Here is a 111,852-nt window from a genome sequence, read left to right as displayed (position 1 = left end):
GTTTCGAAATTGGTTGACAGTCATTGTCGTTTAAATCAGTAAACCCGGTTTTACAATTGAGGGAAATGGAAATAGAAGATTAATTGCTGCAACTTGCAAGCCAATTTGCTACTTTTTTTACTCGCAGATGTACCTATCATAACTATATACCACTATGCCTTTGTACTAGTATAAGCCAATTTAAAGGAGACCATTGGAATTATCTGCCAGAAAATAGACTGTCATGTCAAGGCGACAAACTTCGCTAAAGCGTAATATATTTTCAATGTATAAATCCAACCAAATTGTATACTAATGCGATTAGCTTTTAAACGTATGCCATTATGGTTTATTTGTATGTACGTACGTGCAACCCTTTGCAAGCACCAATTACGCCAATGTTGCAATATTTTCCCGACAATTTTTTTTTTGATTCTGGACAATCATAAAGTATTTTACAATTAACACGAACACATACCTAAATATTATACACGTATTTATTAACTTTTACTGCCTACAATTGAAGTAACATAGCATTCAGTAAGACTCATTTAAGATAAAATACATATACATGCCTAGGCCATTCAATGCCATTTGGACGAATAAAGAAACATATATATATATATATATTTTTTTTTTTTGGTATGGTTAATCACTCCTACCAGTGAATATCCATTTCCTTTTTCTGCATATATTTTGATTCCTTCACTTCTAACATACCTACCTACAGACATGCATGTACCGTAGGTCATGAACTGGATATTTTTTTGTTGGGTACCTTGTTGGCAGAGATAAGGAAATCAATTCATATGTAAAGAAATGCACGGATGTGCAGCTTCAAAATCTTACTAATCCCTACCTACCCAATAAGTTAAATAGGCTGCTCTATGTACATAAACACATCAATAGTAAGTTAACTTAACCAAAACTTGCTATTAGACAGATAACAGAATTTATGTACGCAAAGCAGAATAGCATTTTATAATAAATTTATTATGCCGATAGGTGCCAACCTATATACGATTATGAATTTATAAAATAGTTATGTAAGCCAACCAAAATTCTAACTTAGACTTCACGAAAGTATATAAAAAAAAACAGATTGTATTGCCTTATGAGCTGGAAGCTTGCGAAGGTTAAAACACATAGACATACTTAATTATATTTCAGTTTTTTTATGATGAATTTTAAATAAATTTTTTAATTTAAAATGGGAATGCTGGCGTCGCCACTTATTTAGAAGGCACTTAGGTAAACCAGGTAAGGGGCCACCGGAATTTTAGGTGCGACGGTGGCCATGGTTTTTGAGGGTGGGATAATGCACTGGGCGTCGCAACACCACCCGCGGCGCCCCTATGTATATTCGGCCTTTTTGTTTTCCTTTTATTTGTATTTTTATTTTTCAGCGTTTTTTTTTTTATTTTGATTTTGAACTTGTGGTAACCGGTCATTTCCGGTTCGGTAAATATTTTTTTGTTGCGTTAGATATTTTTTTTTGAATTTAAATTTTTGAATGTTGTAACGGTCTGTCCGTGACATCCGGTTCGGCCGGATGTTGTTTTATTTTGTATTGATAAGCGTTTTGAGTCGGTCTCTGCGCTTCTGTCAGGTTTTTTTTTTTGATTTTGACAGTTGATTTTGAATAGGCATGATAGGAACTTTTTTCTGTTTATGGCGCAGGAACAGTAAGGTTGGCAAAGACCCGCCCCAGCCGACAATGACTAGCCACTGTGCACCAACACATCATGCCGACAGCCTTCCTTACTGCTTCCACGGTAAATGCGTTTCCATAACAGGCAAAAGGCGAACCTATACAGGGTGGGGCAAAGCGAATTCACCCAATTTATCATGCAGAAGAATGCAAAGTCAAAAAAAAAAAAAATCAGCATTGATTTCAATGAACTGACATATTTTTGTACCCATGATGAAATTAATATTTAGATGTTCTCATCCTGTTAACGTTTTCCATTATTCTGACAAGTTCGTCATGCATATTTTAGAGGGTTGTTTATCATACTATGATCGCAGTAGATTTACCATAACCTTAGAAATATAATAGCCGTGTTTTTTTACATGTAAATATATACATCTCCATTTGCGAGTACAAAAAAAATGTCTAAACAATTGTTTAATAATGTTTAGGAGACCCTATTAGTGGCTATTATTGTAGGCTCGCGCCAGTTGTAAATAACTCGCTACAAAACGGGTTGTACCGAATAGCGGATACGCACTTGTTGGTTATTGTGTATAACCTAGAGGTGGAAAACTATCGACGATAGTATCGATATATCAATAGTTTTTACCTATCGATGGTACTATCGATGTTTTCTGACTATCGATACTATCGTTTAAAGTATTGTAGTAAAGGAATTGTAAGTTTATATATAATATAAAAACGCATTGGTAACTCATGTTATGCTGGCATGTTGGTAGCACTTATTTTGACTTTCTCAAATGAGCAGACATTTTAGAAGCGATAAAAGTTTGTAAAACACGCGTATAAATTGGAACGAGTTTTGCATGGTTCACGATTATCTATATAAATCGTCAACTTTCGCACATTCTGAACAAAATGGATAGCTTGTCCCCCAAAAAGAATGTAAAGATGTCTACTATTTGGAATCATTTTTCCAAATCGAATAAAAATAAAGCCACAGCGATTTGTTCCTATTGCAAAAAGGAGTTCAAATCAAGCGGCAACACAAGCAATGTGTGGGATTATCTCCAGCGTTGTGCTTTGTACTCGGCCTCAAAAGAGAAACATGATGGCGGAAAATAAGCATCTGCCTCAAAAGCTGAACTGGTTTCGTTACCAAAAGTGTGCTAATACACGTCCAAAAACATTTAGTAAAAATCTAGAACAGCGGTCGACTGCTAATACGCGTCCGATACTATCGGGATGGGTATCAAACGACGCGTCTTGACAGCAAGATGTTAGCTCTGTGGAAGATATTTTTATAGTTGAATTTAACAGTTTTCATGTGGTTGTTGTACATAGAAGGAAAATAGGTGGGGAAAAAGGTTTTGCAGGTATTTAATTTAAATCCCAAAATGGTGTTGGACCGGCAAGTGTAATTTTTTATAAGCGCTGCCGAAGGCCGCCTATGCAGAATGATGTTCTGAGCAAAAATACTTTGGATTCCCCCGTTTCGGAGTGGTCCGGGGTCATTTTCCGGTTTTTCGTGAACATTTTGTGATAGACATAAAATTTTTTTTGTTTTCGGATTATTGATACTGAGGTATTTTGCTCAGATTCAATTTGATCTTTAATTTTTTTTATCCAATCAAGTGTAATTTTTTATATGCTCGGACAAAAACCGCTAGTGTTCCGGATCCCAAATGGTTATTTTTCGTTTTTGGATGATACTGCTTTCTCTGAAGTTTTCGTCGACTAGAACAGGTACCTTAAATTTCCCAAACTCCTCCAAAGTCTTTAAACACCTGTAATGACTTGAGTTTCATATTTAAAAGAATTAATATATACGCCATTTTTTTTTTTCAAGTTTTTTTTGCAACCCCCGATTTGATTGTCATCAATCTTTTTGATTATATAAAAACCTATTTTTACAGATAATTCACAACTTTGGAATTGTTTTGAAAATTAGAATTCTTGTTTTAGTCGACGATAACTACAAAAATAAGAGCATCAATTCCCAAATATCTTCACTTTTGTCTTTTTGTAGCACTGAGGTGTGCTCCCTAAGAGATTCTCTGCCGCTACGAAAATGTTTCGATATTATCGATAGTGCCCTACGATACTATCGGCGTACATCGATAGTCCGTACTATCGATAGTTTTCAACCTCTACATGCACCCTTTTCGGTCATAGAAGTGGAGAATAGTGTAGAGATAAAATGGAGACACATTTTAATTGCAACTGAGTATAATGCATACTGAAATTTAACGATACTAATTTTTTGCGCAACAATTTCTTGTGTGTAGATAAAGTTATACACTTAGCTGTCCATATAAAGTGCATATGTATGTATATACATTAGGGCGGGCCATTGTATGGGGAAAAATGAAAAAAAAACTTCAGGTGCACATCCAGTTTCTGAATCTATGGGTCATACTGAGTAATATTGTCCATGGACCATAAGTCTGAAATGAATTTCGAGCTTCCCTAATTTTGTTAGAAAATTTTATATCCCAATCCGAATCCCAATTTGACATTTATTTTCATGTATTTTATTTGTGAGAGCCGCGAAGAAAATTTTTTTTCCGGACAAATGGAATGAAAAAATATTTTTAAAAAATTCAGAAAATGTGTAAAATCTTAAATTTCACACATAAATTTTTTTTTTTTTTCAATTTAAGTTTTCCAGTATCTTAAACATAGTTAAGAATTTTAGAACTATTTGGGATCTATGAAAAACCATATTTAAGTGTTGATATTTTTGAAAAAAAAAAATAATAATAATAAATAAAAAGTATAATAGGGGTATTCTGTCTGTCTAGAACCCATAGAAAACGTAGAAAGTTTTACTGTCAAAAGTTTTCTACTTGCAACCATAAAACACATTTGTGAAAAATTTTCTGTTTTCTACAATTTTTATACTCAAACCCTTGCATATTTGAATAAAAAATTTATAAGTGTGTCAAAATGTTGAAGCTGAATATTTAGTAAAACAAGTAAAGGTGTCTAAGTTCGGATGTACCGAACATTATATACTCAGCGTGAGCTTCAATTGTACATTTCATTTCAGATAAATTACTTTTCCACAAAACACATGGCACCGCTCGTTTAAAAAATATGTCTCCCCATTTCCTCTTACAATAAAACTTATAAGTGAAATATTATTGATTCAAAACTATTTTTTGCTAAGTTATAGCTTATTATTCTAGTCTACGACTCTTTTAAACTTGTTTTATATCTAAGTTGCCGTGGTCTTTAACCGATCCCGTCCATTTTTACTAGAAATATTTTCTGCTATAAGGAAAATATGTGTACACAATTTCATTACGATATGTTAATTTTTCTTCGAGTTATGGCTACCGAAACATAGAAAATTGCTTAGTCATAAAAGGGACGGTGCCACGCCAATTTTTTTAAATTTGAAGTTTTTCCTATTTATTGTTATAAAACCACTTGAGAAATGAAATACCATTAGTATAAAGCTCATTTTGCAAAGATATAGCTTATTTTATTCGTCCACGACCCTTTTAAAAATCTTTTATATAAAAGAGGGCGTGGCGTGGTCCTTAACCGATTTCGTAAATTTTTCCTCAAAGCATTCCTTATAGTAAAAACCGCTCTGCCGAATTTTGTTACGATAGGTTTAACGATTTTTGATTTATGATTAATAATATTTGTAAATTTGATTTTATCACAATTGGGCGGTGCCACGCCCATTTAAAAAAAATTTCCAAATTTTTATCAAGTCTCAATATCAGCCCACGTGTCAAATTTCAACATTCTAGGTGTATTATTTACTAAATTATCAGGCTTTTTGTGTTTTCCAAAATTTTATATATATAAAAAGTGGGCGTGGTTATCATCCGATTTCGCTCATTTTCAATACCAATCTATTATGGGTCCAGATAAGCTGGTGCACCAAATTTGGTGAATATATCTCTATATTTACTCAAGTTATCGTGATAACGGACGGACGGACATGGCTCAATCAAATTTTTTTTCGATCCTGATGATTTTGATATATGGAAGTCTATATCTATCTCGATTCCTTTATACCTGTACAACCAAACGTTATCCAATCAAAGTTAAATTACTCTGTGTGCAAAGCACGCTGAGTATAAAAAAACCAATTTCTGTGCGCTGCAGTTTTGTAAACTTTTTGAATACATAAAATGTACAATTTTTATCTAACTTTTGTCGCTAAATGTAGGTTCAGATCGAAAGGAAATATTTGGTCTAGAAAAGGTGGAATATTTTCTACATTTACTACCCTTATAAGATAGAAAGGATTGCTCTTATAATAAATTAAATCATGAAACCCAATTTAGATATATGAAGAGAATAGAAAATTTGGGACATCCACTATATTTTCTTAAATTTAACTAACCAATAGTAAACAATGCAAAAATATTCGGTTATTATTATATTTGGCTGGGGTGAAACTATACCAAATTGCTCCACCCTAGTATGTCCTATGCTTCTTTAAACAATTGTGTTAATTTTTAAATTGTTTTAGTAACTACATATTTTATGCTTATTTACTTATCTAAATAAAGAAAACATCAAAAAAAAAAAAACAAGTAAGGAAGGCTAAGTTTGGGTGTAACCGAACATTACATACCTACTCAGCTGAGAGCTTTGGAGACAAAAATCATCATTTAGGAAAATGAACCTAGGGTAACCCTGGAATGTGTTTGTATGACATGGTATGAAATGGAAGGTATTAAAGAGTATTTTAAAAGGGAGTGGCCCTCAGTTGTATATGTGAAGGTGTTTTCGAGATATCGACCACTATCACTAATTTATTTATATATGTAATACCACGAACACTATTCCTGCCATGATTCCAAGGGCTTTTAATTTCGCCCTGCAGAACTTTTTCATTTTCTTCTACTTAATATGGTAGGTAGGTGTCACCCCCATTTTACAAAGTTTTTTCTAATGTTATATTTTCCGTCAAAAACCAATCTAATCACCATTTTTCATCCCTTTTTTTGTATTTGGTATAGAATTATGGCATTTTTATAATTTTTCGAAATTTTCGATATCGACAAAGTGGGCGTGGTCATAGTCGGATTTCGGCCATTTTTAATACCAAGATAAAGTAAGTTCAGATAAGTGCGTGAACTAGGTTTAGTAAAGATACATCCATTTTTGCTCAAGTTATCGTGTTAACGGCCGGGAGGGGAAGGACAGACGGTCGACTGTGTATAAAAACTGTGGCTTCAACCGTTATCGTCATAGAAGCTATGCTCTTACCAAATTTCACAAGGATTGGTACATTTTTGTTCGACTTATGGCATTAAAAGTATTGTAGACAAATTAAATGAAAAAGGGCGGAGCCACGCCCATTTTGAAATTTTCTTTTATTTTTTGTATTTTGTTGAACCATATCATAACTGGAGTTGAATGTTCACATAATTTATTTATATACTGTAAAGATATTAAATTTTTTGTTAATATCTGAATTTAAACATTTTTTCTTTCAAGTGGGTGTGTTCGTCATTCGATTTTGCTAATTTTTATTTATCACACATATAGTAATAGGAGTAACGTTCCTGCCAAATTTCATCATGATATCCTCAACGACTGCCAAATTACCGCTTGCAAAACTTTTAAATTACCTTCTTTTAAAAGTGGGCGGTGCCACGCCCTTTGTCCAAAATTTTACTAATTTTCTATTCTGCGTCATAAGGTCAACCCACCTACCAAGTTTCATCGCTTTATCCGTCTTTGGTAATGAATTATCGCACTTTTTCGGTTTTTCGGAATTTTCGATATCGAAAAAGTGGGCGTGGTTATAGTCCGATTTCGTTCATTTTAATTAGCGATCTGCGATGAGTACCCGGGAACTTACATACCAAATTTCATTAAGATACCTCAAAATTTACTCAAGTTATCGTGTTTAAGGACGGACGGACGTAGCTAAATGAATTTATTTTTTCGCCCAGATCATTTTGATATATAGAAGTCTATATCTATCTCGAATAGTTTATGCCGTTACAGGGTACCGTTATGCGAACAAAATTAATATACTCTGTGAGCTCTGCTCAGTTGAGTATAATAACGCGTCCAAACCCGCCTGCACATATTTAAAAATAAAAACAATATATTTTAAAAATAGAGCAGCTAATAAAAACGCAAAAAGAACGCAAACTCATGGAAAATCGATTCGTTTACGATGCTTCCATGGTTACGAGGCTTTTGGGTATTTAAATGAGTTGTCTCAATATCTAATTTTCAATTATAATTAATCACTTTGTGTATAAAAGAGAATGTTTCAATTTTACAGCTTAAACCATTAAAGTTAACTTAAAATTATTTGCAGAAAAATTTGTACATACATACATATGTATGTAATACAAATGAAAAAGGTATAAACGATAATTTGTTATTTTCTAAATAGAAATATTTAAAAAATATATAAACGAAGGAAAAGTTGTTTGTATGTATGTACAAATGTATATGTAGAAATGAAATTGCAATTATACATACTTCATTTTGCGCCACAGTTGCATATACTAAATTAGGTTTTGAGTAAATATAAATGTTAGGGTGGAGCTAAGAAAGTTTTAAGAAATCTTTTTAAAAACCTTCCGACAATAAGTGAAGAGACCTTAATCCAACAATATTTTATGTTTTGAAAATTCTTTTTCGAAACACAACTTCGTACTGGATACTGTAATGAGTTAAACACTTACTTATCCGAAATCAATCCCGACATACGCAATATATGTCAAACATGTAATATTTAACCACAAGACTGCGACCATATTTTCAACTAAAATGAGGAGCACACGGCTCTATAGAGCATATCGATGAAAATTTGTTTTCACTTTTTATTACGAGTTCACATGGTGCGATTTGGTTTGTTATTGTAATAAACGTATTGAAATTTTTCAATTACGTTTAATTCGTTTTATCAAAACTACTCGAGTGGTAATGGAAATATTGTATCGATTCACGAAATGTTTTTTTTTTTTAAATATACTAACAAAAAGTAAAAAATAACCACGCGCCATGTTAAATAATATTCAACCATTTATGTATGACCATAAAACCAAATATTCCACTCGAAAAATGTTCAATAAATTTTGGCATACATTTTTTATTATTTAGAAAAATTGCAGCCGAAAAAAAAAAATATCTTCGCTCCACCCACAATTTGTAAATGTATACTAGACTGGGTTGGCCCCCTAAAAAAAGTTGCTAATGTCCGCCCTAAATTTAAAGATTATGTTGAGAGGGTTTCGGAAAAATTTATTTATTTATTTTTTTTTGATCCTTCGAAATACAGCCGTTTTTTCGTTGTAACTTGGTTATTTAACGTCCGATTTTTAAAATTGATATGTCATTATTTTGGCCTTGAGAAGCTTCACATTTCCGTTTAATGTCCTTTTAAGCTATGAAGTCGTTTTCACATGATTAGGTCAGCTAACAAAGTTTTACCCCCACCTCTCTAAAGTATCCTTTTTTCCCTACCAAACGAAAGTAAAGGCGCGATAACCTCCGAAGAGATCTAAGGCCGAGCTTCTCTTCCAATTTGCGTCGTGCTCCTCTTGATTTTCCCTACAAATTGGCCGGACGGGACCTACATGTTTTATGCCGACTCCGAACGGCATCTGCAAGGCAGATGAGTTTTCACTGAGAGCTTTTCATGGCACAAATACACCCGGAGCGCTTGCCAAACACTGCCGAGGGGCAAGCCCGCTTAGAAAAATCTTCTTCTAATTGAAAAATCTTATTTCTAAAATTTTGATGTTGCTTTGCCCGGGGTGTGGACCCAGGGCATACGGAGTGGTAGGCGGAGCACGCTACCACGGTGGCCGCCGCACCGCTATAACTTCTTTGTTTATTATTTTAGTAATATGGATTAAAAGCAACATTTTCTTGAACTTTTAAGTACTTTCGATTGGTAAGGAAAAAAAGATACTTTAGGGGGGGGGGGCGGGGGGGGGGGGGGGGGGGGTACAACTTTGTTAGCTGACCTAATCATGTGAAAACGACTTCATAGCTTAAAAGGACATTAAACGGAAATGTGAAGCTTCTCAAGGCCAAAATATTGACATATCAATTTTAAAAATCGGACGTCAGATAACCAAGTTACAACGAAAAAACCTTTTCGACTGTATTTCGAAGGATCAAAAAAATAAAAAAAAAATTTCGAAACCCTCTCAACATAATCTTTAAATTTAGGGGCGGACATTAGCAAAATTTTTTTCGACCCAGTCTAATGTATACGTTCATACATTTTTTTTAAATACATATGTACATTATTAAAAATTGAAAAAAAAGTTAAGTGGATGTAAATATGTATTCTATAAAGGTGTAGTGTATATATATTTACTTGTATACTTAAAAAAAGAATTAAATTCTTTTGCATTTATTTTCAACTTCTACTTTAATTAATGCTACATTCTTGCTAGTTATTTTTTTGTTTTTTCAACTTTTTATACATTTCACATTACCCTTAAAAATAAATACATAAATAACATTAACGCCGAATAAAGATAATTTGCCACCCACTTGGCTTCTTAGATTACACTCCACACCCACAGCATGGTCTGTTTACTGTGAAAAAATTATACAGAAATGTTATTCTGTGTAAAGTTCCTTATTTCGGACTTATACTAGGTTTTGTTGACCGAATTTGCGATTCGGCTACTTTTAAAAACAGCCAATAACAGATGTCGAATATATCAGCATTTTACAAAGGAGCTTGAGCACTGGAAAGACTTACATATATGAATAACTGGCCAAGAATTGTCGCACAGATATACACATAAATGTGGATTTTGAAGCTATCGTATTATGAAGTACGATTAGTTTTACCTAAATTCTGCTATAGAGCGTTCTAACTTAAACCCTAAATATTGTTTACATAAGAAAATAGGCGCTTTTAAGCCGTTTGCTGAGACACTGTGATCAAACATGTAGCCGTTAATATCTTTGCTTCAACAACTTGCCTACAAGTAAAATAAAAGTTATATTTAGACTGCAGAATTGATAACGGTTTGACCAGCATTGTTATTAATCACACTGGCTGCAGCACCCGCTGTTGCACCACCAACACTGCCGCCACCCATATTACCAGCTGAAGGTGAAGCCGCCACCAAACTAGCGAAGGCACCACTCGCACTTGTAGCTGTTGCTGTAATCGAAACCGATGTGTCCAACATGCTCATGGCATTGCCCGCTGCAGCAGGCGAGAGTGACATTGATGAAGATGAAGGCGAAGAACAGGCGCTTTGAATGCTCATAGCAGGTGAACCAGTTGAAGATGATGTCGCCATATTCGGCGGTGTATGTGGTGAGAGCGGTGAATGAACCGATGATGATAATGTTATCAATTGTACAGAAGAGTTGGTAGTAGCAATAGCAGCAATATTGTTGTTACCTGCTGCATGAGTATTTGTAGATAAAACAGTGTTAGAAGGTGCTGCTGACAATGATGTTGTAGTACTGCCGCTGGCATTTGTGCTACCAACGCCACCGCTAAGGTTGCTGTTATTGTTATTATTATTTATGCCACTACCACCGCTGTTATTGTGATTGTGCGCAGGATTTGAAGAATGATGTACTGATTGTTGTTGTTGTTGCTGCTGCTGCTGCTGTGGTGACGAAGCAGCTGCTGCGGCAGCGGCTGCAGCGCGTTCTCGCTCGCGATCACGTTGCGGCCGGAATGCTTCACGTAATGCTTCAACACGATTCTCATTTGGGCCCCAACGTGCATGACCGGCGCTATTTTGCAGCCACACTACTTGTGTACCTTGCATACATTTCACATTGACATCAGCTCTGGGGGCAAAATGTTGATAAAAATTTGGAGTGTGAAAAAATTTGTTAAGGTTATTCTATTTAAAATTCTTTAATGTTTGGGTATAAGCTTATATTGGTTTGGTGCAAAATTTTCTTAAAAAAACACCTATGTACACAAAGATGCACATTTTAGTGATACTTTTGGTCCCGAAATTTCAAATACAGATAATAAAGCAGATTTTCGCCTTAAGTGCACTTACTTTGGTATGATGTGTTGATAGCCGTGACGATATTCATGTGCCATACCCAATACTACCATGGAACGACGTTTAAACATGCTTTCCTCCAATTTAGAAATACTTTTCCACTCAGGCAAAAATATGATGAAGCTAATAGAAAGATTTTTTCAATTTTTAGGTTTTCCAGTAAATTTAAATAGAATTTAAATTTTGAGTTAGGCTCTTTTGACCATTAATTGTGAAGTGCAAATAAAAGAATTTATTCCACTTTTCCAATCCAACGTTTCGCTAGACTTCCTAGCATCATCTAGCGAAACGTTGGGTTGGAAAAGTGGAATAAATTATTTTATTTGCACTTCACAATTAATGGTCAAAAGAGCCTAACTCAAAAATTTAAATTTTTTCAATTTAGTTTTCTATCGTATTTTCATAACTGCGGCTCATAATTGTCCTATATATATAATTACCTTAGTGGCTCCATTGAATCCGTAAGCAATTTATCAATATGCAGTAAAGCCTTATCCATTAATTCCTCACAATGTGGTGGATTCACTTGAAATGAACCAGAAACTGGTTTGAATTCAAGAAATGGTCTATTGAAGAATACAGAAAAAACGATAATTATAAGAAACCAAAAAAAAAACTTTTTATAAGAAATGCCAAAAGCTTTAGTGCAACTCAATTTAACTCACCCTCTAGAGCCGAAATATGCATCGGTGTCTGCAAATGCTGAACAATATTGCCGAAAATATGAATTGAAAGGTGATGCAAAACACTCAAAACTAACACCAAAATGACGATGTAAACATTCAAATACCGGCACCGGTAATGATGCCTGTGTCATTTCAGCTTCCTGCGATGAATTTAAAGCATTACCAAGGAAGGTCTGATAGCGTTTAAGCAGACACCAAACACGTCCAATGAATAAATCAAATTTCTTATCATCAAAACAATTATGTCGATACAATTGTTCTAACTTTTGTAAATGTGTTAGATTAACATATTGCGCATCGGGTTGGTTATGCGTACTTGGCGTATACTTGATTATCATATGATCACGATCCTGTACATACTCAATTGTTGGCATACGCGGCGATGGTACCGCAAATTGTATTGGATAACACCAAACTTTCTTTAAATGTGGTGGTGGCGGTGGCGGCGTCGGTTCTGGTATACCATGCTCCTTAAGCAATTGCATATGACGTTCACGTATTTTACGCGCATGCTCAGCACTCAAATGGTAGATTTTTATGCAAAGTGCTTCAACGGAACTTTTAACGGTTTCAACAAGATGTGGTTCACATTGACGCTTCAAATGTGCAAGCCGATCTTGAAAATCTTCATAACTAGCACCAACAGTGCGTCGCAACCATTGGAATGTATCCTCTACATTCCATTTGACTACTTTCTTACTTTCGGCTGGCGCAGAGCGTGATTCAATAATTTGTTTAGCGGCCTCAGCATAGCGTGATAATTGCTTGCGTGCGTCACCTGTGTAAAAGATTCAAGATTAAGTTGTGTTGCTGAAAAAAAACTGTTGCGAACCAGGGCAATCATTTAGCAATGCTTGGTTTTCATTAGGTCAAAATAACTGCCATAAAAAACTTCCCTTAAGTGACCTGCTGGTCATTGGTGTCAAATGTGTTTGCCTTATAACGCATAAGTGACTCGAAATCGATAAATATTTCCCGTTGTTTCACACGCTATGTGGTTGTTTCTTGATGGGACGCCAGTTGGCAAACGAAAATAAATTTCCAACATCTTAGCAAATGTAATTTTAAAGTCAAAACCGTTGGGCAGTAGCCGTTTTTACTTATTATTTATTTTAACTTTCATTTTGTAGTCAAAACGGACGGCAAACGCATTCGGCATTATATGACAAGCCATTTTCATTGATATGGCCAAGTCTGTGGTCAATTTGGCTTCCCTGCTAGACAGCGCTGTCGGAAATTCCAACACATTAACAGAATTTTCGACATCACTAACACACTCGCATAAATTTTTCTTTTATTCCTATGGAAAACCATGCAGGTATACAAACAGCCCAATTCTAAACCCAATAAACATTTTTGCCAATTCTCAGTTTGAGATACATTTGAGAATCAGTCCATTTCTGATATTTCAAACGTTAGTTTTCAAATGCATTTCTAATAACCGTTGATAGCATTCTCAAGCTAAAAGGCACATTTTTAATATGGAATTCTTCTTTATTTTCAAATTGAGAATTTCTGGATATTCAACTTTTTCTCAAACGAGAATAAAGCGGAACGAAATGGAATCCACTATTGTGCCACTTTCGGTAAGCAAGTTTATTATTTGCCTCACTTCACTTTTAACTCGTTTAGATTTATGCATAATGTAGTACAATATCACTTAATATTAATAAAATGTATAAATACTTCCTTATTTTTTCACTTTATGTCCAACTTCACTCAATAAAATCGCTTGTTTACATTTCCAGCTAAAGTATGCAAATTATAGATCGACGAAATATCAACGGCACTATCGCGACACTATCGATAGCATTGATGTAAAATAAGCATGTTGTACTATGTTTTATTTTATTTTTGGGTTTCAGAACACTTATTGTGTACTTTATAATTTATACACATTGGTGCAAAAAGTATTCACATTATTATTAACGAAAATATTCCATGATATCGATGGTTTTCAACCAGAATGGAACGAAATGCAAGTATATCTCAAACAATTCTCAAGTTGAAGAACAACGTTTGAGAAAAAGTTGAGAGAATATTTAGCTTCAAATGATTAATAATGCTGAATATCAAACTGAGAATTAAGGGTTATATTATATGTAGGGTTATATTATATTCAAATTTAAATGTACCTACTTTAAATAAACTGAATTTTTGTTCTTGTTAATTTTTTATATTTCAATTTTGAAATGATTGTTTCAAAAATTTTCATTCAGATATAAATTTTTAAAACGAATTGTTAGCATACATTTAGGAGTTAATATTAAAAAGATATTTTATATAAAAATAAATAGTGGTATATTTATTGCATACTACATTGGCGATCAGCCAGGCCTTTTTAAAAAACCTACAGCAAGAAGAAAAACGCTCATCGTTAATTAAAAACTAAGGATCACGCTGATTTGTTGGAAGTATTTTTAGAAGCTCTATTGGAATGATCAAAAATCGAAGCTAAAACAATGCTGTCTTATGTTGCGAATAGTGAAAGCGGAGAATCTGATATATCAATTTATTAAGTGATCGAGTCTATTGAACCAACTAATACAAGAGTTTATATGTAGCAGTTTATTTTCGTTCCAAGCATTTGGCAACGGCAAATGATTCATCTATACAACAAGCTAAAATGAATGCAGCCAAACAGGCATTAGAAAATTAGCGTGATTTATTCCCTCAATTGGATCATCAAAAATGTGTTATTGCAAAAAGTATTAAAAAGCAAAAATTAGATACAAATAATAAACAGTGCGATTTATTAATAACATCCTGTACATAATTAAAATAATTAAAAAATAAAATCTAAATTTAACTAAAAGATTAATTTAAAATAAAGAGCAGAAAATTTACAAATGCTCAGTGCAATTACTTGTTAATATTTTTGAGATACTGAACGCAGAATATATTAAAGCTAGAAAGCAACCAAGCAAACATTAAGCAATAACACCACAAAATCGTGTACAATACAATAGAAAGCACTACAATAGAAAGCAGGAACAAATGACAACAAATATAATAGGAACAACAGCTCACTTGCGAGTGCAGAGAACGTGTGGAGAAAGGAACTTAAGAACTTGTTATGAAATTTTGGATATTCTGGACAAACATATTATTTCGAAATAAGTAAAAAATATACAATTGCGACAGATATTTGGTGAGCTGTATCTAGCATTAATATTATTTATATGTATATATATGCATCAAAATAGATTAAACATTTTTGTTTTGTAAACGCTCCTTTCCGGACATTTTTATTTCTTCCTATAATATAATTTTTGTAATTATTTTCAACAATGTACAATGTTTCATTCACCACGAAATCAAGTAAACGATTCGCTTATTGATTTGGATAATGAAAATTATCAAAAAGATTTACCAAATCCATATGCGAAACAAAATAACGAAATTTTTGCTACATCGGTAAAACTTCCCCAATTTTGGACTAATTGCCCTGAAGCATGGTTCATCCATGCTGAAATGCAATTTAGTCGAAAGAACATTACTCAGGAAGGGGCAAAATATGAATATGTCATAACTGCACTTGCGCAGGATGTAATTATGACAATTCTTGATTTTATTCAAAATCCTCCTGAAGATGACAAATTTTCTGCATTAAAGAAAATTTCAATTGAACGGCACTCATTAAGTGAGAATGCCAAGTTAGATCGAGTGTTATCCGATTCAGAAATGGGAGATCGTAAACATTCTGAGTTTTATCGGTCTCTGGTGCTACTCTCTGGAAACAATTTTAGCAAAGAAATTCTTAAAAATCGTTGGATAAGGAAGTTGCCAAAAAATTTAAGTATTATTTTTGCTAGTTCGAGTTCGACTGAAATAAGTGAATTAGTGAAATTAGCCGATGGTATTTGGGAAGCTTATAATAAAAATGAAATAGCTTCAGTTATTAGTTTTCTAAATTCTAAAAGCGAAAATGCAATTATTTCAAATTTGGTTCAAACAACTAACATTTGCAAAAATTTTGAAAAATTATCATTAGAGATCAGCGAAATTAAAAATCAGATGAGTCAAAATTATTCAGGGTCCCGATCTTTTAGTAGGAATCATTTTAGAAGTCCCTCTAGATATCGATCAAAGTCTCGTGAAAACCCAAATTGGCTCTATAGGTATCATTATAAGTTTGGTAATCAGGCTTTGAAGTGCGAACAACCATGCGCTTTTAAAAATAACAATAGTTTGTCAAACTAAAGTCATCCGTTGTTGCGGCGACAAACAACGGAAATTTAGACACCTTTACACGTCGCTTATTTATGTTTGATAAAACAAACAAATTGAATTTTTTAATAGATAGTGGAGCAGAAATTTCAGTGCTTCTGGTTTCAAAATCTTCATGTTCGAAAAAGTGATTAGATATTTTTTTTTTTTAGTAATCGGGGATTGCCCATATTGCTTTTTTTTTTTTTTTTTTTAAATGTATGAAAACATTTATTTGAAGCAATTTTTTTAATTTTATAATTTATTTAATAATTTGGGAAAAATTTAAACAACGTGACATCAGGACGGACAAGGCGACAGCTGTTTCGATTATACCTTGTAAATCTCTTCAAAGCCTTTTCTCCCGGGAGTGGGAGTCGAACTCGCACCCCTACGATAGTTGAAATGGTTGCAAACGCTGAATTTTTCCCAAATTATTGATTAGATATTATTTTAACGGCAGCTAACGGTTCAACGATTTCGACATACGGTAAAAAACTTTTAAATATAAATTTAGGACTGCGTCGCGAATTTCCGTTCACGTTTTTAATAGCAGTTATAAATAAAATAAATATAAGGCGCGATAACCTCCGAAGAGATCTAAGGCCGAGCTTCTCTTCTCTTCCAATTTGCGTCGTGCTCCTCTTGATTTTCCCTACAAATTGGCCGGACGGGACCTACATGATTTTATGCCGACTCCGAACGGCATCTGCAAGGCAGATGAGTTTTCACTGAGAGCTTTTCATGGCAGAAATACACCCGGAGCGCTTGCCAAACACTGCCGAGGGGCGACCCCGCTTAGAAAAATTTTCTTCTAATTGAAAAACCTTATTTCTAAAATTTTTGATGTTGCTTTGCCCGGGGTTTCCCTCACTAGGGTAGGCACCTTGTCGTTGGTGTGAGGGCTTAGCCGAACTCCATAGCGCCCGACTATGAGGCGGAGCTGTTTAGGACTGACATCTACGCCGTTTCGCCTCATAGGAGGGCGGCGGGATGTCGGTGACCAAGAACTGCCAACCCCCTAATCCAGGGTGTTATGCGGACCGTGCCTATTGGACGATTTGCAGCCAGGGGATAAATTCGGCTGTATTCGAACGGAGCCTTCCCGATACCGGGCCATCTCGGGAAGTATTTATGGCCTTACCGCAGTAAGGGGCGCTGCTGTGGCGGACGGTTCTTTCCCCGTATATAATACTGGACCGCTGAGCCCGCCTTGTCGGGCAGGTGGTCGTACGACCAAGATGAACAACTCATTACCTGAATGTAATAAGGAGGATGTAAAGAGGAGGACTGAGTCGTAATCCAAGGACGACAAATACGAATTAAGCGATGCGTCGGACTCGGGGAGCGAGAGTAGTGCTGATTCAATGAACTCCGTGTTGGAGAAGCACACAAATGAAAACGGAGTAGAAGAGTGGAGAAGGGTACGGAGCAGAGGAAGTAAAAGAGCTCTCTCGCAGTACCGTGCAGCACTAAGAATTGTACAACGCTTGGGAGCAGTGGTCGACCCAACAGAAGTGGAGATCGAGCGCTTGGAATGGGCCCATGAAGCGGTAGAAGTAGGTCGAAGGCAGTTCAAAAGGTTTGCTGCGAGAAACCCTCGGTTCTGCAACCGGTACGAGGAGGAAGAAGCGTCGAATGGCAGAATGAAGAGGCAACGTTCGGCAGAAGGCGACAAGCCTGCTTTCAAGAGGCAGAAAGGACCCAGTCCTAGAGCCGCGAGGCAGGGCAGTCGCATAGACAAGACAAGTAGGCCCAAAGCTGTAAGACAGATGGGTTCCAATAGCGAGGTAGCAACTACCTCGAAAGCTGCCAGTCAGAGGGAAGTTCCAACTACGGAAGTAGGAGATAAGCCAAAGGGAGATAACGCTAAGACTCCGGCTTTCTCGGAGGCGCTAAAGGGAGTTAACGCGAAGACTCCGGTGTTCTCGGAGGTTCTAAAGGGACATAACACTAAGACTCCTGCTTTTCCCGAGAAGATGAGTGATGTCGCAAAGCAGTCACTGACTGTGGCGCTGGTTGATCGTAGCAGTCCGTTCGGACAAATGACTACTGAAAGGTGGAGATCTGTGGAAAGGGAGCTTATTAGCTTAATGCTTAAGATGATGCGGGAACAACCAAGTAAGCCCCTTCCAACCTTTGATTCGGGGGGATGGTATAATGGTGTGAAGATGATAGCGTGCGACAACATCGCGAGCTTGCGGTGGCTGGAGGAAGTCGTTCCAAACCTCTAAAGGCAAGGCACGAACGCGCGGTTTGAGGTGGTGGATAAAGCGCAAATCCCCACGGTACCAAAAGTTAAGGTATGGATACCATGCGTGATGAAGTCGGAGGATACACTGCGACTTCTGCAGAATCAGAATCCGAACATACCGACACAGGATTGGAAGGTACTTACTGTATCTCGGCATACCGAGGATGGTCAGTTCTACATCTTCCAAATAAACAAGCAGGCGGAGGATATTTTGTACACGCAGCTTGGCAAAATGTCCTTTGGCACTGGCAAAATTTACATGCGACTCAGGAAAAGAAGTCCCGAGGATAAAAATCCTAACACGCTGGAAGTGGGCGAAGTCGAAAAGGACCTCAGAAGCCTAAGGGAAAAAAGACAGGTGGAGGTCCCCGACGTCACCACGAACGTGCTAGAAGAGGACCAACCGCTAAATGGTGCTGTGACTCGCACAGAGGAACACACGGCACAACATTCACGAGGGGCTGAAGGGGGCCTCGAATACTCTAAACCAAAAGGGCAAGAGGAGGACGACGACGTCAAGACGAAGGTGCTGGAGGGTGACAAACAGCCCAATGGTGCTGCGAGTCCTACAGATAAACCTCCAACACAGTAAAGTGGCGTCGAGCGAACTCCTCCTAACCCTTGAGGAGGGTTCGTTTGACGTGGCGCTGATCCAGGAGCCGTGGCTCTCATCGGGAGGAAAGGTTTCTGGACTTAGCGCGCGCGGGTTTGGCGTTTACTACGCACAAACGGAAGGACGGGTGCGAGCTGTAGTAATGGTAAGGAAACAGCTGCATTCATATATGCTGCCTAATTACACCACCGAGGATCTCGTAGCGGTGGCCGTTGAGCAAAAGAATAAGCAGGCATTTATCCTGGCGTCCTGCTACATGGCCCATGCTGCGGAGGTTCCACCGATGGAGTGCAAAAGGCTAGTACAGGAGGAAGGGCGCAAAGGGCGGTTGGTCATAGGCGCAGATGCAAATGCGCACCACAATGCGTGGGGAGGAGCAGATACGAACGAGAGAGGCGAATCTCTATTTTGTTACATCCTGCAAACCAATTTGCAGATAGCCAACAGGGGAAATGTTCCTACATACATTGGTCCAACATCCAGCAATGTTCTGGATATTACATTGAGCTCCGAGCGTGATATATCAAGGTATGATTGGATGGTTCTCGATAGACCATCCTTCTCCGACCATGCGTATATAAGCTTCAGCATCCCACTAAAGAGGGTAGAGAAGGGAGGAACCTTTAGAAACCCTAGGGCAACGAATTGGACTAAATTCCAGAAACATGTAGAAACGAAACTGGGACAACCCAAAGAGGTTGCTAATGTAGAGGAACTGGAGGAGTCGAATGAATTCCTAACAAGGACGCTTATGACTGCGTATAACAAAGCTTGCCCTCTAAGAAGATTCAGAGGAAAAGCAAAGCCGCCATGGTGGAGCAATGAGCTGAGTCTTCTAAGAAGACAGGTAAAAGAAATGTTTAAACTCGCAAAGACCGCGGAAAGCGAAGCGTGTCGGGACGAGTACAAGGATCTACTGAGGATCTACAAGCGTGAAATTACCAGGGCGAAGAGAAACTCATGGAAAAGTTTCTGTACGGACATAGAGTGCTCCAGTGAAACAGCACGGTTGAAAAAAGTCCTAGCAAAGGGAAACATAGTCCAGGGACTAATAAAGAAAGAGAACGGGGAATGGTCACGTGATAGTGAGGAATCCCTTGAGGTGCTTCTCGATACACATTTCCCATCGGGAGACGGTTTAGAAGAACCAGCAGATATCACTCACACTTCGATCACGGAGCTAGTGGTGCCGGGCTTGGTGACCGATACCAAGATCGAGTGGGCAGTGAAGACGTTTTCTAAGTTTAAATCGCCGGGCCCAGATGGTATATTCCCGGCCATGCTACAATTCTCAAGCAGGGCGGTCGTGGAATGGCTTAAAATAATATTCGATGGGTGCATAAGACTGAATCATGTTCCGCACTCTTGGAGAACTGCTCGTGTAGCTTTTCTACCAAAGGCGGGGAAGATCGGTCACGTGTATCCCAAAGACTATAGACCCATTAGCTTAACATCATTTCTGCTCAAAACCTTTGAGAGGCTGATAGATGTGTACATAAAGTCCAACGTGGATGGAAAGCTGCTCTCCACAACACAGCATGCGTACACCAAAGGCAAGTCGTAGACACCGCATTGCATAGGGTGGTAATAAGCATAGAGAAATCCCTGGAATATAAGGAGTATGCTCTAGGAGTATTCTTGGACATTGCCGGGGCTTTCAATAATGTTGCAAAATGGGCGATTATGGATGGTCTTAATTACATTAAAGTACATCCTGCCTTAATCAGATGGATCGGCTGCATGTTAAATTGCAGAAAGATTACATCACAATGGGGATTGTACGAGGCCACGAAATCAGTGGACAGGGGCACGCCGCAGGGAGGGGTGCTATCACCTCTGCTGTGGACACTGGTCATCAACCAACTGCTCAGGCAATTCGATGAGGGACCCGTAAAACTTACGGCTTACGCAGATGACGTTGCAATTGTCATAAGTGGAAAATGCCTTCCAACGATTAGTTCTTTGATGGATCGGGCGCTTCGGGATATTCATACCTGGGCATCTAATGTCGGGCTGAAAGTCAATGCGGAGAAGACGGATATGGTCTTGTTTACACAGAGGTACAAGGTCCCAAATTGGACCAGGCCTAAGTTAGGAGCGGTGACCTTACAGGAGAAACCTTGCACAAAATATCTAGGAATCATCCTAGACAGTAAGCTGTCATGGAAGCTCAACGTGGAGGAGAGGGTCAAGAAGGCCTCAACGGCACTCTATGCATGTAAAAGAATGCTGGGGTGTACGTGGGGCCTATCGCCCTCTCTTTCTCATTGGGTTTTTACAGCGATTGTAAGCCCTATTCTATACTATGGAGTTCTTGTTTGGTGGAAAGCCACACAAAAAACAACATACCTCAAAAAATTAGAGGGGGTATGCAGACTATCGATGCTTTGCATTACGGGAGCCCTGAAAACAACCCCGACGGCTGCACTGTATGCCATTCTGCACATTCCACCTGTAGACCTGGTAGCAAAGAACAAAGCATTAATGACCGCAACCAGGCTCGGTGCTTCGGGGCAGCTTGAGCGCCGACCATATGGCCATAGTAGTATAGCGTCCTCAGTCACAAGACGAACAGACTACATGATTCCCTACCTGCACTTTGAGGGAGATCTTAAGGCCACAATAGAGGTGGACGGTTGGCGCAAGGGTGCGCAAATGGCGGACGAGGCGATACATGTGTACACCGATGGTTCCAAAATAGTGGAAGGAGTAGGGTCTGCGGTATACTGCGCTGATCCGGAATTAAGCAGATCCTACAGGCTGCCGGATTACTGTAGCGTTTTCCAAGCGGGAATATTAGCCGTAACCAAAGCAGTAGAAACCCTGGAAGAGAATAGCTTAAGCTGCAACCGTGTTAACTTTTATATTGACAGTCAAGCAGCAATTAAGGCAATAATCTCGCATAGCACAGCATCTAAATGCGTGTTAGAGTGTAAGCAGTCTCTGGAGAGAATCGGGACAGGGAGAAGCATACATCTATATTGGGTCCCAGGGCATATGGGAATAGATGGGAATGAAAAAGCGGACGAATTAGCTAAAAAGGGCGCATCCCTTGAAGCTTGCTCCGTAGACGTCCCAATTAGATTGGGCGAGATTAAGCGAAGGCGAGAGGTGCACATGATCGACCAAGCAGAAACGGCGTGGGTTCAAGCGCGGGGCTGTAAAGTGTCGAAGATTATGTGTAGGTCTTACAACCTTAGACTAACACAGTTGCTTCTATCATTAAAAAGAGAGGACTGTAGACTCATGACGGGTATTCTGACTGGACACTGCCTTCTGGCGTCACATGCCTTTAAATTAGGCTTGGTCGGTGATAGCAGGTGTAGGAAGTGCGGGTTGGAGGAGGAAACGATCGAGCACGTTCTGTGCTCGTGCCCTGCACTTGCCAGGCTAAGACTCCAGCTATTAGGAGTGATACAGCTGTCAGATCTAGAAGCAGCAAGTGGCTTAAGTCCTAGGAAGCTTCTAGTATTTGCCAAGAGGACGGAGTTATTTTATAACATAGGTCCTGGTTTTTGATAGGGTTTTTCAGTTTGGTCGTTAAAACAAACTTCTGGTAACACTACGGACTCAATCAGTCTATGTGAGGTCCTCATGGACCGGCCAGTTCAACCTACCTACCTACCTTGCCCGGGGTTTGAACCCAGGGCATCCGGTGTGGTAGGCGGAGCATGCTACCATCACACCACGGTGGCCGCCGTTATAGCCAAACTAATTATCGGTGCTGATTTTCTGTGTAAATATGGTCTATTAGTTGATGTTAAACGCAAATGCTTAGTAGATCCGGTAACAAGTCTTTCAGTTAACACAATTTCATGTGTTTGTAATGTTTCGCTACCAAAAGTTTTCGCTGTTGATAACAAATTTACAAAGTTATTAAAAGAATGTCCTTCTTTATTTTCTGAACCAGATTATTCACAACCAGTTAGACATACAACAGTTCATAGACTAGTCACTGAAGGAAATTTGCCATTTTCTAAACCAAGGCGTTTAGACCCTATTAAATTCAAGGTAGCTAAAACTGAATTCGATTTTTTAGTAAAGACAGGGATATGTAGGCCTTCTAATTAAGCGGTAGCATCTCATTTGCATCTTGTACCCAAGAAGGAGTTAAATGACTGTCGTCCTTATGGAGATTTTAGAAGATTAAACGTTGTAACAGTCCCTGGTCGTTATCCTTTGCCCCATGTTCATGACTTCAACATGAATCTCAGAAATAAGAAAGTATTTTCGAAGCTAGATTTGGTAAGAGCTTATCACCAAATTCCAATGGCAGAAGAGGATATCTATAAAACTGCAATCACTACGCCTTTTGGCATGTTTGAATTTGTACGAATGCCTTTCGAGCTTACAAACTCCGCGCAAACTTTTCAACGATTTATTAATGAAGTAGTTAATGATTTAGACTTTGTTTTTAAATATATTGATGATCTTTTAGTGGCAAGCGAAAATGAGGTACATTTCAAAGGTTGTCGAGTACTATTTCAGCGCCTCACGGAGTACGGTTTAAATATAAAACCAAGTAAATGTACTTTTGAAGTAACAAATGTTGACTTTTTAGGACATAATATTTCTGAAACGGAAATTAGGCCCTCGGAAGAAAAAGTTTTAGCCATTCGAAATTTTGATCGTCCAAAATCTATTAAGCAGGCACAAAAATTTATTAGTATGGTTAATTATTACCATCGATATATACCAAAATTATCAGAGTTTACGACAGTTATCTATGATTTAATTAATAGAACAAATAAGAAGCGAGACAAGATTTTAATTTGGGACGATACATCTAATAAAGCTTTCGAGTGCATTAAAGAAAAGTTTGCATCTGCGATATTGTTAAATCATTTTAACAAAGATGCAAAACTTTCTTTAAATGTAGATGCATCACATACGGCAATAGGTGGTGTCATACATCAAACGTTTAATAATAAATCAGAACCACTTGCATTCTTTTCAAAGAAATTGTCTCCATCCGAAATTAAATATAGTGCATTTGATAGGGAACTATTAGCTATTTATTTGAACATTAAACATTTTCGTTACCTTCTAGAAGGACGTCAATTTACAGTTTTCACAGATCACAAGCCTCTAGTATTTGCTTTAAATTCAAAAACAGAACGCAGTCCAAGACAAACTAGACATATGGAATTCATTGCACAATTTACAAATGCCATTAGGTATATTAAAGGACAGTAAAATGTTGTAGCTGATACATTATCTCGTGCGTTTGAAGTAGAAGCGATTAATAATTCGGACCTTAATTTAAAAATTTTACAAAGTGAACAACAACAAGACAGTGAATTAGGCAAACTTACCTCAAAGCAAACATTTTTAAATTTGAAACTAATAAAAATTCCTGTTCTTAACTTTAAAATATGGGGCGAAGTGTCAGGAGAAAATCCTAGACCATTCATTCCAAACAATTTAAGAAAAATAATATTTGATATGTTACATGGGATTTCACATCCTGGTAGTAGAGTTACACGTCGTTTGTAGTTAAGAAATATTTTTGGCCAAAAATGAATAAAGACATCAATACTTGGTCCAAAGAATGTATAAGTTGTCAAAAATCGAAAGTATATCGTCATATAAAATCTCCAGTTGTGAAAATTCCAATTCCAAAAACTAGATTTGAACACATTCACTTAGATATTGTCGGACCCTTGCCTGTTTCAAAGGGATATCGTTACATATTAACTATAATTGATAGATTTACACGTTGGCCAGAGGCATTCGCGCTAAGAGATATTTCTGCAGTTACGGTTGTGAATACATTTTTTAAGGAATATATTTAACGTTTTGTGGTTTAATTGGAAATAACAACGGATCAGGGATCTCAGTTTACTTCAAACTTGTTTTTAGAATTAACGAAACTTCTTGGAAGTCATCAAATAACGACTACTTCCTATCATCCCCAAGCTAATGGAATGATAAAATGTTTCCATAGACAGCTTAAATCTTCAATAATGGCTAGGAATGGGTCCAGGGATTGGTATGAAGAGTTACCAATGGTGCTTATGGGTTTGCGATCGATTTTTAAGGAAGATATTTCGGCAACACTAGCTGAAATGGTTTATGGCCAAAATTTAAGATTACCTAGTGAATTATTTGTTTCAACTACAGAGAATGTAACTTCAGCGGATGTTTTAAGTAGTTTGCGTGAACATTTTAAAAGTTTTAAATCAAATTTGGAACATCATCAAAATTCCAAAAAGTTTAAAAGATTGTCATTTTGTTTTTGTACGTGTAATAAATAAACATTCCTTGAAGCATCCGTACGAAGGTCCTTATAGAGTTATTGAAAAAGATATTAAAAACTTTAAAATTGAGATAAATAATCAAATTAAATCTATTCCTATTGATCGTTTAAAACCAGCAATGATTGATAAAATACAGATACCTAAAACAAAAACAAAAAAGAAAGTTACTTTTAATTTATTTAACGTTAAATCTCCGGAAGGGGGAGTATTGCAGGGTTATATTTATATTCAACTTTAAATGTACCTACTTTAAATAAATTGAATTTTTGTTCTTGTTAATTTTTTATATTTCAATTTTGAAAGAAATGATTGTTTCAAAAATGTTCATTCAGATATAAATTTTTAAAACGAATTGTTAGCATATATTTAGGCGTTAATATTAACAAGTAAGGAAGGCTTAGTTCGGGTGTAACAGAACATTACATTCTCAGCTGAGAGCTTTGGAGACAAAATAAGGGAAAATCACCATTTAGCAAAATGAACGTAGGGTAACCCTGGAATGTGTTTGTATGACATGGGTTTCAAATGGAAGGTATTAAAAAGTATTTTAAAAGGGAGTGGGCCATAGTTCTATAGGTGGACGCCATTTCAGGATATCGCCATAAAGGTGGACCAGGGGTGACTCTAGAATGTGTGTTGTACGATATGGGTATCAAAGGAAAGGTGTTAATGATTATTTAAAACGTAGTGGGCCTTAGTTCTATAGGTGGACGCCTTTTCGAGATATCGCAATAAGGGTGGACCAGGGGTGACTCTAGAATGTGTTTGTACGATATGGGTATCAAATTAACGGTATTAATGAGGGGTTTAAAAGGGAGTAGCCCTTAGTTGTATATGTGAAGGCGTTTTCGAGATATCGACCAAAATGTGGACCAGGGTGACCCAGAACATCTTCTTTCGGGTACCGTTAATTTATTTATATATGTCACACCACGAACAGTATTCCTGCCAAGATTCCAATGGCTTTTGATTTCGCCCTGCAGGTTGTCATACGCATTTCACAAAGTTTTTTCTAAAGTTATATTTTGCGTCAATAAACCAGTACAATTACCATGTTTAATCTCTTTTTTCATATTTGGTACAGAATTATGGCATTTTTTTAATTTTTCGTAATTTTTGATATCGCAAAAGTGGGCGTGGTCATAGTCGGATTTCGGCCATATTTTATACCAAGATAAAGTGAGTTCAAATAAGTACGTGAACTAAGGTTAGTTAAGATATATTGATTTTTGCTCAAGTTATCGTGTTAGCGGCCGAGCGGAAGGACAGACGGTCGACTGTGTATAAAAACTGGGCGCGGCTTCAACCGATTTCGCCCATTTTCCCAGAAAACAGTTATCGTCACGGAATCTATGCACCTACCAAATTTTACAAGGATTGGTAAATGTTTGTTCGACTCATGGCCTTAAAAGTATTCTAGACGTATTAAATGAAACAGGGCGGAGCCACGCCCATTTTGAAATTTTCTTTTATTTTTGTATTTTGTTGCACCATATCATTACTGGAGTTGAATGATGGCATAATTTACTTATATACTGTAAAGATTTAAAGTTTTTTGTTAAAATTTGACTTAAAAAAATAAAAATTTTAAGTGGGCGTGTTCGTCGTCCGATTTTGCTAATTTTTATTTAGCATACATATAGTAATAGGAATAACGTGCCTGCCAAATTTCATCATGATATCTTCAACGACTGCGAAATTACAGCTTGCAAAACTTTTAAATTACCTCCTTTTAAAAGGGGCGGTGCCACGCCCATTGTCCAAAAATTTACTAATTTTCTATTTTGCGTCATAAGGTCAACGCACCTACCAAGTTTCATCGCTTTATCCGTCTTTGGTAATGAATTATCGCGCTTTTTCGGATTTCGCTCATTTTAAATAGCGATCTGAGATGAGCTCCCAGGAACCTACATACCAAATTTCATCAAATAAAAAAAAAAAAAAATTCATCAAGATACCTCAAAATTTACTCAAGTTATCGTGTTTACGGACGGACATGGCTAAATGAATTTCTTTTTTCACCCAGATCATTTTGATATATAGAAGTCTATATCTATCTCGATTAGTTTGTGCCGTTACGGATTACCGTTATGCGAACAAAGTTAATATACTCTGTGAGCTCTGCTCAGCTGAGTATAAAAAGATATTTTATATAAAAATAAATAGTGATATATTTATTGCATACTACAATGTTTTCTCAAACATTTGAGAGAAAAATATTTTCAAGTATGTCTCTAATTATTCTCAAGTTGAAGATCGACGTTTGAGAAATTATTTTGTTTCAAATGATAAATAATGTTGAATATCAAACTGAGAATCAATGTTTTTCTCAAACGTTTGAGATTTTTGTTTTCAGTGTTTGTTGGGAATATTCCCTCAGAATTTGTTCTCGATTTTTTTTTTATTCCCGCGGTAAAATTCCTCCAATTCTTTTCTCCTACGGAGAACAATAATTGGGGAATAGGAATTTGGAATTTTCGAAGTCAGCTGTTTTGTCACTTGAAATTGCGTTGCTCATTTCTTATTTTGTTTAAAAAATAGAAAAATTTAATTATTGTTGCGAATTTGTTTGAAATTAAGAAATAAAATATAAACAATGCACAGTATTGCATTTCATGTGGTATTCACTGAAATGAGTAATGAATTGGTGCCATAGCAACATCAACAGAGGAGCATAAGAAGGAGAATACGGCGGGATAACACAAATCCGCCGGAGTTGCCTGATTCCATTCAGCAAAGAAATTTTCTGGCGGCCAAGTCGAGTTGAATTCGCCTTTCGTCATATTCCAAAATCTATTTAAGCCTTCTTAAAAAATCCTTGCGTAATTTCTGGATAGCTGCATCTAATATACCAAGAGCTCTTATGATATACTTTTCGACTTAAAATAAAGAATATTGTGGTAGAATGTACACATTTCTTTTTTAAAAGAACCAATTTCCTTTAACTATTTGGATGCATTCCCTTTAATTTAACAGGTGAAAAAACTCTTATGAAATGGCAGAGAAATCTCCCTCTCACTCACATTTATAATACCTACTTTTCTCCCATAACCAGTTTCCGCTTTTTCGAACATTGTTCAGAATAGGAGGAAAGGGAGAAGTAAAAAACTCACAAGGAATTTTTATTTAGAATACGAGGAATGGGAGAAGGGAAAAAACTCGCACGGAATTTTTGTTTAGAATTGGGCTGAAAATGTTTAATCAGGTTTGGTATGTCGCTGCTAACACCCTGATAGAAACTTTGCTTTACGCTATGATGTAAATTTCCATCAGTCATATCTGTCAATTGATACCTCAAATGGCTGATAGCTGTCTAGCAGGGCTTGCATAAGACATTTCGAGCTTTGGTGAAATTTGTGTGCTAATCATTTTTTTGGTAGCATAGATAGTGTGGCAGCATTATGAATACTTTTATAACAATAAACGATTGGCATCCATAGTATTACACATTTCAAGGTATTGTGGCAACACTAGGTGAAGCCATTTTAAATATAAGGCAGTTGGTGAATAAACGTGAGAGAGTAAAAATCATAATATCGTGTTTTATTGGTTCGTCGCTTTAAAGCTGGAGACATTGGTGCTTTATCGGTAACCGTATCGGTAACCTTATAACAGCTGATTCGACCAATCTTATGAGAATCAATGCAATCGATTATTGGTGCCGCTAAAGTCGTAACCGTATCGTAGCCAACCAATTGGGTTTTGGTTTATCGTCGTAACGATAAACAGCTGATTACGTTAGGGATACGGATACAGCGATACGACATACGGCACCAATGACTCCAGCTTAAGTATCAGAAGTGCTTTTCTTACCCAAAATGCCTAGTGAAAATCTAAATGCGTATACTGTTGAGCAACTCAAATCATGGTTGCGTGCACTCGGAATAAAGACATCAGGCAATAAAACAGAATTAATTATCCGTTTGCAAAACGTTCCTGACGAAATTCATGAAAATTTCGAAGATTTTGCAGTCGACGCTACGCGAGACAACAGCGGAGACAGCAGCAACAACGCACAAGCCAACGAAATCAACGAAGAAACGAGCTGTGTGGAAATCGTTAACGAAACAAGCAAAAAAAACTCAAAGTAACGAAGAAGCAATTGAACAAACGAGTGTTGCAGCTGAAGAGAAAAAGAGTGATAAAAAGGAATGTGATTCAAATGAATGGCTTCTATTAAAATATGAGTTGGAGTTACAAAAACGCGAGTGTGAAATACAAAAGAGAGAAAACGAAATACAAAAGAAAGAAAAAGAACTGTTGAACAATGGTTGTGAACGAAAGAGTATTTCCAACAAGCAAAAATTATCTGACGTTAAAGAACTTATTTCCGAATTTTCTGGTAACGGAGATTGCTTTAAAATGTGGCAAACTCAATTGCAAAATATTCAGAGTGTTTATAATTTGGATGACAACAACATGAGAGCACTAATTGCAAATCGACTAAAAGGTAACGCGTTGAAGTGGTTACACTCTCGTGCTGATTTAACCACAATGCCTTTCGATAAATTCTTATTGGAAATGAGCTCTTTATTCGAAGAGAAAACTTGAAGCCAGACGGTGGTTGATTTCTGAATCGTTCGAAGAATATTTTCATGCGAAATTGATTTTAGCAAACAGAATTATAATTGAAGAAGATGAGTTGGTTGAGTATTTAGTAGAAGGAATACCAAATGAAGCATTGCGTTCATAAGCCAAAATGCAAATGTTTCGCAACAAATATGAATTGTTAGACGCATTTAGAACAATTCAATTACCAAAGTTCCCATTAAGAAAAATTACACCAAATATCCAACATGAGCAACCAAATGGCGAGCAACAAGTAGTCACAGCTAAAAGGTGCTACAACTGCAACTCAGTTGGACATTTAGCAAATGAATGTCGCAAATCCAAACGTGAGTGGGGTGCTTGCCATGTATGTGGAGTATTTGGCCATTATGCATCAAATTGTCAACAGAGAAAGATCGCACCAGTTCACTATGTCACTAATTCGATGGAAGATGATGATTTTGTAAGATCTATTCATTATAAATTTGTAAATTCTAAACTTTATTATAAAACTTCTTTAGACTCACTAATCGATACAGGAAGCCCAATTAGCATTATTCGCCAGAAGTTCGTACCAGATGTATTATTAAATAAAAATAATAACGTGTTTTTGAAATACAGTGGCATAAATAAGAGCCCTTTATCTATTATTGTAAATGTAAACAGTTTTGTGTTTTTTGAAAATGAAAAAATTGAATTAAATTTTTTTGTTGTAACAAATGAAACAATGAGTTATCCTATAATTTTAGGTAGGGACTTTTTAGCTGAATCTAATTTAAAATTAGAATGTAAAAATAAAATTCCAAAATGCGAAATTGAAAGTGATACATACGATAAAGAGTGTCATAGGTTAATGAAAATTGAATCCGATACTACACAGGTTTTTAGAGAGTGTAATGCGGTAATGGAAATTGAAGCTAAGAAGTTTGATTTCTGTTTAAAAAATGTTGATATAAATATTTGCGCAAAAGAAAGATTTAATAAGATATTTCAAGATTGTTATGTAAACTGTAAATGCCCCGATACGCCAAAGATTAGATGTGAGATGAAATTATTACTGAGTGGTGAAAGACCTTTCCATTGTCCACCAAGAAGATTATCTTATAGCGAAAAAGAGCAGGTTAGAGTTATTTTAGATGACTTATTACAGAACCAAATAATTCGACCCAGTAATTCAGAGTATTATTCTCCCATTGTGTTGGTAAGAAAGAAGACGGGTGATATCAGATTATGTGTTGATTTCCGTAATTTAAATAAGGTTACTTTAAAAGATAACTTTCCATTGCCTTTAATTGATGATTTGCTTGATCGGCTATCAAATAAGAGTATATTTTCGTTACTAGATTTAAAGCGTGCATTTTATCACGTACACATGGCAGAAGAATCGGTCAAGTAAAAATGCCTTTTGGCCTGAAAAATGCGCCTTCAACATTCCGACGTTTTGTCAACCATGTTTTCGATGATCTTATTCGAGCAGAGAAAATTTCAATTTATTTAGATATCATGATAGCCACAAGTACCGTTGATGAACATCTAGACATTTTGCATGAAGTGTTTGATAGATTAGTGCAAAATAAATTGGAATTGAGATTGGACAAATGCCATTTCATGGATTCAGATATACGTTATTTAGGGTATAATATATCGAGTAAGGGTATACGACCAGATGAAAAGAATATAGAAGCTATAGTTAATTTTCCAATCCCTAACAATGCAAAGGCTGTGCACAGTTTTTTGGGTTTGTGTTCTTATTTTAGAAGATTCATTAAAGATTTTTCACGGGAAGCTCAGCCCTTGTACAAACTCATTAAAAAAAATGTTAAATTTACATTTGGTAGAGAAGAATTAGATTGTTTTGAAAGTCTGAAAAACAAATTAATTAAGGCACCCATCTTAGCAATCTACGACACAAGAGATGAAAAGAAACGTGACGGAAAATTTCATCCAGTTTTTTTTTTTCCAAAGGTACGAGTGAATCTGAATCCAAGTATAACATCTTTGAGTTGGAAGCTTTAGCTATTATTTATGCTCTTCGGAGATTTCGTGAATATTTACAAGGATTAAAATTTAAAATAGTCACTGACTGTAGTTATCTTATGCTAACCTTGAATAAGAAAGAAGTTAATCCTAGAATAGCTAGATGGGCACTTGAATTACAAAATTTTGAATACACACTTGAACATCGTAATGGAAGTAAAATGTTGCATGTAGATGCCCTGAGCCGCATTTCAAATATCTTAGTACTTGAAGAAAACACATTTGAACAAAATCTGTCAATTTGCCAAAATAGAGACAAGCGAATTACTTAAATTCGCGGGGAGTTAGAAAATTAGGAGAGCAATGTTTTTGAAATACGCAGTGGCTTAATATACAGGAAATGCGCACAAAAGATATTATTTTATGTGCCATTGGAAATGGAAGGAAATTTAATGTAAATGTATCATGATGAAATGGGTCATATGGGGTGTGATAAAGTTTTCAATTCCATAATAAAAGCATATTGGTTTCCTAACTTGAAGGAAAAAATTAAACAATATATTTCAAACTGTTTGAAGTGTATTGCCATTATCACCAAAAAGCGGGAAACATGAGGGGATCTTACATATTATACCAAAGGCAAACGTACCATTCGAAACTTTGCATATAGACCACTTTGGTCCAGTGTCACTTAAACACTCAAAAAAGAAGTATGTATTTTTGGTTATAGATGGGTTTAGTAAATTTGTTAAATTATATGCGGTGTGTTCAGCAGGCGCGAGGGAGGTCCTCAGCTGTTTAAAATCTTATTTTGGTAGCTATAGCCGCCCGAAAGTATTGATATCTGATAGAGGCAGTGTATTTACATCTAAAGATTTTGAAAGTTTTTGGAAAATAACAACATAAAACACATTAAAATTGCAACGGGCTCACTACAAGTCAATGGCCAAGTAGAGCGCGTAAACCGTAGTCTTGCACCAATGATAGCAAAGTTAACTAGTGGTGGTTCTAATTTTAGTTTAGATAGGGTCTTGCCGGAAATAGAGTTGGCATTAAATAATACGATGCATCGTAGTACAGGTATAACTCCAAGTGAAATACTTTTCGGAGTTCCACAAAGAGGTCATGTAATAGATTTCCTAAAAGAAAAATTGGAAGAAAACATGTTGCACGAAAATGATCGCAATGTGACAGAAATAACAGAAAAAGCAGTAGCAAATATATTAAAGTCTCAAAATTATAATAAATTATTAAAAGATAAAAATCGAATTCAAAGAACGTATAAAGAAGGCGATTACGTTATGGTTAAAAATTATATAAGTACTCCAGGTGTGTGTGAAAAGATTGCACCTAAGTTCAAAGGTCCTTACAGAGCTTACAAAGTCCTCCCAAATTATAGGTATTTAATTAAAGAGGTCGAGGGTTTTCAACTTAGTCAAATCCCTTATGAAGGAATATGGGAAGTAGCGAACATGAAGCCTTGGTTGAACCATAATCTCTCTAATGAAGGCGTAATCGGGACGATTACAGGTCAGGATGGTTGAACTGTGGCAGCATTATGAATACTTTTATAATAATAAACGATTGGCATCCATAGTATTACACATTTCAAGGCATTGTGGCAACACTAGGTGAAGCCATTTTAAATATAAGGCAGTTGGTGAATAAACGTGAGAGAGTAAAGATCATAATATCGTGTTTTATTGGTTCGTCGCTTAAAATAGTTATGAAAAGATTGCCCTGAAACCTTAAATTCTGTTTGCTCTTAATATCATTCAACTCCTTAAGAAATATTTACGACACTACAAAAACAATTCCTCAATTATTTCTCGAATTGACTTTATATGATAAATGCCAGGGTTGTTAAAAAAGTTGCATTAGTACAATGCGCAAATTACCTGTAAATTTCGGTTTAACAATCTTGATTGGTATATCGGCCATAATTTCTCTGTACATTGATGTCGATATTTCGGGTTTACAATGGCTTGGCAGCAATGGATCGCAACCATTGTCAATTACTTTACGCTCCATTAACCAACGATTGAAGGAGTCCTTTGGTGCTTTAATATTTTCACGTCGCACACAAAGATCTTCGTACGTTTTTACCAATTTCATTGTGTAGGCGGCACGCAAAGCCTCTATTTCCGGATGCGGTTGTGGCAATAATGTTGGCGGCCTCTCTACAATTACCGCATTGGTGCATATTTCGAGGTCCCATGGGCCAGCTAAAACAAATTTTTTCATTGGCGGATGCTGTTGTTGTGGATGAAGATGCATATCATCTGAGGGACGACGCTTTAAATGTGGATGTTGCATATGATGCGGCATACCAACGGGATTCATGGGTGGCTGACCCGGGCCACCGTGACAAATGCCTTAAAGTGTTAAAGTAGAAGCAATATATTTAACTTATAAACATATACGAATTCTTCAATATAGTTTTTATACATACCCAAAGGATCTGTTAAAGGGTCAAATGGCCGCACACCTGGCATCTCCCACAATGATTCACCCGTAATTTTATTCCAATAATATGGACGATTTTCACGTTTCGACCAAAATTTACGCCATCCCTGATTTACAAGTTCTGCTGTCAATTCTTCACCATAACCGCCACTATGCATTGCAGGTGGGCCTTGTGTTGGTGTATGTGCCATCATACCATCTAAGGGTGGCGCACCAGATTTTGTTGGTGTTGATGGTGATGCACAAGTAGCCGCTGGTGAATTGCCACCTGAGAGATTAACACCCATTGAGACCATACCAAGACCATTTGGATCACCCATTCCTATGCCAGGAACTCCACCAGTACTAGCACCAGCACCAACAACACTTGCTGCACCCATACTATGATTGGGTGGGGTCGATAATGTTTGTAACGTACTGGTTGTTGTATTACCCATTACAATATTTCCAGCACCTCCACCACCACCATTACTACTACCAACACCAACGCCACCTATTGTGATGTTTGTGGTTGTTGGTGTGCTACTTAAAACATTAGTATTTGAGGAATTAGATGAAGAAGCAGTTAGTTGATCCCAAGCGCTTTGTGCGCTACTGGAAGGTTGAGGCATTGCTGACATTCCAATCATTGGGTTAACACTGCCCGTTGATGCTATGACCGATTGCGGCATAATGGCTGTTGATAGCGTGGCCATATGCTGTGCAGGCATGCTGTGATGCATATTCATATTGTTATTAGCTGCCATCTTGAATTTGTATCAACAGCTAACGATTCTCAAAATCGATTAGCTGTAGTCGAAGTCAGCGAATTGAAATTAATCTGCAATATGAAAAACAAAGGATTCTATTATATACATGAATTAGAAGACCCTGCCCTAAATTTGGCCAATCTGCATACATTTTAATAAGCTTTTCCGTCTGACTCTGCCCTACCCCCTCTTCACTTTTTCCTAATCCTTTTATTCACTCCTCCCTCCGTCTTTTTCGCTTCATATATCTCCATCTTCGTCTCATTCTATCTCTTTCTCAATCTCCTTCTCCTTCTCTCTTTTCTCTTCTCTCAATTTCTTCTCATTCTTCTGCATCCCTTATTGCCTGTCCCAGAAGGTGGTATGTATTTTATTCCAGTCCCAGTCCCAGTCTCAGTCCCAGTCCTAGTCCTAATCCCAGTCCCAGTCCGTCTCTGGATAATATATTACTCTGTACTAAAGCACTCATTTTATTTATTTATTTAAAATACACATATAAGACATAGTCTTTTACAGTGCCATATTTGTTATTATTCTTATTACTAATACAAAGTAAGTTTAAAAGCTAGAAACAAAAATAGAAGTAACATTCAAACCATACAGCATATGTTCCATGGAGGTAAGTAAAAAAGAAAAAGAAAAGGTAAAACACATAAGAATGTTCAAGAACAAAGGGTGCGATGTACAGCTAATTTGAAGCGCTTAGGATTTGATTCTAACTTTACTTTATTAGGCAAAGCATTCCACAACTGCACAGCCCTAACGAAAAACATTCTCGATGTTACTGAATACTTAAAATGCGGTACAATTAGATTGCAAGTACGGGATGATTGTGCGAAAGTAAGTTTTACAAAAAGGCATTCCGGCGTACGAGAAAAGATAATCTTATGTATAAATATTAGTAAACGACGGTCAAAGAATGCTGATAAACTGCATTCAAGAATAGTTTTTGAGAAGTTCGAAATATGATCATATTTCCGTTTAAGATAGATATATCTGGCACAATTATTAATCAGTAGTTGATATTTGTTCATGGAAGCTTTATCCAGGCAACCATATATCAATTCATGGTAGGATATTATTGGTATTAATAGACTTTTGACAAGTTTAAGTTTTATATCTTCTCGAATAAAATAAGCCGTTTTCCATAAATGCCTTAACATATAATATAACCTACTAATTGAGGAATTCACATGATCAACACAAGTAAGATGCTTATTTAAGATAAATCCAAGAGTTTTGACATTCTTCTCATATTTCACAACACTTCCATTTTTAACTATCGGAGAAATGCAATTCAGATTGTAGGAATAATGTGAAATAGCGATCGCCTGTGTTTTGGATGCATTAGGGTGTAGCTTGTTCTTTTTAGACCATTGAAATATAGCTTCTAAATCTTCATCTAATCGGCAAACTAAATCCTCCATTAAGCCAAGAGGGGCAGAAAGCTATATCTGAGCATCATCCGCGTAGAGATGAATGGATACTTTACGACAGCATTTTTCCATGTCATTAATGTACAAACTAAATAAAATTGGACCAAGAATAGAACCCTGTGGTACCCCAGATTTTACTGGTAATAACCTGAATCCACTATCCCCACATATTATCCGTTGGTACCTGTTTGTAAAATAGCTCTCAAGTAGCTTCACAGCATCGCTACTGAATCCAAAATATTTTTTTAGCTTATGCAGGAGAATTCTGTGGCAGATCGTGTCGAATGCCTTAGAGAAGTCCAACAACGTAAGAATTGTGAGTTCGCCATTGTCAAAGTTTGGTCGTATGTCTTCTAAAAACTTTAGCATAGTGGTTGAGCAACTATGTCCAATGCGATAACCTGATTGATTTTCCGAAAGTAGATTTTCTTCAGACAGATATTTCCTAATCTGGTTCGATAAGAGCTTTTCCAAAACTTTTGATAAACAGGGAAGAATACTTATTGGCCGAAAACCACATGGTTGGGAAGCATTACTCTTTTTTGGAATAGGTATAATATTAGCCCCCTTCCAAGCATCAGGAAAACTTAGAGATGTTAAAGCAAAATTTAAAATATGCGTCAATGGCGCAATCACATATGATAATATAAGTTTAATAAATCTTAGACTTATTTTATCTTCCCCTGTTGCATTTGATTTTATTGAAAATATGGATTGTGTTATTTCAGATTCAGTAATATTAGAAAAGTTAAATTTACTGCACCAATCAAACAAAGAATCGTCGCTGGAAATATTTGACTCACTCTCATTCGGTAACTTGGTAGCAAAGAAATCATTCATTACATCAGCCTCAATCGAGCATTCCGAATTTAAATCATTCTTAATACCAAGTTGTTTTAGATTATTCCAGAGAATCTTTGGTGGTAGGCATACATCAAGTTTGCTTTGGAAATAACCCCTTTTGGCATCCCTAGTAATTTTCGTAGCTCTGTTTCGCAATATCTTATAAGCCTGCCAGTTTTCTTCACAAGGAGATTTCCTCCAAAGTGAATAGCTTTTATTTCTTGCTTTTATTGCCTGAAGTACATCTCGACTGAACCATGGTTGCTTATTTTTGTTCACTCTAATTTTCTTAAGTGGGACATATTTATCAAATAGGTAGTTAACCAAATTGGAAAAATTTTCAACTTTTTTATTTATGTCTGCTTCAAACCAACTGTCATTCCAAGTGAAGATGCTTCAGCAGCTAAAGCTCTGACATTGATTCTATTGAAATCACGAACGTACAGGTTGCCAATGGAGATAGTATTCGTCAGGCATGCTTAACGAACGAAACGATATCATTTCGTTAACGTTAATTTGACGATCTTAACGTTAATAAACGAAACGAAGTGACTTCGTTTCGTTTATTAGCGTTGATTATCGTAACGAAATGATATCGTTTCGTTCGTTAAGCATGCCTGGTATTCGTAGATTGCAAAACTACATTATAACTCAAAAAAATTAAGTCATGGTCGCTAATACCTCCCAGAGAAAGCTGATCAAAATGTAAGACATTGCCCATGTCAGCCACACAAAATACATCTAGTAAACTAGGTTTGCAATGGGGTCCGAAACGAGTAGCAAGTTTATTTACAACTTCCAATCCTACGCCTGATATGCTATCAACAAAATGTTAGTAGTTACCCAAATCATATGACTTTTTCGGATTATATACACATACAACAAGGCAACGCTCAGAATTATTGAAGAACTCAAACATCAAAAACTCCACAGGATCAAGTTGATCTGACCTGTCAATTACTCTTCCCTGCAATGCCTTTTTATAATAGATCGCGATACCACCACCGCGCTTGTCTTGCTGTCTGTCATTCCTTACAATACAGTAATCAAGAAATTGGTAATTATAATCAGCCATATCATTCTGAAACCAAGTTTCAGTAATACAAAAGACATCAATACACGCAGAGCTAAAACGTGATTTAAGTAATCAAGTTTTGTTTGATTCAAACTTCTCGAGTTAAAATGACAAACCTGAAATCCAGGATGACAATCACTCAAAATCTTCAGTACTATCTTATTGTTACATTCATTAGAGCCAACAGCTGAGCTATTTACCTTCATAAATAAATTCACAAGTGTGCGTTTCAAATTGCCAACATACTAGAGTGCATAACAGAGAAGGGTCAACAGCTTTCATTTGATATCCATATTGTATAAACACTGTCTAGCCATTCACTGGCCCACGGTTTGGCCTATATCTCGAGACCCTAGTCACCCAGGGGTATGAAAATTACCCTCTACTAAAACACTCATCAACAGCTTTCATCTGATATCAGTATTCTATAAACACATTCTAGGGGTTCCCGGGTCCATTTTTTGGCCTATAGCTCGAGACCCGAGTCACCCAGGGGTATGAAAATTACCCTATACTAAAGCACTCATCAACAGCTTTCATTTGATATCCATATTCTATAAACACATTCTAAGGGTACCCAGGTCCACGTTTTGGCCTATATCTCGAGACCCGAGTCACCCAGGGGTATGAAAATTACCCTCTACTAAAACACTCATCAACAGCTTTCATCTGACATCAGTATTCTATAAACACATTCTAGGGGTACCCGGGTCCATTTTTTGGCCTATAGCTCGAGACCCGAGTCACCCAGGGGTATGAAAATTACCCTATACTAAAGCACTCATCAACAGCTTTCATTTGATATCCATATTCTATACACACATTCTAGGGGTACCCAGGTCCACGTTTTGGCCTATATCTCGAGACCCGAGTCACCCAAGGGTATGAAAATTACCCTCTACTAAAGCACTCATCAACAGCTTTCATTTGATATCCATATTCTATAAACACACTCTAGGGGTATCCGGGTCCACGTTTTGGCCCATATCTCGAGACCCTAGTCACCCAGGGGTATGAAAATTACCCTCTACTAAAGCACTCATCAACAGCTCTCATTTGATATCCATATTCTATAAACACACTCTAGGGGTACCGGGTCCACGTTTTGGCCTATATCTCGAAGTGACTAATCCTATATTTCAAGTTAGATCAAACTACACACGGGGTGCAAAACAAATTCAAAATCGGTTCAGTAGTTTAGGAGTCCATTGGCCTCAATTGTGTGACACGTGCTTTTTATATATTAAGATTAACACTTAAAAGTAAAATTCAAGCCGAAAATTGGTTCTAATCTGGTATTTAGTTAGCCCGCAAATGAGCCTCAACTATTTTTTGGTCTATAGCAAGACGAATTCAGTACCAGGTGTTGTTATCCCAACAGCTGATTGCTTCTTCTTGATTATTTTCCATACAACGCCGTGTACTACAAAATGTCAGTTAATCGGAATCAATGAAAATTTTCCTTTTGACTTGACATTCTTCTGCACGGCGAATTGGTTGAATTCGCTTTGCCACCACCTGGTATGGATTCGCCTTGGTCTATATACAAAAAAGACACAAAAAATCCATCATTATCCTGAATGAGGTAAATATTCAAACCGTTATTTTTTCTCCTAAAATTGTAAGAAAAAACACGTAAGGAAGGCTAAGTTCGGGTGTAACCGAACATTACATACTCAGCTGAGAGCTTTGGAGACAAAATAAGGGAAAATCACCATGTAGGAAAATGAACATAGGGTAACCCTGGAATGTGTTTGTATGACATGTGTATCAAATGGAAGGTATTAAAGAGTATTTTAAGAGGGAGTAGGCCATAGTTCTATGGGTGGACGCCATTTAGGGATACCGCCATAAAGGTGGACCAGAGGTGACTGTAGAATGCGTTTGTACAATATGGGTATTAAACGAAAGGTGTCAATGAGTATTTTAAAAGGACGTAGGCCTTAGTTCTATAGGTGGACGCCTATTTGAGATATCGCCATAAAGGTGGACCAGCGTGACTCTAGAATTTGTTTGTACGATATGGGTATCAAATGAAAGGTGTCAATGAGTATTTTAAAAGGGCGTGTGCCTTAGTTCTATAGGTGGACGCCTTTTCGAGATATCGCCATAACGGTGGGCCAGGGGCGACTCTAGAATTTGTTTGTAAGATATGGGTATCAAATGAAAGGTGTTAATGAGTATTTCAAAAGGGCGTGGGCTATCAAATGAAAGGTGCTTATGAGTATTTTAAAAGGCAGTGGTGGTAGTTGTATATGTGAAGGCGTTTTCGACCCAGAACATCATCTGTCGGGTACCGCTAATTTATTTATATATGTAATACCACGAACAGTATTCCTGCCAAGATTCCAAGGGCTTTTGATTTTGCCCTGCAGAACTTTTTCATTTTCTTCTACTTAATATGGTAGGTGTCACACCCATTTTGCAAAGTTTTTTCTAAAGTTATATTTTGCGTCATAAACTAATCCAATTACCATGTTTCATCCCTTTTTTCCTTATTTGGTATAGAATTATGGCATTTTTTCATTTTTCGTAAATTTCGATATCGAAAAAGTGGGCGTGGTCATAGTCGGATTTCGGCCATTATTTACACCAATACAAAGTGAGTTCAGATAAATACGTGAACTGAGTTTAGTAAAGATATATCGATTTTTGCGCAAGTTATCGTGTTAACGGTCGGCTGTGTATAAAAACTGGGCGTGGCTTCAACCGATTTCGCCCTTTTTCTCAGAAAACAGTTATCGTCCTAGAATCTAAGCCCCTACCAAATTTCACAAAGATTGGTAAATTTTTGTTCGACTTATGGCATTAAAAGTATCCTAGACAAATGAAATGTAAAAGGGCGGAGCCACGCCCATTTTGAATTTTTCTTTTATTTTAGTATTTTATTGTACTATATCATTACTGGAGTCGAATTTTGACATAATTTACTTATATACTGTAGAGATATTAAATTTTTTGTTAAGATTTGACTTAAAAAAAAATTTTTTTAAGTGGGCGTGGTCGTTCTCCGGTTTTGCTAATTATTAAGCATACATATAGTAATAGGAGTACCGTTCCTTCCAAATTTCATCATGATATCTTCAACGACTGCCAAATTACAGCTTGCAAAACTTTTAAATTACCTTCTTTTAAAAGTGGGCGGTGCCACTCACCTACCAAGTTTCATCGCTTTATCCGTCTTTGGTAATGCATTATCGCACTTTTTCGGTTTTTTGACATTTTCGATATCGAAAAAGTGAGCGTGGTTATAGTCCGATATCGTTCATTTTAAATAGCGATCTGAGATGAGTGCCCAGGAACCTACATACCAAATTTCATCAAGATACCTCAAAATTTACTCAAGTTATCGTGTTAACAGACAGAGGGACGGATATGGCTCAATCAAAATTTTTTTCGATACTGATGATTTTGATATATGGAAGTCTATACCTATCTCGATTCCTTTATACCTGTACAATCAACCGTTATCCAATCAAAGTTAATATACTCTGTGAGCTCTGCTCAACTGAGTATAACAAGGCAATACCACAAGATATGTAGCTGAATATAGACTTTAAAAAATAATATATGCTAGCAGATTGTGGTATTTTAACATGGTCGCAGCCCTGCCTATACATAACTTCGAGCTGAAGATTTCTCAAGCACTTGTCGTTGTGGAGCTGTGTTTAAATAAAATAAAAAAAAAAAAACTTTTTTAAAAATAAGCTTTTATTATTGGTTAATAAAATTAACTAAAAAGTAAAAAATAAATTGACTGTAAAGAAATATAACACTTTATAAGTTCATTGTAACCTTTAACAATAATTAGGCTTCTTCTGCTGCGACAAAAAAATTCCATATTGTACATAATTGTATATTTTTTACATTAAAACTTTACACCTAAATTATTAAATCTTACAGTTTATATCACAGTCCAAATTGTTCTAATAAAAAACGTGTTAAATTTTGATGATATAATTAAGAAGATTTAGGACCTCCTTTTCTTGCTATCACAAGCCTAATTGCTAGCCTAATTATCGTTAAAGGTTACAATGAACTTATAAAGTGTTATATTTCTTTACAGTCAATTTTTTTTTTACTTTTTAGTTAATTTTATTAACCAATAATAAAAGCTTATTTTTAAAAGTTTTTTTTTCTTTAATTTAATTTTTTACTTTTTAGTTCGTTTTAATTTTAAGTAGGGTAAAATATTGTTTAAATTAGTCATGTAATCTTTACTAAGTTATTTGTAACGTTTCTAATCCTATCCATTTCTTTTAATGAATTACCAATACAAGGTTTCTTCGAAGTCAACTTTGAACAGTCAAGTTCTTCTATTCGAGTGTTAACTAACTTAAAATCATATTTTATTGTGACTTTGCCTATGTCGCGTTCAGTTTACAACTGCTCATTGCAGATCTCTGCTCTGTGGGTTGAATCTGTTTTAAAATAAAATTCCAACTTTCGCTTAGCCAAAGATTTTAAAAATTATAAGATGGTACATTGTAGACTTGTAAAACTTTGTGGAATTTGTAGGACGGCTGCGCCAGGAATTCACCATACTTTTTGCTATGCTGTCCGCCTGAACATAGCTGATTTTTTAAGGCTGTTTAACTCTGTAATCTTTGCTGTAATTTATTTTGTTTTTGGAAAAATTACCTATTTGAAATAAGCTGGCTGAAAAATATTGGCATAACAGCTTAAGTTAAATCAACAATGGAAAATATTGGAAAATTTGAGCAGATGTGGCAATTTCGCGCGTTCGTTGAACGAAATATTGACAATCTATTGATCACCGCTAGGAAATTAGCGACATTCCATCAACTAAGCAGCACTTTAGCAATACTACTGTTATTATTTGGCTGCTCAAACACACCCATATTAATTGTGCATTAAATCTAAAATATAAAACTCAAAAATGACTCTGATGATGTTATGTCCGCAGCATTTATTTGGTTCAAATACACAACCAATAATAGCCAAAGCCGTAATAATTTACACGGGTCATCAATTCTTTCTCTGATTCAAAAGCTGAACTACCAGCGCTACCGTCATCAGCTCAGTGTTATCATTGCCAGTAGCGACAATAGCACCAAACTCGTGCCTGACATACAAAAGACGTTTCAGTCAATAGCGCAAGTGAAATGTACTACGCACTCACTACTAAGTAGCGTCAAAAATTCGCTTGGAGTCATTGCGTCAATGAGCTACCATTGAGCTGGCACCGCATTGGCGCTGGCGCCATGCAATTTACATCAATAAAATTGCGCGAATGCCCAGGCACATGACTTGCTACTTGACAATGCTACTTCTTATTAACAAAGATTATCGAAAATAAAGATTTTGCAGGGACGAAAAATCGTGTGAAGCAAGCTTCACAAAATTCTAGTAGGCAAAGAGAGTAGATTAATAAGAGGGAGCATTGTAGAGTCGTTCATTCTCCACAAAGTTTTGCTTTTGCCAAAGAGCGTAGATTAATAAGAGGGAGCATTGTAGAGTCGTTCATTCTCCACAGAGTGGGACGGCTGCGCCAGGAATACACCATACGTTTTGTCCCTGCTTCGTTTTCACCATATGGATTCAAAAAGTCATGAGCCTGGGCATTCGCGCAATTTTAGTGATGTAAATTGCATGGCGCCAGCGCCAATGTGGTGCCAGTTCAATGGTAGCTCATTGACGCAATGACTCCAAGCGAATTTTTGACGCTACTTAGTAGTGAGTGCGTAGTACATTTCACTTGCGCTACTGAGTGAAACGATTTTTGTGTCAGGCACGAGTTTGGTGTTATTGGCGCTACTGGCAATGATGACAATGAGCTGATGACGGTAGCGCTGGTAAATTACAGCAAAGATTACAGAGTTAAACAGCCTTAAAAAATCAGCTAAGTTGAGGCGGACAGCATAGCAAAAAGTATGGTGAATTCCTCGCGCAGCCATTCTACAAATTCCACAAAGTTTTACAAGTCTACAATGTACCATCTTATAATTTTTAAAATCTTTGTAGTAGGTCACATTCACCACTTACCACAGCAGAATTTGTTAAAATACCACTGTCTGTATTTATTATTTAACAATTATTTGTACACTTTTTATTCAGCTAATGTGTTCAGAATTCACATTTTTACTCTCTAAAACTCCAATCAGTGTATTTCTGTGCTTAAATTATATTAAAAATTGTGTTAAAGTTTTTGCTGTGGTGAAAGTGACCTACTAGAATTTTGTTACGCTCCGCTGCTTTCCACCGAAGTTTGCGCCTGCAACATCTTTATTTTCGATAATATTTGTTATCAATCTACGCTCTTTGGTTGAGGTTCCTTTTGTGTATCATGATTTGAATAGTAAATTTACAATTTTGACAAATTTGTTGAAAACTGAAATAAAAAAAATATTTTTGCGCGTCAGCTTTTAAATATGTTTCATTGCATTTTATATTTCATTTTCGCCGCTAATTACATTTTTAAATGCAAGGGAAAGTGTAAATGGTGTGTTCTCTGTGTGGGTTAAGTTTAGCCTAGAAAACGTGCAAAATATTCTACACTTTCTACGGATACTAGACTGAGAGAATTTCCCTAATTGAATCGTTTATTTTGAAAGTGGTTTAAGGCCATTTTTTCTTATATTGTGATATTTAAGGGTTTGTGTTTGTTTCAAAAGTATTGTTAAGTGGTGTAAATATTTTTTTATGGCTTTGTGACCTTAAACATGTTAGAATATGTATATAACATAATACGTTTTGTAAACTTTACTAGAAAAGTAAGCTGTGGTTTCAGAACCTACAATGGACTTAAGCCACTTTCAAAATTAATAAAATTACTTTTTTGTTTGTGAAAATTAACATAATAAATTAATAATAGAAATTGTAAATATTTTATGTTTGATGTAGATGAATGTAATAGCTTTAAAATACATAGGGAAGCTTTCAATTTAGATACAGATTTTTATTTATGTAGTTAATTAAAAAAATGTTTTTAAAAATTATATATATTATTTCTAATTGCTGTTTTTATGTACGGGTCCCTTTCTCGCTCTTATTTGGAATCCAAATCTATAAATAAATTTTTGATTGTAAAGATGGAGATTCGGGCTATTAGCGAGCTTTGGGCAATTTTGGTCGTAGTGCTTTTGTTTAGCTATATTTTATTAAAATAATTTGTTAAAAATAAACGATTGTGAGCAAACAAAGAAATCTGTTTGTACTATGGCACTATTGTGAATATTTGCACTGAATTACGGCAGTTGCTCCCATACGCCAGATGGCAGCGCAAGCTGTAAGTTTTAATTGATTGATGGAACAGCTGATTTCTGTTGATATTTGATAAGAGACTTTTAGATTGGTTGAGCAAGATGCGCACGTGTTCGGCTCGTAAATATTAATTCATTTATTCAGCTCTATTCTGCATTTCGACTTGCATTGGAATTTTTTCGATTTGGCAATTTTGGTATTCTGTGTTCCAATCTCTTTAGATCCAACTTCGAATCGTTAGATTTTTTGTATTCTGCATTTCGATCGTAGTTCCGTTTTTCAAAGTTGCAAATTAGTTGGCGGAAAAATATTTTTTTATTTTTTTATTAATTTATAACGGCCACTGTGGTGTGATGGTAGCGTGCTCCGCCTACCACACCGTATGCCCTGGGTTCACGCCCCGGGAAAAGCAACATCAAAATTTTAGAAATAAGGTTTTTCAATTAGAAGAACATTTTTCTAAGCGGGGTCGCCCCTCGGCAGTGTTTGGCAAGCGCTCCGGGTGTATTTCTGCCATGAAAAACTCTCAGTGAAAACTCATCTGCCTTGCAGATGCCGTTCGGAGTCGGCATAAAACATGTAGGTCCCGTCCGGCCAATTTGGAGGGAAAATCAAGAGGAGCACGACGCAAATTGGAAGAGAAGCTCGGCCTTAGATCTCTTCGGAGGTTATCGCACCTTACATTTATTTTATGTATTTAACAAAAATGTAAGTAAAACTTGTTAAGAAACGTAGAAGGCTTGATGATGATTGTTTTTTATATGTTTCCAGGTCAAAAACAACATGTCGATGTCGAAGTCCTTGGACGTATTTGCCCCGCAAAAGTATCTAACACATACTTGAAAGCATTCTTGTTAAGTCATTAAACTTTACCACTTTTAAGTTCAATTTCTTACTATTCGTCACTCATCTCAAATGGATTACACAAATCTCGCAATATTTGCCTTTCCATTCTCGCCTGGCAATTTTCGTATGCGTTGCTTTCCAACTCCATAAATAATGCCACGGCTATTGATTCCATTATAATAGACAGCTATAATTTGTGTCTGTTCGTTGGGTCCAGTTATATGCCAAAGCAAGCTACCGGCGTAGAGGAAGGTGAAGCGAAAACGGAAAAAATCCTTGCGGAAAGAATAAATAAACCTTTACAAAGTACTTTAGGCCAGTGCAATGAAATTAGCATCCTTAAAATTCAGAAAATGTCAACTATATTCGTGCAGGAATCCGTTTTAACAAAACTCGGTGGCCACGGCAGAGAATTGGCCAAAAAAACGACAAAAACACACAATTATGAAAGCACTTCACTCAAAAAAATATAACACTGCGGCAATATATTCTATTGCTTTTTTTGTACCAAATGGCGTGGATAATAAAATATAAACGTTTTTCAGTGTTTTTAACAAATTTTCTTTAATTTATTTTGTTCCAATGTTCACACATTCCGGACCAACATTCATTTGCTCTTCCTCTTCTCTTTACGATTCCATCGTAATGCTTTCCACTAAGCCACTTTCAAAGTAAACGACTCAATTAAGACAAAAATATTTTTATGTTTTTTGATAAAAATAACGTTATTATCAAAGTGTACTGTATAAAATGTCATTGAATTTGACAGTTCTCTCATAAAAAATTGGACTATAATATCAAAAAGAAAAAATTCTGAAAAGTGATAACATGTTACATGGGCTACATTGGCTTAATTCAATTCTTTACCATTGTTTATTCAACTGTCATATTGAAAAGAAAACACTATACATAAGTCAATCGAAAGTTTTGAACGTATCGAAATCGGAAGCGAAGCTCTGCTACATTCCTAGAACTAAGCACAACTAGGTATAAGAGCTCAATATGGTAACAGGGATTCACATTCCCATAACCATTTCTTTCCTGCATTGTGCCAAACGCAGACAGAAAAGAATACAAGACCCAAACGCTCAATAAAAAATAAATTTTAAACATTATCATCATCTAAAACAAGGCAAATAAGTGAGCAAGCACTATGATTAAAACTGAGCGTATTTTACCCACATTGTGCGAGTAATTTTTTTTTGGCATATACAGTGGTGGCGAATGAAATAGGAACAAAGTGCATACCGTTGACACCATGGTAAAAACTGCTAACTGCACTTTTCATTCGAAGCGAAATTTGATACTGATGGAATAGGATTGGTTGTAAAAGAAAAATGTGTGTACAATGTCCAGAATCGCTTAAAATTACTAAAAAATAAAGACTGCTAAATATATCGCTCATTTACTTCAATAGTGTCATAACTCAAAAAACACAATTTTCCAGGAGAGCCATTCAAAGATTTTAACTGCCATATGTTGCGCATATAAAGGCACGTTTTCATTTTTATAGCACGTAAATTTTTAACTGATCACAAAGATTTTTTTATACAATATAATCATGATATTTGGTACGTTTATATGTTATTAACTCAAAAGTCGTGTTTTTTGAGTTATGACACTATTGAAGTAAATGAGCGATATATAGACTTACGTTAAAAAAAACCGACGAAAATTGTTTCCCTTTTACCGTATTTTTCCGGTCACTACAGCTACGCAAGAAACGTTTTTAGTTCTTGTGGTCAATATTGATAATACCTTAGCTCAAGTGGTGATATGTTAAGACAAAAAAGTTAGTAAGTCCCTAGCAATTTTCGTAAAAGCAATGATATTTAATAAAAGTAATAGTCCTATCCATAAGAACGAAATGCACATAAATGTCTACAAACAGCAAATAACCCGAAATATGAATAGCGGTGACGATGTACATTACAATGAATCATCCTTTAGGAGATTGTGGATGAAATATAGAATCGGAGACTTTATCCGTTCATTTTGAAAGCGGATGACCACGAAAGGCTACTGAACGCGATGATAGGGATGTCATCAAGATAGCTCTTCTGAACACATTTAAAACTACTGCCATTGAGTTTAAGGATAGTATAAACATGAAAATTAGAACCGCAACGGTGCAGCGTCTCCTGAGGAAAAATAATTTGATGGGACTTCGCTAAAAAAAAAACCGCTTTCCACCACAAATGCAAGAAGCTGGTTTTATTCTAGCCAGGGACCATCTAATTATTTTACCGCAAGTGACGGCTGACCAACAATATTATAGTTTCATGTTTATACTATCCTTCTATTCCGTGGAAGTTTTTAGAACAGTTTTAAATGTATTCAGAGGAGCTATCGTGACGATATTCCTATTAACGTTCAGTGGCTTTTGATGGTCGTCCACTTCGATAACGAGTGGATAAAGTCATCTATTCAATATCGTTCGTCCAGAATCTCCTAAGGAATAGTTAATTGTAATGTTCCCGCCGACGACGAACTTTCTAACTTTCTCGCCTTAAGATACCACATAATTAGTTAAGGAATTATCGATGATAACCACAATAACTAAGAAGTTTCGTTACGCAGCTGCAGTGACTGTAGAAACGCCGTAAACAATTTTCCTCGGCTTTTTTTCGACCGTAAGTGTTAAAAAAAAAATATGCTAATACTATGTTCAAACAGAAAAATAAATTGAGGCAATTTCGATTTAAATTGAGTGGTGTTCATACAACTCAAATTAGCTTACACAATAGTAATGTGATAGCTGATTGGCCCATCTCTACAGCAACAACATACCTTTGTTCAGACTGTCAAAATGTGCGTGTTGGTATTAGGCGAATGGAATGGAATGAAAACATAAAACTTTAAAATTTTTGTGTGTAGTAAGAAAATGTATTCAATGTTTTGGTTTTCATTTTGAGTTTGCCATCTTCTTTTGACAATCCCTACTCCAGTGAAATGAAAAAATAAAATCAGCTGATGAGATGAGCCAACCATATAGTTGAGCCATGCGTAACTGACATTTAAATCTACTCAATAAACACACTTTACAAGGTTGCATTTGCAGTTTGACACAATTTATTACGCAATTTTTTTAATAATAAATTGCCCAAATGGTATAAATTGCCAATTCGGGGTGTGTTTGTACATAGTATAACTCCATATATGAATTTTCAATACATTTTGAATTGTCAAAGTTTTCACTTAATTGAGTATTTTCGCTCTACTGTTAAATTTTGTTGAGTGGAGTTAGCAGCTTTTAACGGCGCATCGACGTTAGACTCTTTTCTTCTTGCAAAAATATTTCGGCATACTCAAACAAATTTTGAATATTCTAAATCAAGGCGAATTCACTACCAAGTGTTGTGATTGATTTTTTTGATTATTTTCCATACAACGCCTTGTACATTGTGAATTTATACACTTGTACATTGTGAATTTATACACGTGGCGAATGTTTGAATAAAACGTTCACAATAGTAAATAGCTTGGATCACCTGTTAATTCGCTGTTCAATGACTTAAATCATTTGCTCAATAGTGTTTTCCAAACATTTTTGTAGGGGACCGCTATATTACATATTTGACATAATTTTTCAGGACAAACTTTGTCCGGATCGTGATAGGAATCTTGATATTACACGTACAGATGCATCAAATCGAATACTAGCCAAGCAAGAGTATGATACCAAACGACAGTCCCAGAATAAGACTACAACCAAGACGTACGACGTAGGAAACTATGTTGTTATAAGAAACATTGATACTACTTGCGGAAGTAATAAAAAATTTATTCCCGTATACAAAGGTCCATATGTAATACACAAGGTGGTCGGTCATCATAGGTATATTGTACGGGATATTGATAACTGCCAGCTCACACAGTTGCCATATGATGGTGTAGTTGAATCCTACAGAATTAAAAGCTGGCCTCAATCACCCGATAGATATGTAGAGGAACCAGAATAATATTTCTTAGAAATCAAGTTATAAGTATCGAGGTCGATTACAGCGTCAGATTGGCCGAGCTGTAACTCTGAACACAAATAGCGAATTGTATCAGATTAAGAAATGTACGACAGTGAAAATAGAAATTAAGTTATAATGTATCGAGGTCGATACAGTTTCAGGTTGGCCGAGTTGTAAGATCATAAATGCAACCATGTCAACTATTGTAATAGAATAAGCAAAAATACATCACTGTAAAGGAAATAAATGAAAGAAAAAGAAGATGGTGAACTTCCGGCTCATCATTAAGATTGTGCACTGAAAAATAAATTAGTGAAGTAATTAACCCGAACATTTCTCGTGTTTTAATAACCATCCAAGATAGAATTTACAACACACACATTTAAAACAAAAGTTGGTTTCAAACTCAAATGGGTAACTCATTGCACTTATTAACCGGTAGGTATGGCAATGCATGAACAGAAAGATTTTTCACTTGTATGAATTCACAATGGCCTTGTACAACAATGGATTGTTGGCCGAAATTTCCAACATATCATAAGATACTGAATTCGTTACTGACATGGAAATCGGGCAGAACCACAAGTACAGGCCACGCTCATATAATAAGGATATATGGCCTCAACCAACAGTGACTCTGCTAGAGTATCGCTAGTAGTGCCCGAAAGCTTTTAAAACCCGACTTGTCTCGTTTTTCGAGGGCATAGCCTCAACCTTCGACTTTGATGACTTGAAACTTCCAACCATCAATCTGTTGGTCAGTGAAAATCCCTGAGCATATATGTATGATGTCTATTTCATGACGTTTATTTGATTTTAATGAAAAATGAATAACTATAATGATATATCGTTAGCTTAATGTGAAAATGTGCTAAATCACTTTTTACGAATTTTACAGAAGACGAAAAAAAATGAATAATTTTTGTAATAACTTTTTTTCAAATCTGTGAATGAGGATACCTTAGTTGCATTAGTTTTGAGTGTAGAAGATTGAAAAAGATAAATAAAAATCATGTATGCTAACCCAGCAGCTATTTTATGACTTAGCACAATTTCCGCACTCAAAACAAATTTCTTCCCCTGGGCCTGTATAACGTGTTACGATCCGTGATCGAAACTCATTTTTTAAATCACAATAGCTCTGAAAATGTGGATTGGATTAACGGTATATTTGAACTAGTAACAAATAGTACTCGTTAGATCCATTATTTATTATAATTTTCGAAAAGGTTTGACAGTTGCATAGTTATCGCTTGAGTGAAAATGGTTTTCAGTCACTGATCGTAACACGTAATACGGGCCCAGACTTAGCACTTTTTACTCAATATGTTTCCCCAAAACATACTATTTATTTGGCAAACTATTTTTAACGGTTCTGATCTGGACTCTATTGCGGGATGGTGCGCAGACAATAACTTATTTTTAAATTCAAGCAAATACTGTGTTGTGTCTTATTCCATAAAGACAACTGTCATATACTTTATCTACAAACTAAATGATAAATCTCTTAATCGTTGTCAAGAGAGTAAAGACTTGGGTGTAATTTTTGACTCCAAACTCTCTTTTTCTATTCACATTGACTTCGTTGTTTCAAAATTTGTTGCAATGGTTGGGTTCAGTAGATGTAACACCCAGACTTTAAGGACCCTATGACGTTGAAGGCACTTTATATATATATAACCTTGGTCAGAAGTGGCCTTGAATATTGCTCAATAATATGGAATCCTTTCTATGAATCTAACTCCTATAAAATTGAGAAAAATAAAAATATTTGTACAAAAATTGCTTTACGTATGCTTCACTGGCCAGACGGCCTCCCATCATATACCAGCAGGCACAAATTGATTAGTCTTCAGGCTTTGCATGACAGAAGAACTTTCTCACTCATGCTTGCCTGTAATGTAATAAACCTTATACGGTTTTCACACAGAAACTTAATGATCTCATTTCACCTGCTAATGAAATCGTAATTTTTTTGCTTTCACACAGAATTAACTGCTCGATTAGTATGAAGGATGAGACAGACAATCATGGCGGAATGATACAAGGTGGGAGCATGGTGACATACCTACAAACAAAAAAAATTCCATGTACTTGTAAATTCGATGGACAAATGTCAAAATCGTACTGCGCCGGCAGTTGATGTATCAAATCAAATAAAAAAGGTTATAATCAGCTGTTCACTGCGGCCACCTTGTATCGTTCCGCTTTTGCTTTGAAAACTAAGAAGCGGAAACGGAAGCGGAACGCTGCCAACAGAGTTGCATTGTGCTTTTGACTTCATTAGGCATTCGATTAGCTACTAATGAAATAATAATAGATTCGAATTTTGTAGGGAAGATAGAGCTCAATAAGCGTCTTAATGTAGAAAATTGCCTTTATTATTCAATAAGCCGTCTGTGTGAATTCTCTGATTGATCTAATTTTCTCATTCCATATATTCCACTGCGCGATCTTCGGCATAATAGATTATTTTTCGAAATAACTCATAAAACGTATTATGCTATGAATGAACCTATAACTAGGACTATACATCTAGCAAATGGATTCAGTAGTGTTATTAATCTTAATAACAGCTTATATAAGTTTAAGCTTGAATTGTTTTCTATTTTTAACTAGTCTGTAAGAAAGCATATAGTTATCAACATGTAAGAATTGAAGTAGATTATGGTCAGCGCAAAGCATTTATCAAACACCAAAGGCATGTCTCAATTGGGTGAATCCAATTTCAAGGGGTTGTGTTCGCAACCCTCTCAAGAGGTTGCCAGCGCAATATATACATAGCTCCTCCAACCTAATTGTCAACCTCACCTAACCGTGGTGTATCCTGTTTCATTGAGAGCCGAGGCTCTGGCGACCCCAAGTTTCTCATGGAACTAGCGGGTGGGGAGGGCGGGATGTGGTCATATAAATCGTTCCCGAGATGGTCGGGCTAGTACCTTAATAGTGCTTTGTTACCGGAACCTACGGATCTATATCCGACAAGGGACCATCAACATCGGTAACACTCCCCAAAGCTTTCGAGGAGTACCTTTATCGTTAATATAACAACAACAGAGCATGCACTTTTAGACTGAATGTATTAAATAAATAAATAAAATACGCGCTCAAAGAAATTACTAGTAATTCAGATTGATATTATTGAGACTTAGCACATTTTTTTAACAGCTGACGACTTAGCTCATTTACACATCATTGCCCACAGCGCGTAAAAATGAAAATATTTTTTATACCTTTCATGAACATGAAATGGTATATTAACTTTGGTCCGATGTTTGTAACGTTGAGAAATATAGAAGATAGTCTCACCATTAAGTATACCGAATTGATCAGGGCGACGAACTGAGTTGATATAGCCATGTCCGTCTGTCCGTCCGTCTGTCTGTTTGAACGCAAACTAGTCCCTCAAATTTTGAGATATCTCAATGAAATTTGGCACAAGGATGTATTTTTGTATTATATTAGACATTTGTCGGATCCGGTAGGATCGGACCACTATAGCATATATCTCCCATACAACCGATCGTTCAGATAAGACGATTTTGGCCATTCCTGCCGCAATTTAGAAAGTACTAGCGGACCCCGTTGCACTTCGTAGCAACTAACCAAAAAAAGAAATGAAAGATTATAAATTTTTTTTTTATGAAATGAATGCATTGTATTTCAAAATTATTAATGTCAATCCAAAACATTTGGATATACAATATTTTTAGTTTGCCCATTGGAAGCGAGCACAAACAAACAATTTGGACATGACAAATGATAGACGCACTGGCAATTGCAAACGCTTAAATTCAAATGGCATGTCTGTTGGAATCAGTGGAATACGTGGTATGAGTACAATTTCATTTTTACTTGTTCCGGTCAATATTGTCGCTTCAATTAAATTCCACATCAATTTTTTTACTACTCATCTTGTGCCATTGCAGTTTTGGTGAATTTAAATTCCGCAGCAAAATAATTGATGAGCCAACCTTTAAATTCAAATAATGCGGTGGCATACCAGGTGGTTCCAATGAATTCAAAAACTCAATTGGATAATTCGCTGCATCATCTGCATTCATTGCGCTATCAACAGATTTATATGATGTCACTGCACCTGGAAATTTTTCTTGAATCTGATAATTGATTGCATTGACGTGTAAATTTTTTGGTGCCAGTATTGCGCGTTCTCTCAACCAATTGTGATTCCTGTAATTTTGAACAATATTTGGAAACACACTTTCAATCAATTCTTCTGCTAGTAGTCTCACTTTTCCATTGGCACAACACATGCCAGGCGTTTCACACTGAAATTTGGCTGCATCACAATGTGGACATCTCACCGTCATTCCACCAATATTGGCATGTTCACTATGATCATTTTCGCTATTGTAAGCGAAAGCAGCGTATTCCATCTCTTGCACAGCACGACGTGAGAGTCGTGTCGTTCGTCTCGATGCTGGATTTAATGGATTTGGATCTGTCGATCTATGACGCGTGCGTTTCGTAATTGTTGTACTTGGTTTTGATGTGAGCGTTCCTCTACACTTTGCGCTCTCCTTGGATTAAATCTATAGGTAGAATTACGCGTACGTCGACCTATAGTTGATCGTCTTGTTGGTGGCATTTTGATGCATATGATGAAATTATGGAAAAAATCTTTTTTAACTATGTTTTCTTGCACTGAACACACTTAAAATCACTTTTTAAATTAATAATAGTTGGAGAAATGTAGAGCGTTTTCTACACTCAGAGAAAAACGCCGTTCTAAAATCCAGAACCACCGGACTCAATTCAAGCTTTTCATATTCTTAATTTTTTGTTCTTGAAAAACGAACGACCTGTTCTCAAAACAACAACCTTGTTCTTGAACTGACAACCATTTTCTTGAAAAGAGAACGGCTGGTCTTAAAATATGAACAAATGTTCTATTAATGAGAACAATGTTCTTAAATTAAGAACAATGTTCTTAAATTAAGAACAATGTTCTTAAATTAAGTTCAAGAAAAAAGAAACGATATAATTCGTGAGCACTACAATGTTAAATACAGCATTTGGCACAAGCTGTCAAGCAGTTGTAGTGGCCCAGCGGCTATGATATTGCGGCTGCGATCGTGTGGCGCAAGTTCGATCGTCGTGAAACTGAAGTTTTTTTAAACAATTTTTTATATTCTATTTTTTTAACTCTTATTTTTCGTTCAGTTCCATTGACATATGCACAGGTAATTCTCAACCTTGTTATGAAATGTTTTAAATATATATTCAAATTACATCATCCAATAAGAAAATTTTCTCGTTAAGATCACTATATGAAAAAATGCATATTATGCCTTTTTTCAAACCTTTTGGAATTTTAATAAAAATTTGTTTTGTTATTAATGACAACAAATTATTTATTAATAAAAAAAAAAAAATGAATGGGTACTACTTGAAAAAATTACCTTCCCCACTCCCCCCAAAGGTCAAGCACAAAGCGTTCTAGAATTGAGACCGAAAAATGTTAAATCGACCACAAATTGTTCTCGAAGCGTGAGAACGCAAAATCTTAAATCAAGCCCAAATAGTGCTTAAAATGAGCACAGAAGGTTCACATATCAATACCAAACTGGTCATAAAATACGGTGTGCTTGGAAAAACCGTTCTTAAAACAAGCCCATCGGTCACGAGCTAAGAAAAAACGTACTAAACAGACTTTTGTCAACGAATGTTCTTAATTTTGAACGTGTTTCGTTCGTTTTAGAACGATTTTCCCTCTGAGTGTACATCTATGCACATATATGCCAAATCAATAGGCAAACGAAATTTGGTTTTTATATGGCTTTATTTTGTCGTAACTCTTTGACGATTACAAATTCAATGATCTTACATGCTAAGAAAAAATTCAATTTAGGCAGCAGAATTTATGTTTAGGATATTTCCATGGAAAGGTCCTGCTATTTAATATTGACAAAATAAGCGATGAGTGCGAAGAGTATATAGGCAAAGTAATATTAGTGCAGGTGAGTGTGCATTATGTTGCTGTAGTGGGAGTGGGAGTGCACTGCATTGAGGAATATGCGATAATAGCAAAATGATAAAAAAAAGCGAAAAACAAAAGCGAAGACGGTGAAATTACGTTGTACAACAAAAGAATGAATGCGTGCGATGAGTGAAAGTGTGTGTTTGTATGTATGCAAATTATTAACTTAACGAAGATATGTTGGAAAGGCAGGCGTGAACAATAGTTACCATCAGAAGGAAGTGATTGATAAACATTTGCATTTGGACAGGTTCATCTGTTTAACATTTGTATGCTGTCAATGAAATTAACTTGTAATAGGTTGGATCAATTTTTTTCGTTAGGTCGGACCGAAATGTAAAGTTTTTTCCAAATTTTGATTTTTTTCTAAAAAAAAATCATAACTCAAGAATGGCTAAACCGATTTGGGATTTCAAAACCCCTGTATCTTTCCTAAAAATTTCATGGCAATCTGTCGAGCCGTTCTCGAGTTATGGAGTGACAATCAAAATGTACCCTTCTTTTTATATATATAGATAAACGTGAAACTCGTTGATATATAGTTTAATATATCATAGAAGATTTTCTGAAAAAATCACTTTGATCGGAACTATATATAGTATATATCCCATACAACCGATTAATTTCCAATATAAAAACGTTAAACTTGGTGATATTTATTCTAATATATCATAGATTTCCTGAAAAAATCACTTTGATCGGAGCTATATATACATATATAGATATACCTATCCCATACAACCGATCGTTCAGATAGAAAGATTTTTGGCCATTTCTCCCTTAGTTTCCAATATAAAAACGTGAAACTTTGTGATATATATTCTAATACATCAGTGAAGATTTCCTGTAAAAATCATTTCGATCGGAGCTATATATAATAAATATCCCATACAACCGATCGTTCAGATAAGGGGGTTTTTTGCCATTTTTTATACCATTCATGAAAATGAAATGGTATATTAACTTTGGTCCGATGTTTGTAACGTTGAGAAATATAGAAGATAGACTCACCATTAAGTTTGCCGAATTGATCAGGGCGACGAACTGAGTTGATATAGCCATGTCCGTCTGTCCGTCCGTCTGTCTGTTTGAACGCAAACTAGTCCCTCAAATTTTGAGATATCTCAATGAAATTTGGCACAAGGATGCATTTTTGTATTATATTAGACATTTGTCGGATCCGGTAGGATTGGACCACTATAACATATATCTCCCATACAACCGATCGTTCAGATAAGACGATTTTGGTCATTTCTGCCGCAATTTAGAAAGTATAAACGTGAAACTCGGTGATATATATTCTAATATATCATAGAAGATATCCTGAAAAAATCACTTTGATCGGAGCTATATATAGTATATATCCCATACAACCGATTGTTCAGATAGAAAAATTTTTGGCAATTTCTCCCTTAATTTCCAATATAAAAATGTTAAACTTGGTGATATTTATTCTAATATATCATAGACGATTTCATGAAAAAATCATTTCGATCGGAGCTATATATAATATATAGCCCATACAACCGATCGTTCAGATAGAAAGATTTTTAGCCAATTCTCCCTTAATTTCCAATATAAAAACGTTAAACTTGGTGATATTTATATATAATATATATCCCATACAACCGATCGTTCAGATAGAAAGATTTTTGGCCATTTCTCCCTTAGTTTCCAATATAAAAACGTGAACCTTGGAGATATATATTCTAATATATCATAGAAGATTTCCTGTAAAAATCATTTTGATCGGAGCTATATATAATATATATCCCATACAACCGATCGTTCAGATAAGGGGGTTTTTGCCATTTTTTATTTTATATTTATCTTAAAAATCGTTTTGGTATGTACATCTGTTCACTATATATTTCCTATCTTATACATCCTATTATTTGGAGATTACGAACGGGATAAGATTATTGTTCAGCCCCATTCATGAAAGGTATGAAGTCTTCGGTACAGCCGAAGACAGTCCCGTCCTTACTTGTTTTTTTTTTGTGATCGATGTATTTTGAAGTCAGTTTTAAAACTGCATTAAAATAAAATTTAAAAAAAGTGGCTTAGCACATTTCACATTAAGCTAACGATATATATTTTAAAAAACATTTTTTTTAAAATATAATCAAGGGATAATACTTGTATAACCGCGGATAATCGAAATAAATGTAAGGCGCGATAACCTCCGAAGAGATTTTAGGACGAGCATCTCTCTTCCAATTTGCGTCGTGCTCCTTTTAATCTTTCAAATTGGCGAGACGGGACTTACATATTTTATGTCGACTTCGGCCGCCATCTGCAAGGCAGACACTTTTCACTGAGAAGCTTTTCATGAAAGAAATACCATCGGAGTGCTTGCCAAACACTACCGAGGGGCGACCGCGCTGAGGAAAATTGTCTTCTAATTGAAAAAACTTGTTCCTAAAATTTTGGTGTTACCATCACCCAAAATCACACCACGGTGGCCGTATAACCCAATCCTAAATAAAATTACTAATTCCCTTTGGAACAAAACACCAGTCATGGATTGGGCAAGCTATGGCATTATAATCGGCTTTTACGACAGGTTTACCTACTGCGGGCAATGTCTTACCCCTAACCCCCAGGGGTATTGCGGATAAACACTAATAAAGAATATCATTCAGCTCTTATTTTCACGGAAGCCTGTTATTTAAACCGAGGTGTAATCCGTTCCTAATTTATTTTCCGCCACCGTAAGTATAAATATACATATGCATGTGTGTATATATTTAAAGTACTTCTATATACATATTATATGAGTATTAAATGCCACCATTTAAGCAAAATGCGATAGTCAGTGACAAGCACTCAAAGCGGAAACGTGTAAAAATATGTACAAAATTCAGTTGGTGTGTGAAAAATGAGTGCAGCTAGGTAGATATTTAAATTAACTCTTTCCTTTGATAAGGGAAATGGGGTATTCAGAAAAAAAGGTGGTGCGTCCGTTTAGCTTTTCTTTTTTGGAAGAATGTGATAGCAAATGTGTAAATAGCTAAACGACCTTCATCATTACAATATTGAGAATGAAAGTGAAGGTTTGTTCTCAAAGTTGGCTGACTATCTTAAGGTTAACAAAAACAACGAAGGCAAATCAAAAGGTGTAACAGATAATAAAAAATATTTAATTCGAAAAGATTACAAATTTGACTTACAACAAAATAACAAAAGCAGCCGCAACTAAAGTCTGAGAATGGCCTGAGATACCAATAGGATAAAATAAAGGTGGTGAGTAAATTTCTTTTTGAGTTACTTGTGTTGCGAGAGCAATCAAATTATTTGGATGTACATTAGACCGTTTCAGCAATTTTTTATAATTACTTAAAAGTCAACGTAGGCTCGGAAGCTTTCTGTAAAGAAATTAGCGCTAAAACAAAAGTGTTAATAATTTAAAACCAATTTTTTAAATTGAAACGAAAAATGAACATACTTCCCAAACCCCAAGCGTTGTTTCGCAAGTCTGTCAACTTGATAAACTTGGTAATCATAAATTTTCAATGAATATGGCATTTTTTGTATAACAAAAAATATAGTTCCCTGAGTTGAGAAAAATATGGGTCTCAACTTGTGCTCAAATATGATGCTCCAAGTGGATTGACATGCAAGATTACAACAATGAAAATAAAATAAAACTATACGTAGGTATACAAAATTTTTGGAAGGTTCCATGAGTAAGTAAACCCTGATGAGGGGCCAATTTTTCTCATAAAATAAGCAGCTGCTATATATGGATAAAAATTTTGTAAAAAAATATTAAATGTAATCTTTAGATGCATTTTAATTCCCTTTTTTTACTTCCTTAAGTCAAATACTGAGTTAATTTTTTTAATTAGGTTAGTACAGCTTGTTTTGGAAAGGCTTTCAAATGATTTGTGATTTATTACTCGAGGCATTTATAAGAATAATAACTACTGCAGCACATATTTATTTAATGAAGCTGATTTAAACATCAAAATATGTAAGATTTACATTCCCTTGAAATTAAATTTTGCAAGTCCTTGTTTTATTTCGTGATTGTTAAAAGGTAAATGTACGTTATTACGTGATATTTCTATATTTCCAGTCAAACAAGAAATTGGAAGAGATTTGAAAATATGAGTATGCTGTTTTGTAGAAGTTAAAGGTCTCTTAAAATTCGCTAATTTTTAATAATTTTTTTCCGAAGGTTGTTTCAAATGAAAAATGCCCCAGCTGTGCACACTTTATGTTTGAGTTTGGTTTCCATAGTTTCAGTTGCAAAATTCGTAGAAGTTCTTTCTTAAAACATCGGAAATGAAAAAAGAATTTAATTGACAAAATTTAATCAAAAACGAAAACAAAAAAATTAAAAAAAAATAGCAATAAAAATATGAAACGAAAACAAGTAAGGAAGGTTAAGTTCGGGTGTAACCGAACATTACATACTCAGTTGAGAGCTATGGTGACAACATAAGGGAAAATAACCATGTAGGAAAATGAACCGAGGGAAACCCTGGAATGTGTTTGTATGACATGTGTATCAAATGAAAGGCATTAAAGAGTATTTTATGAGGGAGTGGGCCATAGTTCTATAGGTGGACGCCATTTAGGGATATAGCCATAAAGGTGGACCAGGGGTGACTCTAGAATGTGTTTGTACGATATGGGTATCAAATTAAAGGTATTAATGAGGGTTTTAAAAGGGAGTGGTGGTTGTTGTATAGGTGGTCGCCTTTTCGAGATATCGCCATAAAGGTGGACCAGGGGTGACTCTAGAATGCGTTTGTACGATATGGGTATCAAATGAAAGGTGTTAATGAGTATTTTAAAAGGGAGTAATCCTTAGTTCCATAGGTGGACGCCGTTTCGAGATATCGCCATAAAGGTGGACCAGGGGTGACTCTAGAATGTGTTTGTACGATATGGGTATCAAATTAAAGGTATTAATGAGGGTTTTAAAAGGGAGTGGTGGTTGTTGAATAGGTGGTCGCATTTTCGAGATAACGCCATAAAGGTGGAGATGACCCTAGAATTTGTTTGTACAATATGGGTATCAAAAGAAAGGTGTTAATGAGTATTTTAAAAGGGAGTAATCCTTAGTTCCATAGGTGGACGCCGTTTCGAGATATCGCCATAAAGGTGGAGCAGGGGTGACCCTAGAATTTGTTTGTACAATATGGGCATCAAACGAAAGGTGTTAATGAGTATTTTAAAAGGGAGTGGGCCTTAGTTTTATAGGTGGACGCCGTTTCGAGATATCGCCATAAAGGTGGGCCAGGGGTGACTCTAGAATTCGTTTGTGCAATATGGGTATCAAACGAAAGGAGTTAATGAGTATTTTAAATGGGAGTTGGCCTTAGTTCTATAGGTTGACGCCTTTTCGAGGTATCGCAATAAAGGTGGACCAGGGGTGACTCTAGACTTTGTTTGTACGATATGGGTATCAAATGAAAGGTGTTAATGAGTATTTTTAAAAGGGAGTGGGCGTTCGTTCTATAGGTGTTCGCCTTTTCGATATATCGCCATAAAGGTGGACCAGGGGTGACTTTAGAATATGTTTGTACGATATGGGTTTCAAATGAAAGCTGTTAATGAGTATTTTAAAAGGGCGTGCGGCTTAGTTCTATAGGCGGACGCTTTTTCGAGATATCGCCATAAAGGTGGACCAGGGGTGACTCTAGAATGAGTTTGTACGATATGGGTATCAAATTAAAGGTATTAATGAGAGTTTTAAAAGGGAGTGGTGGTAGTTGTATATGTGAAGGCGTTTTCCAGATATCGACCAAAATGTGGACCAGGGTGACCCAGAACATCATCTGTTGGATACCGCTAATTTATTTATATATGTAATACCTGCCAAGATTTTAAGGGTTTTTTATTTCGCCCTGCAGAGCTTTTTCATTTTCTTCTACTTAATATGACACCTACACAACCATTTTATAAAGTTTTTTCTAAAGTTATATTTCGCGTCAATAAAACAATCCAATTACCTTACCATGTTTCATCCCTTTTTTCGTATTTGGTATAGAATTATGGCATTTTTTCATATTTCGTAATTTTCGATATCGAAAAAGTGGGCGTGGTCATAGTCGGATTTCGTTCATTTTTCATACCCAGATAAAGTGAGTTCAAGTAAGCACGGGAACTAAGTTCATTAAAGATATGTCGATTTTTGCTCAAATTATCGTGTTAACGGCCATGCGGAAGGACAGACGGACGACTGTGTATAAAAACTGGGCGTGGCATCAACCGATTTCGCCCATTTTCACAGAAAACAGTTAACGTCATAATACCAAATATCAAAAGGATTGGTTAATTTTTGTGCGACTTATGGCGTTAAAAGTATCATAGACAAATTGAATGAAAAAGGGCGGAGACACGCCCATTTTGAAATTTTCTTTTATTTTTGTATTTTGTTGCACCATATCATTACTGGAGTTGAATGTTGACATAATTTACTTATATACTGTAAAGATAATAAATTTTTTGTTAAAATTTTACTTAAAAAAAAATTTTTTTTTTAAAGTGGGGGGGGGGGGGGGGGTCCTTCTCCGATATTGCTAATTTTTATTAAGCGTACATATAGTAATAGGAGTAACGTTCCTGCCAAATTTCATCATGATATCTTCAACGAATGCCAAATTACAGCTTGCAAAACTTTTTTTCTATTCTGCGTCATAAGTTCAACTCATATACCAAGTTTCGTCGCTTTATCTGTCTTTTGTAATGAATTATCGCACTTTTTCGGTTTTTCGAAATTTTCGATATCGAAAAAGTGGGCGTGGTTATAGTCCGATATCGTTATTTTAAATAGCGATCTGAGATGAGTGCTCAGGAACCTACATACCAAATTTCATCAAGATACCTCAAAATTTACTCAAGTTATCGTGTTAATGGGCGGACGGACGGACGGACGGACATGGCTCAATCAAATTTTTTTTCGATCCTGATTATTTTGATATATGGAAGTCTATATCTATCTCGATTCCTTTATATATGTACAACCAACCGTTATCCAATCAAACTTAATATACTCTGTGAGCTCTGCTCAACTGAGTATAAAAATAGTTAAACATTTTTGCTTTATTTAAAATTAATTTTTCAATTCAACAATAAAGGAGTTCTTATTTTTAAACCAAGAAATATATATGTCGTTAAAAAGACTACGGAGTTAGGGACATTCGAAATTGGGGAACTATGAAGTAGGCATTAGTTTTCATTTATTTTTATTTGAATTATTAGTTATTTTCGTTTATCGCTAGTTTGAAATTAATCTTAGATGAAACGCATAATACTCGTTTTTTGGTTTGAATTCCATTAATTGCACCCCAGGAGGAAAAGCTCTTAATACCACGAAAATATATATATGTATGTATGTAATTATGTATCCAACAATTCAATTTTGATTATTTGATGCTAGTCAATAATTAGGTATAAACGACCCGTGAAATGCAAGCTGAAGCAGTTAGTACGCGTTGCTAACAGACCTCCGAAGAGATTTTAGGCCGAGCTTCTCTTCCAATTCGCGTCGTGCTCCTTTTATAATTTTCCTACAAATTAGCGGGACGATACCTACTTGTTTTATGCCGAATCCGATCGGCATATGCAAGGCAGATGAGTTTTTACCGAGAGTTTCTCATGGCAGAAATACACTCGGAGTGCTTGCCAAAATACCACAGCTGCTCGAATTCACGTCCATTCCAAAAGCAGGGATACCATTTTTAGCTGGTTGCTCAGGTGGGTGTTTATATACATGATCTGCTCGAAATTGTCGATTCCGACAGCACTAAAATCACCTCCCGTCGCTCGGCATCATAGTCCATCCCGACAACTGATTTAATAATATACATACATATTTTGTAATATAAATTTTGTTCAACTTGTATGCTTCTGTACAGTAAATCCGTAACTATATTTAGTCTGATTAATTGTTAAATTTGTAGACTAATAAATAAATAAATAAAAAACACTGCCGAGGGGCGACCCTGCTTAGAAACATTCATCTAGTTGAAAAAACTTGTTTTTAAAATTTTGATGTTGTTTTGCTTGAGGCGTGAACCCGGGATCTTCGGTGTGGTAGGCGGAGCACGCTACCATCACACCACGGCGGCCTTATAATCCTACATAAATAGAGATGTCAACTAATTACGTCTTGTGGAAATTTCTGTCGAAACAGATATTCTGATAATCATGGTGACGTGAATGGAACAAGTCTGGCTTCTCTAAACTTTAATTCACTCCAGTTATTTTACTATAAAATATGATCGGTGCACTTCATCTGGATATTAGTAACAAATATTTTAGCACATAATTCGGAAACACTTCCTCCCCCACCACATTGGAAGAAAAAAGATAATAAGTTGTTTTTCTGGAACGGTCTATTATATGAGGGCTTATTTAAGAACAAGAGCTTAACTAAGGTAAGGAAAGAGCGGAATATAGTTCGTAGTATCTCACGAAATTCTGCGCTTGTTTGGTCTTCGAATATTTAAAAGTGAGAGGCAACACGAGGGCTGCTACGTAGGGGTTGAGGGGATAGTTAGTAAATCGTATAAACGTAAATGTAACGTTATCTTCATCAGGGGTTACCATTTAGTTGAATAATTATTGGCGCCACTTCACACGTATTATTATTCTCTTTCGTCTTTATTCGGTTTTATTCAAATTAAACTGGTTATTATAGAAAACGAAAATAAAATGAGCTTAAGTGCTATACTGGATGACGTATACATTTAGTGCGGCGTTCCGAGAACGCAGATTTATAAGAAAACGAGATTGAAATCATAGATCTTAGTATACAAGATGAGTCATGGCGAGTATAACTTATCAAAGAAAAAAATGGTTTCACAATTTCGGGAACGTTACCGATTTTCTTTTAGTCGAGCGGGAAATAGGACAGATTCAACTATACCCAGTCCACTGATTTTAGTGGTATTAATCATTTATCTACGTAAGCCCTCGTTGTCGAGATATTGACCAATGTTTGAAGCTGTATGATCTTGAAATATTTTAGTTCAATGAGTATCAAACGAGAGGAGCTATTCAGACTATCAAGATAGGATGCATTTCATTTGTATACAACAACCAGTTGTGGAGATACCGCCCAATACACATAAAATAAACGAATCATGTCGCGACTGTAACTTTTTGAAATGCCAGTAAATCAGAAAGGGTTAGGAAGTGATTTTTCTTTGATTTCAGTATCAATAGATGCAATTTCAAATTTAGATATGGTAAGATGGTTTCAGAGAGTTAAGTGGGAAAATTTTATAGTGTATGGTATTGAAATGAGTTCTACACAATTTATGAAATTTATAATTTTGCGACCGTTACGCTCTTTGAACTTTATTTGGCACTTATAACTAATTTTTTAAATTGTCACCTATCTCAATGTATTTCCAACTTCTTGGAGTCCTTTTTGCATATAAGAATTCAATCTTTACTTTGACAGTTTTATTTAAAATTATGAAAGTTTTACACAAAAGTGTCGCGACCGTAACAATGGAAACTCCCATATACTATATGCGTTCTTTATTTAAATTCTTAAGGCTGCGGCACAATGAAATTTATCAATAGATACGTTTAACACAAGCTTATGCATTCCAGAAACATCGCCACAATCAACCAAGATGCTGCGTTTATAAATATGAAGGAACTTCAGACTTGGCAATTGAAGTTTATTTCGCTTTGCCGATTCACATAAAAAATTTCGCGAAGCACTGTTATAAACATTCTCCCTATACAACAAAAATACTTCCTGACACATTTTTTTTTGTCGTATTGCAGTTTTTAATTGCGAAAAATGTTAGAAAAGTTACAACGAGTGGGAAAAATAATTTCACTTGCAAAGTGTGCTAAAGCAAATTTTAAATTCTTCTTATGCTTTGCATGCAATAAAATTTGTAAGTTGGCTACTTTTTCATGTCAGATGGCGCCAGTGTCGCTCAATCTACCGTTCTCCATAAAAATACGTGCAATCTACTCATAACGCATAAGATTGACGCATCTACATATGTATATGAACAACTGCTTATGTGACGGGACTTTTAAAAGCGATAAAGCAAAGTGTTTTTTGTTTTTTTACCGGAAGCCGATAGTTATCTAACATACACTTTGCCTGGATGTATCTTTAATTCTATGTATTTTCTTGGTGACCCTAGTAAAGCTAAATAAACAATACCGAAGTAGAGTAAATTGTACGCAAAATACAAACATACATACATAAATATATATTTTGAGATTGGAGTAATTCGATTGCATTCGCATTAACGAATATGCTTCGTCATATAACAAAAACTAGCAAGCAAAGAGTAGCATCGCTACCACCGGCAAGAGCACGGTTGCCACTTTTCCATTTGGACCAAAAATAGTCCTTTTCAACCCCATTTGGCCCGCTGGCCCCTTTTTTTAATTTTAGTCCTTTTTAGGCTGTAGCCAAGATTTTGGTAATTTTATACGTTTTTCACTGAGGTAAATATGTACAACACTCCCCACAAAATTGTCCACACCTTCATTAACCCTTATATAATTTTCAATTTACCTCAATGGATTTCTTACGAAAAAAATTGCTGATATTAAAATGAATACGAACAATAGCACTTCAAGCAAAGCAATTTTCGTTAATTGTTGATGATACAAGCGGCCAATCAGAAAATCTTGGTATAGTGGCTAGATATTTCGATCTGTTATCAAACACTTTTCGTGATAATTTTTTTGTCACCATTTGAACTCAAAAAAGTTGGTGCACATGCACGTGCACCTCAAAGAAATGAGACGGAGTCTGCCACTGATGAAGCTATTATTGAATTGAAAACTAAATCAAAGCATGAGAATAATTTCTTTTATATTAAGTGCACTTGCCACTTTCTTAATTTATGTTCAAGTTATGCGTGCAAGCATACCGATGTGTATTTTGAGTTAGTTAACGTTGATCTTTTATAAACGCTTTGTGCCAATTATTCCCCTTGGAGAGCAGAATCCCAGACACTTTTATAATAACATTGTTGACTAATTTCTCGTATGTACCTAGTTAAATCTTCAGCCCAATTCTAAACAAAAATTCCGAGCGAGTTTTTTCCCTCCTCCCATTCCTCGTATTCTAAATAAAAATTCCTTGTGAGTTTTTTCACTTCTCCCTTTCCTCCTATTCTGAACAATGTTCGAAAAAGCGGAAACCGGTTATGGGAGAAAAGTTGGTATTATTAATGTGAGGGAGAGGGAGATGTCTCTGCCATTTCATAGGAGTTTTTTCACTTGTTAAATTAAAGGGAATGCATCAAAATAGTTAAAGGAAATTGGTTCTTTTAAGAAAAAACACTTATTTGTACAAATTTGTGCTAAAATATGTATGTACATTCTACCACATTATTCTCACTGTTAATACAACAACAACAACTACAATATTCTTTATTTTAAGTAGAAAAGTATATCATAAGCAACGGAAGAGCTCTTGGTATACATAGTTTATGCAGCCATCCAGAAATTGCGAAAGGATATTTAAGAAGGCTTAAATAGAATTTGGCATATGGCGAAAGGCGAACTCAACTCGACTTGGCCTCCAGAAAATTGCTTTGCTGAATGCTTTCCGCAACTCCGGCGGATTTGTGTTATCCCGCCGTCTTCTTCTTCTTATGCTCCTCTGTTGATGTTACTGTGGGACAAATTCATTACTCATTTCAGAGAATAACACTTGAAATGCAATACTGTGCATTGTTTATATTTTATTTCTTAACTAACAGACCCGGCAGACGTTGTTCTGCCCTAAATTTGGTCAATCTGCATACTCCTTAATAAGCGTTTTCCGTCTTTTATTCACTCCTCCCTCCGTCTTTTTCGATTCATCTATCTCTTTCTCAGTCTCCTTCTCCTTCCCTCTTTTCTCTTCTCTAAAGTTATTCTCATTCTTCTTCATCCCTTATTGCCATTCCCAGAGGGTGGTATGTATTTTGTTCCAGTCCTATTCCGAGTCCAGGTCCCACTCCGAGTCTCAGCCCCAGTCCTAGTCCTAATCCCAGTCCCAGTCCGTCTCTGGTCTAGTTCCAGGAAAAAAGGATCGTAAATACTAATACAGGCAAATTAATACACCAAATTTCAGGCAAATCGAATAGGACGTACATATGTATATATATATATATGTGGGTATTATTAATTCATGTCTTTATTTCGGCTTCGCATGCTTATTTATCAGTTTTGCCAGGTTGATGCGACTAAATCGAATATGACAATGGAAATTACTTTAAAGCTCTCAGCAACAGCTTTCATTTGATATCCATATAGGGGTATCCGGGTTCACGTTTTGGCCTATATCTCAAGACCCTAGTCACCCAGCGATATAAAAAATACTCTGTGCTAAAGCACACATCAACAGCTTTCATTTGATATCCATATTACACACACATTGTAGGGCTATCCGGGTCCACGTTTAGGCCTATATTTCAAGACCCTAGTCACCCAGCGATATAAAAACTGCTCTGTACTAAAGCACACATCAACAGCTTTCATTTGCTATCCATATTAAACACACCTTCTAGGGGTATCCGGGTCCACGTTTTGGCCTATATCTCGAGACCCTAGTCACCCAGTGATATAAAAATTATTCTGCACTAAAGCACACATCAACAGCTTTAATTTGATACCCATAATGTGAAAACACATCTTAGTGTTACCCTGATTCACGTTTTGGCCTATATCTCGAGACCCTAGTCACCATTAGGTATGAAAACTACCCTGTACTAAAGCACTCATCAAAAGCTTCAATTTGATACCCATAATGTAAAAACGCATCCTAGTGTTACCCTGATCCACATTTTGGCGTTTATCTCGAGACCCTAGTAACAAATAGGTATGAAGACTACCCTGTACTAAACCACTCATCAACAGCTTCAATTTGATACCCATAATCTAAAAACACTGTCTAGGCGTTCACGGGCCCACGTTTTGGCCTATATCTCGAGACCCTAGTCACCCAGAGGTATGAAGATTACCCTCTACTAAAGGACTCATCAACGGCTTTCATTTGTTATCCATATTCTGTAAACATATTCTAGGGGTACCCGAGTCCACGTTTTGGCCTATATCTCGAGACCCTAGTCACCCAGGGATATGAAAATTACCCTCTACTAAAGCACTCATCAACAGCTTTCATTTGTTATCCATATTCTGTAAACATATTCTAGGGGTACCCGAGTCCACCAATAGGTATGAGAACTACCCTGTAGTAAAGCACTCATCAACAGCTTTCATTTGATATCCATATTGTATAAACATTTTCTCGGGGTATCCGGGTCCACGTTTTGGCCTATATCTCGAGACCCAAGTCACGGTATAAAAAATTATCTGTAGTAAAGCACACATCAACAGCTTCAATTTGATACCCATAATGTAAAAACATACCCTATTGTTACCCTGATCCACGTTTTTGCCTATATCTCGAGACCCTAGTCACCAATAGGTATGAAAACTACCCTGTACTAAAGCACTCATCAACAGTTTCCATTTGATATCCGTATTGTATAAACACATTCTAGGGGTGCCCGGGTCCACGTTTTGGCCTATATCTCGAGACCCTAGTCACCAATAGGTATGAAAACTACCCTGTACTAAATCACTCATCAACAGCTTTCATTTGATATCCATATTGTATAAACACATTCTATGGGTGCCCGGGTCCACGTTTTGGCCTATATCTCGAGACCCTTGTCACCCAGGGGTACGAAAAATACCCAGTATCAAAGTACTCATAAACAGCTTCCATTTGATACCCATATTGTACAAACACATCCCAGGATTACCCAGGTCCACGTTTTGATCTCAAGACCCTAGCCAGAACGGGATAAAAAGTATCCTATGTCCGTTCCCTGGTTCTAAGCTACCTCTCCACCAATTTTCAGCCAAATCTGTTCATCCGTTCTTGAGTTATGCGTAGTGTAACTAACACGACTTTCTTTTAGATATATACATTTCAAACAAATTTGCTACACTAATTAAACTTTTCAATTTTTTAAACAAAATAAGAAATGCGCAACGAAATTTCAATTCACAAAACAGCTGACTTCGAAAATTCCAAATTCCTATTCCCAAATTATTGTTCTCCCTAGGAGAAAAGAATTGGAGGAATTTTTCCGCGTGAATAAAAAAATCCGCGAGAACAAAATTCCGAGGGAATATTTAGAATTGGGCTGGTTATCAAAATTACATTATTACACAGTTGAAACTTTTAAAAAAAGACCTTTCAATGGTCAATCTGAGGACTGTGGCTAGATTCAATAAATGTGTGTTTTGAAATGTAAATTTTTGTCTAAAACAAATTATATGTTCATTTCAAAACTCGCACTTATAAAAGTATCATTAAAAAAAATTGGAGCACCCATCAACAATTGGAAACATTTTTTTTTTTTACCTTTTAGGACTGATTTTATGATTAAGTTGATAGAACCGTTCTCTGGAGAAATTTAGTTTAAAAATAAGACTTTAATGTAAATAAAACTGAACACAGGGGCTTTCATCTAAGCGTTTTCGTTAAAACATATATTTATATGGCTTTTTGTTAAAACGAAAGTGTGTGTGACATTGAACTTTACCACAGCTGAAATTATAGGTGTTACAAGGAATTTGACACATTTGTGAATTGCCGAATTGTTTGTAAACGAATTAAAAATACAAAAATTTGGTCCTTTTTTCGATGAATTTTGGTCCCAAATGAAAACATGGTGTGGCAACCGTGGGCAAGAGCATTTACGTAGTATATACATAAATAACGAGCTGTTTAGTGTGTGGAAACAACTCAAAATAAAGAGAGGACAATATAACGTGGACAAGAAGTAAATAATTTAGCGGTAGTGGCGCATTAAATCAGATGGCTTTTAGAATTCAAACTCGTTGGTTGGGGTGTACTTCAAATGCGAGCGTTGCAAAAAATACATGGCAGGGGCATATGTATAATTAATAAATAAACACGTGCATGATAAGTAAATATTATAATAATAGTGATTAGAAAACATTCCTGAAGGTACACCAGTAAAAAAGAATAAAACATTTGTAAAATTTTTATTGCATTAACTTTATTAAAAAATCGTTTTAAATATACATTTACTAGATACAATTTTTTTTTTTAATTTACAATGCTAGACAAAACCATGGTTCAATCACAGAGGTTTGCTCGGCTGACTAGTTTTTTGAAAATTGCAGTTATTTTGCTCCCAAATCGAATTGACATCCGTTAACTGTGTTTCTTTGCGATTTTTCGAAAAAATATTAGTATGTAGTAGAAAAAGGAAGCAATCAGTTAAACAAGTAAGGAAGGCTAAGTTCGGGTGTAACCGAACATTACATACTCAGCTGAGATCTTTGGAGACAAAATAAGGGAAAATTACCATGTATGAAAATGAACCTAGGGTAACCCTGGAATGGGTTTGTATGACATGGGGATCAAATGGAAGGTATTAAAGAGTATTGTAACGAATAATAGCAGCACTAAGGGATACTATCATCTCTAAGCCGATGCTAAGCAGTGACTTGTATGCACATCAATAATTCAATCATTATGTCTACACATATGTACGTACACGCAACGGAGAAGAGACGCACAAACACATGCAGATACCTTATCTGAGATGCTCCCAAAAGTATGCAATTATAATTGTGGAAGTGTCGCTCACAAATACACGCGCATATGAGAAGATATACACGTGCATCTGTAGTTATAATTATATAGCAGTAACTAAGTAAATTCTGCAAGAGCCTAGAATTATGCAAACGAGAAATCGCACAGTATAAAAGCAGCGACAGTGGAGGCGCGACAATCAGTTTTGATTTAAGACGCATCTGGCGAGCAATAGTAGTGTTATTGTGAAGAACTTTAATAAATGCCATTTTGCATTATTGAATAGTGGAGTTTCCGAGTGTATTTCTGCCATGAAAAGCTCTCAGTGAAAACTCATCTGCCTTGCAGATGCCGTTCGGAGTCGGCATAAAACAAGTAGGTCCCGTCCGGCCACTTTGTAGGGAAAATCAAGAGGAGCACGATGCAAATTGGAAGAGAAGCTCGGCCTTAGATCTCTTCGGAGGTTATCGCGCTTTACATTTATTTATTTTAACTGAAGGAGGAGTTGGAAGTCCGTGGATTGGCTACTTTTGGCAATAAATCCCAGTTACAAAGACGACTAAGTGTAGCTATGGTATTTGAAGGAATCAATGCTGAGGAGTATGTTTTTCATTATGATAGCGACGAAACAACAACAAAAATGGAAGAAAAAAACGAAACACCGCAGACAGTGACGAGCACAATATCTGCACAAACATCTACAATGGGATCTCAGCTGGAGTCACAGGAAGCACGCATTTCAGAAATGGCGTCGCAAATATCATCTCAATTGGAAGAACAGAAGACATATTTGGCATCTCAACTGGAAGCGCAAGAGGCACTTATATCTGAAATGTCGGCACAAATTTCGGAACAGGTATTTTTTTTATCATCGCAGCTCTTTGCGAAACTGGAAGAGCAGGATGCAAAAATTTTACAACTCGAGGACAAAATTTATGCCGACATAGCAGCTTTGGAAGGTTGTTGTTGTTGTTGTAGCAATGCTCGCCCCAGCTAATAGCCGCGACCGATCACAAATTGTCATCAATATCCTCTAACGGGAGTCCAAGGAAACTTGCCGTTTCAACAGGGGTGGACCATAAGGAAAGGGGTGTTAGAGGCGTTGGTTCCACATTACAATTAAAGAGATGGTTGGTGTCATGTGGGGACACATTGCAAGCGGGGCATACATTTTGTATGTCGGGGTTGATTCTGGATAGGTAAGAGTTTAACCTGTTACAGTATCCAGAACGAAGTTGAGCAAACGTGACACGCGTTTCCCTGGGGAGTATGCGTTCCTCTTCCGCGAGTTCTGGATATTTTTCTTCAAGTAGTGGATTCACCGGGCAATTCCCGACATAAAGGTCCGACGCCTGTCTATGGAGTTCACCAAGGACCTGCTTGTGTTTTTTCGCTTCATACGGCTGGGTTCTCAGGTGCCGTATTTCCACAAAATGCTTACGGAGATGACTCCTTAGGCCCCTAGGCGGTGCTGGTTCGTCAATCAGATGTCTGTTGGGATGCCCAGGTTTCTGGGTATTCAACAGGAACTGTTTGGTCAGCATCTCATTTCTCTCCCTGATGGGGAGTATTCTCGCCTCATTATGCAGATGGTGTTCTGGGGACATAAGAAGACAGCCCGTGGCGATTCAGAGAGCAGTATTTTGGCAGGCCTGTAGTTTCTTCAAGTGGGTAGTTTTTAGGCTTGGCGACCATATGGGTGACTCGTAGCACGTAATCGGCTGGCTAATTGCTTTGTATGTGGTCATGAGCGTTTATTTATCTTTTCCCCAGGTACTGCCAGCAAGGGATTTGAGGATTTTATTACGGCTCTGAATTCTCGGAACAATTGCGGTTGCGTGCGCACCAAAATGTAGATCCTGATCAAACGTCACACCCAAGATTTTGGGGTGTAGGACAGTCGGTAGCGTAGTGCCATCGACGTGGATTTTCAATATGGTCGACATTTGGGGCGTCCATGTTGTAAATAAGGTCGCGGAAGATTTAGTCGGTGACAATGCCAGGTTTCGCGAGGCGAAAAAACTGGAGAGATCAGGAAGATAGCCGTTTATTTTATTGCATAGCTCATCGATCTCTGGGCCTGGGCCTGTGGCCATTATTGTGCAGTCATCGGCGTAGGAAACGATTGTGACTCCTTCCGGTGGTGAAGGTAGCTTAGATATGTAGAAATTAAGCAAAAGTGGGGATAGGACACCACCCTGTGGCACCCCTTGTTTAATTCTCCTTGGTTTTGATGTTTCGTTCCTGAATTGCACCGATGCTGCCGACCACCCAGATAATTTGCGGTCCACCTTTTAAGACATGGGGGAAGGGTAGACCCTTCCAGGTCTTGCAGTAACGAGCCATGGTTGACCGTATCAAAGGCTTTTGATAGGTCTAGCGCTACGAGTACTGTTCTATGGTGGGGGTATTGATTCAAACCGCAATTTATCTGGGTGCCAATGACATTTAGCGCGGAGGTAGTGCTATGGAGTTTTCTGAAGCCATGCTGATGAGGGGTTAGCTGCAAATGTGCTTGGAAATAAGGGAGCAAAATGGCTTCAAGCGTCTTTGCCACTGGCGATAGGAGAGATATCGGACGATATGCCTCACCTACGTTAGCTGGTTTCCCAGGCTTTAGTAGCGGGACCACCTTGGCCATTTTCCATTTCTCGGGTATGACAAAGGTGGAAAGAGACAGGTTGAAGACATGCGCTAAATATTTTAAACCCTCTTTCCCTAGGTTTTTAAGCATCGGCATGGCTATGCCGTCTGGGCCCACTGCTTTGGATGGTTTAGCGCGGCCAATGGCGTCCTCAACCTCTCTAGCGGTGATGGTGATTGGTGACGCGCTGAATTTGTGTTTATGTGCGTGTCTATTGGCTCTCCGTCTATCTTTGTCGACCGTAGGATGCATTATATATTGTCGGCAGAAAGCGCTCGCGCATTTTTTCGCATCCGACAGCACCTTATCGCCAAAGGCGATGGAAACTTTGTACATTGCAAGAGTTTGCGTGGGATGTTGAAAGGCTCGCACATTTAGCGAATGCGGACGCACCCGGGGAATAAACCGAAAGGGTAAAAATCCAGAGCCCTATTAATGGAATACGGGATGTCGAAACGAAGCGAGCGACATACGTAAACCCGAAACCTACATTCGCAGAAACGGTATCGGATGCTCTGATTCAGGAAACAGCGCCGATTTTGTGTAAGCCAGTTTTCAAAGCACGCCGTGTGTAAGTAGAAAGGCCAGAGTGGGTAGACGCAATTTTGGAAGCTTTAAAAGGAACGCAACAGAAGAATAATCGTGCAATCAAATGTTTTAAGTGTGGAAAGCCAGGGCACATTGCACGTCATTGCAGCACCGGTCCTGGTAGTTGCAACTTGGCTGGTCGTAAACGTAAAGCTGGAGGAGATAAGCAAGAGCGAGTCAGATGTAAAGATCGAAAACTTGCCCCAGCTATTGAATGTCCTGTGATATCTGTGTCGCAAATTGGAAGGAAATCAAGCAACCTTACCGTCAGAGGGAATGTGGATGGCAAAGAACGTGTACTGACTGTAGATACGGGCGCATCTCATTCCTTAATCCGATCTGACTTGGTCAACAGGAGAGTTGTTGTTGTTGTTGTTGTAGCGATAAGGTTGCTCCCCGAAGGCTTTGGGGAGGGTTATCGATGTGATGGTCCTTTGCCGGATACAAATCCGGTACGCTCCGGTACCATAGCACCATTAAGGTGCTAGCCCGTCCATCTCGGGAACGATTTATGTGGCCATATGCAGAGAAGGGTGATGCGTTATGAGAACCAGGATGTGCCACTTAACTTCAGTTTGGAAAAAGGGCTCAGCAGTAATTGAGTACTGGTGGAGAAGAGTCGACAAAGACCACGAAAGTCAAAGGTAAAGGTTGATCGAACGAATGGGCCAAACAAAGCAAAATCGAAGGTACCTGCGAGAAAAACACTGGCAACGACTGAAAGAATTTTCCAGAAAGAATGCAAGGGTGCTTTCAAGTCAGCGCGCACTACTGTTGTGAAACGTCAAGACGATACTGATGATGCAAAGTCAGTCCGTCAAGATCAAGCTCTGCGAAGTAGTTCTTCATTGGCCAAACAACAGAGTGCGAGGGAACGATCCAGGATAATGAGTAGTAAGATGAAACGCAGGTACGATGTGAACAATAATTCGGAAGGGTTCTTGGAGGAAGATTTGGTACTGCTATACAGCCCTCACCGGCAGAAAGGTGTTCCATCCAAATTTCGGTGCAGTTGGGAAAGCCCGTACAAAGTTGCGAATAAGATCAGTGACACCGTCTACCGCATACAAACCATTGGGAAACCACGAAGTAGAAGAGTGGTACATTTGGAGATGCTAGCAGCGTTTAGATCGAGAGATTTGTATAATCGGGACGTTCAGACTTAGGTGGAGGGCAGTGTAACGAATATTAGCAGCACTAAGGGATAATATCATCTCTAAGCCGATGCTAAGCAGTGACTTGTATGCACATAAATAATTCAATCATTATGTCTACGCATATGTACGTACACGCAGCGGAGAAGAGACGCACAAACACATGCAGATACCTTATCTGTAGTTATAATTATATAGCAGTAACTAAGTAAATTCTGGAAGAGCCTAGAAGTATGCAAACGAGAAATCGCACAGTATAAAAGCAGCGGCAGTGGAGGCGCGACAATCAGTTTTGATTTAAGACGCATCTGGCGAGCAATAGTAGTGTTATTGTGAAGAACTTTAATAAAGGCCATTTTGCATTATTGAATAGTGGAGTTATTTATTCAACAGTTTAGTTATTCGAACGTTAGTAGATTTGGAAGAAGCGGAATTTCAGTACATTCGTTGCAGTATTTAAAAAGGGAGTGGGCCATAGTTCTATAGGTGGACGCCATTTCGGGATATCGCCATAAAGGTGGGCCAGGGGTGCCTCTAGAATGTGTTTGTATGATATGGGTATCAAATTAAAGGTATTAATGAGGGTTTTAAAAGGGAGTGGCCCTTAGTTGTATATGTGAAGGCGTTTTCGAGATATAGACCAAAATGTGGACCAATGTGACCCGGAATACCATCTGTCGGGTACCCCTAATTTATTTATATATGTAATACCACTAACAGTATTCCTGCCATGATTCCAAGGCCTTTTGATTTCGTCCTGCAGAACTTTTTCATTTTCTTCTAATTAATATGGTAGGTGTCACACCCATTTTACAAAGTTTTTTCTAAAGTTATATTTTGCGTCAAAAAACCAATCCAATCACCATGTTTCATCCATTTTTTCGTATTTGGTATAGAATTATGGCATTTTTTGAAATTTTCGATATTGAAAAAGTGGGCGTGGTCATAGTCGGATTTCGCGAGTTCAGATAAGTACGTGAACTAAGTTTAGTAAAGATATATCGATTTATGCTCAAGTTATCATGTTAACGGCCGAGCGGAAGGACAGACGGTCGGCTGTGTATAAAAACTAGGCTTGGCTTCAACCGATTTCACCCATTTTCACAGAAAACAGTTATCGTCATAGAAGCTATGCCCTTACCAAATTTCACAAGGATTGGTGAATGTTTGTTAGACTTATGTCGTTAAAAGTATTCTAGACAAATTAAATGAAAAAGGGCGGAACCACGCCCATTTTAAAAGTTCCTTTTATTTTTGGATTTTGTTGCACTATGGAGTTTAATCTTGACATAATTTACTTATATACTGTGAAGATATTAAATTTTTTGTTAAAATTTGACTTAAATTTTTTTTTTAAATTGGTCGTGTTCGTCATCCGATTTTGCTAATTTTTATTTAGAACACATATAGTAATAAGAGTAACGATCCTGCCAAATTTCATCATGATATCTTCAACGACTGCCAAATTACAGCAAAACTTGTAAATTACCTTCTTTTAAAAGTGGGTGGTGCCACCCCATTGTCCAAAATTTTACTTATTTTCTATTTTGCGTCATAAGGTCAAACCACCTACCAAGTTTCATCACTTTTGAATTTCTTTTTTCGCCCAGATCATTTTGATATATAAGTCTATATCTATCTCGATTAGTTCATGCCGTTACGGATTACCGTTATGCGAACAAAATTAATATACTCTATCAGCTCTGCTCATCTGAGTATAAACAAAAGTATCCACTCTTCGAATTTATGAAATATCGCAATAGTTTTGGAAAGCTTTTCCAAATCATGTTCAAAAAGAAAACGTGGGGTGCAAGCTCGGACCACCGTGGCATGCGGAGAAAAAAATTAAGTAGTTTTTGTTTTCAGTTTAAGATCATCCCACTTTCGCAAAAATGCATATAATTTTAAAATTCAATGGCCAAATGAGACTGTGTTAAATGTCCCATGAAATTAACCAAATCTTAAATAATTTATTATTTTGCAATTCTTTAGTGGCCGTTAAAAGAAAAAAAAACTTTTGAGTACAGATCTTTTGTTTTACAGTTTTTATACCCACTCAAACAGAAAATGCCGGTGGAGCGCAGAAAATCAAAACTTTGCCATTGTGGGTGGTCATACATACATGGATATGTAAATGGCACATTTCTAAAAGTCAACTTTGATATGCTTTACGAACGTTAATTTATTAAAAACTGAACAAGTATTATATTCATTTTAAAGATTTATTTCTCACTTTCAACGATAACAAATACTGAACTCAATTTTAATACCAAAGAAAATTTTCAAATTCGGAAAAAGCTAATCAGCTGGACATATAAAGCACAACCTTAGGAAATATAAGAAAAGATACCTAAAGGATTTTTGTTTTTGTTGGTCAAGTTGTTTATATTTTCTACGAATTGTTGGCACTTGATGTTAGGTACGGCGTACCAGGATTCCAATTTTGAAAAGTTTTTCTTCGCCACTTTCAACTTGACTTCATTCCAGAAGTTTTGGATTGGATAGGGGTTCGAACGATCCAGTCCAAAACATAAATTTTTCCGTACTAAACCAGCTCTTAACTAGTTTGGAGGAGTGTTGTTGTTGTAGTTGTATTAACGATAAAGACACTCCCCGAAGGCTTTGGGGAGTGTTATCGATGTTGATGGTTCTTTGCCGGATATAGATCCGGTACGTTCCGGTAACAAAGCGCCATTAAGGTATTAGCCCGACCATCTCGGGAACGATTTATATGACCACATTAAACCTTCTAGGCCATCCCGCTCTCCCCACCCACTAGTTCCATGAGGAACTTGGGGTCGCCAGAGCCTCGGCTGTTAATGAAACAGGATTCGCCACGGATAGGTGAGGCTGACAATTGGGTTGGAGAAGCTATATATTGCGCTGGCAACCCCTTGAGAGGGTTGCGCTAAACAACCCCTTGAGAGGGTTGCGCTAAACAACCCCTTGAATCAATTTGGTATTTTAGTCGCCTCTTACGACAGGCATACCTACCGCGGGTATATTCTAAGTCCCTTAATTAATTTGGGGTGTTGTCTTGCATAAAATACCACTTTATTGGCAGTTTTCAAAGGCATAAGTTTCCATGTGTTTTTATTTAAATGTTTCAAATGTCGCAAGGAATAACCGGTTCCTTATAATTTTTTTTTAGACAAAAGCGACTTTTTTCTGTAAAATGCGTCCTAACAAGGTTTTTTCGTTTAGCAGTCTTCTAACAAGCCGAGGATATTTTTGAGCTCAATAACTGAATTTCTCATTATCCTTATGTAGGATCATACACTTTGGACAGAAAGGCAACCCGATCTGGACGAATCTACTGAACATGATACCTTAGTATTTTAACATAGTAGGTTTTGTATTTTATAATGTAAAGAATGATTCGAATCTATAAAAGGAGGAATCTGTGTAATTTCAGTCAGTTTGTAAAATTTTTCAAAGCATTTAGACATTAATCTCGTTTCTTTGTAATAAAATATGTACATAACTAAATATTCAATAAAATATACTCTTTATTCTACACTTATAACGGCAGAATCCGTTTGCGCATCGGTCTTTCGTGGTCTTGGCTTCAGAGTTTTGATTTTCGTCAGTACTTCGGGGTTATCCGCACATAAATTGCATCGCTTACTTTTCTTTCGAGAAACACTCGGAACTTTAGCAATTTCTGCCACTTTTTGAGCTGCTATTTGTACTATCGCACTATTGTGAATATTTGCACTGCATTATCGGCAGTTGCTACCATGCGCTATATGGCACGCAAGCTGTAATACTATGTTCAAACAGAAAAATAAATGGAGGCTATTTCGATTTAAATTGAGTGGTGTTCATACAACTCTATTTAGCTTACACAATAGTAATTTGATAGCTGGTTGGCTCATCTCTACAGTAACAACATATCTTTGTTGAGACTGTCAAAATGTGCGTGTTGGTATTACGTGAATGAAATGGAATGAAAACATAAAACTTTGAAATTTTTGTGTGTTGTAAGAAAATGTGTTCAATGTTTTGTTTTCATTTTGATTTTGCCATCTTCTTTTGACAGTCCCTACTCCAGTGAAATGAAAGACATAAAATCAGCTGATGAAATGAGCCAACCATATAGTTCAGCCATGCGTAAGTGACGTTTAAATATACTCAATAAACACACTTTCCAATGTTGTATTTGCAGGTTGAAACAATTTATTACGCAATTTTTTTTAAATTGGCAATTTATTATTACAATTTATTATATGACAAATTGTGTAATAAATTGCCCAAACAGTATAAATTGCCAATTTGGTGTGTGTTTGAACCTAGTATAAGTTTTAATTGATTGATAGAATAGCTGATTTTTGTTGATATTTGATAAGAGACTTATATTGGTTGCGCAAGATGCGCACGGGTCGGCTCGTAAAATAAATTATGCTATATATGGGTCAACTTGCGAGGTTTAAAGTCCCGTCACATAAGTAGTTTTTCATATACATAGATGCGTTTAACGCAATCTTATGTATGATGAGTAGATTGCACGCGTTTTTATACAGAACGGCAGATCGAGCGACACTGGCACCATCTGACATGAAAAAGTGCCAACTTTCAAATTTTGTTGGAAGCATTAAAAGAAGAATTCGACATTTGCTTTGGTTAAGAGTGCGTTCACACTTTGCAAGTGAAACTATTTTTCCCACTCGTTGGTACTTCTCTAACATTTTCCACAGTTAAAAACTAGTATTTAACAAATGCATAGGACACAAAATTTTTTAGGAAGTATTTTTCATGTATAGTGAGAATGTTTTAACAGTGCAACATCTTGCGTGATTGTGGCGATGTTACTCACATGCATAAGATTGCGTTGAACGCATTTATATGAAAAATTTAATAGTGGATCGACCTTTAAAAAAAAACTATTAACGGTTAACAACAAACCAGACGAAGAAAGCATTTAGGCGCCGCCAAAAAAGCACAAAAAGTTTGCATTTGAATGGTTGAAAAATCTTCACATTGACTAGGTATATGTTGCATTTATGTGTCCATAACTGTATGGGCGGTCTCTTGCAAAAACCCCTAAGTCGAGATAAGAAAAATATATGTATGTTGCCATGGTAAACGCTGCAGCTTCGAAACTGCAAATTTTAATGTCTACTTGCAGCGAACTGTTTTTAGGTCTGTGAAAAAAATTATATAGGGTGGATGTACCAGTAACCGGACACTTAACTTATTTTTTGCTATTGAACTCTTCTTGGTTACATTTTATAAGTGATATTAAATACTTTGAATTTTCAAATGACTATTACTTAATTCTAAATCTAATAAAATCAGCCACTTCGATAGAAAACTATTTTTTTGTAAAAATTATTGTTTTGATACAAGTCAGAGTTTGCCAGTAACAGGGCAGTTTTTTCAGAAGCCGGATAGTAAATTGGGAGTATGTTGTTTTTGCAAACCGTTATTTTTGAGGAATTCAGCAAGTGCAACAATTTGGGTTCGCTCTTTATTTTTTCTTATTACATGCTTAGTAAACAAGAAGACTTGATCGCGTCATATTGGTCCATAATATTTGTGTTACGGAATGTCGAAAAGAAAATTTTTATCAGATACTGAGTTAGAAAATATACTCGCAATTTCAGAAAGTGAAGAAGATGAAGATGATAGCTCTGATTACTCTGTAAAGCATCCTATCTATAATCCTACTGCATACTCTTCGGAAAGTGAAGAAGATGAGGAAGTCGTAAATAATATAGAAAAAGTTCTTGAAAGCCTAGAACTAGAAGAGGATAGGGAAGAAAGCAATGAAGAACAAGAAAATCGGGTCGCAAGTGAACCACCCGAAATTATAAATGCTGTCTGGTCTGAATACGAAGGTCGTCATAAAACATTTACTTTTTCGGGAAAATCAGGCCTACAAGTAGATGTCCCACAAAGTGTCACGCCATTTGACGTTTATCGTTTGTTTATTGACGATGAAATATTCAACCTCATCGTATTAGAAACAAATAGATACGCTGAGCAACAACTGATTGCAAAAGGATTGAAACGCGAAAGTCGAATGAAAAAATGGACTCCAACTAATAGCGATGAAATGAAAAAGTTCTTGGGACTTTTATTATGGATGGGTCTTGTTCAATGTGGTAGTATTCCATCATACTGGTCTACAAGTGAGATTTATAAGAACAATGTAGCGCCCAAGGTAATGCCGCGGAACCGTTTTGAGTTAATACTAGCGAATATACACTTCGCCAACAATGAAACTATTCCAAAAGGGGATAGGACTGGAAAAGTTCAACCACTTATAGATATGTTGCAAAAAAAAATACCAAGAAATTTTATACCCAGCTGAGGATTTTGTAATTGATGAGACTCTTGTGCCTTGGAGGGGTCGCTTAGTATTTCGACAATATATTCCAAACAAAGCTCATAAGATTATTCAAGCTATGTTCTTCAGAAGGATATACATGGTCAAGTAAGATTTACTCAGGAAAGTCAGAAGTTTACGCAAGAAATCTTGGCCTGGGACGATCAGTTTGCGAAGAACTTTCGCAGGACTTACTAAATCAAGGTAGGACACTGTTCGTTGACAATTTCTATACAAGCTATGAGTTGGCACTTTCCTTTTTACGACAAAATACACACGTTGTGGGTACACTAAGAGCAAACAAAAAGTATATACCCAAAGAAGTTTTTGATGCCAAATTGGAAAAAGGCCAGGTAATTCATAGAGAAGAGCAAAATGGAATTGTGGTACTGAAATGGCGCGATGCACGTGATGTACGGATTCTGTCAACAAAACACAGTCCAAGAATGGTAGAAGAAGCTGGCCTTGACCTTGACCAACCATCAACCAGTAATTCCCCTGGCTCAAAACGTCGCTTGGCGAAGAAGAATAAGAAAAAGCCAATAGCCGTACTTGCTTACAACAAAGGAAAAGCAGGGATTGATTTATCAGACCAAAACTGTTCTTATGCTACTACTTTGAGGAAGGGCGTAAAGTGGTACCGCAAACTGTGTATAGAATATCTGCTTGGATTATCAGTAGTAAATGGTTTTTTAGTGTATAAGAAAGCTACGAAAAAAATAATGCTAAAATACGGTGGTTTAGAGAACAAATTACTTCATCACTTCTAAATTTGCAGAAGCCAGAAAAACATATGAAGCCAAAATCAGGCAATATTCATATTTTAAAAATAAAACTAAGTGCAAGTAATACAAAAGTACGTCGAACATGTACTTTATGTTATTCCAGAATAAAACAAATGGAAGGAAGGGAGATCGCCAGAAAGAAGGCTAAAAGAGTATTCCCGTATTGCCTGGGATGTCCCCAAAAGCCATTCATGTGTTTAGAATGTTTTGGTAATCACCACAAATAAGTTTAATGGTTCATTTGTATAACTACTTTATAAAAATTATATGTAAAAAATTTTTTGTTACTGTAATAAAATGAACTAATTTTCTTTTTTCAAAACCAAGTTTATCCAATTGTTTTTGAGCTACGCCGAAGCCACTATAACAGAAATTTCATGGGACGCCATATAATTTATTATTGCAATAAAATAATTTTTATCGTCAATCGTTGCTGTGTGACATGTCGAGAGAGAATAATAGTCGTGTCGGACATATGTGTCTGACGTGGCGTAAACCGCATAGTACAGTGTCACACATATATGTCCGACGTGGCAGTCAATGTGATAATGTTAAAAATGGGGATACAAACCGTCCGCCACAACAGGCGAATATATCCTCTGGCTGCAAATCGTGCAATAGGCACGGTCCGCATAACACCCTGGATTAGGGATTATTACAGATAGGTTAGGTTAGGTGGAACTGGCCGGTCCATGAGGATCTCACATAGACTGAATGATTCCGTAGTGTTACCAGAAGTTTGTTTTAACGACCAAACTAAAAAAACCCTATCAAAAACCAGGACCTATGTTATAAAATAACTCCGTCCTCTTGGCAAATGCTAGAAGCTTCCTAGGACTTAAGCCACTTGCTGCTTATAGATCTGAAAGCTGTATGACTCCTAATAGCTGGAATCTTAGCCTGGCAAGCGCAGGGCACGAGCACAGAACGTGCTCGATCGTTTCCTCCTCCATCCCGTACTTTCTACATCTGCTATCACTGACCAAGCCTAATTTAAGGCTCGTGACGCCAGAAGGCAGTGTCCAGTCAGAATACACGTCATGAGGCTACAGTCCTCTCTTTTTAATGATAGAAGCAACTTTGTTAGTCTAAGGTTGTAAGATATATGTACACATAATCTTCGACACTTTGCAGCCCCGCGCTTGAACCCACGCCTTTCCTGCATGATCGATCATGTGCACCTCTCGCCTTCACTTAATCTCGCCCAGTCTAATTGGGATTATCACACATACTATAATTAATTTTAATATAAACAAATATTATTAAAAAATGGCTAAAGAAACAGCGTGTCCGGATACTAGTATTGTGCGGTTGTTAACTATTTCTAGTAACCGGACACTTTGTCCGGATTCTGGAAAACACTATTATTTTTATTCCAGTATCCGACAGGTGCATTTACAAAAATATATACATATTTTCACCAATTATCACGTATTTTTATCAATTATTTATAGAATAACAGTCAGTTTATATATTTCATGAGTATATATTTTTATACAAATTATATTAGCAGTTTGTTTTCTTATTCTTCACAGAAAATGATGCTGCCGAAAATTATTAACTCACTCAATCGACGACTTACTCAACTTTAAACACTGAGTTGATTCTCTCGTATTCTAGCGAGATGGAAATATGAAAACATTAAGCAATAGTACATGAAAAATCTCAAAATGGTGTTAAACCTGTTTTGTCAAAACATAAAAACAATGAACTCCAACAAAAGAGCGACAAGCAAAAGAGAGTAGAAAATGAGTTAAAGTCAACAAAAAAGAGAAGAAACACAAATTCCAATGTAATACCTGAAATACCACGTCATCAATGCAAATAATAATAAACAAAGCTAAAAAGTGGATCCGCTGAACATTTGCAGTGAACTCAAAACATAAAACGAACTACAAGTTGACGAGAAAAATTTATGTATTTGTTGTTTTATCGCGCTGTCATTTTTGCATTGCTGCATTCTAATAAATAGATAAATAAATGAAAAAACGAGTAGAAATACGAAAATAGCGAATTACAGTATCAAAACAAAATTGGTGTGTTTTTGTTGACATCTACTTTGGGATAGCATTCATGGTTTGAGGGTTTTAGTTGGAATTGCATGTTGGCTCAAAAAGTATAAGGAACTAGGCGAAAAGTACCAAAAATAACAGACTTTAATGTTGAATTGATGTTATTCGTTATACCTACAGCATTTTGATGGACAGCTACCACATGGTATTAAAATAAAAAAAATTTAAGATAAACGGTTTTATTGAAAACAATACTTACATGAAGTAATAATAAATAATACTAAAAGCTAGAAAATAATTAGGTATGTCCTAGGTACTAGTCATCACACTCCTCATCAATCTAGGGCGTTGATCAGACAATTAAATAAAAGCGTTGAACGCGTAAAATTTCTATTGATAGTCATATATAAGACCAACTGAACCTTAATAAGGTTATTATGCTACGCCTCACATTTTTAGGAATTTCACGCGCCCAACGCTTTTATTTAATTGTCTGATCAACGCCCTAGATTGATGAGGAGTGTGATGACTAGTACCTAGGACCTACCTAAAAGCCTGAAGGTTTAATGTGGCCACATAAATCGTTCCCGAGATGGTGGGGCTACCACCTTAATGGAGCTGTGTTACCGGAGCGTACCGGATCTGTATCCGGCAAAGAACCATCACATCGACAGCACTCCCCAAAGCTTCATCGCTACAGCAACCTTATCGCTACAACAACAACAACAACAACCTAATTATTTTCTAGCTTTTAGTATTATTACTTCGTGTAAGTATTGTTTTCAATAAAACCGTTTAACTAAAATTTTTTTTTAATTATTTTATTTTCAAGTTTTTAGTATTTATTTAATTGCCTATTGTTTCTCATTATATTTAGTTCATTTAGTGACTCATTATTACACGTACTTTTTCCTGACAATTTGTTACAATCTGTCCTTAATACATAATCCTTCCAAAGACTTTACTCGACTCTGCGCCACGTGTGCTTGTCCCTCCTCGAACTCCAAAATATTTTGATGTCACTTCTACCGGACTAACTATATGTAATACTTGTTCCAAATATGTGCCAAATCGGACACCATAGGTCGCTTTTTATTGCAAATATGGACCAAATCGGACCACAAATACAATTTTTTTGAATATCTCGATCCGCCACCTATCGGCGATTTTTTTCATGTCTCTTTCTATTCCAAATATGAGCCAAATCGGACCGAAAATACGATTTTTTTGTATATCTTGATCCTTACGCCAGCTATCGGCGATTTTTTCATAGGTCTCTTTCTATTCTTGTATGTATTATGTGTTCCAAATATAAGCCAAATCGGACCACAAATACGATTTTTTTGAATATCTCGATCCATGCGCCAGCTGGCGGCGATTTTTTTTTTCATAGGTCGTTTTCTATTCATGTATGTATTATTATTATTATTATTATTTATTTATTATTATGTCGTTTTAAGCCTAAAACTTAGATTATTACAAATTTTTAAATACATTTTAATAATAATAGGATTCTAGCGTTTGGGGTGTCGGAATGCATGAAATTCCGATCAGCACGGGAACTGGTGGTCCCAACGGGCGAGTCTTGGAGTCATATCATTGGGAGGTTGGAAGGACGTGTTCTCAATCCTGCCCTACTCCAAGACGTATGATTACCCGGTTTTATTATTTATTCTGTCGGAATGCATTTGATTCCGGTCAACCCAAAAGCTAGCAGCTCAGCAGAATAAGCCACTTTTATCGGACGGTTGGAAAGGACGTGTTTCCAATCCTCCCTGTACCAGCTTTTATGTAAACATAATTAATTATAATATATCATTGTTGTAGGAATATACGTGATTCACATGAACACTCCAACTGTTTGTCTGGGACGATATTTTCAGGAATTCTTTCCTAATTTGATTGCGAGCAATATATGTATTTGACCTAATGCATAAGGTTCCTCTGTGTCTATTTGGATTGCCGTGTACGCTCAAGGATCAGTAACATGAAATGCAGATACAAAATATTTTATCTTATTGGAAGGATTTTGCAATATTCTAATAAACTTTTTTTGAAGGTGTTTAAGTTTTCACAATTTTTAACATGATTAGGTAGTTCATTAAAACATTTCAGGCCTTTGTAAAATATATTTTGCTTGTCCATTTCTGTTTTGAGAAGAGGTAACCTAAATTATTATTTTCCCTGATTATGTAAGAATGGGTTTCATTCACATAAACAAGTTTTTCACTCAGGTAGGCATGTAATTTACCATGCTTGATATAAAATACAAATTTCATACTATGGTAAAAAATCAATTGTTTCACGCTCAGCCAGTTTAGTGCATCAAGCATACTCTTTATGGAAGTGTCGTACCTCACTTTCAATATAAATCTCATAGCTTTGTTTTGCATAATTTGTAACCTGTCTACTTGTGTTTCATTGGCAATAAAGAATATTGTAGGGCAATATAAGATGTGCGGTTCTATGATGGATCTATAAACTTTCAACTTATATTTCTTACTAATAAGTTTACACGACCTCTTCCAAAATCCAATTTTTTCCCATTTTGGCAACAATATAATCAATATGATCTGTAAACCTCAGTTTATTGTCAATCAGGATCCTAAGTACTTCAATATTTTGACATCCTCAATGCTCGTATTCATTATTTTTAGATCAAAATTAAGTGATTCTCTATTGGTCGTCCTAGATAAAACCATGAACTTAGTTTTGTTAACGTTAAGCTTGAGTTTATTAGTGCAAAGCCATCTATACAATGATTCCAAATCTTCTTGCATTTTGCTCCTTGCTATTGAAATGTCCGTTTCATTTACTTCAAGTAGCGCATCATCTGCAAACAACCTGACTTTACTATATTTCAGTGCTGATGATATGTCGTTTATGTAAATGTTGAACAGGATTGGTGCTAATACCGACCCTAGTGGTAAACCTATGTCCACTTGTGCCCCGGATGAAACTACTGACTCGATGGTTGTTCTTTGTTTCCGGTCTGATAAGAAGCTACTAAACCACTGCAATTCATTTTCCCTAATACCAATTATTTGTAGTTTATCGAGCATTATATTCCTATCAATTGTTTCGAACGCTCGTTTCAGGTCAATGAAAACTGCTACTATCAGCCCAATTCTAAACGAAAATTCCGTGCGAGTTTTCTCCCTTCTCCCATTCCTCGTATTCTAAATAAAAATTCCTTGTGAGTTTTTTCACTTCTCCCTTTCCTCCTATTCTGAACAATGTTCGAAAAAGCGGAATCCGGTTATGGGAGAAAAGTAGGTATTATGAATGTGAGGGAGAGGGAGATTTCTCTGCCATTTCATAGGAGTTTTTTCACTTGTTAAATTAAAGGGAATGCGTCAAAATAGTTAAAGGAAATTGGTTATTTTAAGAAAGAACACTTATTTGTACAAATTTGTGCTAAAAGATGTATTTATATTCTACCACAATATTCTCACTGTTAATACAACAACAACTACAACCACAATATTCTTTATTTTAAGTTGAAAAGTATATCATAAGCAACGGTAGAGCTCTTGGTATACAAATTTGATGCAGCCATCCAGAAATTGCGCAAGGATTTTTTAATAAGGCTTAAATAGATTTTGGCATATGATGAAGGACGAATTCAACTCAACTTGGCCGCCAGAAAATTGCTTTGCTGAATGAAAGCAGGCAACTCCGGCAGATTTGTGTTATGCGGCTGTCTTCTTCTTATGTTCCGCTGTTGATGTTGCTGTGGCACCAATTCATTACTCATTTAAGTGAATACCACATGAAATGCAATAAATACTGTGCAATGTTTATATTTTATTTCTTAATTTCCAACAAATTTGCAACAATAATTAAACTTTTCAATTTTTTAAACAAAATAAGAAATGTGCAACGAAATTTCAATTCACAAAACAGCTGACTTCGAAAATTCGAAATTCCTATTCCCCAATTATTGTTCTCCCTAGGAGAACAGAATTGGAGGAATTTTTCCGCGAGAATAAAAAAATCCGCGAGAACAAAATTCCGCGAGAATATTTAGAATTGGTCTGTATATGTTTTTTTAGGCTCAGCTCTTCCTTCCAGCTAGATATGATGTAATTTAACGCCGTCTCGCAAGAGTGCCTTTCTCGGAAACCGGATTGTTCCTTTATAAGGATTTTATTAAGCAGTTGATTTTTTATTACAATTTCCAGAATTTTTTCTATGTTCGGCAGTGTATTTATCGGTCTTAGTTCTTCTGCCATTATTGAATCTTTTACTTTCCTAATTGGTACTATTGTCGAAATTTTCCACATGTCTGGCACTATTCCAGTAGTCATGGATTTGTTATAGCGGTTGCATAGAAGAAACCCATGTACGATACCGAATCTTCAATTACGCCTTCTGAAAGTACATTTTTCCCCCCAGTTTTATTTTTGAACCTTTTTGCTATACGTATAACATCCTCAACCGTAATTTCTTCGAATTTTAAACATGACCTAGTTGTACATTGGAAATCGTTCTGACTCTGAACAACTTCAATTTCCCTGTTTATATCAACAATGCTATCTATAAAGGAGTTCAATGCTTCAGCAATATCGCGGGGTGTATCATATGTCACACCTTTTACGATCACCGTCAAGATCTTTTCTTTTGGCCCCGTTAAGTTTACAGCATGCTTAAGATACTTCCACATTAGCCTGCTATCTGAACAATTGATATCAATATTATTCTCCATGTATTTAATCTTTTTAAATTTGATTAGTTTTTTGTAGTACTTCGCGACCATGTTATATTCGGTATAGTCACCCGTTGCTCTAGCTTGTGAGTGCAACCGGTATTTTAGTTTATTCAATTCTGTCAATTCTTGGTCATACCATTTATTTCTTAACTTTACCGTACTGTTTTTTTCAAGCGTTAGTACTCCCATACAATCTAGTAAACAAGTATTTATATAGTTGACCATGTCGTTGACATTTATGCTTCTTATTAAACTGAGATCGCAATTCCTCAGTAGAGTCGTCAAGTTATCGGCCGAATAATTCTCCCAGGATGTTGATGAAATGACTCTTCGTAACGGGTTTGAATTACTTACTTTTATAGCAAATGAAATAGTTTCGTGATCGGAAATTCTGTGGTCTTCAAGATTTACACAAGACAGTATATCAGCGTTTGCATATAATAAATCTATTTTTGTTTGAGAAGTTTCCGCGACTCTTGTATGGAAATTTATTTTTTGTTTCATTGCGCTACGTGCACAAATTTCATTCAGTTTGTAGCTACTCGAAGAGTTAATATTTAAGTTTATATTGAAATCTCCAACTAGAAGGGATTTCGTACCTGATTCTAATACTTCTGATAAAATACTCTCTACGTGATTTAAAAATTCATGTGTTCCAAATATGAAAAAAATCGGACCACAAATTTAGATTTTTTGAAATATTTCGGTCCACGAAATTGTCATTGGGTTCTGAACTATATTCCCAGTTTCAACCTTGTAGCTTATCGGGAAGTTACTTAAATTTCAATTACAAAATTCGTTCCAGCAAGCCAACCAGCCAACCTTTCAAGTCAAGCTAAATAAAACCGTTTAAAAATAAGTTAATTTATTTAACTATTGCATGACTTTAAAATGACTACTAGTCCGGTCAAATTAGACCGAAAAATAAGGATACGGAAAGTTAGAAGCTGAAAATCAGTGAAATTGTTTAAAGTATAATTAATTATAAACAAAAATTTAGACACTCCTAACCATTTTTGTGTGCGGAAAAAATTGGTAAAGATCTAGAACAAGAATCGACTGCAAACGACGCGTCTTACCATCAGTATTGATAGTCCGAAGGCGGAAAAAAATGTTTAACTCCTTCAAAAGATATTAACGTAAAACCGAAAAATGTCCCCTTGCCGCTCTGAAACCGGCAATGGGATCCATAGTATTTTTGCGCAGAACATATTTCTGCGTTGGCGGCCTTAGGTAGCGCTTATAAAACATTACCCTGGCCGGTCCACCAATGAAGTGGGATCAAAATTAAATCCCTTTGTAAAAAAATTGTTTCCTGTGTACAATAACCACATATGAATTGCCAACTTTAACTGTAAATATCTCCTGAAAAAGATAAATTATTTCTTTTCCGTCTTGTCAAGGCTAATACTCGGCGTTTGACACCTCTTCCGACATTTTTGGACGCGTATTAGCAAAAGACCCCTGTTCTAGACTTCTAGACCAAAAATTTCCAAAAATTTTATGAAGGGCCAAAGGTCAAAAAATTAGTTTTTGGTTGTTTTCAGCAAAACGGATTGTTTTATTATAAAGATATTGTAGGGCACTTTTATTGTATGTATTTTTGCTGTTTTAACTTTAATACAACTTTACTTCTGTTTTTACTTTGAATTGTTTAATATTTATCAAGTTATTTAAATATTTATTTTCAATTTTATCCCACACAGCATTTAGGTGATTCAATTTTGAACTTCCCTACATATCAATACAATTTGATTACTCTTTCTGACTAAATAATGAGTTATCATACAATTGAACAAAAGAAATAATCAAATATGAATACTTTTGATGATGAAAAACAAAAAGCATTTTGGAATAATTTTTGAAGTCCTTTAATGAATAAATTTTAATATTTCATAAAAACTAACAAAAAGAGTAATCAAATATGCTTACCTTTGACGATCAAAAACTGAATATAGTTTTACAATAACATTTTGGAATCATATTTTAATCAAATGTATTTACTTTAGGTGATCAAAAATTTATAATCATTTTTCATTCAGCTTTATGAATCTTTTATGAATATATATGTTGACCGAATAATGAATTTTATACTTGTTGAAATTTTACTTTTCATTAAAAATTTTATTTTTTTCACATACACATATTTTTTCAATCATGAAGCTAAGAAAAAATATATAAAAATTTTATTATTCATGCAAAAGATATTCTTCCATAGTACAGGTCTACGAGTACATAGTACAGGTTTACAAGTATGATATGTACGAGAAGGAAGCAATTCCTTTCCTTTTCTAACACATTGCAGTTTGACACTTCTGTCAGTTTCAAACTATTGTGGAACTCAGTGGAACCTGCGTGGAACATGCGTTTGACACTGAACGAAGTGTCAAAGTTACCGGGTTGCTGTCGTTGAAAGCGACGCAGGGAAACAAAAAAAGGAGCGGAATATCAGATATGGGTTGCTGTGATGGTAAATTTTTTGAACGAATTTAGAATGAAAATGTAGTGCACCTATATGGGTCCTACAGAAAATTATACAAAATTCTTGAATTGGGATATCTGAGGACGCGTAGTTATTCCAGTATTAAGAATACAAACACGGGTGCTAAGTTTTTGTACCCGTTCAAAAGTTCTCCGCGAAAAACAGTTTGAAACCGAGGTTGACTGCAATAACCCGTCCAAAAATGTGGAAAGAGAAATGAAAATATGCGTTCTGTCCGTTATCAATAGTCCAAAGGCGAAAGAGTATGAGAGTATTCGAATTATTGCAAGCTAGGCAAAAACGCGTCTATTAATACCTCCCCCGACGGTTTTGGTCGTGTTTTAGCAATCGTCCCCGGTAATAAAGTATCACAATTGGTTAATTAAAATTGTCCAAAACATATGTATTTTAAAGAGAGATGTAATTAAGTGCTTGTTTGAAAGTAAATAAGTGCATTTCTTTGTAATTTTACGATAAAAATTTTACGCAGTTTTCGTTAGCAGCTACAATTTTCTTGGACCTAAGAAGTACAACAGTGCCAAATAGCATCCACAAAAAAAACGAACAAGAACAAGCATTTTATCAGGTGAGCGTGGCTGTGTATGAGCGTGCTGCTACATATACTACTTGTAGACCTGTACTATGTACGAGTAGGATATGTAGCAGCACGCACATACACAGCCACGCTCACCTGATAAAATGCTTGTTCTTGTTGGTTTTTTTTGTGGATGCTATTTGGCACTGTTGTACTTCTTAGGTCCAAAAAAAGTTTAGTAGCCGCTAACGAAAACTGCGTAAAAATGTAATTGTAAATTTACAAAAGAAATACCCTTACATATTTTCAAATTAAATTACATCTCTCTTTAAAATACATATGTTTTGGACAATTTTAATTAACAAATTGTGATTCTTTATTACCGGGGCGATTGCTAAAACACGACCAAAACCTTCGGGGGAGGTATTAATAGACGCGTTTTTGCCTCGCTTCGAATAATTCGAATACCTTTTCGCCTTTGGACTATTGATAACACGACGAAACGCGTCTTTTCATTTCTCTTTCCACATTTTTGGACAGGTTACTGCAATCGACCTCGGCTTCAAACTGTTTTTCGCAGAGAACTTTTGAACGGGTAGAAAAACTTAGCACCAGTGTTTGTATTCTTAATATTGGACTAACTACGCGTCCTCAGATACCCCAATTCAAGACTTTTGTATAATTTTCTGTAGGGTCCATATAGGTGTATTACATTTTCATACTAAATTTGTTCCAAAAAATTTACCATCACAGCACCCATTCCTTATATTCCGCTCTTTTTTTGTTTCCCTGCGTCGCTTTCCACGACAGCAACACCGGTAATTTTGGCACTTCGTTAAGGGGATTCAAGGGGTTGTGAAGCGCAATATATAGCTTCTGTTGTTGTTGTTGTTGTTGTAGCAATGCTCGCACCACCCAATAGCCGCGACCAATCACAAATTGTCATCAATATCCTCTAAAGGGACTCCAAGGAAACTTGCCGTTTCAACAGGGGTGGACCATAAGGAAAGGGGTGTTAAGAGGCGTTGGTTCCACATTACAATTGAAGAGATGGTTGGTGTCATGTGGGGACACATTGCAAGCGGGGCATACATTTTGTATGTCGGGGTTGATTCTGGATAGGTAGGAGTTTAACCTGTTACAGTATCCAGAACGAAGTTGAGCAAGAGTGACACGCGTTTCCCTGGGGAGTATGCGTTCATCTACCGCAAGTTTTGGATAATTTTCGTTAAGTACTGGATTCATCGGGCAATTCCCGTCATAAAGGTCCGACGCCTGTTTATGGAGTTCACCAAGGACCTGCTTGTGTTTTTTCACTTCATACGGCTGGGTTCTCAGGTGCCGTATTTCCACAAAATGCTTAGGGAGATGACTCCTTAAGCCCCTAGGCGGTGCTGGTTCACCAATCAGATGTCTGTTGGGACGCCCAGGTTTCTGGATATTCAACAGGAACTGTTTGGTCAGCATCTCATTTCTCTCCCTGATGGGGAGTATTCTCGAGTATATAGTATATAGCTTCTCCAACCTAAATGTCAACCTCACCTTCGAGCGGCGAATCCCGTTTCACTAACAGACGAGGCTCTGGCGACCCCAATCTCCTCATGGAACTTGGGGGTGGGGAGGGAGGGTTGGCCTGAAGGTTTAATGTGGCCATATAAATCGTTCGCGAGATGGTCGGGCCAGCACCTTAATGGTGCTGTTACCGGAGCGTATCGGATCTGTATCCGACAAAGGACCATCACATCGATAACACTCCCCAAAGCCTTCGGGGAGTAACCTAATCGCTACAACAACAACAACAACAACACTTCGTTCAGTGTCAAACGTATGTTCCACGCAGGTTCCACTGAGTTCCACAATAGTTTGGCACTGACCGAAATATTAAACGGCAGTGTGTTAGAAAGAGAAAGGAATTGTTTCCTTCTCATACATATCATACTTGTAAACCTTTACTATGTATTCTTCAAGCCAAAGATAATGTAATGCTGCTCGTGAACGAAGATTTCCCCAACCATTTCGCCCCTTCAGCTTCCCAGAAAATACATAATGATTGAACTATACATAGGTTGTGAGCTATTTGAACCCCAGGTAAGTGAAACTATCTTCACATACCGGGATACGGCTTCAACATCCCGTATCGTATCCGTATTTTAAGATGCAGACGATAATTCTGATGTTGGATGTTGTAGTCGCAGGTGTATATCGGTAAAGTTTGTTTGCAAGTTAGCTGTGGTTCGAATAGCTCACTTTCGCATGCTTTCTTCCCATGATGAAATAAGATTATTATGTAGTATCCTATTTTGAAAGAGATATGACGAATAAATGCATTATAATGGCATTCAAAAATGATTCAAAAATCACAACCAAAACATTTGAAATGTATTCACGAATATGATCAGAAAATGACTGTGAAAAGCAGTCAAATATTATTCTAAAACTATTAAAGCTCAAATTTACAATGATATCAAATATTAATAAAAAGCGTTTCGAAATAGGAATCATAAATGATTATTCAAGAATAATCACAATTATGGTACATTTTTCTCCCGACGATACGATAATTTTCGAACAGAAAATGCTTTTAAATTTGAACGTTTTTAATCATCTTGGGCTATGATATCTAATATTTTTTGATCAAAATTTTCAAAAAATGCTGGCTGGGATATTTCAAAAATTTTCATTAAATAAAGACATTGACTGTTATAGAATTACTTCAAAAGTTTTTGTTAATTTATTTATTGGAGAGACAATATACACAAAAATTTTATGTTATAAAATTATCTACAAAAAATATCTCGAATCACTTTTTTCCAATGAACCCACCTTTTTAACACGCTTAATAAAATTTTATTATCTCGTCATCTTGTTTCCTTTTTTCTTTCCCCCCCCCCCCCCCCCCCCCCCCCTATTGTCTAATAATTAGAGCTTACGATTTGCGAACTTGTTCGAGAAGAGATTTCTCGCTTTCACTGATTTTCAGCTTGTTATAGCTTTATGTATCACCGAATGTCCGAATAAAGCGGACTATACTTGGTGGTCTTATAAAGAAAATATCGTCGACGCCGCGATAAAAGTTACTAGGTAATTCCAAATTTCACTCAAACGGACTTTTTGATACTGATGGGTCGATTTCTGTAAACGGTTGTAATAGAAGTATATATTTAATGTCCAGAACAGATAAAAATTACTAAAAATAAAAACTGCTAACTACAAAAAAATTATGATTAGCTGCTAACGCCAAATATTTTCTATACTTTTTTTTTTTAATTTCTTCTTTTCATAATCGGCGAGCCATTTATTGATTTATTGAAACACTTGAACGTTTTGCAAAAATGTTGGGTTGATATTGAAACAGAAATGGCCGGCTAAACACTTCCATACCCATGGAACTTATCGTATACACTTGGATCTTTATGACCAAGGAGAACCTTTATTATGGTGTTCTTGAAATACTAGAAAGGCTTACAGGTCAATGTTATAGCATTAGCACCTGTTAAATATGTGTGTGATACAATCCTATTTGTAACAGGACTAGTATCGCGTATGTGAGGTTGACAATTGGGTTGCGGAAGCTTTCAATTACCCTTACTTGGGTCCCCGTCCTGCTAAATCTAAGCTACGAATCATCCTTTATCCACCCATTAGCATGGCTTCCGGAAAATGCCAGCACTTCCACCGCTCTAAACGCCATAAACACCCAGACTGAATCATCCAAAACCCCATTATAGAATAGTGCTCCTGGCACTTGACCTGTCAAATTCTTTGGCACCGTCACGCACAGCACACTACCCCTTATTCTTATCTGCAATGCTCTGAGGTTCCATTTAGGAACGAAATCTCAAAACGTAGCAAAAATAAACAGGGGTTGAAGCATGATGGTGTATCTTTCCCACTTCCGTAAAATTTCTAAATATCAAAAGTTATGGTGTCTGCTCAATTCACTTACCGGCAGGACTTGGGGAGAGGATAAAGAAACACTGCTAACAACTTCTATGCATAGAAGGTTCACAGTGGCCTTAATAAAACGTTCCCAATGTCGGGCTTATACCTTAATTATGCTTGTTGCCGAAACGTACGGGATCTATATCCGACAAAGGACCTACTACATCGATAACACTGCCCATAACCTTCGGCGAGTCTTTCTCGCTCCAACAGAAAAACAGATGGTGAAATGGGCCCTAAGCGTAGTGCAATAATGGAAAATTTTACCAAATTTCCACTAAATTTTTTATTTGTTTTGACCGGCATCGTTAATGGGGCTCTAATCAAATCTCAGTGGTCAGATAAATATAATCTTTAAATAATTCATCAAATTTGGACAACATGAACCTGGCAGGTAGTAAAGGGTTAAGATTGCCTACGTCACATAATGGCGCGCTTTTTTGTGCGATTCACGACATCAATGAAAGCAAATACGGTTAAGTTTTCCATTGTAAATTATAGTACTTATGTATAGATCATAAATATATATATATATATATTATTTTAACCTTAATCGTGATTTAATTTTTAAGATGTGTTGTTATTAACACATTTCGCTAGCCCTTCACACGAACAAAATTTCTCTACACTTTCTTTTTACATATTGGTCGCCGCTCACCGAATACAAGCAATTTAAAAACGCTACTGACCCACCAATGCTATCCGCCCGCCTCTTCATAAAAAAGGTACAAGTACACAACGAAAGGAATTCCCATATTTTTTCTTTACCCAATTTTTCTTTATCCTATTCATGCAAGTGTGTACACACCAGCAATATTGCAATTTTCACACATTTTGCTTTACTTTCTGCTATCAAAATAATAATATAAATGTGGAAAATTTGTTCCAGATTGCGTGCGCTTTAATAAAAGAAACATATTTTTCACTTCACCATTGCGAATGCTTCGTGTTTAAACTTTTTCAACATTTTTCCACTATGCACATCGGTGGTGTACATTCTTCCTGCTGCTGGCTACACTCACCGTTTTTGCGTTTGAATTTTTTTTAATATAATTCTTCACAAACACTCGCTGTTTTTGTTAACATTTATGTTATTGTTTATTGTGCATCGAGCGCACACAACATATTTACGAAAAATCGTCAGCAAAATTGTGAAAATGTGAAAAAATCCGTGCGCAACTTTGGATTGTGTTCGTCACCACCATTTGCAATAAAAATTTCATCTGCGCTGTATTCGTTTTCACCGAAGGCTCATTCGGCTTGATGGGTTCTGTGTTACTTGCCATAGAGTTGTAACTTTAAAACATCGCGCAGTGTTGCATTGGAGTTCTGAAAAAATTTTAAACTACTCTTTATGCTATGTCCACACGGAGCCTCTCTTTAACACAAGCTTATGCATGTCAGTAAAATCGCCACAATCAATCAAGATGTTGCGTTTATGAATATGAAGGAATTTCAGACTTGACAATTGAAGTTTATTTCGCCTTGCCCTTAAAATTTTTCGCGAAGCACTGTTATAAACATTCTCCCTAGACAACAAAAATAATTGTCAACATATTTTGTGTCGTATTCATTTGTTATATTCCAGTTTTTAATTGCGAAAAAGTTGTGAGAAAAGTTACCAACGAGTGGGAAAATAATTTCACTTGCAAAGGATGCCAGCACCCTTAGAAAAAGTCAAATTCTTTTTTTTTCTTCTTATGCTTTCCTTGCAATAAAAGTGGCAAGTTGGCTACTTTTTCATGCAGATGGAGCCAGTAATGCATAAGATTGAGTTAAACGCATCTACATGAAAAACTGCTTATGTGATGGAGCTTTTAGTGTGTTCAAAGTTTAGCTGCGCAGATATTCTGCATCATGATGCAATTGCAAGGTGACTGACGTTGACAGCTTCTCTTTCTAATCCGCCATCTTGAACTCCCAATCTGAAACTCAATTTGCCTCTTTGCGAAACTATTTTTTCATTCAGAGGAAAAATTGTAGTAAAAACCATTCAAATCAATTTTCCTGGAAAAGTATGCAAAGACATCACTTTTTTCTCCAATTCTATTTTGAGTTGACTTTTCTATAACTCAAATGCGTAAAATTTTTTATATATAACATTTTATATTAAACGAAATTGTTTGAATTTTAATATTTCCGTCAAAAATAATGGAAAGATGTTTTTGAGTAATAATTCTAATACATGTTTTAACTATTTTATGTTTCTGCTTAATTGCTGTTTCAGGAAGCACGTTTTGCAGCTCAATAGCAAGGGCTGACTTTGGCTATGACGAGATACTGACCCGTTTTGATATTGATTCTCGAATCCTGCGTATATCAAAAAGAATTAAAGCATGTGCCTTCCGCGTGTCGCGACATGGTCGATCTGGCTGCGTTGTTTTATATGTCTGATGTTTGGCGGCGCAGATGAACACAACATTGAAGAACAATGTACACATTTCACCTCATTATAGCGAAACATTCAAATAGAGCCATGAATCACACTATCTGCACCAGAACAATTTCTTTCATGCACACTGCAATAAACATCGCATGATGCTGCTTCCATCGCATCCTTTAATAATTCTTTAATTCAGTACAAGTGTGTTTTTATGTAGCAGTTGCCTATGCAGCTCAAAACTCGCTCTGCATGAAAAAGTGTTAAAGCTCATACAGGTTAGCACTATACCTCTTTCGATGTTGTTGTAGCGATAAGGACACTCCCCGAAGGCCTTGGGGAGTGTTATCGAGTTGACGGTCCTTTGCCGGATGCAGATCCGGTACTTACCGGTACCACCTCGGGAACGATTTCTTATGACCACATGGGACCTTCTAGGCCATTCCACCCTCCCACCCCCTAGATCTATGAGGAGTTCGGGATCGCCAGAGCCTCGGCTGTTAATGAAACAGGATTCGCCACGTATAGGTGAGGTTGACAATTGGGTTTGGAGAAGCTATATATTACGCTGGCAACCCCTTGAAGGGTTGCGCTACACAACCCCTTGAATCTATTTGGTATTTTAGTCGTCTCATACGACAGGCATACCTACCGCGGGTATATTCTAACCCCCTAACCCGCTGGATTATCCTTCGATTCTTGCCGTCGGCATCACGTGCCCGACTACAAATCTTCGGGAAAACTTCTCTCAACAATCCAAGAGCCATCTTCTCTCGACACCGTCAATGATTCCCGAGCCATAGAGCAAGACTGGCATGATGAGTGACTTGTACAGAGTGATTTTTGTTCGTCGAGATGGACTTCACTTTTCAGTTGCCTACTCAGTTCAAAGTAGCACTTGTTTGCCTAAGGCATTTTCCGATTGATTTCTAATCTGACATTGTTTTTTCTGTTAATGCTGGTTTCAAAATAGACGAAATCCTTCACAGTGTCGAAATTATACCCGTTAACAGTGACGTGGCTGTCAAGGTGTAAATGGGCCGATTCTTTCTTGTGTGGCAGCAAGTACTTCGTATTGTCTTCATTTACCGCGAGAACCAATCCGTTAAGTAAAAAAAGAAAAAAATTGTTTCTAAAGTACTTTGAGCTGGCTTCCACAATTTCGTTATGGTAAACAAGCCTATATATGGCGGCAGTCGCAGTGACCTATAATCACTTTTTATTTTTATAAACAAATGACAAGATATTTGTTTCGTTACTATTTTGGATTAAGTGCTTTGCTATAAAAAAGTACTCGATTTAATACTGTTTCACAAAGCGGCCCCTTCTGTTCTTCCCCTTTCTCCCATCATTCGTATTATTTGGGAGTTTTCAAAATGAGCTGTCACTACATAGACCACCTTGTCGTTATTACCAACGATTATCGAAAATAAAGTTGTTGCAGGGACGAAAAATCGTGTGAAGCAAGCTTCACAAAACTTCTAGTAGGTCACATTTACCACTTACCACAGCAGAATTTGTTAACTACCACTGTCTGTATTTGTTATTTAATAATTATTTGTACACTTTTTATTCAGGCAATGTGTTCAGAATTTTAACGTTTACTCTCTAAAACTCCAATCAGTGTATTTCTGTGCTTAAATTATGTTAAAAATTGTGTTAAAGTTTTTGGTGTGGTGAAAGTGACCTACTAGAATTTTGTTACGCTCCGCTGCTTTCCACCGAAGTTTGCGCCTGCAACATCTTTATTTTCGATTATATTTGTTATTACATCATGTTCTGCATCATTGTGGATAAAGGGCCAATTAATTGTGACTTATAACCATAAAACCATTACCAGATAAAACAGTTGATCGAACCTACCTTATGGAAATCAATGTGATCGATTAATGGTGCCATACCATAACGCTAACGCCATAAACATATTGTTACGAATATTAGCAAAACTGAGGAGTGCTGCCATCTCCAGGCCGATGCTAAGCAGTGACGTGAATTCACATCAATAATTCAATCATTATGTATCTACATAAACGAATCAATAATTGCGTCTACACATATGTACACATTCCGACGAGCAACATTTCCATACAAGGCAGCGAGGGATGAGATGTCACACACAGATGAATTTACTTATACGCTTATGTGTGTGCGGGAGACTGTAAACTACAAACTCACATATGTACATCTGAGAAGCGCTAAAAAGTAGACAATTGTAAACAAGTAGAAACTATATGAGAACAATACACACACCAATATAGATGAAGAAGGAGATGAAGAGCCTAGAAGTATGCAGCGTAAACTATAAAAGCGGGGCAGGCGAGTAAGAAGTAATTCAGTTTGAGTTGAGCAATCAATCAGTTATTGATTAAGCACGCGATCTGGCGGCCAATAGTAGAGTTCAATTTGAATTATCAATCAGTTTGGTTATTAAGCCAGCGAGTAGCAAAGTATAAGTGTCATTGTGAAGTACTTTAATAAAGGCCATTTTTACATTATTCAATATTGGAGTTATTTATTCAACAGTTTAAAGATTCGAACTTAGCAAAAGGGCAAATAAGAGGATTTGCAGTAAATTCGTTACAATTGGTGTCAGAAGTGGAATTGTTGAATAAATTCCAGAAGACAACAAGGACATGGCAAAGTTCAGTGAATTGAAGATCCAGCAACTAAAGAAGGAGTTGGAGAGCCGTGGATTGAATACAAGCGGCGTTAAACTGGAACTTCAGGCACGGCTACGAGAGGCAATGGAAACAGAAGGAATTGATGTGGAAGAGTATGACTTTCATCTTGATGGCGAGGAAATAACAAAAATGGAAGAAACACCGCAGACAAGGACGAACACAGACCTGAACATGATATTGGCTGCAATATCGGCACAAATGTCCGAAATGTCATCACAAATATCCACCAACATGTCATCTCAACTGGAATCGCAAAAGACAGATATTACATCCAAGATGGAAACTCAGCTGGAATCGCAGGAGAACCGTATAACAGCGAAGATTGAAGCACAAGAAACACGTATTTCAGAAATGTCGACACAAATTTCTTCACAACTGGATTCGCAGGAAACCCGTATAACATCAAAGATGGAAGAACAAGATTGCAGGTGGCACAAATGTCTTCACAGTTAGAAGCACAGGAAGCAAGGGTAACATCAAAGCTGGAAGCGCAGGATGCAAAAATCGCTCAATTTCAGGCAGAAGTCGATGATTTGAAGGGTCGTATGGAGCAGTTACAATTAAATCGTCCAGCAGTTTCAGCGAGTAATCCAAAGGTAAAAACACCATCCTTTGACGGTTCTGTTCCTTTCCAGGTCTTTAAGCTACAGTTTGAGAAGACCGCAGCAGTGAACAACTGGAATGCGGAAGATAAAGTTGCTGCACTGTTCGTGGCATTGAAGGGGCCAGCAGCGGAAATCCTACAGACGATTCCCGAAGGAGAGCGGAACAGTTATGACGCATTGATGGCTGCTGTAGAACGGCGATACGGAAGCGAACACAGAAAACAGATATTTCAAATAGAATTGCAAAACCGCTACCAAAAAGCTAACGAGACTTTGCAGGAGTTTGCTTCAGATGTTGAAAGGTTGGCTCATCTCGCAAATGCGGACGCACCCGTGGAATACACTGAAAGGGTAAAAATCCAGAGTTTCATAAATGGCATACGAGATGTGGAAACGAAGCGGGCTACATACGCAAACCCAAAACCAACATTCGCAGAAACGGTGTCACAAGCCCTGATTCAGGAAACAGCGTCGCTTCTGTGTAAGCCAGTTTTCAAAGCACGCCGTGTGGAAGTAGAAAGGCCAGAGTGGGTAGACGCAATTTTGGAAGCTCTGAAGGGATCACAACAGAAAAATGCCGGAGTTATGAAATGCTTCAAATGCGGGAAGTCCGGTCACATTGCACGTCATTGCGATCTTGGCCTTAATAGTTCCAACAATGTGGGTGGGCGTAAACGCAAAGCTGGAGAAGATGAGCAAGAGCGAGTAAGACGTAGAGAGCTAGATCCAGCTATTGAATGCCCTGTGATATCTGTGTCGCAAATTGGTAGAAAATCGAGCAGTCTTACCGTCAGAGGGAATGTGGATGGCAACGAACGAATACTGACTGTAGATACGGGCGCATCTCATTCCTTGATCCGATCTGACTTGGTCAACAGGAGAGTAAAACCGTTATTCAATCATTATTTATCTACATAAACGAATCAATAATTGCGTCTACACATATGTACACATTCCGACGAGCAACATTTACATACAAGGCAGCGAGAGATGAGATGTCACACACAGATGAATTTACTTATACGCTTATGTGTGTGCGGGAGACTGTAAACTACAAACTCACATATGTACATCTGAGAAGCGCTAAAAAGTAGACAATTGTAAACAAGTAGAAACTATATGAGAACTATACACACACGAATATAGTTGGTAAGTTCTGGAAATGGAAGAGCCTAGAAGTATGCAGCGTAAACTATAAAAGCGGGGTAGGCGAGTAAGAAGTAATTCAGTTTGAGTTGAGCAATCAATCAGTTATTGATTAAGCACGCGATCTGGCGGCCAATAGTAGAGTTCAATTTGAATTATCAATCAGTTTGGTTATTAAGCCAGCGAGTAGCAAAGTATAAGTGTCATTGTGAAGTACTTTAATAAAGGCCATTTTTCCATTATTCAATATTGGAGTTATTTATTCAACAGTTTAGTGATTCGAACTTAGCAAAAGGGCAGATAAGAGGATTTGCAGTAAATTCGTTACAATATCATACCCTGCAAAAATTGTTGGATTACGTGTTCCATTTTCTTCATGTTGGAGTACTCTAACAATATTCCTTTGCAATGCGTTTGCGGACCACCATCCATTGTTTACTATATAGTTTGGCAGCTTAATTCGAGGTTATGTTGCGAATAGAGTGGAAGGCACTCGCAGGCCGTGAAAATAGGCACTCGAATGGAGTGGAATGAAGAACAGTAGGAAGACCAGAGTTGCATTGGATCAATCATTGCATCAATATTAAAGATAAATTTAGAAAAAATAATTAAATACTTGAGTATAAGCAAATATTTTCTGTCAATTACTGCAATTAAGGTGTCCTAGATGCTATATATTCCAAAATTATAACATTTTATGTCTGTTTAAAAATTTAACTTCAATTTCCCTAAGATTTCCGTAATATGGCCATTAGTGATGTTTGTGTGTGTGTGCAAATTTTGAGCGATCAGCTGTTAGTTGCGCTACTTGGTAAAGTTTACAATGCCACCATCAGCCGATCATTGCTCGTTTTTTAACGACAGTGATCACGACACGATGACGATCGAACAGAGTTGCCAAAAGTAAAATATTGCATGCAAATAACTAATAATAAAATTTTACTTTGGCAACTCTGATAAAATGCAACAGCGCACTGGCTTTATGTATACATACTAAAGTATGTATAGAGAAATATTAGTTTCTTTATTCACGCAAATGCTAAATAACATAAGATTATTCGTAGTATAAAATATACAAGATGTATTGCCCCTCTTCATTTACTTTCATTTTAAATTAAATTCACTTCGATAATTCTTTCCGACACAATTCCTCTTTAGTACTTTGGCATATGATCCCCTGTGGGTGCTCCATGGAGTACTACAGTGAAAGTACTTTGGAAAGTACTCTCACGTATGTACTCTATGGAATACTCACAAACAAAGCGAGAGTGGGATCACCAACTCCTCTCCTAGGACATCGCAATGTTAATTGGAGCACATTTTTTGTATGAATACAGATTAGATTTGGAGCAGTCCTATACTCCCAAAGGAGTACTCCTTACATTATTTATAGAGTAATCGCGTTTTTGAAGGGTAGCCAACCAATTGCCCTACAAGACAGAGGTAACTATAGTTAACTATAGTTCACCCACACATTCAAAGCTTTTTTCGCTCTCCACTAACACATCGACATTTCATGCTGTCATCGAAATGACAGTTCTTTAATTATTCCGGGAAACTTTGAAACGGAGAAAAAATATCATTGTTTACAACGAAAAATATCTTGTGCTTTTAGTTGTGACATGGGACGGAAATTAAAAATTGTGTTGCAGAGAACACCTTTTTGCGTTGGGGGCCTTCGCCCACAATAACATTAAGTAAATTTTAGTTGTGACATGTGACGGTAATTAAAAATTTTGTTGCAGAGACCATCTTTTTGCGTTGGCGGCATTGTAAATTTTACCAAGTAGCGCAACCAACAGCTGATCGGTGAAAATTCGCACATTCACACGCACAGTTCTCGACTTAGTTTCAAAAAAAAACTAGATTATTTAACTCAAATTTTAAAGTGAGATAATCCTTACGAATTTATGTATATAGAATATATAAGGCGTTTTTGTTGTTATTAAAACAATAGTTTTATTTATATTAAAGCTTTTATAATTTTTTTATTTAACTTTGAAAAAACTCCGAACACCATTCCTTCATTATATGACATTCGACTGCCTAGTCCACTGCCTTCCACTCTATTCGCAACATAACCTATTTAAGTTGCCAAACTATATAATAAACAATGGTTGGCGGCCTTCGCCCAAAATAATATTAAGGGTAACGTTTTACAAAACGGTGCACCACCTAATTTAAAAATATCAAATAATAATAAAAACGGAGCTCGAGGCGCGTCTTTTGATTCCACGTTTGATAATTTTTGATAAAAATTAGGTGGTGCACCATCTTTTAAATCGTTACCATAGTAAGTTGTATAGAATCGACGGGATGGCGTACAAGGTTTCATGTCATAATAAATCGCTCCCGACACTTCGTTTTGTAACGTCGTCGGGTCAAGTTCGATTTTCCCCACAACTCAACCGCGTGTTATTAAAGGACTATATTCATGCGGTTGAAAATAAAATGGCGGATAGTATGGGAAACGAAATGGCAAAAATCTAATTAAAAATATTCAAAAATACTAAATAATTGAATCATCAAAGTATAATTGAAAGCATTTGAAAAACTGGAATTTATAAAATGGCGTGGGCCACATAATACCAAATCGATTTACATATAACTTAATATTGGAAAAATTGCGTGGTGCCAATAAAAAACCTAACCTTAAATTTTAACAAATACATAAACTAACGGAATATCTGGCGTGACGCCATAAAAATTAAATTGAATTTTCAATTATACATATTTTAATAATATTGTGGCTGGCGTGGTGCCAAGGAAAAAAACCAAAAACTTAACTGTTATACAAATAACGAAATTGAAAGATAACCTGGCAGTATAAGGGCTCTTTAAAGCACCTTGCCAACCGACGCTTGCGTATCCGGTGTCAATTAAAACCAAAAAAAAAAAAAAATCGCTCCCGATATGGTCGGGCTAGTACATTAATGGTTCCCGGAACGTACCCGATTTGCATCCGGCATTGGTCGATAACGGGGAATGTCCTTATCGCTACAACAACAACAACATTATTTACTTTCTGATTTTCATTCATACGTATGTGCGTTTTTAAATAATAAAAAAAAATGTTATATAATTCTAATAGATAGCATCTCCGCCGGGTTGCGTTTCAGCTCAGAATATGCCAAAATCAGAGGAAATCTACAATTAAATGCAGATTCACGTGTCATTTGCCAAGGATACAAGGTACTTTACAACCAACATGCTTTGGAACTACGCATCTTGGTTTGCCAGTATTTGCTTCGGTAATTTATATTGATTTGTATTGATTAACAATTGCAATAGTAGATGATGTAATGTGAATTAAAATTGAATAGGTAGCCGGAGCAAAAAAGGCAACTGGTCGGCATGCAACTGTTATTTATGTGGCGCCACCGGGAGCTGCTGCTGCTATCCTAGAAGCATTAGAAGCAGAAATGTCTTTGAGTTTTCGCATCACCAAAGGTGTGCCATAACATTATATGGTTCGCGTTAAGCACGCTCTCTTAAGGCAAAAAAATCGCGTCTAGTTAGGCCCGATTGTCCAGGAATCATCGCACCAGAAAGGGTAAGTAAATTGGCTACCATATTAACTATATAAGCAACATGTATGAATTTTTTAGTGATAATTTGTCATTGTTTTGTTGATAATCAACTGAAGAATGCAAATACGACAGAGTTCGAAGTTCATGTGAAAACCAATTAATTTTTTTAATTAACGTTTGGAGAGAAAAATACATATGTATGTATGCATAGAATTATTTAATTATTATCAGTAGATAGGCAAGATTTTTGTCATTTTCCCTGCATCGCAGTTGTCATTACATTGCGTTAAGAGAGGACATCAACACCTTACTACCCACAGCCAGTTAAAATTTTAGTAAATTTTGCTCTTTTCATCACTGTTTCAAAACGTGGAAAGTTATATATCGAGCATTCCATGGAGAATGGTACATTTTAGCAGACTTTCGCATTGCGGTCTTTATTAATATTCAATCCCTAGAAGGTTTAATGTAGTCATATCAATAGTTCCCGAGATGGTGGGGCTAGTACCACAATAGTGCTTGTTACCGAAACGTAGATGTAAGGCGCGATAACCTCCGAAGAGATCTAAGGCCGAGCTTCTCTTCCAATTTGCGTCGTGCTCCTCTTGATTTTTCCCTACAAATTGGCCGGACGGGACCTACATGTTTTATGCCGACTCCGAACGGCATCTGCAAGGCAGATGAGTTTTCACTGAGAGCTTTTCATGGCAGAAATACAATCGGAGCGCTTGCCAGACACTGCCGAGGGGCGACCCCGCTTAGAAAAATTTTCTTCTAATTGAAAAATCTTATTTCTAAAATTTTGATGTTGCTTTGCCCGGGAGTTGAACCCAGAGCATACGGTGTGATAGGCGGAGCACGCTACCATCACACCACGGTGGCCGCCGCCGAAACGTAGAAGATAGATAATTTATTGAGGATTGCACAGTGACTTGCACATCTCCTTCAAAGCACCTCATTCTAGCCGACGTCCCTGATGAACCTCAGCAGTGTTCTTGGCGTGAGGGATTAAATGTGGCAATGCTCTGGCCATGGTGAGCCCATAAACTTAGCCCTACGTCTTGAAATTGCGCCGCAATCTAGAAGGATATGGTCCACCGTCTGCTGATCCATCACAAAATCGGTATGTGTTGTCCGATATTTACCAAGCTTTTGCATGTGACTATTCAGTCTACAGTGTCTTGTAAGAATAGCCGTTAGGGTTCTTAGGTTATCTTTTTGGGAGGCTATTTATAGTGTTAACTACTTTGTACTCTTTACTTTAATTTTTAAAATAATTTTAATTGAGTTTTCGTGTTAACTTAAAATTTTTGAATAACTTCAAAAAAAGAAAATTCTAATTAGTTTGAAAATATTTAAACTCAAAAATAAACAAAAATAAATTTTTATATTTAAAACCGAAAATAAAAGATTTTTTTAAAATATCAACTTGAATGTTGATATATTGGCGATCCTACCAACGATCCTGCGCAAATATTTTATTTCATTAATGACTGTAATGATTACGAAAATTTCCATTCGCTAATTTTTAATTAAAATGCATTTATTATCTGAATCTGTATCTGTCCGTGCTTGTATATATAATACCTCGTGCTTGTGATAAATGATTTTTTGAACAAAAAATTTCGCAATTTTAAAGTAACTACTCCGTCATATTTACAAAGATTTTGTTTCTATCCTGTAAACCGTATGGTGTTTAACTTTTTTAGTATAATCTGGTTCACAGGTAATAGATGGAAATTCATTAAGTAATTTTGAAAACTTATTTTCGACAATAGGAATTTTGAGTGAGAAAATATCAGAAAATCCAGAAGATCCAGCAACTTTAATTTTTGTAGTAGAATCTATTATTTCTTTATTTTTAATATTGACAATAATTCCGAATTTTTCTAAAAAGTTTGCTCCTAAAATTGGTGTATCAATGTTCGCAATAATGAATGGAAATTCAAAATCTCTTCTTAAACCTAAATAAATTTTAAGTAGTTTTGTACCGAAAGTTTCAATTGAAGAACCGTTTGCTGCGGTCAAAGTAAGATCCGAATTTCTTTTATAAATTTTAAATTTAGAAAAAGCAATAACTGATACAACTGCGCCGGTATCGATAAGAAAATTAAGTTTATTGAATTTATCAAATATGAATAGGCGACGAGTAGGTTTAATATAAGTTCCATTATCCGTCACCGTCATAATGGATCGTTTCAGTTTAAATTTTGTTCGCAATTTGAATTATGATTTTGATTAAAATTGCATGGGGGTATACATTTAAGAGCGTTATTCTTAAATTTTTTGTGATACCAACAAATAGTTGTTTGTGAACTAAATTTACGATTGTTTGAAAAATTTCTTGATCTTGAAAAATTTCGAGATTTAGATCTATTTCTATCTTTATATCTTGAACGGATTTGTAATTGATTAATATCATTAGAAATTTTATTTAAATTTTGATAAATAGCCGTAGTTAATTCAGTTAAATTTTTAACACATTGTTCTAAAATATTATTATTTATACTTGAGACTACAGGAGATTTGGAAGAATGAGGTTTATTGATTAAATCAAAAAGTTTGTCAGCTAAAATAATAATTTCATCTCTGTTTTGATTATTATTGGAAGTCAAATGAATTTGTATTTCTTGTGGTAATTTACGAATCCACAATTTAAAGAGTAATTCTTGGCTAACTATGGAGTCAGAACTTATAAGTGATTTCATAAATCTGAATAATTCAGATGGTGAACGATCACCAAGTTCAGTTTTTGAAAATAATTGTTCTAATCGTTTTTCTTCGCTAAGAGAAAATCTTTCACATAGAATTTTTTTGATTGTATCATATTTATTAAAAAGAGGAGGAGGGTTAATAACATCTACAATTTTAGATATAGTATCTCGTTGAAGAGTAATTATAACATTTTGAAATTTTAAATTATCATCATTGATATTGTCAATTTCAAATTGTCCTTCAACAAGCAAAAACCAGGCATCGGGGGATTCTTGCCAAAATTGTGGTAATTTAATAGATTTAGTAGAAGAAATATTTGTAAAGTTATCTTGTGTTGAAGTATCTTGTGTTATATTAGAGATGTTGTTTTGTGTTGTATTAATGTTAGAATTTTGAGTTGTATTGTGAGTCATTGTGTTATTTGAATAGTTGTTGTTTTGATTTTCCGAATTTGTAAACATACGGGCTCGTATTTGTGAACGTAGAATCATATGAAAAAAAAAAATTTTAATGAAAAATTTGAAAATTAGAAAATATTTAAGATTTTTTGTGGAAAGGGAGTTAACAATTTAAATAATATATTTAATTTTATATAAAAAATAAGTAAATTTAAATAATTTATATTAAAATTGTTAAAATATAAAAATAATCTTAAAATAAATTTGAAAGTTTAAAAGGTTTAAAATTTTAATTTAAATTATAATTGGAAAATTTGTAATATGATATTAAAATAAAAATTATACTTACATAAAATTAAATTAGTAAAAAAATATTAAAATTAATAAGTATTTGATTGATGATTGTAGAGATTTTGAGGGAATAAATGACGTTTTTTGGACGTGATAACAATTAAATTCATTGCTGTTACTGTTAATGCAATGGCTTTGTTGTTTTCTTTATAAATCTCATCATTTTCATCGTGATGTCTTATATTTTAAATCCGTTCTTGTGTGTATTTTGCGTAAAATTGTTGTAATAGCTCTTGTTGTAGTGAAGTGGAAAACTTAACAATTGTTTTAAGCGTAGTATGTTGTTTTTTAGAGTTCTTTATTAATTAACGATTCGTAGAAAAATTTATTTTTATTTATGTTGCATAAAATTTATAGCATGTCTACAAGTAAATTTCTGCTATAAGTACTTTATGTTTTTATTTGATTGTCCGCACTTATTTTTTGTTTTTGTTTCGTATATAGAATTTACAGCGACTGTTATATGCAATTTGCACAAAATATTGTTTATTAATTG

General features: G+C 36.3%; 1 protein-coding gene, 1 long non-coding RNA gene and 1 pseudogene across 3 annotated transcripts; 2 read left to right on the top strand and 1 right to left on the bottom strand.

Moving 5' to 3' along the window:
- Window positions 1–7,727: 7,727 nt before the first annotated feature.
- Window positions 7,728–98,768, bottom strand: Pcif1 (Phosphorylated CTD-interacting factor 1). 2 transcript variants are annotated; one of them, XM_067788743.1, is made up of 8 exons: window positions 98,573–98,768; window positions 44,949–45,108; window positions 34,640–35,473; window positions 34,086–34,562; window positions 12,306–13,104; window positions 12,081–12,206; window positions 11,635–11,763; window positions 7,728–11,413 (listed from the first exon to the last, which is right to left on the bottom strand). In XM_067788743.1, the coding sequence occupies exons 3-8, from the start codon at window positions 35,397–35,399 to the stop codon at window positions 10,606–10,608; spliced, it is 3,099 nt and encodes a 1,032-aa protein (XP_067644844.1). In that variant the 5' UTR covers window positions 35,400–35,473; window positions 44,949–45,108; window positions 98,573–98,768; the 3' UTR covers window positions 7,728–10,605. The 2 variants fall into 2 exon arrangements, with proteins under 2 accessions (XP_067644844.1, XP_067644843.1); XM_067788742.1 differs by lacking the exon at window positions 44,949–45,108.
- LOC137252701 (uncharacterized) lies at window positions 29,481–31,606 on the top strand (annotated as a pseudogene).
- LOC137251752 (uncharacterized) lies at window positions 59,610–85,901 on the top strand. Its single transcript, XR_010953336.1, has 2 exons — window positions 59,610–60,035; window positions 85,404–85,901. It is a non-coding gene; the product is annotated as an uncharacterized lncRNA (long non-coding RNA).
- Window positions 98,769–111,852: the final 13,084 nt, after the last annotated feature.

The sequence above is a fragment of the Eurosta solidaginis genome, chromosome 5, assembly GCF_040869045.1.
Source record: "Eurosta solidaginis isolate ZX-2024a chromosome 5, ASM4086904v1, whole genome shotgun sequence".
Lineage (NCBI taxonomy): Eukaryota > Metazoa > Arthropoda > Insecta > Diptera > Tephritidae > Eurosta > Eurosta solidaginis.
Note: the sequence above shows the minus strand (reverse complement) of the source record. Positions and strands in the feature narration are given on the sequence as shown.

Coding starts and splice junctions, on each gene's coding strand:
- Pcif1 (XM_067788743.1), bottom strand. CDS start 35,399: ATGGCAGCTAATAACAATATGAATATGCATCACAGCATGCCTGCACAG. Junction 34,563..34,639: donor CCCTTTAACAGATCCTTTGG/GTATGTATAAAA, acceptor TAACACTTTAAG/GCATTTGTCACGGTGGCCCG. Junction 13,105..34,085: donor TGTTAAACCGAAATTTACAG/GTAATTTGCGCA, acceptor TCTTTTACACAG/GTGACGCACGCAAGCAATTA.